Source organism: Tenebrio molitor, chromosome 8 (assembly GCF_963966145.1).
Source record: "Tenebrio molitor chromosome 8, icTenMoli1.1, whole genome shotgun sequence".
NCBI lineage: Eukaryota > Metazoa > Arthropoda > Insecta > Coleoptera > Tenebrionidae > Tenebrio > Tenebrio molitor.
Window position 1 is genome coordinate 5,511,787 of NC_091053.1, and position 121,896 is coordinate 5,633,682.

Consider the following 121,896-nt stretch of genomic DNA (forward strand, 5'->3'; position numbering starts at 1 on the left):
AGAGTGGAAGTGGTGGCAAAGGGTTACATGACTTTTTTAAACGGCGTTGTTTAAGTAGAAAAGTTGAACTTTGACTCATAGTACAAAATGTAGCACGTTCTTTAATTTTTACGTGTTGACACTCTTAAGACTAATTTTTTTTTACATTTCAATAATACAATTTAAAAATTCTGGTGTTTCTTTGTACCTTTTTTCGTTTTGTGGGCGCTTGTCCATGCGCTTCCCAAAGTGTCAATCAAAATTAATAGCGATTTATTTTCACTCTTCCGAAATTTTGAACATCAAATTGGAGAAATGGCGTTTTGTAAACCAGAAACCAGATTTTATTATTATCAAGTCAAATTATTTTTGTACTCGGCCTCAAAATCGGTATTTCCCGGTTATCCTCGGAGTGCGGAAAGTCCGATTTTCCGGACGCGGTGTTTTTTACTTTGCAACACAAACTAAACTCCGTACGGTGATAGATTGCACGTTTTTAAATTCTAGTTCCAAAACATAAAGCAGTGAAAAATACTAAACTCTCCATCTCAATTGTTTCACGTTATGTAGAAAACCGTTGTATCCCTGCAGATTAATTCCCGCCAAACCAGTTTCTGTGTCTGTCTTCTGTCAAAAAACGTGCAATCTATCCGTGGAGGGAGAAAAGACTTTTCTTTTCTCCCTCCACGAATCTATCAGAGTACGGAGTTTATAGGTGAAATTGCATTGTAAGGTTGGTATTTAATGACGTAGATAGACGAAAACGGGAATTCACTTTAAACAAAGTGGACGTTTCGTGACATTTGCAATCGTAACATTTATTCTCATCAATACATCTAAATATTATAAGTAATTTCATTATAAAAAAAATAAGAATACAATTCATTATGGTAAGAATAAATAACAGGGCCCTGAAAATAACTGTTATTTTTCAAGTGAAGAGAAAGAATTTGTTCAATATGTTATGTGATCGCAAAAGACGCCAGCGACGCTATCTACTATCTAGTAATCAGCGCGGAAGGTGCTACCAACCCAGTAGAAAAAAGTTACTAATGTTAAATTACCTATTTACTTTTTTAATTTTATTTTTAATTACAATTTCATGTTCGTTTCCTGAGATCCATAATCGGGAAAGTGGTAATAACCAAAGTTGGTAGAACCGTAGCCGTCGTAAGAGATAGCCGTGCTGAGAAAAAGGCAACGCCGCAACGCTCGCCTCTAGTGGACCGGCACTCGGCACTTCGCAGACGTACTTACATAAATGTCGAAAACGTGTGAGGCTGTAATTATTGCATATCACTAAAATTAACAATTTATTTAACTCAAAAAATTCAAATAATACAATAAGAGAATTTGGGAAAAACCCTACTTTGTCAATAAACTATATTTTTAATACAAAAACCGCAAGTACATTTACTTGCTATACGAAACGATTTAGCAAGGAAATATATCTAGGTAGATATATCTTGTACGAAAAAAATAATTTATTGTCCAGCAAGAACCACGTGGAGGTGTAGGGCCATCTCCTGCCAGGAGAAAGGAGAAAGGAGAACGGAAAATGGATTCTTCATAACATAAATATATAAATAAAAGGTAATATAAAAGTAAAATAAAATCTTTCAAAAAATAAAAAAATAAACAAAAAATAAAATAAATTCTTCAAAATAAAAATATATACATAACAGGTAATATAAAAATAAAATAAAATAAAATTCTTTAAAAAATCAAAAAATAAAATGAATTCTTTGAAACAAATATATATGTACATAACGGAGAATATAAAAATAAAATAAAATTCTTTAATAAATTAAAAAATAAATAAAAACAAAATGAATTCTTCAAAACAAAAATATATACATAACAGGTAATATAAAAATGTATGATTAAAATTTTATTATTAATTTATTGGAATGTGTTTAGTTTTCTTGTTTTTGAACTTTTCATTGTCCCACTGCCGTCATTCTTTTTTTTCTGTGCGGCCAATTGATTGTTTTTGTTTTTTACATAATTATTTAAGCATATATTAGCAAATATGGAACACAGAGAATTTAAAATATTTTTATAGTTATTTCCACAATTACAAGTTTCTAGAAAATCTTGAAAATAGTAATCTGACTGAATGCTGAGTACAGTTAACTTACATAAGAGAATTTTTTGTTCAGAGCAATTTAAAAATTTTGATAAGCAAGTTTCATCATTTAAAATATACTCCAAAATCGAACACATATGTACGAAAATAAACATTACAGAATCAGTTGCAACCGATAAACCATTCCTTTGTAGATTATCAAAATAAACATCACCTAACTGTTTTCCTTTTTCTGCTCTAATTACAGAAATACATTCACAACAACTTAATTTTTTTGATATAGAATGTGCGGCATACCCAGAAATATATATTTTTGCAGAGAAATCTATATCACAATCCTGCAGATAAATTGTCTCTAATATGAAAATAAAATCTTTAATATGTGGGAAATTATCATTATCATAATAATTAATTTTTTCATCGTCAATTATTGCTCCAAAATTTTCCTTCAGTTCTGTAAATGAGAAAGATCCATCAATTTTTTTAAATACCTTTTTAACTCTAATTTTCTTCTCAGCTCCCAGTATGTCATCATATGAAACGTTATAGTTACATCCAGACAGAGATCGATATAATCCGAAGCGTTTTTCTAAATTATCGGTACTAAATTTTCCAGCTAGTATGTACTTTAAAGTATCGTAAGTTTGAAAGCTCTATTCAATTAAAGATATTAAAACTAATGTGCTTTGTCGTAAAGCGTGATAAGTATCATTTGATAATTTGCCATTAAAATCTTTTAAGCTATTCCACTGGTCTATCCACAAAACAAATTTTTTTAAAAACTGCAATTTGACATCGTCATCTATATGTTCCTTTTCAAAAGGGGTACACCATTCATTTCTCTTAATTTTGCCTTTAATATTGGAAGTATTATTTACAATATTTTTACATTTTCTAATAATTTCACAAAATTGTGCTGTGTCATTAATTGACTTTGATTTCAAGCAAGATACTGTGGAACTGTGAAAAATATTATCTGCCAAAATAACCTTCTGTCTATCCAAAACAGATGGATACAGTGACTTATAACAAAGTTTAAAGGCTTGTTTAGCAAGTGAATTTTGTTCTGCATGATAAATGTCTCGATGATTTTGAAATTTTGCATACCGAATTGTCTCCAGATCTTCCCAATCACAGAATACAAAGGTGTGATCTAGATTTTTTAAATTTAGCCAATTTTTCCAAATATTTTTAAAGATGTGAACAAAGTCATAAGTAAGAAAAATTGTTTTTTCTGGGCTTTTCGGATTTTCAATTTTAAATGATTTTGAAAGTGTTTTAAACATAGCTCGATTTATGGAATGGTTATCGGTTATAACACAAAGCACTTCAAAACCACAGTCCTGAACAAAATTTATTATTTGTTTTGTTATTTCAGTAACCTCTGTTCCTTTTATTTTTTTCACGGGAACGAATTTAACAACTTCTTTTAAATTTCCAAATGCAGAGCTAATCATGTAAGTTAAAACTGTTTTGGCCACTTCATTAGATGGTGAATTTACAGCAGAACCAATTATACTTTTTGATCTATAGTCTAATCGAGCCGTTATATAAATTTCGTCTACTAACAGTACTACAACCCGCTCTAATGAAGTTAAAGGTTTAGAGACATTTACAAGATAATTTTTATTTGTTAACTCAGAATTAGGTGAAACTTGAAGAGAAGACGATATTGACTGCAAATATCGTTTATGGGGCAAAATTAAAAAACTGCGAATTAATTCGTAGCATGAAGCTGATTGGGAATATAAAATAAAAGCCATTATAACAGTACAAGATGAATATTTCGGTTTATCATTTACAATTTGTCGCAACTGATCTATAATTATTTCTAATTGTCTGATTTTATCAAAATTTTGTTCTCTTCCCTTTTCTTGGGCATTTATTAATAAATCTAAGCCCCGATTTAAAATATTTACCTACTGTTGGTTCTGAATAATTATTATCAGTTGAATTTTTGTATCGTGCTAATAAATTTACTAACTGTGACAACCTAGAAAGTTTAAGATCGAAAGGCAAAATCCACTTTAATTCATTTGGAGTTAGTTCTTCTTTTTTGATGCATATTTTTACTTGCAAAATTTGACTTACATATATCGATGTGTCAATTGTTAAATTATTATTACTAAAATTTAATGTAAAAAAATAAACACCATTATCACTTATTTTAAATTCCCACCCAGACATATTAACCTCAGTTGAAATTTTGTTTTTTAAATCATTAAAATCGATAATAATGTCTGAATTTAAAAAATTGGTCACATTATCAATTTGTCTTTGACAACCGGCATTTCGTCTAGACTGAGGGTCATTTCTTTCTTTCGGTTTTGATTTGGTTAAATACGCGGGTAAATTGGGAAAGATACTGGGGATGGCATTATCTTTTAAGCGTGGTCTGTTTAAAAGAAGTTCTTTAGTGCTTCCATCAGGTTGCAAGTGTTTATCATACCTAACAATATCAGTAGAATGAAAGTGTAATTGACAGACCACACTTGAAGATGAGGGTGTAAAATCATCCCGCGGAATAGCTTTCAACCATGCTTGTTTACGTTCTTCATTTTTAGGAAATTTAAATATACTCATACCACGATTATTCTGTGTTGTCTTCAATGCTGAATCATAGTTGCTGTTACAACCAGGCACACAACAACGGCTAGGCATGTTTTTGAGGTTATACAGGAGACTCCCCACAAAAAACACAAATTACACCGATAAATGAAAACAAAAATGTGTTAAACTTTACATAACACGGTTGAACAACTCTTCCCACACACATCAAACCCTTTTATACATGAATATTTACCAAAAAACGGCAGTTATGAACAAGAAAATGAAAACTAACACACACTCCACTATATCGCGCCATGTATATTGCTGACTTCGACGGTCCTCAAGCGATGTTGCCAATTCTACGTCAGCACGGCTATCTCTTACGACGGCTACGGTAGAACTGACTAATTTCTATAGTAGGTTGCCTCGTTGAAAATTGGGGGGCGGGGGAAAAAGTAATTCGTGACGTAAAATCGACCCAGAAATTTTGAGTGTTCGAATAAAAACCAAGGTTTATAAGCTCCGTGGGGTTTATTGGGTGGTTTTTTGGGTTTTATTTTAGTGATAGACAAACTCTGTAGTAAAAGTTTAGTAGATTATGACGTCACGAGTAACTTTTGCGGAGGTAAAAAATTCAAGCTATTGTTTTAAATGGCAACGAGGCAACCTACTATTCAAATTAGTCAGTTCTACCAACCTTGGTAATATGTAACTAAATTATACTGGGTGTATTATGAAAAACCTTTGGTGCTATATAACTTCCTTATTTTTTATCCGATTTTAACAAATGATACGTCAAACAAAATAATTTGTCGACAAAATAATTTTATCGAAAATTCAGAAAGGATTTTAACGTATCTAGTAGCGAAAAAAATTGTATATAAACTACGGTAGGGAAGTCCCTTATAGCCTTCGCGCCTTACATCCCTCGGCGCGCCTCGGGATGTACGTACCTACCTAATCTTGGCGCTCTGGCTATAATCATGAACTTCTCCACCTTGGTGTATAATATACTATTATGTGACCCATATTGAGGTTTTTCTCTTAATGAAAACAATATTTCGTGTTCTTTATGAATCACTTTAATATCTTTTTTAAGGAAACCGATTACATTTATTGTGATTTTCTGACAAGCTCAAAAAACAAACTTATTTATTGTAGAGACGCAGCTCTCAGCTATCTTTATATTTTCTAACGTAACGTATTTCATGACCAACTTCATTAAACTATATTATTTTAACACTTTCCCTAGTTAATGATAGTTGAAAAAAAAAACATGAAATTCACTGTCGAGTGTCGATAGTCCTTTCTTTTTCACATAAGTCCCATTTTCACACATAAAATCTTCAGGCGTGTCTTTGGTAGCGACTTTGTCATAATATCTGCTACTTGATGTTCCGTAGAGATTTGTTGAACGCCAAGTTTTCCCTCTGTCACTTTTTCTCTGATAAAAAAATGTTTGATGGAAATGTGCTTAGTTCTGCGGTGAAACTCGGGATTCTGAGCCAGTCTCACTGCTGCAGAGTTGTCAACTTGGATAATGGGAACATCTCTGAGTTGAAGGATCCCTCTGAAAAGTCTGCTCAGCCAAATTGCCTCTTTGGCTCCTTCGTTTGCTGCGATGATTTCTGCTTCAGTTGTTGAAGTTGCCACAACTGGTTGTCGTTGACTCATCCAGGAAATTGCTCCTCCGGCATACCTCACAATGACTCCAGAGGTTGAGCGACCTGTTGATGTGCATCCTCCAAAATCTGCATCGCTGTAGACGTCCAAAAAACCTTCATCCACGTTGCTCCGATAAACTATTCCCAGGTCCAAGGTCCCTGCTATGTACCTGAAGACTCTTTTGACTCTTATGACGTCCTCTCGAGTTGGATTTTCGAGTGTTCTCGAAATAAATCCCACGCTGTACGCCAGGTCTGGTCCTCTGCCAAGCATGAGATACATCAGAGCTCCAACTGCCTGCCTATAGGGAAATTTCTGTGCTTGATTATCTTTCTCTGATGTGGAAATTTCTGTGCCCTTGAGCATTGGAGTTGAAACCGGCTTGCATTCTGAAAAATTAAAACGTTCTAAGATTTTCTTTGCATATGTCTTCTGATGAATTTTAATGAACTTTTCTTCGTGTTCAATCTCAAGACCCAAAAAATAATCGGCCTTTTTCGAAACGATTTTGAATTCAGATTTCAACTCTTCAATGACAATTTCCATTTCTCGTTGATCTGTTGCAGCTAGGAGACCATCGTCCACGTAGATCACAAGAATGAGTTTTCGACCACCTCTCTCTCGGATGTATAGACATGGGTCAGCGTCACTGGCCTTGAATCCATGTCGTTGCAGAAAATCTCCAAAACGTTTGTTCCAGCACCTAGGCGCTTGCTTAAGACCGTAGAGACTCCTCTTAAGTTGGCAAACCTTGCTGGTTCCGTCCTCATATCCTTGTGGCTGCCTCATAAATACTGTTTCTTCAAGCTCTCCATACAGAAAAGCCGTTGATACATCAAATTGTATCAGATGCATCTTCTCACTTGCTGCGATGCTGAGAATTGAACGAATTGTGCCCATCTTTGCCACTGGACTGAAAGTTTCGCTGTAATCAATGCCGTGACGCTGACTGAATCCCTTGACGACCAGTCTTCCTTTGTATTTATCGATACTGCCGTCAGGATTTTTCTTGAGTCAGAAAACCCACTTGCACGGAATCGCCTTTGCACCTGGTGGAAGATCTGTCAAAATCCAAGTTTGATTTTCTTTCAAAGAGGTTATTTCTCGATCCATGGCCCTTTTCCACTCAGCTGAGTTCTCGCTTCTCAAGGCATCTTCAAAGGTAGCAGGATCCTCAGTCACTTGATTTACAAACTCCTCTACTATCATGGTGTAATCTTCAAGATGTTTGGGCTTTTTCAGGGTCGATCGATCTCTTAAAACTCTTCCGGATGTCTGTTGAGAAGTTTCTTCTTCTTCATCGATGTCTCCCAGCTCGCTCCTCGTCTCGTATTCTTCATCACCTCTTGATGCTTTCCTCAACTTCTGACTGTCTTCAGAGTTGATCTCCGACTTCCCCTCAGTGTCTATCTTCTGCTCGTCGGGTCTGTCTTCTTCTTGAACTTGGTCTTCGTTCTCGATGTCTTTCATAGGTAGCTTGACCTTACTTAGACAATCATTAATTCTTTCTTGGAATTGAATGTCTCTTGACAGGATAACTTTGTGGTCGTTGGGAACATAAATTCGGTAACGCTCATCTCCATCATATCCAACGAGGAAACCTTTTACTGCTTTCTTGTCCATTTTCTTTCTTCTTTCGACTGGTATGTGGACGTAGCAGGAAGATCCAATGATGCGCAGATGTTTGATTCTTGGTTTCTTTCCCATCCACAATTCATAAGGACTAACTCCATCTTTTGACGACTTTCCTGTCCTATTTAAGATGTAAATTGCTGAGGTCACTAGCTCTGCCCATATCGCATCTGGAAATTCAACTTCACTGTTCGAGTATTTGAAGGTCCTTGCCATCTCAATTATAGTGCGATTTTCGCGTTCACTGCCGCCATTCTGCTCGGGCGTGTATGGTGCTGTCAGTCTCTGCGAAATTCCGTTCTCTGATAAAATACGTTTGACCTCTTCACAGTCAAATTCTCCTCCGTTGTCACTAAGTAGCTCTTGAATGTTATGTCCGAGTGTTTTCGCGTGTGCTAAAAACTGTTTTAACACTACTTTAACATCTGATTTTTGTTTCATCACAAAGCCATAGCGAAACTTCGTGTAACTATCTTTGAATACAACTAGAAATCGCTTTTTGCTGAATGATTCACAAAGTGGTCCTACAACATCAGTTGAAAACAGTTCTCCTGGTTTCGTTGTCTTTACTCTGGTGCCAAAAGGTAATCGATGTGCTTTGCCAAAAACACAGGGCTCACAAATATCTCTTACTAGCTTCACGTCGATACCCAACTCACTCTTAAGCATCTGTCTTACGTGTTGCTTGTCTTGATACAACTGTAGTGTCGAATTGCTTGCTTTTGCAATACTGACCCTCTCTTCTTTCCCTGGTATGACTGGTTCGATGGCTGCCTTGTACAGTGTTCCACCTTTGACACGACTTCCGCACAGCACCGTTTTTCCATTAACTTCTAAATAGCGTTCAGTCACTATTGAAAGGAATCTGCTGTTGTCATTTCTGTCTTGAGCTGCTAGAACAGAAAATAAATTTTTCGAAATCTGTGGAACAAGCCAGACATCGTTCAAAGTCATCTTCAGAGAATTAGATCCAGTAAAGGACCAGATCTGAATAGTACCTTTCCCGATGGCCTTGAAAGCTTCTTGACCAGCTGCCTTAATGACGCAGGGGCTCTGAAACTCTTGGAACTCAATGAACAGGTCCGGACAATTTGTTACGTGCTTCGTGGCTCCATTATCAATCCACCATCCTGATGAATTCGTTTCCACTTGAAGGATATCTTCGCTGATGACATATAAAGCTATGTTTGTATCCAGGGAGTTGCTCTGTGGGGCGTTCTTCTGCGGTCGTCCGTCAGCAATCCACTTGTAACACGTTTTCACCCAATGTCCCTTCTTCTTGCAATAATTGCAGATATCATTCTCTTTCGACTTTTTCGATTTCTTCTTTTCGCTTTTCACTAGAAAGGCAGCTCCGGTAGCGCTCTCTGTGGTCTTTCTAAAGTTTCTTTCATACATGCACAATTGGGTGATTAACTCTTCAAAAGTCTTTTCTTCGTTTTTCGACAATAGCATCCAACTGGATCTAAAATTTTCGAAGTCACCCGGTAGAATTTGCAAAACTTTGCAAACTAAAATTAAATCTGGAAGTGCATTCTCATTTTTGGCTTTCAATCCGTCATTTAGCTCAAACCACAAATTTTTCAATTTTGCAACGTGGGTCGAAACATCCTCTCCGTTAATCCAACTGAACGCAAAAAACTCGGTACATATTTTGAACAGCTGATCTTTGGATGACGCCTCGAAATTCAACTTTAACGCTTCCCACGCTTCATGCGCTGTATCTTTATTCATTATCTTTTGATAAACTGCGTCAGTCACGGAACTAGAGATCATAGATTTTGCATAACTGTTTGCCTTATGAAAAAAATCGCTCTTCATCTTATGCTCCTTGACAACATTGTCTTCAGCACCAACTTGTAATGGCTCAGGTTTCACTAAACTCCCATCAATGGCATCTAGAGCTCCTTCGTGATAATCCAACAAGTCAAGTATTTTCCTTTTCCAAATCGGCCAATCTGTTTCACCAGTCAGGGGTTTTATGTGTTTCGCCAGCTCCATCTTCGAAATGCTGAGACTGCGAGACTCCCAAAAACACTCTCAACGTGATTTACGAGAAAACTACAACGTGTTCTTTTCCACGCACTTTACTTTAGTCTCTGCTTTAGTGACTCGCGTACACTGGTCCCATAACCTATTGAGGTTTTTCTCTTAATGAAAACAATATTTCGTGTTCTTTATGAATCACTTTAATATCTTTTTTAAGGAAACCGATTACATTTATTGTGATTTTCTGACAAGCTCAAAAAACAAACTTATTGTTACGAATAGTGATAGTGTGGGCTGAGAAGTAATCAAGTGAGTGGAATGAGGAAATGGGAGTAGAGAAAAATCAATTGTTTAATAAATAGATTTTTGATGTTTGACGGTGATAAATAAAGTTTCTTTAAATATTAGAAAATATAGCGAACCCGAATATAGAAATCGTTACATTGGTGTCAGAAGTGGGATTTAAAGAAACGTGTAACATAAAAGTCTGTTGAATTAGCGGATGTCCGAATCTTCTGGGAGAATCACGAGAAACCAAAGGAAGATCATGGAAGAACAAATGAAAATTCTTCTGGAACAACTGGCAGAACAAGAAAAGAAACGTCTCGAAGAACAAAAGAAGCTTGTAGAAGAAAAAGAGGAACGAAGGGAAGTAAAAGCAAAGTTTCTACAAGAACAAGAAAAGAAACGTCTCGAAGAACAAAAGAAGCTTGTAGAAGAAAAAGAAGAACGAAGGGAAGCAAAAGCAAAGTTTCTAGAAGAACAAGAAAAGAAACGTTTGCATGAAAAAGAAGAACGAAGAAAAGAAAAAGCGAAGCTTTTAGAACAACAAAGAAACGAACAAGTGAAGTTTCTGGAAGAAATTGAAAAGAGGGGTTTGGAAGAAAAAGCAGAACAGAAACGAATTCTCGAGCACCTAGAATTCACCTTTAAGGAAAAGGTGGAGGAAAAAGTTACGGAAATCAAGAAGGACGTGGAGGAAAAAGTCACGGTCATCCAAAGAGGTGTAGACGAAAAGGTGGGAGAAATCAAGAAAGATGTAGAAGGAATAAAAGAAAACTTCGAAGGGAAGGTAAAAGAAATGGAAGCAAAATTTAAAGGACTTAAGACAGGACTATCCGGGAAACTAGAGACGGGTTTGGTGAAACTAAAACCTCCGCCATTCGACGGTACGACTTCATGGTCCATGTATAAGAAACAGTTTGAAGCAGCCGCCGGAGCGAATAATTGGGATGACGAAGGTAAAGCCGTTGCGTTGACATTGGCTCTACGCGGACAGGCACTGCAGATATTACAGACCCTGCCCGTGGAAGATCAAAAGAATTATGCGGCATTCGTCAAAGCGCTAGAGCTGCGGTATGGAGACCACCATCTCAGTCAAGTGTACCAGTCACAGTTGCGAGCAAGAGTACAGAAAAGTGGCGAGAATCTTCAAGAGTTCGCTGCAGACGTCGAGAGGCTTGTTCACCTGGCCTACCCCAACGGTCCCGCGCAGTTTCATCACGAAATTGGAACCAGCGTCTTCGTCGATGGTGTTCGTGATGGTGAGCTACAACTAGCTTTGAGACTCGCCAGACACAATAAATGTGCTAACGCCCTTGTTCATGCCCTGGAATTCGAAGCAGCGAAAAATGCTTCTCGCCCGACGGCGCAACGCCTTCGAGCTGTAACCGTCGAGGAACCGACCGAAAGACAAGGAGATTTGCTGCAGAAAATTACGAAAATGTTTGAACAAATTCAGCGTTCCATCTCCTTCGCAAGACCTAAATGTTTCAACTGCGGCAAGGTAGGCCATCTGAAGAGGGACTGCCGCTCAAACAGATCTCCGGTGCCGTCACGAAGAAGCTGGGAACCAGCTCCTTTGACTTCGAGGCAGTCGGAAAACTAAATCAGGCTAGCACTCCGGGGTGCGTGCTAGCTGGATCCCCAACAGCCCCCAGGATCGTCTCAGTCTCGCAACTGAAGAAAAGGAACGACAGTTTGTTGGTAGACGGTCGCATAAATGGAACCACATGCACTATGACCGTCGATACGGGAGCAACCCTATCTATAGTGAGGCCAGACGTTGTCGAATCTCTGAAAAATCTCCAAATCACGGGAAGCGACTTGATTCTGAAAACAGCTACCGGAGAAGCAGCTCGAGTTCTCGGAGAAGCCGATGTAAGACTCGAGTTGGGAAGTGTTGAGGTCATCCACCGGGTTGTAGTGGCAGACATAGTTGACGATTTCATCTTGGGGCTGGATGTCATGAACAAGTTTGGGTTCGTGCTGGACATCAAGAATCGAATGTTGCAGACCGGAAATGAAGAAATCTTGTTACATCTAGCAACTGCCTCGATCGATGAAGTAAGGGTTATTGTCTCCGAAACGGTGCGTCTCCAGAAGAACTCAGAACAGATCGTTTTGGCAGAGTTGGAAGGAGATCCTGGGGGATACCGTACTGGGATCATCGACCCGGACATGACAAAGGAAACACCGATTATGGTAGCACGAACACTCGTCGAGGCTGGTAGACCAATCCCGATTCGTGCGGTCAATTTGAGTGACAACAGGGTCACGCTTCAGAAAGGTCTACAAATTGGGCGATACTATCCTGTACTGCGGGTTGTCCGATGTGAAGAAGAACCGCCCAAACCGAGCAAAGGAAAAGTCAAGGAAACGAGCGTAGAAGAACTTTTCCTTGAAGGTTGGAAACACCTCACGGAGGAGCAGATCAAGAAAGGCAGGGCCTTTATTCGAACAGAAAGCGATGCCTTTGCTACCGCAAACGAGCCTACAGGAAGAACCAACATCGTACAACATCGCATCAACACCGGCAACGTCAAACCAATCCGACAGCCACCGAGAAGACTACCTCTCGCAAAACACGAAGAAGTGACCCAGATGGTTGACAAAATGAAAAACGATGGAATTATAGAAGACTCGTCGAGTCCATGGTCATCGCCGGTTGTTTTGGTGACCAAAAAGGATGGATCTACGCGCTTCTGTGTTGACTACAGGCGACTGAACGACGTAACGAAGAAGGATAGCTACCCGTTACCACGCATCGACGATACCCTAAGCACGTTGGCGGGATCACGGTGGTTTTCCACACTAGATCTGAAGAGTGGCTACTGGCAGGTGGGTGTCCACCCGGAAGACAAGGAGAAGACTGCGTTTTCTACTGGTAGCGGTCTTTACCAGTTCAACGTCATGCCATTTGGTCTCTGTAATGCTCCTGCCACTTTCGAGAGATTGATGGAATTCGTTCTGCGAGGATTGACGTGGAAAACTTGTTTAGTGTATCTCGATGACGTTATGGTGGTAGGAAGTACCTTCGACGAACATCTTAAGAACTTAGAGGAAATTTTCGGTCGCCTCAGAAGCGCACACCTTCAATTGAATGTCAAGAAATGCAATCTATTCCAGCAAGAGGTCAAATTTTTGGGACACGTAGTTTCACCTGCAGGAATCCAAACGGACCCTGATAAGTTAGAAGCTGTTCGTGAATGGCCCCGACCGAAGGATAAACACCAATTAAGAAGTTTCTTGGGCCTCTGTACGTACTACCGTCGGTTTGTCAAGGGGTTTGCCGATATCGCTAAACCTCTTCACAAGCTGACTGAAGACAAGACGCCGTTCATTTGGGATAAAGAGAGTGAATCTGCCTTTAGAAGCCTCAAGATCTCGCTGTGTACAAGTCCTATACTCTCTTATCCGAAAATAAAGGGGCAGTACATCTTGGATACTGACGCGAGCAATAACGGTATAGGAGCAGTGCTATCACAAGTTCAAGAAGGAGAAGAAAGGGTCATCGAATACTATAGCAAGGTGCTATCAAAACCGGAAAGAAATTATTGCGTTACAAGAAAGGAGTTGCTGGTGATCGTAAACGCGGTGGGACATTTCCATAAATACTTGTACGGTCAACATTTCAAAATTCGAACTGATCATGCGGCGCTGAAGTGGTTGGTAAATCTCAAGTATCCAGAGGGACAGGCAGCGAGATGGTTAGAAAGACTTCAGCAGTATGACTTTAAAATCGAACATCGAGCAGGAAAATCACATCAGAATGCAGATGCGCTCTCCAGGAGACCATGTCGGAGCGACTGCAAACACTGCAGTCGAAAGGAAAAATCCGAGGATGTCGGAACCGTAAACAGACTGGTTCTTCAACCCCAAGACGGTTGGACCACTGCCGAGGTGAGGTCAGAACAACTAAAAGACAGCGATATCGTCCAAATTCTGGAAGCAAAAGAGAATGGGGACCAAAGGCCCAGTTGGCAAGAGGTTTCGGATAAGAGCCCAGCTCTTAAGGCGTTGTGGGCCCAGTGGGATTCCCTCAGAGTAGAAAACGGCCTCTTGAAACGTGCGTGGGAAAGTGTCGATGGGAAAGCGGTGACAATGCAGCTGGTTCTCCCCAAGTGCCGAGTGAAGGAGGTCCTGCAAGAAATCCATAGTGGTACGTCTGGCGCGCACTTTGGTGTGAACAAGACTTTGGGAAAAATACGCGAACGTTTCTACTGGGTAAATGCCCGGAACGACACCCTTACATCCCCAGTCAGACGGAATGGTCGAACGCTTCAATAGAACAATGGAGCAGCATTTGTCGAAGGTAGTTGACCAACATCAAAGGGACTGGGACAGACATCTACCACTGTTCCTGTTGGCGTATCGAGCAGCGATTCACGAAACGACGCACCAAACGCCTGCAAAGATTTTGTTCGGTCACGAGTTACGTCTACCTTGCGACTTAAGTTTTGGATCACCTGCAAGAGTGCCTAAAGACGTAAGTAGCTACGTGGATGAATTGCAAGAGGCCATGCACAGTATTCACGATTTGACTCGAAGCCATATCCTCGTAGCTAGTGACCGAATGAAAACACGATACGACCTGAAGGCGAACGTGGCAGGATTTCGCGAAGGAGACCTCGTGTGGCTGTTTAACCGTCAACGGAAGAAGGGTCGCTGCCCAAAGCTGCAGCCGAGTTGGGAAGGACCGTTCGTGATCTTGACAAGGATAAATGACGTTGTATACCGGATCCAGCGCCATCCCAGGGCTAAAATGAAGGTGGTACACTTGGACCGTCTGGCGCCTTACGCAGGAGACAACGGCCAGAATTAGTTGTTCGGGGCGAACAATCTTTTAGAAGGGGGGCAGTGTTACGAATAGTGATAGTGTGGGCTGAGAAGTAATCAAGTGAGTGGAATGAGGAAATGGGAGTAGAGAAAAATCAATTGTTTAATAAATAGATTTTTGATGTTTGACGGTGATAAATAAAGTTTCTTTAAATATTAGAAAATATAGCGAACCCGAATATAGAAATCGTTACATTATTTATTGTAGAGACGCAGCTCTCAGCTATCTTTATATTTTCTAACGTAACGTATTTCATGACCAACTTCATTAAACTATATTATTTTAACAACCCACGCTACTGTACTTTTAGTTTGTAAACAAATAATTTGTTATTCTTTATGGGAGTCAAAAATCTTTTCAAAATATCATTTATTTTTAAGTTATTAGGAAGTAGTAAATCCCTACGACGATAACAAATGATAAGTTTATCTGTTACCAATTTCCTATTAAATTCAAAACAGATTTTAGTTCATTTGTTTTTTTTTTTACTGTGAAGTCATGTCCCGTTCTTTTTATCAAGTAAGTAGATATTTTTAGTGATTTTCTTGCGTCAAAGACATCAAAATGTTCATTTGATGCCGACAGTGCTTATTGTCTTATCATTCCTAATTTATGACATCATTGCGTAAAACCCCAGTCAAGATAAAGTATGAGAGAATTTCATTTTTAATTATACTTCAAGGCAAATTAATTTTTATCAATATCGTATTGCCAATTCATACGAAAATATAAATATATAAATATATAAATATATAAATTCCAAAATCATTACATTTTAATTACATAGTTAATTTAATTAATTAATTAATTTAATAGGTATTTAATCTCCTCCTTGCTGCGATAACACATTTTCGCCATCACAGCCTCATTTTTCAAAACAATTTTTTGAAAAAAGGCTTTGTTGGGATATTAGGGGACTACCCGCGCGCCGAAGCTACCATCTTGGAAACATGGCCTACTAATAATTTATCAAAATAAAATAATCAATGAGGACCTCTCAGGTGTGTGTCAAATAAAATCGTTTCGGGGAAAAATTAAATAAGTATTAGTCAGTCTATAAATGATTCATGTTTATTCGTTCAACGTTGCATTGATAATGCTGACCTCCAAATTTCTTCACTTTCGCATGCGTGTGTATTCTGCAAAAATAGATTTTTCAAGGATGATGTTGGGGAAGACCAAGTTCCAACGAAATGTAATGCACACAGAAACAGAACAGTCCGAGCCGGGTTAACGGTCGGTTCGAGTGAAGGTTTGGCAGTATGTTATAAATTAATTTAGAAAACTTGTGACCGTGAATAAAATGTCTCACACTCCGTATCAAGTAAGTAGCAACACACTGCAGTTTGTCTTTCCATTCATTTTACTTATGCTCCTCCAATTCTTATTTGCACCACATTGACCTTTATTAAACATTAATCAAGCTTTGCGGTGTCGATGCCCGGAAATGAACATCGTGTGTGGCAGACCCAGCAGACCCATGTGGTTGCTTTACATCAACTCCATACTCTACTCCCTGACTTTGATAAATTTAGATTGAAAACATCCGTTTGTTTTACGCTTCGATTTTTCGGCTGATAACTGATTGAGCCTGACGATTTAATAATAAATAAACAGAAAAAGTTAATGATAATCAGCAAGCATTGTGCAGAATCTTTGACCGCAAATGACTACTTGGAAATGCTGTCCAATTGCAGAATCCTCCAAACAACTTCGATTTTGTCGTATAAACTACGTTATACGGATATTGTCACTGCGACCACGTGTAATGTGTGTTGCATACTTGGCATAAGCAGAGTTACAACAAAGTTAATAATGTAACAAAGTACGTAAAACATCAATTTTAGGAAACATTTCAAAATAAGAGAAATTGTTTGTTCAATTTATCACAAATTGGTAAAATTTAAATTTAAATCAAACTTCGAAGCCTCCACCATTTTTGCAATTTGTGAATAAACGATTATTCAGACTGTGATGGATAGAAATAAATGTTTTTCGTTGTCGAGTGCAGCATCACATACATAATTTGATGATTTCTTTTTTTTGGATGTATCGTAAATAAATCCGTTACTATTTAAAGTAATAATTTTTATTGCAGCCAATCCCCGTAAATTCTGAAGCAAGAATAGATGTAGAAAAAGCTCCTACTATATCAGATTTATGTTGGGCACATGGACTTGCAACATTTAGCCCCGAAAATATTGAGCAGAAGTTGCAGCAAGGAGCTAAGATCGATTCTATTAATCCTAAATGGTACGGTTGGGAAGCCTTGCACTACGCTGCCCGTACCACTGACCCAGACAAATTGAAAGTAATATGTGACAATCTACCCAGAGATAAAATTAACACTCTGACGATGCTATCAGAGAACGCTTTACATGTCTTGTTGGACCATGGGGTCCTAGGTCAGTCTTTCAACATAACTTGTCAAAATGGTACTGATCAGAGGACGTCGAAAATCATCAACCAAGAAGAAAACAGCATCGTGGAGTGTGCCCGAATTTTAATAAACGCCGGCATCGACGTGAACCACAACAACTTCTGGAACGAAACTCCTCTTTTGATCGCCATCAAGCGCAAGTATTTTACAGTAGTGGAGATGCTGCTGGAGCAAGACGGTATAGATGTTGATTCTTGTCGAGGTGCAGTGTCGGGAAAGACTGCTCGAGAGCTCCTGAAAAGGACAAAGCTAGAAGTGTTGCCTAAACAATCTAGCACACATACAAAGATTTTGTTCCGACTGTTGAAATCAGGAGACGAAAAAGCCTTCTCGAGATATAACGGTGGAAAAATAAGCGACATGTTAAAAACCGACGAAGATATCGATGGTGACAACGAGGCCAACTCTAGTTGTACTTTATTGCAGTACTGCTTCCGCAGAGGTTTGATCGCTTGGCACCAAGAGAAGGCGAGATGTGAATCCGACTCTCCACTTCATTACCAAGACATCACAGCCAACCGCCTCGTCCAGACCTTCTGCCAAAACGGAATGGCGAAATGCATCCAACATTTACTAAACAACGGCGCTAATATCGACTCCATTTTGAGGAAATTCGAAGACGGGAAGTCTCTTCTGCAAGCGGCGATCGTCAAAGGGTACTACCCTTTAATAGCCGTGATTTTGGGCCACACCGAGACCACATTCGACCCAAACAAACTCTGTCCTGCCATTGTCGAGTTATTGAGTTCCACCACCAACGACATCGACTTGAACTGCACCCTCTCCATCGTACTTAACCGACTCCTTAATTTAGAAACACCTCTCGACGAAAAAGGATTAGTGATTCTGAACCAAATATGGAAGCTGGATCGCAGCTTGACGCGACTTAATCAAGAGAACGTTCTCTTATTGTTAAAGTTTCCCGGGTCGTTGAATAGGACAAGTGGTGTCGCACTGTCGAGATTCTTGTGCTGTTGGAACTACGACATTACTAACACAGTACTGGAAAAGATCGGTCCGGAAGTGATACAAAAGCATTTGGACGAATGTGTGGAACAAGAAGACGACAAGATTTGTATAAATTATGACAGTTTCATCAACAAAGGTTCAGTCGAACAAGTTTTAAGAACATTTGTGTCTTCGTCGGAACTCAAAGTTTGTCTCAATCATGTGGTCTTTAAAATTTTGATAATGGAAAAGTGGGAGAAGCTGCGGTTTACGAAATTCAAATATTTTTATCTAAATTTATTCTCTTACATTTTTTTTTACTTGTTCTTGAACATCTACGTTCTGTGTAAATTCAGCAAAGTGTCCAATCCCGGTGTCGATCTTGTGTATGGTTTAGGCTGGATTTTTCTACTGCTGTTCGTGGCTAAAGAGCTCTTTCAACTTTTGGCATCCGCTAGCTCCTATTTTTCCGAATTTAATAATTATGCGGAACTTTTTTTCATAGTCACGACATTTTTGGTATATTCTGTGGACACGAATTGGGTTGACATTGCAGAAGTATTGTCAATTTTAAGCTCAAATCTTGTACTTCTCTTGTTGTTGGAACAAGTGCCATTATTTGCCAAATATATCATCATCCTCCGTACTGTCGTCTTCTATCTGTTGTACATACTGTTCTACTTCATCCAGTTCGTAGCTTTCGCAATCTGCTTCTACATTCTCTTTGCCAACTCGGACCAAGCGTTCTGGACAGATTTGGGCAACAAAATTTTCGAAACAATTATCTTGTTCACCGGAAACTTAGACTACATGGAAACTCCATGGAAGAAAGAGTCTTCTTCGAATAGTACTGGTCAAAATTCGTTCCACAATTTTTCAAACAAGGAACTATTTTCGAAATTGATTATGTTACTGTTCGTACTGTTCATGGCCATCATTTTGCATAATTTGCTGCTGGGTTTGCTCGTCACCGACATGGAAAATTTGAACAAACGCGTCAAACTTTTTGAACAGTTGAAAAGAGCAAGTTTTGTTGTTAGAATTGAGAAATTCCTGGATAGTGCTTGTCTGAGGTGTTTACCCAACTGTATCGTAGATCATTTTCATAGCGGGAGAGATCTTTTCAAAAAGAATAAATATGTGGTTGTAAATATCAACGACAAAAAAATGATTGACGATGATGGAAAACAACAGTTAGACTTTATCTTAACCAAGAGGGAAAAACGACAAGATTCCTTGAACAAGCTCTACAGATACATAAAGTTGAAAGTTAAAGAACAAAGTTACGAAGGAATTCGACACCACGTTAATTCAGAAGTGTTGGAGAAACTCGAATTGGTTGAAGAAAGACTCAAGAATCTTCACGAAATTGCGCAAGTTATGAAAGTTGGACTCCACAAAAACAGATGATGGCAGGAATTGGACGGTCATGTCAATATTTTGGAAAATTGTATGCAAGCGCTTAGTTTCTTGTTTTCCCATTTTTATGGAGAAGTTTGTGTTCGACTGTTTGATGACTGTTAATTAAAGCATTTAAAAAAATATTACACAATCATGTTGCAAAGTATGGTGGAGTTCTACCTGATTCAAATATTTTTAAATTAAGTAAATTTGGTGCCATATTTTAAATATACAAATGTTATCTATTTGACTGTTAAATTTTATTGGTTATTAATGTTTATTGAAAATTGTTCCAAAAGGTGTTATTTATTTAACAGTTTTGTAAAACACTGCCAAATAAGTTGTGCCTTCTATCTTCCACATTTTAATAGAGCAAATTTTATTGTTATATGTATTTATTAATTTTTTCAATGAAATATAAATAAATTCTTAATTTATTGGTGTTTCAATAAAACAAATTTAATTTATTTCGAAGGTGACAGAGACTGATGACCACTATCAAAGCCATCAGTTGATAGAAATAGGCGATCAGACCTCTTCCACATCCGACCAAGAACAAAACTCTGTAAGTCAGAAGTTGAAAATTAGTTTTTAATGAAAGAGTCTTTTAGTTAGTCGGTTTATTTTCAGGATGACGCTGCCGAGGGTATTACAGATATTAGCTGTAAAATATGTGGTGTGCATTTTGTCCATGGACAATCAAGACGACACCACACTCGAACAAAAGAACATCAAGCAGCCTTGAAGGAATTCAAGAAGAAAAAGGCGGAAGAAGCTGAACACGATAAGGTACTATTTTACTCTTTAGATGAGAGTTGTGTTTCTATTACCACAAATAATTTAATTTGACATGTGCAAAATAAGTATTATTGAAAAACAAAAATTCCACTTTTAATGTGCAACGAATTGTTTAGAGGACTGAAGCGACGTCAGTAGTACCAGAAGTACCGAAGACTGCTGCAAGACCAAAAGAAAAGGTACCACAATACAAAATGTCTACTTGTAAAACACAACAATCGTTTCAGGTGGAGATTGAACCAGTTGAACCTGCTAGTGATGTAACGGCGAAAGCTGTTGAGCACGTTGTTGCGAAACAGGTGTGACGATTTTAAGCTAAATTGACAAAATTTTCAATTACCAATTTACAGAAATACAGAGTCCGATCTGGGAAAAAACTTCCGGAACAAAATCAGTTGTACATAAACACGCTGACTGCATTCTTTACTTTGCGGTACGCTCTTGGTAACGTCAGCAAAGATCTCCAAGTGTCGATAAACGACGTCAACTGGAAGGATTTTGGAGACATTGTAATCGAAGTGACAAATCGAGACGTTACTGAAGTCCACGCCGTTCAGTGCAGACAGATTCAGACCAGGAACAACATTACAATTTCAGCCCTGAGTGCTGAAAAGGGAAAATTCAGCATCAAGAAATTGTGCAAGACGTTGAAGGAACTGCGGAACAAGAGGAATTATGAGAAGACATATTTCAAGTTGTTCACGGTTTCGAATTTGTTGGTAGAGAAGGATAATAATCCTAAATTTACTTATGATGAGAGAATTGTTGAGAAGGGGAAAAATGACAACGAGAAAATGTCGCGGAGTGATAGAACAGTGATAATTCCACAATACAAGAAAAACAATTTGTTGAACAGTACCGACGATCCTGATGATATTTGTATATTCAAAATATTGAATCATGAAGATGAAGATCTGAATGACGATTTAAATAAGTTTAGCTTGTTTACAAATCAGAAGAAATTATTCGGTTTAAGAGAACTGATAAAGATGATGATTGAAGACAAATTTGACAACAGTAAAGATATTTCTAACGATGTTATCAAATATATTGGGGAATACTTCAGGACAAGTCAGACTGTTAAGGAGGATGAGAGTTACTATAAGTTGACTAAGACGGATATTTTGGTAAAAGTTGCGGAACTACTCTTGGAATCTAATCTGGTACTACCAGAAGGCGTCATCAGAGAGAGTATTGAAGAAATATATTTGAAACTGTGGAAGGACACTGCCGAAGTCTTTGACATCATTATCATCAAAAATGATTCCGACATCGTCAATAAACTTTACGCCATTCTGAATAAAATCCTAGAACCAGAAATTGGATGCACTCTGAATTTCTCCACCAAATTAACAGTTAACAAAAAAGACATCAAAAGTGAGGCACTAACGGTAGAAATTTTCGACGGCCTCAAGACAGAGTCCGTTATCAGGTCTTGTGAATTTATGTATTTCGCTCTGTGGAAAACTGGTTTGGTGCCCTTAATTCTGACAGCGGAGACCGAAAAACATCTTTCGTCAATAATCAAAGTGATAAGTTTTCTCAAAAGTGAAGATATATCTCTGAAATTTATCCTAATGACCGATTTACAAATCGATCAGAGTTATTTTCCGGAAAACTTGAACGTCTTCTTCAACCTGGAAGATCTGAAAGCTAAAGCACCGTCAATTTGGCCTGAGATCTTGAATTCTATTTCCATTGAAGTTTTGGATTTTTCGGTGAAGTTGAAGGAAATTGTCGATTTAAATGACGATTATTTGGGAAGGTTAAGACCCGATGCCTTGCTCAACATGTTCCTCAAGGATTATTCCTTCAGGGACGTCGATGTGCCAATAACTGGCGACATTGTTGACAACATTTTGGTGTTCAAAGATGACGCTGTCAACAGTATCAGACAATACTTTCAGAGAAGAGATGGTGAGCAAAATGCGGACGAGTTGTCCTACTTAGTTAACATCAAGGGGTGTCCAACGCTGATACAAGTGCCACCGGAGCTTTAAGTTTTTTGCCATTTCACTAATAATATCAGTGACAAATTTTCACTTATAATATCCCGATGCATAGATTCTATGCGAAAAATAACAGTAATATTTTATCAAAATGTATATTTTCCAATTTTAAAGAAAATATGTACGAGTACCTACTTTTACCCTTTTTTTAGTTGTTGTATCCGAAAGAGACGAAATTAAAAACGTTTAAAGGTGTTAAATTTCTTTACTTCAACATTATTCCAAAAAAGCTCTTTTTGTACTAATTGCCTCAAAATCGATATTTCCGGGTTATCCTCGGAGTTTGGGAAATCCTATTTCCCCAACCCGGTGTTTTTTACTTTGCAACAGAAACTATGGGAAATTGAATAGTATTTAATGACGTAGATACACGGAAACGACAATTCACTTTAAACAAAATGGACGTTTCGTCACATTTGCAATTGTATTAATTGTATTAATTCTCATCAAGACAATAAATAAGTAATTAAATAGTTATTTACATTACGTATGCGGTAGGCTACATTTTACAGCGCGAGGTTTTTAGTTTGAGACATGACCGCGAAGTAGGAGTGTTTTAACAAAAACCGAGCGGTGTAAAATCCTACCGCATTAGTAATGTATTGATCTTTTTGGTCACCAACCCATTACTCGTTTTCTCAAATTTGGAATTTGTTGTAAGCAATAATTTTGAAAAACACAAAGTTATTCTATTATACTGATAGACGGATATGTTTACGATTTACACGACAAGATGGCGCCATCAGACTTCAGACGAAAACAACAAAATTATGTTCATTTTTGAAAACTGAACAGATCAATGGTAGCGGTATGTTGCCTTAGTATAAATGGACCCTATTTATGATAAGCTAACAGTTTGGAGTTTGAAGCTCTCTGAAAGCTTAAAATGTTCGTGTTAGTTTACTGAAAGATAGTGTGTAAAAATCAAGGTAAGTACCGTAGCTGCAAACTGTGTAAACATGTCAATTAGAGCTGAGGAGCCCAAAAATAATTATTTCGGCAATTTTTTCTCACATTTTGTTGGCAAACAAAAACTTTTTTCTCCAAACAAAAACTTTTTTCTCCAAACAAAAACTTTTTTCTTCAACTGTCTTAAAAGAGGTTACTTTTATTACCGTTTTCTGTCAGTAAAGTTGATGTTTTCGTAAGTGTACAACAAAGTTACGTGTTAGGTACTAAGGTAACACTTTTACCTCCTAGTATTAAAAATAGGTACTTTTGATCATGGGCTTAAAATTTTGTACTTACAATTAATAATTTCACACTTCGTTGATTTGAAGAAAAATATAACGTTCCCGTTAAAATTGTAAATGTACTACGTATGAGTTTCGTGGTTTTCATAATATGGGTCCTTTAACTTGGTTGGAGAAAAAATAGTATGTGTCATTCGCATTAAAACTAAATTTTAATCACAATCTATTATTTCATGATGGTCTATTTATTTATATTTGTCGAGAACACGACGTGGACAGAGAAATAAATTATTAAAAACAAAATTATCTTTTTCAAGGACCTTTAAATTTTCTTTAATCCGAATAAAATCGTTTCAGATAAGAGTTAAACACTACGTGTATCGTCAAAATAAAGAATTCATTATTTATTCAACCAACGTAAGTTTATATCATTAATAAAACTTATCTTTCATCCAGGGCGATTATGTGAATTCTGAAAATAGACATTCCGATGTCGATTGGGAAAAACCGAATACCGTAAAGTGACAACTATAAATTTATTTTTTAATTTATTCGTGTCTGTGAATAAAATGTCTTTTGCTCCATCCAGAGTAAACCACAAGACCTTTTTTTTTGTTAATTTAATGATTAATGGTACTCTCGTGTCAAAAATGGATTACTCCCTAGAATTCGAACTTTTAGGGAAATAACGTTTTTCATGTTGTGTGTAACTAGAATTTTCAAAAGTTATTTTGAATGCCTAAGGTTGGCTACTTTGAATTGAGAGATTAAATCCAAATAAATATGCCGCCAGTAACCAAAATTGATTGTGAAACGAAAAATCATCTATCACTTAGCGAGAAATTAGTCATTTGCAACTGTTACAATTAATTTGCTGTCTTACATTTTTGGGATATCTTTTGTTTGTCACCAGAAACCACATAGCCTCCAATCTAACCAAATTTATGGCAACCTAGTAACGAATATCCCTAAATCCTAGGGAGTAATCCATTTTTGACACGAGAGTAATATCTTATGATTTAAACGAGAGTAAATAAGAAAACAATACTGAAAACACGCAAACAATTGAGCTGAATTTTTGAATGTAGCTTGAATCTTGTCCAATTATAGAACAGGTATAGGGCTATACTATTTATAACAAGTTTTAAATACAAAGTGATCAAAAAGAAAATAAATCAATCTATTCAATGGTATTTTACCCCTTATTTTGAGATAATAATTGTTGCTAACAATTACAGTAAACGTCTGTAAACTTTGCCGAAATCGAAATAGTAGGTAAAGTCCTCGTCTAGAAATAGTCAATTTTGACTTAAATTGTAAATCATTTTACAATAGGAGAGAAAATCGTCTTATAACTACCATAAATAATTCCATAAATAAATAGGGGCTGTTATTTTACCTGATGTTTGCTCTTCCTTGAGTCGGCACTGCACAACAAAGGGGCAATAAAGTTAGAGGGTATTATGGTAGTTATAAGACGGTTGGCTATCCTATTGTAAAATGATTTACAATTTAAGTCAAAATTGACTATTTCTAGACGAGGACTTTACCTGTATTATGATACAAGTTTATAAGGCAGCTTTAAAGCACGACGCGTAGCGGAGTGCTTTTAACGTCACGAGTGCTTTAAAGGCCCTTATACACGTGTATCATATGCTATCTTTTTAATTATATTTGCACTACAATCAGTAAATTATAACAAAAAAAGTAAATTGAAATATATTTTCCGAAGTAATCTGTGTCATTAATCGTTGATATAGAAATGGTCAATTATTGTTGTTTCGTTGCTATGTATAAGGATTTGTTATAAATTGTGTACAAATGTGTATCTATCATTGTTCAAACTGTAAGTGAATTTGTTGTTACCTAAGCAACTTTATAGCTATTTATTATACAAGTGTCTTATACGGCAAATAAGTCACGAAAGAAACATTAGCCAACTTGAGCAAGCTCTCGTGGCTAAACATTTCTTTCGTGACTTATTTGCTGTTAAGGCACGAGTGTAAAACATAGTTTTATCCAACACCTCCTTCTGTAACAGTTTTTATTCTTTTTGATGTTCAATAAACTGTTCAATTCTCTCTAAACTCATTAATTATAAACACAGTTTGATTATGGGTTCATAAGTCCACTAGTGTTTTATAGATCTCATAATATAATCAAAATCTGCATTATTATGACTTCATAGGTGTTGGATAAAAGCTTTAAGACATTTTAAATTTCTTGTTCGTGCGTTTAAAAATCGTTTTTATCAATTATTCTTGAAGATGGCAAAGACCAGTGCGGTGGTCAGCTCGATAAACTTCATTTGATAGAAGTACATGATCTTCTTCTGCACTTACTTAACTTTTAATTTAACAAAATACAATTTCAACTTCTACAAGCCACAAACTTTTTTCTTTCAAAATGCCAATCACGAGATTGCTGCAAATGTATTCTGTGGAGTATGCGGTCTAAATTTTTTTTATGGATAGTTCAGGGAATGCCATACAAGAACAAAAGAGCTCCAAACATCCTTGAAGGAACAAAGAAGAAGAAAAGTGGAAGATACCGTATTACAAAAAATTTAATTAATTTAGAATTTATATACCGGGTGTAGAATTGGTTTACGAGACATAGGATTTTACATGTAAAAATAAAGAGTTTCAATTATTGGCTCCCCTAATGATTTTACGGCAAAATAGTTAAAATGAAAGTTGGAGAGAATTAAAATTACTGTCTAATTTCAGTCCTACTTTTTTTCTGACATCTTGTGGTACTGAAAGACAGGCAAGAAAGAACTTGACACAAAAACAGTAAAAAGTACTACTAAGCATGAAATTGTATTTCTTTCTTTAAATGTTATTATGGAGGATCTTTTTTAAGCAACTTCCAAGCAACATTTGCTTCAGGTTTCCCAGACCGATCAATTCCTGCAACAGAAACAATTGGAAGAATTGTAGAGAAGTTTGAGCATTTAATGGAAGATACCTTTTCATTCATCCTGTAGTCCTGTACGACTTCATTTGAAAGGCAAATTAAAAGACAATTAAATAATAGAGAAACCATCCGACAAATACATAGTATTTTAAAAGTCAAATTTCATGGCTAGTGCTACTTTTTAGTATTTTTGTGTTAACTCCTTTCTTGCTTTTCTTTCAATACCACAAGATGTTAGAAAAAAAACAAAGAGTGGAATTAGACAGTATTTTTAAGTCTCTCTAACTTTCATTTTAACTATTTTGGCATAAAATTATTAGGGGAGCCAATAATTGAAACTCTTTATTTTTACATGTAAAACCCTATGTCTCGTAAACCAATTCTACACCCGGTATGTAGCTTGTACATTTGTATTCAGGCATAATAATTTTTTTTATTGACAAATAGTGAAAATGTCGATAAGGTATGATAAGTTTGTTTACTTAACTTATTTAACTAAGGTTCCAACTTTCATGCAATCACCACCAGAGCTTTTGACTTTTCTTTCACGTATCTATCGTTCGGTAGCAAATGTTTAGTGGGGAGTTCTTCAAAAGACCTTCTGAAAACAATTTCGACTGATAACAGTTGTTGTGCGCCAATCAGTTTTTTTTTTTGTTATTAATAATAATAGCAGCAATTTGTTATAAAATTGTTTATATTTCATTTTAACAGAAAATAGATAAACACAAAAATGATTAGGATTAGATATGTATATCTTTTTTCAAATAAATCCCCCCACCTCCTCACCACAAAAACAAAAAAAAAACTAGTTTTCTTCTGGAATTATATTATTTTCTGCATGTACATTAGGTATGTTAGATGTACTATGCCGGCCAAAAAATTTTGGCCGTCATTGTCTGTCAATTCAAAAAAAAAAAAATTGTAATCCGTACTTTATTGTCATCATGATTACCGTCTTGATTATGAACGTTATTTTTTTGGGTGGTAAATTTCAAAACTCAAAATTATTTTGTCATTTCTACTACACAGAACATTTACCTCAGGTTATCTATGTACGATTGCTTTAATTTTGTTTTTTCCCTACCGGTTAGAAATGTAGGCTGTGGATACCTCATTTGAGGTGAGAAAATTCAACTTTCTCGTTAATTATTATTATTATTATTATTATTATTAATGACTGACTCAACAGGCAAGAGCCCATTAAAAGAGTCAGATGAAATGTAAAGTAAAAAGAATAGGTAAGGTAAGGTAAGAAAGTTAATCATGAAATGTTTATGGTAAAACTGTACCAAAATACAAATGTCAAAAGTGAAATAAGTTATTGATAAATGAAAGCCAATTCAATAAAGCAAGTTGGTAGATCAATCATATAGGGAAAAAAATTGTATTCAAACCTTGTTAAGAAAGTGCCCTTGCAGACCTTAGGCACTTACAAACCTCGCCTACGGCTCGGTTTATAATCTTTGCCTGCGGTCTGCAAGAAAGCACTTTCTTACCTTAGTTTGAAATATACTATTATTTAAAGAGTGTGTAATGATTGCTATTAGTCACGATGATGAAATTTGTAACACGAGCTCTAAGTGAGTGCAGGAATCATCCGAGTGGGTAATATCCATTACAAGCGAGTAAAATACGGATTTTTTTGACGACGTACAAGTTACCTTTTTATTAAAAAAGCTCACCAAAGTCCATTAATTGTGACATTTCAAAATGATAATTATGATACACAATTATTGTGTATCATAAAAATTTTGTAGTCTAGGCGATAATTTGCAAATGTAATTTTGCAATTCATCACGATCCGTGAAGTAATGAGTCGTTGCTCACGGTCGTGGGTAACGAACATTATTACGTAACGTATTGTGCATGTACGAGTATAATGGTTAAAATGAACGTATTATTTAATACTAGTAGAAAAATAAATAGGTAATACTCGTATTTTATGTAGAATTCTGAAAAAGCACGCCTAAAATAAATAGTTTTCAGAACTACATAACCGAATTAAATTATGTCAGAAAAACGGATTCCACTGCAGGGTTTGTAATATAATATGTATCACTCTCAAACGAAACGACATTCATAATAATTCAGAAAGACAAAAAAGTAGTGGAGAAAGAACAAGAAGAAATTGCAATTGTCTGGGAACTGTAGTTGTGTGGAGCATCTCCATCTGTGTGTCCTATTGCATTTTTACAAACTCTCAAAATATCGTTGGTAAAATTATAAAAAAAATTCTGTGATCCACTCTACTTTACTTTTTGTTTGTAAACAGTAAATTTGTTATTCTTTATGGAAGTAAATTAAATTAAGTTATAATTTACATCTTTAAAACTTTAGATTTATTTCCAAATAGATGGTAAATACTACGATAACAAATGATAAGTTTATCTGTTACCGGTGTTTTATTGAATTCGAATTTTAGTTAAGTAGTGATTTAACGAATGAAGTCATGTCCCGTTCTTCTTATAAAGTAAGTAGATACTTTTTGTGATTTTTTTGCATCAAAGACTAATCATCAAACTGTTGATTTGATGCTTCAATCGTCCTTATTGTGTTATGATTCCTGATTTATAATAACATTGCGTAATATCCCCGCCAAAATAAAGAGCAAGAGAATTTCAATTCTCATTATACTTCAAGGCAAATTAATATCGTATTGCCAATTCATACGAAAATATTGTAAATTCCAAAGTCATTACATGCCAGTTAGGTAATCTAATCTTTACCTCTGTGCGATCACATTTTCACCATCACAACCTCATTTGTCAAAACATTTTTTTGAAAAAAGGCATTGTTACAGTATAATTTAGGTAGTTGGACAATCTATAAAAAACAGCAAAAAAATTGGGGTTGTCATTGAAAAAAACCAATGACGAAATGATTGTGCAAAAATACATGACGTCATAAGTAACATTTTTATGTCATAAGGTGGCTAATTAATAAATAAAATTGACCTGTCCGAGGATTTTGCTAAATTTTGTTCCTTCTTTTATCATCACACTGTATATATCTTTCATTGTTGAGTGCAATATCACATTTGTGATTTTTTTTTTTTATTTATCATAATTAAATCCGTTACCTGCTATTTAAAGTAATAATTTTTTGCAGTCAATCTCCGTAAATTCTGAAACAAGAATAGAGCTACAAAGGGTTTCTACTATATCAGATCTACGGTGGGCAGATGGAATTGAAACACTTAGCCCTGAAACCATTGAGCAGAAGTTACAGCAAGGAGCTGAGATCGATTATATTAATCCTAAATGGTACGGTTGGGAAGCCTTGCACTACGCTGCTCGCACCTCTGACCCAGACAAATTAAAAGTAATATGTGACTATCTACCTATAGATAAAATAAATACTCTGACGATGCTATCAGAGAACGCTTTACATGTCTTGTTGGACCATGGGGTCCTAGCCCGGTCTTTCTACATAACTTCTCAGAATGGTACTAATCTGAAGATGTCAAAAATCATCAACCAAGAAAAAGATAGGTTCGTGAAGTGTGCCCAAATTTTAATAAAGGCAGGCATCGACGTGAACCACAGCAACTTCTGGAATGAAACTCCTCTTTTGATCGCCATCAAGCGCAAGTATTTTACAGTAGTGGAGATGCTGCTGGAGCAAGACGGTATAGATATTGATTCTTGTCGAGGCGGAGTCTCGGGTAAGACTGCTCGAGAGCTGTTGAAAGAAAAAGATTTAAATGTGTTGCCCAAACAACCTACCACACATACTAAGATTTTGTTCCGACTATTGAAATCAGGAGACGAAGAAGCCTTCTTGAGATATAACGGCGGGAAGATAAAGGATATGTTAAAAACCGACGAACACATCGATGGTGACAACGAGGCCAACTCTAGTTGTACTTTATTGCAGTACTGCTTCCGCAGAGGTTTGATCGCTTGGCACCAAGAGAACGCGAGATGTGAATCCGACTCCTCACTTCATTACCAAGACACCACAGCCAACCGTCTTGTCCAGATATTCTGCCAAAACGGAATGGCAAAATGCATCCAACATTTATTAGACAACGGCGCTGACATTGACTTCACTTTGAGGAAATTCGAAGACGGGAAGACTCTTCTGGAAGCGGCGATAGTCAAAGGGTACTACCCTTTAGTAGCCATGATTTTAGGCCGCACCGAAAGCACATTCGACCCAAACAAACTCTGTCCTGCCGTTATCGAGTTAGTGAGTTCCACCACCAACGACATCGACTTGAACTGCACCCTCTCCATGGTATTCAACCGACTCCTGATTTCAAGAACACCTCTCAACAAAGAAGGAGTAGTAACACTGAACAAAATAGCGAGCCTAGATTTCTATTTAAGGCGACTTAACAAAGAAAACGTTCTCTTGTTTCTGAAGTTTTCCGGATCGTTGAAGCGAACCTGTAATATCGAGCTGTCGAAATTCTTGTGCTGGTGGACCAAGGACATTACTAACCCAGCACTAGAGAAGATCGGCCCGGAAGTGATAAAAGAGCATTTGGACGAATGTGTGGAGCAAAAAGAGGACATTATTTGCATAAATTATGACAGTTTCGTTGATAATGGTTCGGTCGAAGAAGTTTTAAGAACGTTTATGTCTTCACCGGTACTCAACGAATGTCTGAACCATTTCGTGTTCAAAATTTTTATAATGCAAATGTGGGAGAAGCTGCAGTTTCTGAAAATCAAATATTTTTCTCTAAATTTGATCTCTTTCGTAATTTTTACTTGTTACTTCACGTCTACATTCTTTGTAAATTCAACAAAATATCCAATTTCTTTGTCGATTTTGTGTATGTCTTAGGCTGTGTTTGTCTATTGGTGTTCACGGCTAAAGAACTTTTTCAATTTTTGGTATTCGCTGGCGCCTATTTTTGCGAATTTAATAAGTTTCCGGAAATTTTTTTCATGGTCAGCACATTTTTGGTATATTTTGCAAACAAGAATTTGGTCGGAATTGCAGAAGTATTGTCAATTTTAAGCTCAAATCTTTTACTTCTCTTGTCGTTGGTACAAATGCCAAAATGTTCCAGCAAAATCCTCCATTTTGTCCTCTTATTACTGATGTATACAGTGTTCTACTTGATCAAGTTCGTAGCTTTCGCATTTTTCTTGCACTTTATCTTTGGAAACTCGCAGCACACATTTTGGACAGATTTGGGCAACAAAATGTTCGATGAAGTTATGATGTTCACCAATTTAGACAACATGGAATCTCCATGGAAGAACCAGTCTTCTTCGAATGGTACGAATCAAGATTCATCAAACAATTTTTCAGACAACAAAGTGTTTTTGAAATTAATTGCTTTAGTCATACTGTGCATGGGTATTATTTTGAATAATTTGCTGCTGGGTTTCCTCGCCGATGACATCGAAAATTTGCACAAACGCACCAAACTCTTCGAACATATGAAAAGAGCAAGTTTTGTTCTGACCTCTCAGAGGTTCCTGGGTACTGCTTCTATGAGGTGTTTATTTCCCAACTGTATCTTACATCATTTTCGTAGCGGGACAGATTATTTCAAAAACAATAAATGTGTAGATATCAACGACAAGAAAATGCTTGACGATGATGGAAAAAAAGATTTAGACTTTATCTTAACCAAGAGAAAAAAAAGACAAGATTCCTTGAAGAAGTGATTCAGGTACATAAAGGCTAAAGTCGACGAACACATTTACGAAGGTATTCGACAGCACGTTAATTCAGAAGGGTTGGAGAAATTCGAATAAGTCCAAGAAAGACACAATAAATCTTCACGAAAATGGGGAAGTTATGAAAGTTGGCCTACACAAAAATAGACGATGGAAAATGTTATGCCATTTCATGCAAGAATTCAGTTTCTTGTTTTCCCATTTTTATTGAAACATTTTTGTTTGATGAAAATTAATTAATATCATTTAAAGAACGAAATTTGGTGACATATTTTAAACATAAATTTTTTATCCATTTGACTACTTAATTTTATTGTTTGCTAAAGTTCATTGAAAATTCTTCCAAAACAGTTTTTTAAAATACTGCCAAATAAGTTGTCCCTTCTATCTTCCACATTTTAATGAAGCAAATTTCATTGTTGTGTATTTGATAATTTTTTTAATCAAAAATAAATAAATTCTTAATTTATTGGTGTTTCAATGAAACAAAGAATACCCTCTGTAAGTCAGAAGTTGAAAGTTAGTTTTTAAGGAAAGGATCTATTTGTTAGTTGTTTTTTTTTTTCAGGATGACGCTGCCGGTAGTACTGAAACTGTTATCTGTAAAATGTGCGATGCGAATTCAAGAAGAAAGGGAAGGAAGAAAGAAGCTGGACACAATGAAGTAACATATTTCTAATTACTCTTTATATGAAAGTTGTGTTTCTATTACAACAAATAATTTAATTTGACCTGTACAAAATTCGTACAAAAATTCCACTTTTAATGTGCAACGAATTCTTGTAGGGGACGGCAGCGACGTTAATAGTACCAGAAGTGCCGGGGACTGCTGCAAGACTAAATCAAAAGGTACCACAATACAAAATGTCTAGTTGTAATACGCAACTTATTGTTTTAGCTGAAGATAGAACCTGTATTATTAATTATTATTTGTACTTTGTTCCTGATTCTTCCAAGTACTATTATCCATAATACTATAATTTATATAATGTATTATTACGTCAGTGGGATAAATGAGTTTCCATTAGCGCACTCAGTGGGATCAGAATTTACTTATCCCACTGAGTGAGGTAATGAAATGCGTGATGCGGTAATAAAGTTGTTATCCCACTCATTTTGAGTGGGATAAGTGTCATAAAAGTTTTCAGTTCTGTTGTGAGGTCTTAAGCACACACTCTTAGGTATCTTTTTTTATCAAATTTAATAGTTTTACATCTCTTTTTTTTATAACTTTTATTTTTAAATACTAATCAAGAGACTGCTGCAATTTCTTCTGTGAGATATGAAATATGCGGTTTCAATTTTTTTAGGAGGATTCAGAGAATACCATAGAAGACCAAGAGAGAAGAGCTCCAAGTATCCTTGAAGGAATTAAAGGAGGAAAAAAATGACGTAAAGTGGAAAATACCGTATTTCAAAAAATTAAATTATGTTAAAATTTGTATTCAGGTTAAAAAATAATTTTTGTTTATTAGCAAATAGTGAAAATGTCGATAAGATACGATAAGTTTATTTACTTTTTTACTTAACTTATTTAACTTAACATTATGACTATGAGGATCCAACCCTCGTACAAATACATACTACATTACTACCAAAGTCTTAGATTTTTCTACCACGTACCTATCTATCGTTCGGTAAATCTAGCAAATGTTTAGTGGAGGGTTCTTCAAAAGACGTTCTGAAATCATTGTTGATCAATGTTGATAGCAAATGATAAGTTTATCTGTTACTGGTTTTTTATTGAACTCAAAACGAATTTTAGTTATTTTGGTTTAACTGTGAAGTCATGTCCAGTTCTTCTTATCAAGTAAGTATCGGGTGTTCATTTAAATTTCCGGTCAAAGTTGGCGTTGAAGAGTCGATTGTGAACGCACCATGGATTACGGATCACGGATCAGTTTTTACACGAGTGTTGAGTTCACAATCGAATTTGACCGGAAATTTAAATGAACACCCGATAGATATTTTTAGTGAATTTTTGCATCAGACAAACAGACAAATCATCAAAATGTTGATTTGATGCTTCAACAGTGTAATTGTATTATCATCATTCCTAATCCTAATTTATGATATCATTGCGTAAAATTCCCGTCAAGATAAAGTCCAAGAGAATGTCAGTTCTAATATTATACCGGGATATCAAAAATCATCTTGGTCTAAGGTGGTCATAGATTGGAAAAAGTCCGTCTCAACATATTTCGTGTGACGATTTCTTCGGTACGAACGATTGGCCTACCAGCACCTTTTTTATGACAAAGCCAGTTTCGCAAAACGCACCTACACAATTTGTAAGGCATACATAAAAATCCTTCGGCATTACTGCAAAGTGTGGGAAAAAATAAAAAATAAAACTGTTTGACAGCTGTAAAATGATTGACACAAATGCACGATCTAGCTTCGTCAATTATTTGAAAACCCATGACCACTTTTGACCAAGATAATTTTTGATATCCCGGTACTTCAGGACAAATCCATCATTATATCATATCGTATTACCCATTCATACGAAAATATTATAAATTCCAGCTATTACAGCTTAATTCGATAATTTAATCTCCACTTAGCTGTCTAGAGTTGACACAAAGTGTAATTTATTTAACAGTTTTGTAAAATACTGCCAAATCACTTGTGCCCTGTATCTTCCATATTTTAATGGGGCAAATTTGATTGTTATATGTATTTGATAAATTTTTCAATTAAAAATAAATAAATTCTGAATTCGTAGGTGTTTCAATAAAACAAATTGAATTTATTTCGAAGATGGCAGAGGCTGGTGATCATTATCGTAGTTTTCAGTCGGTAGAAATTGAAGATCAGACCTCTTCCACATCCGTCCAAGAACAAAACCGAATACTCCCTGTAAGTCAGAAATTGAAACTTAATTTTTAAGGAAAGGGTCTATTTGTTAGTTATTTTTTTAAGAGTAACACTGCCGGCAGTACTAAAAATGTTAGCTGTAAAATATGCGGTGCGAGTTTTCTCCATGGACAATTAAGACGACACCACACTCGAACAAAAGAACATCAAGCTGCCTTGAAGGAATTCAAGAAGAAAAAGAAAGAAAAAGCTGGAGGCGATGAGGTACTATTTGTAATTACTCTTTAGATGAGAGTTGTGTTTCTATCACAACAAATAATTTAATTTGATATGTGCAAAATACGTATTATTGAAAAATTTACTTTTAAAGTGCAACGAATTGTTTTAGGGGACGGCAGCGACGTTAATAGTAGCAGAAGTGCTGGAAACTGCTGCAAGACCAAAAGAAAAGGTACCATAATAAATGTATAGGTGTAATAAACAACGTATCGTTTCAGCTGGATATAGAACCTGTTGAACCTGCTAGTGATGTGAAGGCGAAAGCTGTTGAACACTTTGTTGCGAAACAGGTGTGACGATTTTAAGCTAAATTGGCATAGATTTTCAATTATCCAATTTCCAGAAATACAGAGTCCGATGTGGGAAAAAACTTCCGGAACAAAATCAGTTGTACATAAACACGCTGACTGCATTCTTTACCTTGCGGTACGCTCTTGGTAACGTCAGCAAAGATCTCCAAGTGTCGATAAACGACGTCAATTGGAAGGATTTTGGTGACATTGTGATCGAAGTGACAAATCGAGACGTTACTGAAGTCCACGCCGTTCAGTGCAGACAGATTCAGACCAGGAACAACGTTACAGTTTCAGCCCTGAGTGCTGAAAAGGGAAAATTCAGTATCAAGAAATTGTGCAAGACGTTGAAGGAACTGCGGAACAAGAGGAATTATGAGAAGACATATTTCAAGTTGTTCACGGTTTCGAATTTGTTGGTGGAGAAGGATAGTAATCCTAAATTTACTTATGATGAGAAAATTGTTCAGGACTGGACAAATGACAACGAGAAAATGTCGTGGGGTGGTAGAACAGTGATAATTCCACAATACAAGAAGAACAATTTGTTGAACAGTACCGACGATCCTGATGATATTTGTATATTCAAGATATTGAATCATGAAGATGGTGATCTTAATGACGATTTAAATAAGTTTAGCTTGTTTCAAAACCAGAAAAAATTATCCGGTTTAAGAGAACTGATAAAGATGATGATTGAAGACAAATTTGACAACAGTAAAGATATTTCTAACGATATTATCAAGTACATGGGAGAATACTTCAGGACAAGTCAGATTGTCAAGGAGGATGAGAGTTACTATAAGTTGACCAAGACGGATATTTTGGTAAAAGTTGCGGAACTACTCTTGGAATCTAATCTGGTACTACCAGAAGGCGTCATCGGAGAGAGTATTGAAGACATATATTTGAAACTGTGGAAGAACACTGTCGAAACCTTTGACATCATTATCATCAGAAATGATCCCGACATTGTCAATAAACTTTACGCCATTCTGAATAAAATCCTGGAACTAGAAATTGGATGCACTCTGAATTTCTCCACCAAATTAAAAATTAACAAAAAAGACATCAAGAGTGAGGCACTAACGGTAGAAATTTTCGACGGCCTCAAGAAAGAATCCGTTTTTAAGTCTTATAAATGTATATATTCCGCTCTGTGGAAAACTAGTTTCGTGCCGTTAATTCTAACAGCGGAAAACGAAAAACATCTTTCGTCAATAATCAAAGTGATAAGTTTTCTCAAAAGTGAAAATATATCCCTGAAATTTATCATAATGACCAATTTAAAAATCGATCAGAGTAATTTTCCGGAAAATTTGAACGTCTTCTTCAACCTGGAAGATCTGAAAGCTAAGTCAATTTGGCCTGAGATCTTGAATTCTATTTCCATTGAAGTTTTGGATTTTTCGGTGAAGTTGAAGGAAATTGTCGAGTTAAATGACGATTATTTGGGAAAGTTAAGAGCCGATGCCTTGCTCAACATGTTCCTCAAGGATTTTTCCTTCAGGGACGTCGATGTGCCAATAACTGGCGACATTGTTGACAACATTTTGGTGTTCAAAGACGACGCTGTTAACAGTATCAGACAATACATTCAGAGAAGAGATGGTGAGCAAAATGCGGAGGAGTTGTCCTACTTGGTTAACATCAAGGGATGTCCAACGCGGATACAAGTACCACCAGAGCTTTAATTTCAATGAGGGATACACCAAAAAATATTCTATAAACAATTTTGGCCGACAGTAGTTGTTGTGGGTCAAGGTGTGTTATTCAATACTATCCCTCCGCCACCCGGCGGCACGGCAATTTTGCCGGAGTACATACACTATTACGGATATTACTATCAAGTAATAGTGCAGTGTTTATCAACATAATTACCGGCGTCTCGCCTCCGCATTTTGACTTTGTTTTGTATTATGTTCTGCGTCAATGTTAAGGAATTTCCTCACGATATGACATGAGTATAATAATACACCTTTTTGAATTTCAACTACCAATGTGTTACCTAAATCCAGAATTTTTAAATTTTTAAAAAGAGATTGCGGTACTATTCCCGTTGCTGAAATTATAAGTGGTAAAATAGAATTTTTTCCTAAACTCCAAAGATTTCTCATAGCAACGGGGAGCTCTAAATATTTATTAATTTTTGTGTTATATGTCTGTGTTATATTATGGGAATTTGGAACAGCTATATCTAAAAGATATGCTTGCTTTTGTTGTTTATTTAAAATAATAATGTCTGGTCTGTTATGCTGAATGTGAATGTCAGTTAAAACTGTGCGATCAAAATATAATTTGTAATTGTCATTTTCCAAACAACTTTCTGGTTTATAAATGTAATGTGGTTGTGTATCCTTTAATAAATTGAATTTAACAGCTAAATTCATGTGTATAATTTTAGCGAATATATCATGACGTTTCTTATATTCGCTTTGAGCCAAAACGGTGCAAGAAGAAATGATGTGTTCAATGGTTTCCCCTTCAGTTCCGCAAATCCTACATTTATCTATGATCGATTGTAAACCGCATATGTGTTTTTTATAATTTCTTGTATTGATAACACGATCTTGTATTGCAAGTATAAAACCCTCAGTCTCAGGGTGAATATTTGATTTCTTAAGCCATGCATATATACATATTACATACATATAATAATATGCATGTAATAACAATAACAATATGCATTATCAAAATATGTAGATATTTTAGAGAAAATAAATAAAAACATAGAAATTTTAAAACGGTCTAAGGGCCGGTTGCATCAACGCCAGTTAAAGTTATCTGTAGGTTAAAATGCTTCGTTACTTTAGTTACCTATTATTATAACAATGTTTTCGTATAGGTACATATTTTAATCTGTAGTTAAATTTAACTCACGTCGGTACAACCGGCCCTAAATGTGTTAATTTTCTTTATGTAAGTATTGCTCTGAACGAAAGAGTTCTTTTCGGCTTTTTCCTCTCATGTTTTCGCAAAACGAAATTTTTTCATAATGGTTTTTTTTTCATTTATCGAGAAAACGACGTGGAAATAGATGTAAATTATTAAATACAATTTTATCCTTCAAGAACTTTTAGATTTGCTTTAATGCGAATATAGTAGTCTATTCAACGAGTTCGTGTGTAATTTGGGCTTTTTTTGGCATGAGTGGGCCAGCGACTCTTCAACGCCTATTACGAGGTGAAATATAAAAAAAACACTCGATATTTAAATATGAAACCACATCAATTGTGAGCGATTAGTACTTGGACTACTTGGTTGGCGTATTTTCATGCAATGTACGTATTAGGAACTGATTCACCGCTTCAAGTATTATGATTTTCTTCTGCATTTTATTTCTAACTTAACAAAATACAATTTCAACTTCTACAAGTCAAACACATATTTCTAACTTTTTTTCTTTCAAAATTGTAATCACGAGACTCTGGCAAATGTATTCTGTGGATTGTGGAATATGCGGTCTCAATTTTCTTACGGATAGTTCAAAGAATACCATACAAGAACAAGAGAGCTCCAAACATCTTTGGAGGAACGAAAGAAGGAAAAAATGACTAACAAATGTAAAGTGAAAGATACCGTATTTCAAAAAATTAAATTAATTTTAATAGTACATTATATTACATATCGAGGAGGAAAGTGTTCCATTCCTGTCGAGAGAACAATAGTTTACCGAGAGGCTTGCCCTCGAGGCACAGGAATGGACTTTCGCCGAGGTTTGTATACTATTTTATTCACAATCAATCATTTAATAAAACAAGCAACATTATAATAATTAAAAAATAAATAAAAACCAACCTCCGTTTGTTTATTTCGGCAAAATATTAAAACTTAGTAGGCGCGCACGATTGAGATTGTATTAAATTTTAGTTTACAAAAGTCAAACCAAATTGACTTTTGCTCACATTTTTTAACAAACAAAATGTGCGATAGTAAAATAGAGTGTACCCTCCCCAGAATTGCGGGAATCCGCACACAAATTAACACTCTTACCTGAGAAAAACAAATTACGATACCAGAAAAACGTACAGAGATTTTCGAGATTGGTGCGACAGTAACGCCACCACAGGTCAGTTATGGGTTTCATTACTAACCGCTTACGACTCATTACTGACTCCTCTTTTCACCATTACTGACCGGTTGATGTGTAAACGAGTAATCGCTCACTTTCTAATCTATAAGAGGTTAGAAAAGCTGTACGTTACTAACCGATTGTGAATAAAAATTATTTTTGTCTATTGACAAATAGTGAAAATGTCAATAAGTTACGATAAGTTTATTTTTAACTTAACATTATAACCCTCATACAAGTATGTACATACTACAGTGCTTTTCAACGAGAGGTACACGTCTATAAACTTGCGCAGAAATCTGTTTCGGTCTACGGTGGCGTAGCTTACCGAGGCAGTAGCGGGGTTAGTTTGTACTTTTTACGGAATTTCATTTCGACAGCCGATTTGTCGCAAATTACAGCCAGGTTATTGTTCTTTACCGTCTTCTTTTTTATGTCATACAACTCGACTTCTAATCTCGGTTGTGAAAATCTGATATTTTCTGTGTTGTGAAAGTAAGAACAAAAATAAAACAGGACTATGCCAATGCACTCGATTTTGGGTTGCCCTTCCCTTACATCTGGCGCATCTCGGTAGCCACGCCTGTGTACCTCTCGTTGAAATGCACTCTACCAGAGTTTTAGATTTTTAGTGGGGAGTTCTTCAAAAGACATTCTGAAAACACAATAGATCGATAACAGTTGTTGTGGACCAACCAGTATTTTTTGTTAATGATGATAATAACAACAATTTGTTATCAAATAGTTTATTTTTCACTTTAACAGAAAATAAATCAACACAAATTGATTAGATACCTCTTTTTTTATTTAAAGAGTGATATTATCCACGATCATGAAATTTGTAACACAAGCCCTAAGCGAGTGATGTAATCATCCGACAGGGTAATAGCCATTACACAGGAGTAGAATACGGTATTTTTTCGACGACGTACAAGTTGCATCATTTTCTCTGTCCGAATTCATTTATTATTACCTTTTTATAAAAAAAAAAAAAATCTCAATAATTGTGTGTCATTGCAACTTTGGAGCCTACGCGATAATTTGGAAATGCAATTTTGCGATTCATCACGATCCGTGGAGTAAGTGCACACGGTCGTGGATAATTGCTTATTACATAACATATTGTGCATATCTAATAAACGTATTATTTAATAGTAGGTATGTAGTCGAAAAATAAATAGGTAATGTAGAATTAGGAAAAAACACGCTTACTAGTTATTTATTGAATACAACGTTTTTTTGTTCGACGACCTCCTTAAAGGCTCCAAATCGCTTAAAATCTTTAAAACTAACTTGATGTTTCGTTTTGACAAGTTGTCACATTTATCAAAATCCGTTCACACAGGAGAAAATTCTTAAATTCTGACAGACAAATAAATTACATATTCATATTAAAATAATAATTATTATAAAACAAATAAGAATACAATTCAAAAAGGTAAGAATAATAACAGGGAGCTGAAAATACTTATTCTTGTTTTTCAAGTGAAAAGAAAGAATTTGTTCAATATATTGTGTGATCGTACAAGACGAGGCTTTAAATTTTAATAATCTGGTAATCAACACGGAAGTTGCTACCAATCCAATAGTAAAGAATTTACTAATGTTAAAGTATTTACTTTAATAAAAAAAAAATTTGTTTACTTCGGTGTCATAGTGAGCATTTTGTGACACCGAAAACAGTTTCATAATGATGAATTTTATAGCATCGTTTCTAGTGATTATTGAATATGGGGTTAGTAAATTTCAGTGTTAAATGTGATGTCATTTGAAACTGAATCCATGTTTTCGATCAAAATAAACTATTAATGATGTAGATATTTATTTCCCTCCACCACCCGGCGGCACGGCAATTTTGCCGGAGTACATACACTATCACGGCTATTACTATCAAGTAATAGTGCAGTGCTAATCAATCGGCGTCTCGCCTCCACATTTTGACTTTGTTGTATTTTATTATGTTCTGTGTCAATGTTAAGGAATTTCCTTACGATGTGACATGAGTATAATAATATACCTTTTTGAATTTCAACTACCAATGTGTTACCTAAATCCAGAATTTTTAAATTTTTAAAAAGAGATTGCGGTACTATTCCCGTTGCTGAAATTATAAGTGGTAAAATCGAATTTTTTTCTAAACTCCAAAGATTTCTCATAGCAACGGAGAGTTCTAAATATTTAATAATTTTTGTATTATATGTCTGTGTTATATTGTGTGAATTTGGAACAGCTATATCTAAAAGATATGCTTGCTTTTGTTGTTTATTTAAAATAATAATGTCTGGTCTGTTATGCTTAATATGAATGTCAGTTAAAACTGTTCGATCAAAATATAATTTGTAATTGTCATTTTCCAAACAACTTTCTGGTGTATAACTATAATGTGGTTGTGTATTCTTAAATAAATTGAATTTAACAGCTAAATTCATGTGTATACTTTTAGCGAATATATCATAACGTTTCTTATATTCGCTTTGAGCCAAAACGGTGCAAGAAGAAATTATGTGTTCAATTGTTTTCCCTTCAGTTCCGCAAATCCTACATTTATCGATGATCGATTGCAACCCGCATATGTGTTTTTTATAATTGCTTGTATTTATAACACGATCTTGTATTGCAGATATAAAACCCTCCGTCTCAGGGTGAATATTTGATTTCTTAAGCCATGCATGAGAAGACTGAATATTAATTTCTGGTTGTTCCAGTTCTTTAAAGTATCTCCCATGTAAAGACTTCTGTTTTATATTTCCTATAGTGTCAGGTATATTTGGTTTACTTCACTTAAATTTAAAGGTATGTAACATTTATCGGCTGAAACCAAGCATTAAAAAAGATATTATCACGAGCTCTATTGAGGAAATATTATTTATTTACCTATCATTTATCTCAGGCTACATCAGTTTTTGTACCTATGTAAATAACCTGGTGAATTAACACACATACAGTGTACAGCGTTTTCAATAAATGGCATTAATTTAATTCAATTTGTCAGGTTTGTCACAAATGATTCAGGTATGTTGTTTAGATACTGTCATCCTTACAAACACCAACAATTAATTCCTGACAAGGTACGTATTTTTGTGGTCAGCAGCGTCGAATGAGTGTGAATAGGGGTTAATTTATCCCCATCATTTTGGACCTGATAAAAAGCGGTTTTCCGGCTTTGTTACTTGTTAGATCCTTCTTGACCCAGAATTTTTTTGGCATGTTATATCGGGACCACCTGTATATTCTAAATTTTCGTAATGACCGGGACATGTTGATTGCGTTTTACTAGATTATTATTGTAACAACATTTAGGAGACAATTTGAAATTTAATTTTCAATGAAATGACATTGCTTCGTCAATACCAACCCAATTCCATTAAAATAAAAGTCACTACATAATTATTTTATATTCAAAAAAATAAATGAATGAAGCCAAAGTAGAAAAAATATATACCATTCACGATGTTTTGGCATAAGGGGAGGCCATGGAAAAAGTGCATTTAAGTTGGCAGTAAAGCTGTCTGTTGAATCAGGTTATGTTTTTCTAAGTTTGAGGTTATAAACTGCGTCATTGTCTAGTGCATTGTTGTCAGTTTTACTAGTTTACAATAGAACAATACTCACATATTTTTAATCCATTTTAACAAAACAGGAAACTGACTTGAACAGACTACAGAATAGTAGGGACCGGAACCGAAAGAAAAAGTGGTTCCTGTTAATTTATGCACTACTTAGATAACCTATCTATACAGTGTCTTAACCAACCAATTAGTAACTTCTCAATGAATTTTTCATTTTAACCAAAACGTTCCTAGAACTAGATTGTATAAAATTTTGTACCTACTTATTAAGCCTTACGTTATTCGATTCTTTCTGCAAAATATTTACACACCCATCGTCCATGACAAAAAAGAACAAAACTATTCAACTTCCATAATTTCATTAGAAAATTCTGAATCATCATTACCTGCATCAAAATCCCAATCAAATTCCGAGTCAGATTCTCCTAATGAAATTATTAAAGGAAGAACGTTTTCAAATGAAAGATTTCCAATTAATTTTGCCCAATCTTCCGAAATAAGTTCTTCACAATATCTACAAAAATGTTGGCAAATTTCAGGAGTACATTTCAAAATAGACTCAAGCCATAAATTCACAACTCTATCGCGAAGTTATAATAGGTCTTACAAATCTCCTATGCCATTTCAATTGGGTCGTTGTTTCTTCCTTCACTATCCGTGCTACATATTTATCTTGTACTCACCTACGATTCAATTTATACATAAAAAGAACTTGACTTCACTGTAACTTACTGAAAATATGTTCTGCAGTCTAATACAAACACCATCAATACGTATTAATGTCGCTTAATTATGATTACGGTAAATTCGGCAACATGTTACGTTCATCTTGATAGGTCCGCATGTCAGGCATTTTAGTGACAGCAGAAATGACAGAAATCAAACATGTATCCAACGTTAAAAAATGAAATCATAGCCTCCCCTTATGCCAAAACATCGTGAATGGCATATAGCATGTTACACTCGTTTCACAAGCATGACGAGCATAGCGAGGAGTGCTCTAAACCCTCTCGTTCGACAATAGACTGTCTTGTGCAACTCGTATAACAATATACTGTAGTTTCAATTTGGTTGTAGGTCGTAAAATTTTATTGGATATTATGAGCGATTAACGGGCACAATGGTTGGGTTTAAAAAGGTTGGGAAGCGGCGCGTGCCGTTTGCTGTACAATGCAAATATACCAAATGTACAATACAACCCTGCTTAAAATATTACCTGCTAGTGGTAAACTAGGATTTATAAGCCCCGCAAGATCTTTAACTTAAAGTACCATAAAATTTTACGACCTACAACCAAATTGAAACTACAATACTACTGAGCTATTCGTTACACAAAATTTGGTACCTAACTTTTGCGGAAAGTAATTTGTCGCGTTTGCACTAACTAAACAAAGTGATTGCGCAGGAAATTTATCTTCCAGGATACGTTAGGTAAATAACTAAATATTTTGTTTATTGACAAGTAGTGAAAATGTCAATAAGATACGATAACTTGATTTACTTAACTTTTTTCGTCGACGTACAAGTTGTCTTTAACAATAAATTTGTAATTCTTTATGGGAGTAAATAATCTTTAAAATCTCCCAGATTTATTTGCAAATAGTAAATATTACGATACCCAATGATAAGTTTATCTGTTACTGATTTTTTATTTAATTCAAAACAAATTTTAGTTAATTTGATTTAACTGTGAAGAGTGTGAAGTCATGTCACGTTCTTTTTATCAAGTAAGTAGATATTTTTAGTGATTTTCTTGCATCAAAAACTAATCATCACAATGTTGATTTGATGCTTCAACCTTCAACAGTGTTTATTGTGTTATTCATCATTCCTTATTTATGACATCATTGCGTAAAATCCCCGCCAAGATAAAGTGCAAGAAAATTTCAGTTCTAATTATACTTCGAGACAAATTAATTTTTATCGTAGATACACTTGCAGACAGTTAAGTTTTGAAAACTTCTGAAGTTTCAGATTTCGTCAAATTACATATTTAAAGGTTTAGCCTTTGAAACCTTAGGCCCTTGGTGCAAAGCAGCCATCGATTTCATTAATGTCATCGGAAACCGACTTATCGCGGAATCAGGCGATTCAAAATCAAAGAAATTACTTTTCGAGAGGATTTCCCTTGCTATTCAACGTGGAAACGCTGCAAGTATTCGGGGCACTTTTCCAGATTCGGCATTATTATCGGAAATTTTTGTATTGTAAACCAAAAATGTTATGTACTTAAGTTGATTAATTATTATATTAGAATAAACTGAAAAAAAGCGGGTAAAATAATTGAACAAATTAATAAATTTTTATAATATATTGCCAATTCATACAAAAATTTTATAAATTACAAAGTCATTACATGTTAATTAGATTAGATTAGATGAAGATTAGGTGAAGATTAAATTCTTCACCTCGCTGCGATAACAGATTTTCACAATCACAGCTTCATTTTTCAAAACATTTTTTCGAAAAAAAGGCTTTGTTAGGACTCTCATAGTACATTAGGGGACTTCCCGACCGCCATCTTGGAAATACGGCCGATTAATATACTTGATACAATTTTTCTAAATAAAATTACTATTGAAAACGTTTCAAATATGTCAGAGTAAATAACTGATTGTTCCAACGAAAAGTACACAGAATATCCCGAGTCAGGTTCTTGAGCGGTTCGAGTGAAAGGTTATTGGCTCGAATTAGGGGGTTTCTTTTCCCATAACTCGATCATGACGAGGGGCTCTAACCACGGGCGTCGTCTTCAGCGTGCTACACTGTCTGATTTGTGTAAAAAATTACCTCCGAATCAAAGATTTTTTCGAATATACCTAATTTATGAGCCAAATGTTTGGGTTGAAGGGTTAGTTTTTCTGTTGCGTTTTTAAATTCACTTACACAGGAAAGATAAATGTAAATCAGCAAGTGTTGAGCAGAATCTTTGACTGCAGTGGTCAGTTGGAAATCCAATTGCAGGTTCGAAACAACTCCGATTTTGTCATAGAGTAAGGCCCGCCTGAGATATGACATTTGGTGGGGGAAATCTGCGCAAACAAAATATTCCAGTGGCGTGGCAAAACCGGTCACAGCAGAGAATAGCAGTCACAGTAAGAATCAGCTGATTTTTAATCTGTTGAACACTCCTATTTTACGAAAGATGGACTCGTCCCACTGTTTTTCGTCTAGCGCATCCCCACCGAATGTCATATCTCAGGCCGGCCTTACTCTTCTACTTTGTACGGATGTTGTCTCCGGAACCGCGTGTACAGTGTGTTGCATATTTGGCATAAGTAGAGTTACAGCAAAGATAACAATGTAACAAAGTACGTAAAACACTAATTTTTGGGAAACATTTAAAAATACGAGAAATTATTTTTATAAATATTTCACAAATTGGTAAAACAACAGACATTTGTCAACATTTAAATCAAACTTCGAAGCCTCCACCATTTTTGCAATTTGTGATTAAACGATAATTCAGATTGTGATAGATAGAAATACGTGTACAAGTTTTTCGTTGTTGAGTGCAATATCACATTATTTGATGACTTCTTTTTTTGGATGTACCGACAATAGACCGGTTACTATTTAAAGTAATAATTTTTATTGCAGCCACTCCCCGTAAATCCTGAAACCAGAATAAACGTAGATCCTAAAACCAGAATAGACGTAGATCCTACTAAATCAGATCTGTGGTGGGCAGATGGAATTGCAACACTTAGCTCTGAAACCATTGCGCAGAAGTTACAGCAAGGAGCTGAGATCGATTCTATTAATCCTGATTGGTACGGTTGGGAAGCCTTGCACTACGCTGCTCGTACCACTGACCCAGACAAATTGAAAGTAATATGTGACAAACTACCCAGAGATAAAATTAACACTCTGACCATGTTATCAGAGAACGCTTTACATATCTTGTTGGACCATGGGGTCCTAGGCCAGTCTTTCAACATAACTTGTCAAAATGGTACTGATCTGAAGACGTCGAAAATCATCAACCAAGAAGAAGAGAGGATTGTGAAGTGTGCCGAAATTTTAATAGACGCAGGCATCGACGTGAACCACAACAACTTCTGGAACGACACACCTCTTTTGATCGCCATCAAGCGCAAATATTTTACAATAGTGAAGATGCTGCTGGAAAAAGACGATATAGATCTTGATTCTTGTCGAGGCACAGTCTCAGGGAAGAGTGCTCGAGAGCTCTTGAGAGGTAGAAAGAAAATTAGAAAATTAAAAACTAAAGCGTTGCCTAAACAACCTAGCACACATACGAAGATTTTGTTCCGACTACTGAAATCAGGAGACGAAGAAGCCTTCTTGAAATATAACGGCGGGAAAATAAGGGATATATTAAAGACCAATGAAAATATCGATGGTGATAGCGTAGCCAATTCAAGTTGCACTTTATTGCAGTACTGCTTCCGCAGAGGTTTGATCGCTTGGCATCAAGAGCAGGCGAGATGTGAATCCGATTCTCCACTTCATTACCAAGACACCACAGCCAACCGTCTCGTCCAGATCTTCTGCCAAAACGGAATGGTGAAATGCATCCAACATTTACTAGACAACGGCGCTGACATCGACTTCACTTTGAGGAAATTCGAAGACGGGAAGACTCTTCTGCAAGCGGCGATCGTCAAAGGGTACTACCCTTTAATAGCCGTGATTTTAGGCCGCACCCAAATCACATTCGACCCTAACACACTCTGTCCTGCCATTGTCGAGTTATTGGAGTCCACCACAGACGACATCGACTTGAACTGCACCCTCTCCATCGTACTCAACCGACTCCTCACTTCAGAAACACCTCTCGACGAAAAGGGAATAGTAATACTGAACCAAATATGGAAGCTAGAGAGCGGTTTGACGCGATTTAACAAAGAGAACGTCCTCTTATTGTTGAAGTTTTCCGGATCTTTGAATAGATCGAGTGATATCGCACAGTCGAAATTCTTGTGCTGGTGGAACAGCGACATTACTAACAAAGCACTGGAAAAGATCGGTCCAGAGGTGATACAAAAACATTTGGACGAATGTGTGGAGCAACAAGAGGACAAGATTTGCATAAATTATGACAGTTTCATCAACAACGGTTCGGTCGAACAAGTTTTAAGAACGTTTGTGTCTTCACCGGTACTCAACGTCTGTTTGAATCATCTCGTCTTTAAAATCTTGATCATGCAGAAGTGGGAGAAGCTGCGCTTTATGAAGATAAAATATTTTTATCTAAATTTGCTCTGTTACGTTATTTTTTATTTGCTCCTGAACGTCTACATTCTTTGTAAATTCAACAAAGTGTCCAATCCCGCTGTAAGTTTTGTGTATGGCTTAGGGTGGATTTTTCTATTGCTGTTCGTGGCTAAAGAATTCTTTCAACTTGTGGCATCCGCTGGCTCCTATTTTTCGGAATTTAATAATTATGCAGAATTTTTATTCACAGTAACGACATCTTTGGTATATTCTGTAGACGCGAATTGGGTTGACTTTGCAGAAGTATTGTCAATTTTAAGCAGCAATCTTGTACTTCTCTTGTTGTTGGAACAAGTGCCACAATTTGCCAAATATATCATCATCCTCCGTACAGTTGTCTTCTATCTGATGTACATAGTGTTCTACTTCATCCAATTCGTAGCTTTCGCAATCTGCTTCTACATTCTCTTTGCCAATTCGGACCAAGCATTTTGGACCGAATTGGGCAACAAAATTTTCGAAACAATTATCTTATTCACCGGAAATTTAGACTACATGGGAACACCATGGAGGAGGGAGTCTTCTTCGAATGGTACTAGTCAAGATTCGTTCCATAATTTTTCAAACAAAGAACTATTTTCGAAATTGATTCTGTTATTGTTCGTACTGTTCATGACCATTATTTTGCATAATTTGCTACTGGGTTTGCTCGTCACCGACATGGCAAATTTGAATAAACGCGTCAAACTCTTCGAACAATTGAAAAGAGCCAGTTTTGTTGTGAGATTTGAGAAGTTCCTGGATAGTGCTTATCTTAGATATTTACCCAACTGTATTTTAAATCGTTTACATAGCGGGAGAGATCATTTCATAGACAATAAATATGTGGTCGTAAATATCAACAACAAAAAAATGATTGACGATGACGGAAAAGAACATTTAAACTTTATCTTAACCAAGAGGGAAAAACGACAAGATTCCTTGAAGAAGTTGTACAGATACATAACAGCGAAAGTTAACGAACAAAGTTACGAAGGTAATCGACACCACGTTAATTCAGCTGTGTTGGAGAAACTTGAATTGGTCGAAGAAAGACTCAAAAACCTTCACGAAATTACGGAAGTTATGAAAGTTGGACTCCACAAAAATAGATGATGACAGGAATTAGACGGTCATCTCAAAGTTTTGAATAATTTTATGTAAGAACTCGATTTCTTGCTTTACCGTTTTTATGAACAAGTTTGTGTTTGATTACTATTAATTAAAAGCATTAAAAAAAACTAATACACATGTTGCAAAATATGGTGGAGCTCTATCTGGTTGAAATATTTTTAAATAAAGTAAATTTGGTCACATATTTTAAATATAGAATGTTATCTATTGGACTGTTTAATTTTAATTTTTATCGAAAATTCTTCCAAAAAGTGTTATTTATTTAATAATTTGGTAAAATACTGTCAAATAAATTGTGCCTTCTATCTTCTATCTATGTGAATTTGATAATTTTTTCAATCAAAAATAAATAAATTCTTAATTTATTGGTGTTTCAATAAAACAAATTTAATTTTTTCCGAAGATGGCAGAGACTGGTGACCACTATCAAAACAATCAGTTGATAGAAATAAACGATCAGACCTCTTCCACATTCGATCAAGAACAAAGCATAGTACCCTCTGTAAGTCAGAAAATTAGTTTTTAATGAAAGGGCCTTTTAGTTAGGCGTTTTTTTTTTCAGGATGACGCTGCCGATGGTATTATAGATATTAGCTGTAAAATATGTGGTGCGAATTTTGTCCATGGACAATCAAGACGACACCACAATCGAATAAAAGAACATCAAGCAGCCTTGAAGAAATTAAAGGAAGAAACGAAGAAAGGAACTAGTACTTATGTAAGTACTCTTTAGATAAGAGTTGTGTTTAACTGATATGGTACCATGAGACAAAAAGTTTATTTTTATTACCCAAAAATTTTCAATTATCAATTTCCAGAAACCCAGAGAAAAATATGAGAAAAACCTTCTCAAACAAGATCAGTTGTACATAATAACGCTAACTGCATTTTTTACTTTGCGGTACTCTCTTGCTAACTACAGCAAAGATTTCAATGTGTCGATAAACGACGTCAACTGGAAGGATTTTGGAGACATTGTAATGGAGGTGACAAATCAAGACGTTACTGAAGTACACGTCATTGAGTGCAGACAAATTCAGACGAGGAACAACGTTACAATTTCAACTCTGAGTGCTGAAGAGGGAGATTTCAGCATCAAGGAATTGTGCGAGACGTTGAAGGAACTGCAGAGCAAAAATAATTATGAGAAGACATTTTTCAAGTTGTTCACGGTTTCGAATTTGATGGTGGAGAAGGATAATAATCCTAAATTTACTTATGATGCAAGTATTGTCAAGGGGTGGAAGAATGACAACGACAAAAAATCGTGGAGTGATAGAAAAGTGTTAATTCCGCCATACAAGGAGAACGATTTGTTGAACACTACCGACGATCCTGATGATATTTGTATATTCAAGATATTGAATCATGAAGATGAGGATCTGAATGACGATTTAAATAAGTTCAGATTGTTTCAAAATCAGACGAAATTATCCGGTTTAAGAGAACTGATAAAAATGATGATTGAAGACAAATTTGACAGCAGTAAAGATATTTCTAACGATATTATCAAGTATATTGGGAAATACTTCAGGACGAATCAGACTAGTAAAACTAACAAGTTGACCAAGACGGATATTTTGGTAAAAGTTGGGGAACTACTCTTAGAATCGTATCTGATACCACCAGAAAGCCTCATCGAAGAGAGGATTGAAGAAAACTATTTACAATTGTGGAAAGACACTGTCGAAATCTTTGACATAATTATCATCAGAAATGATTCTGACATCGTCAATAAACTTTACGCCATTCCGAATCAAATCCTAACACCAGAAATTGGATCCAATCCGAACATTTCCGCGGAATTAAGAGTTAACAAAAAAGACATCATAAGTAAAGCATTGGCTCGGTGGAAAACTGGTCGCATCCCCTTAATTCTGACAACGGAAACCGAAAAACATCTTTCGTCGATAATCAAAGTAATAAGTTTTCTCAAAAGTGAAAATATATCTCTGAAATTTATCATAACAACCAATTTACAAATCGATCAGAGTTATTTTCCAGAACACTTGAACGTCTTCTTCAACCTTCAAAATGTTAAAGCTAAGTCACAGTTAATTTGCCGCAACATCTTGAATTCTATTTCTATCGAAGTGTTGGATTTTCCGGTGAAATTGAATGAAATTGTCGATTGCAATGACGATTATCTGAAAAAATTAAAACCCGATGCCTTGCTAAACATGTTCTTCAAGGATTATTCCTTCAGGGACCTTGATATGCCAATAACTGGCGACATTGTTGACAACATTTTGGTGTTCAAAAAGGACGCTGTTAACAATATCAACGAATATTTTAAGAAGAAAGATATTGAGCGGAATGCAGAGAAGTTGTCCTACTTGGTTAACATTAAGGGGTGTCCAACGCTGGTACAAGTACCACCGAAGCTTTAATTTTTTTTTTTCCATTTCACTGGTGATATGAGTGGCAAATTTTCAATGAGGAACTTACAGAAAAATATTCTATAAACAATTTTGACGGACAGTAGTTGTTGTAATAGGGTGAAGGTGTGTTATTCAAAATAATAATAGTAATAATAATATTATATTGTATTTTTAAATTTTAGAGAATATAAATAAATGCAAATTAAAAAGCGGTCTAAATGTGTTACATTTCTTTGCGTCAGTATTCCCCCAAAACAGATCTTTTACGCTTTTTTCTCCGTCGTTTTCGCAAGCGAAACTTTATCACGATGCTTTAATATTTCCATTATATTAGTCATTATTGTCGAAGCGCAGTCTCGGAGAAGACTGCTCGAGAGCAATTGAAAAAAGCGAAGAAACGACAACAAATATGTGGTCCTAAATATCAACGACATGAAAATGCTTGGCGATGATGGAAAACAACATCTTCACTTTGTCTTGCTAAAAAGGAAAAACGAGGAAATTTCTTGAAAAAGCTTTACACTTAAGGGTGAAAGCAAACAAGCAAACTTACGACGGAACACAGAACTCGACACCAAATTCAAATCCAAAGATATTACAATTTAAAAATTCTCTTATTTCTTTTTTATGATTATAAAAAGTGTCGATAATTTGATAATTGAAAAATGATAAATGTACTCAAGACACATATTGAAAAATTCCATCAAGAGCAAATAAATGACGTTAGTAATAATGGATTCGCACCAACAAACTCTATTAGTGAAAAATTAATGGCGTATAAACAAAAAATTCATACTATAAGAAGAATTCCGAAGGGAGCAAGATATTCGTCAGCTGATAAACTGTCTTCTGTCATCAATTATTGCGTCAAAACGAACTCAGCTGTTGCATGGGAAAATTTGCTTCTTTTTTCTTACAAAGCATTTAATATCAACGAATCTAATACCAAAAACTTAACCTCTAAAATCAAGCTTAACATTTCAAATTTTAATAACCCACCTTCAACAAATTCAAAATCAAGAAAAAATATTTCTAAATCATTATCAACAAGGATCGAAGCAAAAGTCAACGATTTTGACATCAAAGGAGCAATCAAACTATTAAGCTCTGAAGAATCATTGGCCTCATTTGATGATACTGTATTTCAAGAATTGAAAAAGAAACACCCAAAACCTTCCCGTCATCTTTCATATCCTGATCCTCCTGAAAATAATAATCATAATCTGTCTTTAAACGAGTCAGAAGTTTTAAAAGGCATCAATTCGTTTTCAAACGGCTCAGCACCTGGAATCGACGGAATGCGACCACAGTTCTTAAGGGTAGGGTTTACCTGATGAAAATTTCAGAATTCATGTAGTTTGGGTTGCATTATTTGAAATGTTTGAAATAAAAAAAATGGCTTTTCAGTTGGCTTACTTTTACCTGAAATACATAAGTACCTGCCAAAAGGTGTAGTTAATCAGCAAATCTCATTACTAAGCTTTCAGATATTTTCGTCTTCCAAATAAACGTTCAAATGTGAATTTAGTGGTAAAATCGTACGTACGTATGTTTGTGTATAAAAAGATCTGTGATTTTTTTGGAAGCACGGTGATGGCACCAAACGCTTTAAAATTCAATTTCCGAGGGCCCCATACTTTTTTTTTTGTTAATTTCGAATTAGGTTTTAGTGTTACAGCTTCCTGCATAGTCCTCAAATTGCAATTTATTTTATTGTTATTTTTAACGAAATCGAAAAAAGAAAAGTATGGGGCCCTATAGGAAAGATGTATCTTTCAAATAAAAAAAGGACCTTGCCTTCATCTGTTGTGGTTTTAAAGATATGGATGTTTAAAAACCACCGTTTTTCTACCATTTCAAATCAGGTAAACCCTTAAAGGACATGATTTCCTTCTCCGCTGGAGAAGCTGGTAAAAGAGCTTTGACTTCATTAACTAGCCTTTGCAATTTTATCCTCGCTGCTAAGATTCCTGAAGAAATTCAGCCAATTTTTTATGGTGCATCTCTTTGTGCATTATCAAAGAAAGATGGAGGTATCAGACCTATAGCTATTGGTTGTGCATTGAGAAGACTAGTTGCTCGCATAGTTTGTGTTAACCAGAGCAATCAAATTCAATCATACTTAGCTCCTCACCAACTTGGTGTTGCTACAAAAAGAGGCTGCGAGGCAGCAATACATTCAGTTCGTACATTTATCAACATTCCTGAAAATAGAGATAACATTTTACTTAAAATCGATTTTGAAAATGCATTTAATTCTATCGAGAGAGATAGTATGCTTATCCCAATTAAAAATAATTTTCCTCTTATATATCCGTTTCTATACCAAAGTTATCGGTTCCCTTCTTTGCTTTTTTTTGGTAATAAAACAATATCATCAGAGGTTGGTGTTCAGCAAGGTGATCCTTGTGGTCCAATGTCTTTTAGTATTACAGTTCAACCTTTGGTCAATAATTTACTTTCGAAACTAAACATTTGGTATCTAGATGATGCCACTCTTTCAGATTCGCCCGAAACTGTATTAAACGATTTTCATACTATCATTAAAATGGCTGCTGAAATTGTTCTTAAGGTGAATACAAGCAAATGTGAAATTTTCTTTTGTTCTCAACGTATCGACTCAAGTATTGTTAGTAAATTCGAAAAAATATGTCCAGGTATTCGTATAACTTCAAAAGATGACCTTCAATTATTAGGAGCTCCAATTTTTGAAGAAGCTCATGTCCATCATTTCAAAATCAAACAACATAAATTGAATCTTCTTATTTCTCGACTCGAACAAATTAATCCACATGTGGCTTATTTTCCTTTAAAAAATTGTCTTTTCATTCCAAAAATGTCATATTTTCTGCGTACTTGTGCTCTTTGGAAATTCTCTTCTTTACTAGAAGATATGACTCTTTACTCAAAGAAAGTCTTGAATATATTTTAAACATTTGTCTAAATACCAAACAATGGTTACAAGCAAGTTCTTCTCATGGTGTTCAAGATCTTATGTCTTCTTTACTCCCCTTTATGGATATTAAGATTCAAGTACACTATTATGAGGAAGCTTTGAATAAGTGGCTGTCAGTAAATAACGAAACTCCATCAAGTTTAAAAATTCAGAAATCCTGGGATATGATAAATATAAAAAGAATCATTGAGAGTGAACTTCAATTTGACTCAGATTTTGACAAAGCACGTTTTAAAGCGATCCAACAACGTGAATCAGGTGCTTGGTTACATGCATTTCCATCTAAGAACATCGGTACTTGTTTAGACAAGCAAGATTTTCAAACTTCTGTTGGCCTTAGACTGGGTTGCCGTCTTTTTGAAAACCATATTTGTAGTCGAAACTGGTTTTCACGGTCTTAGCTGCGTTAAAAGCTTGGGAAGAATTCCAAGACATAATGAACTTAATTCTATTATTCAACGAGCCTTATATCCGCTCATTTTCATTGCACCCTTGAACCCAATGGTTTATCCCGTGATGATGGCAAGAGACCAGACGGAGCAACCCTTATTCCGTGGTCAAAGGGTCAACGTCTTATATGGGACGTTACTTGTGTTGATACCCTAGCGTCATCATACTTAAACCATACCATCAATGTGTTCTGGAGCCGCAGCAGAAATTGAATGTGTTAAAAAACACAATAAATATAGATCTTTGAAATCTGCTAACTTCATCTTCAAAGCTCTTGCTTTCGAAACTTTAGGTCCTTGGTGCAAAGAAGCAAGTTCCTTTATTGATAACGTCGGTTCAAAATTAATAGCTGAAAGCGGTGATTTGAAGGCGAAATATTTCCTTCGCCAACGTATTTCTTTGGCTATCCAACGAGGAAACGCAGCCAGCATTCGTGGTGCCCTACCGGAGACTACCCCACTGGAAGAGATTTATTTTTTATAGTTATATTTATGTATGTATATATTTATTAAAATCAAATCCTATATTAATAAAACCTATATTTTAGTTAATTAAAATGTATGTTTCTTGTTTCAACTGATTTGAAGAGAGCAGTGAAAGCTTTGAATGTTGCAACTTAAAGAATTGGTGCTACTGTGAGCGATTTAGTGTGCTCAGGTTTGTGTAGACAGGGTGAGTCCTTGAAAAGTATAGCCTGTTCTCTGTTCACTTATGGAAGATCCCCCATTTGTTGATTTATATTGGTTAAATAATAAACAATCTGTTTATAATCTTATACGCCCAGTGACTGTGACTAAAAACAATTTTGCCAAATCGACGCATGTCCTTGAGAAAAATTTAATATAATGCTCTGTAAAGAAAGAAATATGATTAACAAAAAATTTAAAATCGCCTAAATATCCTAACTTTTTATTTCCACTACATGAAAATTCAACAGCATTGTGACGTGTTGGTGAATGTCTCAATTTAAAATAATAAACATTTTATTTTAGTTAATAACTCAAGCACTGATTGCTATAAAACTGACTCGTGTGTGGAACACGCTTAAAATATGTAATGCTTCTCCAAAACTACGTAGCCGAATAATAGTATATTATTTAATGAGTGTATAATGTAGGTCATATTACACGAGAATTGTTTAGAACACGAGCGAACGCAGTGAGCGAGTATTATAATTATTCAAGTGTAATGTGGCCCATTATACACGAATTGAATACGATACTTTATCTACGACTGTTATTATAAGTTTAGTTGTGCTTATAAAATTTCAACAAAAACAATTTGTCGAAGTGAACTGTTGTGGTTGTCAAGGAAACAAATTGTTTTTGATTGTTAATATGAGTTCATATTCCCCTAGTCCTAGTGGAATATGAACTAGATTATGTATCTATGGATACGTATAAAATGAACGTATAATTTAACAGTCGTATTTGTTATTCTTTATAGGAGCAAATTTATAATCTTGAAAATTTCCCATATTTATTTTTAAGTTATTTGCAAATAGTAAATACTACGATAACAAATGATAAGTTTATTTGTTACCGGTTTTTGATTGAATTCAAAATGAATTTTAGTTATTTTGGTATAACTGTGAAGTCATGTCCAGTTCTTCTTATCAAGTAAGTAGATATTTTTCTTGCATCAAACACTAAGTTACTAACACGTGTTCAATTGAAAAGTTCATCAGTTGGCTTTGACATTATTTTGTAAAAGACAACAATATCGTAAATTAAGTTGATTAGACAATTCAATTGAAGACTTGTTATAATAAATAAATAAATAAATATTTTAATTGTAACCATTGAAAGAGTAAACAGATTTACATTAGCGAAAAAACGTTGTCTTACTTTTTTCTGTCCGCGACTGTATTTTCGACATTGCCAATAAGCAAATTTTATCATTATAAGTATTTGATAATTCTTTTCAATCAAAAATAAAAAAATTCTTAATTTATTGTTGTTTCAGTAAAACAAGTTTCATTCATTTTTAAGATGGCTGAGACTGATGACCACTATAAAAGCCTTCCGTTGATAGAAACAGACGGTCTGACCGCTTCCAGATCCGACCAAAAACAAAACAGCGTATCCTCTGTATGTGAGAAGTTAAAAGTTAGTTTTTAAGGGAAAGGTCTTTTAATTAGTTGTTCTTTTTTTCAGGGTGACACTGTCGGTACCGACAATACTACTCGTAAAACTGTATGTCACATATGCGGTGAGAATTTTGTCCGTGGACAAAAAAAAAAACAACACTTTCGAACAAAAACACATCAAGCAGCCTGGAAGGAAATCATGAAGAAAAAGAAGGAAGAAACCAAACGCAATGTGGTAATATTTGTAATTACTCTTTAGATAACAGTTGTTTTTCTTTTCAAAAATTTCTCCTTTAATAATGTGCAACGAATTTTTCTAGGGGAAGGAAGAGACGTCAATACCAGAAGTGCCGAGGAATGGTGCAAGATCAAATGAAATGGTACAATAATATGAAATGTCTACATTTAATACTACGAAAAATTTTCAATTATCAATTTTCAGAAATACATCCACTCTGGGAAAAAACTTCCGGAACAAATTCAGTTGTATATAAACACGCTGACTGCATTTTTTACTTTGCGATACTCCCTTGCTAACTACAGCAAAGATTTCCGAGTGTCGATAAACGACGTCAACTGGAAAGATTTTGGAGACATTGTAATCGAGGTGATAAATGAAGACGTTACTGAAGTCCACGCCGTTCAGTGCAGACAAATTCAGACCAGGATCAACGTTAAAATGTCAGCCCTGAGTGTTGAAGAGGGAGATTTCAGCATCAAGAAATTGTACGAGACTTTAAAGGAACTACAGAACAAGACGAATTATGAAATAACATATTTCAAGTTGTTCACGGTTTCCAATTTGTTGGTGGAGAAGAATAATAATTCTAAACTTATCTATGAGAAAATAGTTAAGGAGTGGAAGAATGACAACGAGAAAAAGTCATGGGGTGATAGAAAAGTGTTAATTCCTCCGTACAAGGAGAACAATTTGTTGAACAGTACCGACGATCCTGATGATATTTGTATATTCAAGTTATTGAACCATGAAGATGAAGATCTAAATGATTTAAATAAGTTTAGCTTGTTTAAAAATCAGAAGAAATTATTCGGTTTAAGAGAACTGATAAAAATGATGATTGAAAGCAAATTTAACAATAGTAAAGATATTTCTAACGATATTGCCAAGTATGTGGGGGAATTCTTCAAGACAAGTCAGACTGTTAAGGAGAATGAGAGTTACGATAAGTTGACCAAGACGGATATTTTGGTGAAAGTTGCGGAACTACTCTTGGAATCTAATCTGGTACTACCAGAAGACGTCATCGGAAAGAATATTGAAAAAAACAATTTGAAAATGTGGAAAAAAATTGTTGGAAGCTTTGACATCATTATCATCAGAAGTGATTCAGACATCGTCAAGAAACTTTACGTGATTCTGAATCAAATTCTAGAATCAAAAAATGGATGCACTCCGAATATCTCCACCAAATTAAAAGTCATCAAAAGTGAGGCACTAGGTCTTTGGAAAATTGGTCTGGTGCCCTTAATTCTAGCAGCGGAAAACGAAAAACATCTTTCTTCAATAATCAAAGTGATAAGTTTTCTCAAAAGTGAAATTATATCTCTAAAATTAAAATTTATCATTATGACCGATTTACAAATCCCTCAGAATTTTTTTCCGGAACAATTGGACGTCTTCTTCAACCTTAAAAATTTGAAAGCTAAAGCACCGTTAATTTTCGGCAAGATCTCGAATTCTATTTCTATCGATGTTTTGAATTTTCCGGTCAAGTTGGAGAAAATTGTCGAATGCAATGACGATTATTTAGAAAAATTAAGACCCGATGCCTTATTAAACATGTTCTTCAAGGACTATTCCATCAAGGACTTTGATGTACCAATAACTGAGGACATTATTGACAACATTTTGGTGTTAGAGGAGGACGATGTTAACAGAATCCGTGAATGCATTGAGAGAAAAAATGTTGAGCGAAGTCCAAAGAAGTTATCCTACTTAGTTAAGATTAAAGGGTGTCCAACGTTGGTACAAGTACCACCAGACCTTTAATTTTTTTCCATTTCACTATTTATGAGAGTGGCAAATTTTCGATGAGGGACCAAAAAATAATCTGTAAACAATTTTGACCGACAGTAGTTGTTGTGGGTCGAGGTGTGTTATTCAAAATTATAATAATAATAGAATATAGCCTAAGGGAGTCCGTTTCGGCTCAGGGACGCGAGGGTCGCGGGTTCGATTCCGACCCAGCTATATTCTATCTCGTGATTCCGAAGTCAGGTTAAGCCATTGGTCCCGGTCTATTGAGTTGGTCATCATGCCCATCATAGATTTGTAAACCAGTCCTAGACTGTGAAACAAATTTTTACAATAGTAATATATACAGACTGGTTCACATATCTTTCCGATCCTAACGAAATTAAAATGCAGCCAGTAGTACGTTATTCAGTGATAACTTGATAAACTTCGTCCAGTCAGAGATTGGGAGATTTTAAATTGTATTAAATTAACCCAACACTACAAAATGGACTAAAATACATTAATTAGAGCATAATTCCAGGGCAAAAATGTTACTGCTTGAAGGATATATTTCAAATTTTACGTGCGCTAGCTACTCCTTTCTCTACGTAGAATTTAGTGACTTTTATGTCAACCAATCTCTCCCTGGACAAACTATACCTATATTTACTTTACTATATTTACATTATTGACAATTACTTCACAATTCTTTTTTGTATAATTCTGAAATAATTTTTGTTAATTAAAATGTGCTGCATAATGAAAGGGTCGATATAGTATTGATATATGAGTCAGTTTCTTAAATAAAAAAAAAAAAATTATCAATTAGAGATATTTTCATATTTGATGGCGGAAACAAAAGACTGAGAAATGTCACAAATTTGTATTGTCAGTGTCAAATTTCTCAAAGACGTTCGTGATTTCGACAGAAATGCAGCAAATTGGCAATAAGAAAGTTATTAATCGTCGAACTAGAGACATAATTTGTAATACGTTTGATTATATGAGAATAACTTTTCCTTTTGAAGCACTGACAAAAATTGGTTTCCTTAGAATTTATTTTTTCAATCTATTTAGCGAAAATTAAAATTTACCTAGACATTCCTTTTTACGGCGTTTATGAGAAATTTGACACTGACAATACAATTTTGTGACATTTCTTAGTCTTTTGTTTCCGCCACCAAATATGAAAATACCTCTACTTCCATTTTAAAATTTTTATAATTAAGACTTTAGTAAGGGATGTCCAAACCATACAAAACTTTAAAATAATTGATGTTTTTGGATCAAGTTATGAATGAAGAACATATTGCTGGCTGCATTTAAATTTCGTTAGGATCGGAAAGTTATGTGAATCAGCCTGTCTGTATATTATCAAAACATATAAGTATATTACTATATTTTTCAATTTTAGAGAATAGTATATTGTACTGTGGCCGGAGAAAAAAGTTAGCCATCATTTAAAGGTCACTGTCATTAAAGCATTAACTATACATTTGGATTTTGATGTAACAGAAAAGTGATGGCTAGTTTTTATTGCCGGCCATTGTAGAACTAGTTATGAAGTCATGGTTTTTTTCATTAATTTGCAGTTTGATTATGATTAACGAGCAAATGAGTGAAAAAAGAGACTTTCATATAACGTGTTGTATACGATATTTTTTTTGCATGTTGTTGTAAGTTAAGAAATTTGACCTAAAAGGGTTTATGCAAAATAAAAAAAAACAGAAATGCATAGTGGGTATTCTTTCATCTTTCTTCTTCTAATAAAGAATATGTATATTGAGATACCCGCTTTTGAATTCAAACCAACCGCCGACAAAAAAAAAGCAATGTTGGTACCGTAAGCGACCGCTAGGGGCGGGGATGAAAGTCGACAGGGGATGAACGGCCATGGTTTTTTTTTGGAGACACTTTTGTCTTGACTGCAGAGTAGTGCAGAAGTACGATGTATTTTTCTGTGTTCAAATTGTGCAATTTTTAGTTGTTTTTTTTTATTGAACTGTGCTAGATGTTGCTGTCCAGCTTCTGTTTTTGAACTAGGTATGTGTTTGGGGTACTAAAATTAATTCTGCTTCGCGCGAAATGTAGTTTAACAATAATAAGACACAAATGGGTCGCACGTGGGTTTCCACCATGCTTTACAGAATCCACAGTTATCTCGACCATCCCCATGTATTACGCTTTTAACATTTATAAGCTTGCGAAGGAGCGTAAGGCAGCTTGGTTCTAGCTTTGCAAATTTTATAAAATCGTACGGCTCACGTTTTTTTGTAAACTCAGATGTAACAATTCACTAACGTTCCTAAAAGAAAAAAAGGCACCAAGTTTTAGCCTGGGTCTGTGGCTTTCACTTTTTAAGCGCACTCCCTCATTTTTGAGCCCCTTTTAACTATTCCGAGTGACGCTTTTGGTGTGATAAGTACCTAGTTATTGTTCAACACTTTAATCAATATTTCAAAGTTTCCACTTTCCATCCCGGTAGCAACCAAATGTTTTATATTTCAGGTGTCTCCGTGGGTTTTCCTTAGCTAGGGATCTACTACATTTAGTCCCGGGGCGCCCTCCATATTATTCAGGGCGCCCCCCTTGGCGACAAACCGGCTCTAATATGCTAGGGTCGACCGGACTATGTTTTTATTTTTATGTATGTGTTAATGGTTGTTACCACTTTTCCATCCCAATTTGAAAGTGTTCTTAGATAGCTCTGTCAACAAATATTTGTCGCGTTTCTTTTTTTGTTTGCTTTTTCCAGTTTGCTGTAAATGTAAATTCTTGACCTTACCGCGAGGGTCTCTCTCTGTTTGAGGGGTTTTGTTTCCTCTAACCTCCAAGCGTTGAACACGGCCTCGCGGTCCTCATAAAATTTGCACCCCAAGGGAGACCCAAAAACCTAACGCTTGGCAGGACTTGTTGAATGCTGGGTTATACCCGAGCTCCATGGCACACTTCCGGAAATGTGATCAGGTCTATTTTCCCTGAGTCTGTGTAGCCTGACAAGCGCGTTTTGTTTTTCTTTTGCTTTGGAAAAGTCATGTTCACTTCAACCGATGAACTTAGAGTACCTCAATTTGTTGACGTAACGTAAAGCAGTTAGGACTTTTCCCTTAGCACTAAATCACGGGTAGGCGGGAAATGTTAAAGTCGTAAGGATAGGTGCCACAGACCATCGGACCACACAAAGCCACTCGCTCCTTCTATAGCGTATCTGCCGCACATTGTAAATTAACTTGAAAAGAAAAAGGAAAACATGCTAAAGTTCTCGCCTAGTGCTCGCTCTCGCTCGAACGGTCCGAAGTAACTGCATTGTTTGTAATGTACATGACCCCTCTGTTTTTCCTGAATTTTAGATTGTGTTGTTTATGAAATCAGGTTTGCTCAATTTTCAATAACTGTCCCGTCCACGTTGTCACTTCGGATTTGTTCGTATTTTCAGGAGAGGTTTTAGCGGAGCCTCATTCGGGGGTCTGGGAGAATGGCCAGAGCTCATCATTTTCCTAGAGTCCTAAATGAGTAGTCTTCTCACATTTGGGGAGACTTGGGTGCCCTCTCCCGAGACGTTTATTATTCATTAATCCCGGCGTTAACAAAAATCATAACTTTGAATAAATAGCTGGTTAAAATTATCGTGTTGTTTTATTTGCACTTTTCTGTGTGGTTCACAAACCCTGTTGGAACGAATCTGGTAATGTTTAATTTGTATTAAAAAAAAAACACAACGTAGGGAAATCAACGAGGTACGATCACGCGCTCTTGGCCATTTTTTTTGAATTTCGCGGGTTTTATTTTTATTGCGTATGTTGGTAGAAACTAAAATGAGATGGCCGCTTGGTGGGATTTTTGAATTACCCACTTGGTTCATCACAATATGTATAATGAATTGAATAAAATGATTTTAAAAAATACTACTTTCATTACAATTCAGGGTTAGTCAAAAGTATGGAATGGGCGGTTAATTTCTGTAAATTTGAACTTAATAACAAAATGTCTTTACAAAAGATTTTTTTACTACTTCTTATTCTCCATTTTTTAGCCTACTCATGTCAGTGCATTTCCATGGAAACTTAATATTTTTTTTAATGGCCACCAAGTGATTTTTGTGCTGATTTTTATACCTCCTTTTTTTCTTCAAATAACTTGTAATTTTTTTCCTATGCTTTAATAACAAAATTTCTGTGCAAAATCTGATCAAAACAAATCGTGAATTTTCCGACAATATTTGTCATTTTTAAGAAATGAGTAGCTTTTGCAACGAAAATTACACGAGCCGACGAAAGAGGTGAGTGTAATTTTCCAAAAACAAACGCTCCGAATTTCGTAAATGACAAATTTTGGGCCTTTTTTCTCACAAGTGGGCCATTTTTAAACGCGAATGAAACGAGCGTTTTAAAGGCCCAAGAGTGCCAAAGGCCCAATTTACACACGAACGAGTTGAATACAACGTTTTTTTGTTCGACGAGCCCCTTAAAGGCTCCAAATTGCTCGACGTACTATTATTCCGGCGCGCTAGAAAATATTTTTTTCACAACTTTTTCGACAGTTTAGGATATTGAAGTGTAATCTAACCGATAGTTTAAAAAATCTTCCAACTTTGTTCCAAAAATGGTTTGAATATTTTCATCAGAATAAAAGTTAACAGGTGGTATAAGTTTTACTATGCAATTCCTTATGGCAACAGTTAAAAAAAATGCTCTGTACATATTTGTTATTCTTTATAGGAATAAATAATCTTTAAGACTTCCCAGATTTATTACCAAATAGTAAATATGTACTACGATAACATATCTATTACCGGTTTTTCATTGAATTCACAACGAATTTTAGTTATTTTGGTTTAACTGTAAAGTCATGTCCCATTCTTCTTATCAAGTAAGTAGATACTTTTAGTGATTTTCTTGCATCAAAGATTAATCATCAAAATGTTGATTTGATGCTTCAACAGTGTTGTTATCATTCCTAACTTATGACCTTATTGCATAAAATCCCAGGCAATATAAAGTGCAAAAAAAATTTCATTTGTAATTATAATTTCCACGCGAGTATATCGTATTGCCAATTTATATAAAAAATTATAAATTCCAAAGTCATTACATTTTAATTAGATAATTTCATCTCCACCTCGCTGTGACAACACATTTTCGCATTTAGCGCCTCATTTTTCGAAACATTTTTTTTTTTTTTTGAAAAGAGGCCTAATTTAAATTTATACTTAAAACAGGCTATGACTTTTAAATTAGATTGGCAACACTGAATGACAACTTGATTTGAATTGTCAAAGTGACGCAAGATTCAATAGAAAATATGAAACGGCGAGTTAACAGTTGTACCCATCAAGCGTGGAAAGAACACTTTGAACATTTTCTATGATTGTCAACAAAACTGTATTATTTTCTAGTGCTTGATTTCTTTTAAATTAAAAGGATTGAACATGAGAACCCTAAACGTCAACAGTGTTGCCAATCTAATTTAAAAGTCATAGCTTACTTTAATTATAATTATACAGTGAGCGGCAAAAGTATGGAATAAATTAATTAAAAATTATTTTTTTTTTTAATGTTTAAACGGATCAATTTTAGTTTATAAAAATACATGTTTTAATACCAAATAAAATTCCAAACAGTCATTTGTTTTCGAATGATGACGTCATCGATTTTTTTTTTTAATAGAAACCCCCTATTTTTCTTTCTTGATTCTGATAGCCCTTTTAATTGTCTAAACGACGGTATACAAATTTTGTTATCTTACATAAGGAAATTTTTGAGAAAAAAAAATAAAGTTGGAAAAAATAAATTTTATAACTAACAAAAACCAGTCAAAAACTGTGTTACTAAGTATAGGCTTTGCCATTTCTATTGAAACACCACCTGTTGATTGACAGTTTGGCAACGCTGCAAATATGTTTAGTAATTTTTTGACTATTATTGCTTGATCTTGATTTTTGTTCAATGTCATGTCGCAAAAATAGAGCAAAATAGAAAAAAACGAGTCCTTCTGGGTGCTGACATGAAGAGAACTTTTATTAAATAATAATAATATTACCTTTTATTACGGGAACCCTCTTTATAGCAAATAGTTATTAGTAATTTATTTGACGAATTTGTGTGTAAATTGGGCCTTTTTTGGCACGAGTGGGCCATTTTAAAACGCGAGTAAAACGAGGCCCACGAAAGCTCAGCTACCATAAACTTGAGGTCTTTAAACACGAAAAAGCCTTCACAAACTCATGAATTCATGATACAATAAATTAATTTTAAATTTATTTCTCATGATCGTGAATAAAATCCCTCTGAGTTCGTATCAAGTAAATAGCAACAGTCTGTGGTCTTTGTCTCCATCCATTTTATTGATGCTTCCTCCAATCCTTATTTGCACCACATTTAGCTTTATTGTATTGTTGCAGTACTTTATCAATTCCAGATATCTAAAATGTTACATATTGGCTGATTTAAAATGATTGTCGATAAGTATGGCAACTATGTACAAAAATTTATGTGGCAACTGTGTGGGAGGGGTAGAGTTGACATTTGTATGACATTTCAAAAGCGTGCTTTTGATTTTTTTTATACCACATTGCACATTGATTCGACAATTTTCAAAATTGCGCGACTATGAACTGTCAAAGAAATGTCAACTCTATCCTACCTACAGATTTGCCACATAAATTTTCGTACATAGTTGCCATACTTATCCACAACTGTACTGTACTGTAAAACAACAGACATTTATCAACATTTAAACCAAACATCGGAGCCTCCACCATTTTTGCAATTTCTGAATAAAAGGTCATTCAGACTGTGATAGAAAGAAATATGTATATGTTTTTCGCCGTTGACTGCAATTTCGCATATTTGATGATTTTCTTTTTTGGTTTTATCATAAGTAAATCTGTTACTATTTAAAGTAATCGTTTTTATTGCAGTCACTCAGCTTAAATTCTGAAACAACAATAGAGGTAGAGGAAGAATTAAGCTCTACTACATCAGATCCATGGTGGGCAGATGGAATTAAAACACTTAGCCTTGAAACCATTAAGCAGAACTTACAGCAAGAAGCTGAGATAGATTCTATAAATCTTAAATGGTACGGTTGGGAAGCCTTGCACTACGCTGCCCGTACCACTGACAAAGACAAATTGCAACTAATATGTGACAAGCTACCCAAAGATAAAACAAAAATTAACACTCTGACGATACTATCAGAGAACGCTTTACATGTCTTGTTGGACCATGGGGACCTAGGCCAGTCTTTCAACTTAACTTGTCAAAATGGTACTGATCTGAAGAGATCGAAAATCATCAACCAAGAAAAAGACAGGATCGTAAAGTGTGCCGAAATTTTAATAAAAGCAGGCATCGACGTGAACCACAACAACTTCTGGAACGAAACTCCTCTTTTGATCGCCATCAAGCGCAAGTATTTTACAGTAGTGGATATGCTGCTGACCCAAGACAGTATAGATCTTGATTCTTGTCGAGGTGCAGTCTCAGGAAAGACTGCTCGAGAGCTCCTGAGAGGTAAAAAGAAAATAAAAAAAATTAAAACAAAAGCATTGCCCAATAAAACTAGCACAGATACGAAGATTTTGTTCCGACTACTGAAATCAGGAGACGAAGAAGCTTTCTTGAGTTATAAGGGCGGGAAAATAAGCGAGATGTTGTTAGAAACCAACGAAAGTATCGATGGTGACAACACGGCGAACTCTAGTTGTACTTTATTGCAGTACTGCTTCCGCAGAGGTTTAATCGCTTGGCACCAAGAGAAGGCGAGATGTGAATCCTACTCTCCACTTCATTACCAAGACATCACAGCCAACCGTCTCGTCCAGATTTTCTGCCAAAACGGAATGGTGAAATGCATCCAACATTTACTAGACAACGGCGCTGACATCGACTTCACTTTGAGGAAATTCGAAAACGAGAAGACTCTTCTGCAAGCGGCCATAGTCAAAGGGTACTACCCTTTAGTAGCCGTGATTTTAGGCCGCACCGAGACCAAATTCGACCCAAACAAACTCTGTCCTGCTATTATCGCGTTAGTGGGTTCCACCACCAACGACATTGACTTGAACTGCACCCTGTCCATCGTACTCAGCCGACTCCTCACTTCAAAAACACCTCTCGATGATGAAGGAATTGAAAAACTGAACGAAATATGGACGCTAGATTACAGCTTAACGCGACTTAAGCAAGAGAACGTTCTCTTATTGTTGAAGTTTCCCGGATCGTTGAACAGCACAATTACTAACACAGTCCTGGAAAAGATCGGTCCGGAAGTGATACAAAAGCACTTGGACGAATGTGTGGAGCAACAAGAGGACAAGATTTGCATACATTATGATAGTTTCATCAAGAACGGTTCGGTCGATCAAGGTTTAAAAACGTTTGTGACTTCACCGGTACTCTACGTCTGTCTTACTCATTTCGTCTTTAAAATCTTGATAATGCAAAAGTGGGAGGAGCTACGGTTTATGAAGGTGAAATATTTTTATCTAAATTTGTATTTTTACATTATTTTTTACTTGCTCCTGAACATCTACATTCTTTGTAAATTTAACAAAGTGTCCAATCCCAGTGTGGGGTTTGTATTTGTCCTAGGGGTGATTTGTTTAGTGCTGTTCATGGCTAAAGAAGTCTTTCAACTTTCTGCATGCGTTGGCTCCTATTTTCGCGAATTTAGTAATTATGCCGAACTTTTTTTTATAGTCACGACAATTCTAGTATATTCTGTGGACGAGAATTGGGTTGACTTTGTAGAAGTATTGTGCATTTTAAGCTCCAATTTTGTACTTTTGTTGTTGCTTGGACAAGTTCCAAAATGTGCTAAGTATATCATCATCTTCCATACAATCCTCTTCTATTTGATGTACATTGTGTTTTACTTCATCCAATTCGTAGCTTTTGCAATTTGTTTCTACATTCTCTTTGCCGAGTCAGACCAAGCGTTTTGGACAGATTTTGGTAATAAAATTTTTGAAACAATTGTCTTGTTCACCGGAAATTTAGACTACATGGAAACTCCATGGAGGAAAGAGTCTTCTTCAAATAGTACTAGTCAAGATTCGTTCCACAATTTTTCATACAAACAACTATTTGCAAAATTGATTCTGTTATTGTTCGTATTGTTCATGGCCATTATTTTGCATAATTTGCTGCTGGGTCTGCTCGTCACCGACATGGAAAATTTAAACAAACGTGTTAAACTCTTCGAACATTCGAAAAGAGCAAGTTTTGTTGTGAAAGTTGAAAAGTACCTGGATAGTGCTTGTCTGAGGTGTTTACCCAACTGTATCTTACGTCATTTCCATAGCGGGAGATATCTTTTCGTAAACAATAAATATGTGGTTGTAAATATCAACGACAAAAAAATGATTGACGATGATGGAAAACAACATTTAGACTTTATCTTAACCAAGAGGGAAAAACGACAAAATTCCTTGGAGAAGTTGTTCAGATACATAAAGTCGAAAGTTAACGAACAACGTTACGAAGGTATTCGACACCACGTTAATTCAGAAGTGTTGGAGAAACTCGAATTGCTCGAAGATAGACTCAAGAACCTTCAAGAAATTTCGCAAGTTATAAAAGTTGGACTTCACAAAAATAGATGATGACAGAAATTGGACGGTCATGTCAAAATTTTGGAAAATTTTATGCAAAAGCTCGTTTTTGTTTTCTCACTTTTATGGAGAAATTATTGTTTGATGAAAATTCAATAAAAGCATTTTAAAAAACTATTAAATACAGAATGTTATCTATTGGACTGTTTAGTTTTATTGTATGCTAATGTTTATTGAAAATTCTTCCAAAAATTTTCATTTATTTAACAGTGGAAAATACTGCCAAATAAGTTGTGCCTTCAATCTTCCACATTTTAATGGAGCTATTTTTATTATTATATGTATCTGATAATTTTTTCAATCATAAATAAATAAATACTTAATTTAGTGGTGTTTCAATAAAACAAATTTAATTTATTTCGAAGATGGCAGAGGCTGGTCGTTCTGTTGGAGGTCTCCTCACTGCGTTCGTCGTGCCCCAACCAACTCGTGTCATAATCAAGCGTCTTACAAAACTCGTATAATACGAGTAATATACTATTTTGAGGCACTTAAACTACAAAATTTGAGCTCTAACTATACGTTTTCTCTATTATTTTATGCCCATCCTCGTAGGTTTTAAATAACAAGTGTTTAACAATACAAACTCGAACAGTTGATAAGATAATAAAACTCGTAACTACGAACTTATCAAAAACTAAGTAATTTTGTTTGCATAATGTTTATAGTACTGTGTAAACTGTCACATTTTATCTTCATTTGTTCAACTTGTCGTAACTAATCAGTATCGGTTCAACCAAGACTAAAACATGTGCGAAATCGAAGACAAATTTAAATTACCGGCACCATTTTCCTCCAAGGAAAAACCAGTTTGGTATCTAGTCACCCCTTGTACTTTGACACATTTATTTTGCATTGGCCATTTTAGGGAAGAATATGCTCAATTGGCTGAAGACCACAACGCTTTAGATTTGGGACAAGGTTTCCCCGACTACTCACCCCCAACTGGCATTGCAGAAATTCTTGCAGAAGTAGCGCTAAGCAACAACTCGCTTATTCATCAATACACCAGAGACTACGTAAGCCAATCATCAAACGCAACCTTTTTGTAAAATCCAATTTTAGGGCCACCCCCGTTTAGTATCAACCCTTTCGAAACTCTACACCCCATTAATCGGCCGCGAAATCAATCCTCAAACTGAAATTTTGATCACCATTGGCTCCCAAGAAGCTCTATTTTCCAGCATAATGGGTCACGTGGATGTGGGCGAGGAGGTCGTCGTTTTTGAACCTTTCTCTCCTTGGTACAAATCAATGGTCAAAGCTGCTGGAGGTGTGCTCCGGACTGTCCCCCTAAAACTGGTATTTACCCTCGTCCCTCGAGCCGAGCTTTCTCTCAACTAATTTATTTTTTGAGAAGAAGAAAACTGCGGGACAAGTAATGACTTCAGAAGATTGGATTTTTGATAAAAGCGAACTAGAAGGCGTGTTCAACATCAAAACGAAGATGCTAATCTTGAACAATCCTCACAGTCCTCTCGGGAAAGTGTTCAAACTGGAAGAACTGGAGCAAATTGCAGAGTTGTGCAAGAAGTGGAATGTCTTGTGTGTTGCTGAAGAAGTCTACGAGTGGGTCGTCTACAAACCCAACAAACACATCAGAATTGGTAGTAAGATATTTCCGACGAGTTTTAGCTAATTTCTGAAGTTTTAGCTTCTCTGCAAAACATGTGGGAAAGGACCATCACAATAGGGTCTACTGGTGGGACTCTCAGCCTAACTGGATGGCAAGTAGGTTGGGTTTATGGTCCCACCAAGCTCATCCATAATTTGATGATAGTCCACCAACAGTCAGTATATACAGGGACTACCCCACTACAGGTTTGCACTTATCAATTTGTCAAAAATATTCACAACAACGCTGCTTAGGAAGTTGTGGCAACAGTTTTGGAGAAAGAGTTGGCACAACTGGGTCAAAACGACTGCTACTTCAACTCCTTGCCGACGGAATTGGATGCTAAAAGACTCTTCCTGGCTAAGGTTTTAACAGATGTGGGCATGAAACCGATTATTCCCCAAGGGGGTTATTCTATGGTAGTCGACTGGTCCCCTTTGGGTAAATTTCCTTACAAAAAATATACGACAGTATAATATCCATAAAATGTAGAATCTCGAATCGATCTCAGCACGGAAACTGACAAGTGGAAGGACTGTCGCTTTATCAAATGGATGACGAAAAATTTAGGGTTGCAAGGTATTCCACTGACGCCATTTTACCCAGAAAGTGGTAAAAGTTTGGGTGAAAACTTTGTCCAGTATTGTTTCTTTAAGGTAAAACCTGTCAAATCTTGAGTTTTGTCTCAATTTGTATTTTTGCAGAAAGACGCCACTTTAGAAAAGGCCGCCCAGATTTTGACAGATTGGAAAATTAAATTGTGATAATAAAAACATAAGTATTAATATGATTTTTTATTTGCCGCATCTTCGTACAGGTAGATCATCCCAAAACAACTTCTGTTAATATAATTTTATTGCAAAAAGAGCAAAAAGTTTCAACTACAGAAAAATTTAATCAACACTATTGTTCATTTACAGAAGTATCCATAGCAGAATGTTCAAATAGCGAAAGCGCCTTTTTCAATCAATTCCCTTCCCAAATATTTTTTGAGTTTATTTCTTTTTGTAACCGCTGCATCGAAAAATTTTGAAAAAACCTCAACATTATTAACTGTTTGGTGACAATATCTAATGAAGGTACTTTACAATGACATGCAAATTTGCACCGTCACGCTATAAATAATTCATGTTTGCACTCATTGAATTGCAATAATTTGTTCGTCTATTTTTCACTGAAATACAAAGTATCTAGAAAAGAACGTAGGTATATCAAGAGTCCTGTGGAATTGCGAAGCATTATAATTTTATTGTGTCGAACTATGTCGAGCCCTTGCAGCCGTTAAATCAGATGTCAAATGTCAAATTATTAAATCTTAGCGTCAATTGTGAGTTGTCGTTTTGCTTGTAATTTTCTTCAGTTTTTCTATATTCTAATTACTTTTCATCTTACAACAGTCTATTAAAAACCTGTCATGATTGGACTTACATAACCTCTGTTTTTCTATTTCGTACCACAATATGCTACAGAGCGGCAAAAATCAAATATATATTTGAAATCCACAGACTCTTGATATACCTTCGTTCTTTTATAGACACTTTGTATATTCTTTTTTCGGATTTTCTGCAAAAACACAGATTTGGTAGTAAAACGTGCGTATTTTCATAACTTTTAATTTATTTTGTTCAGAATGTGTTTTAAGTAGAAGAACATCACGTGATTAATAAGTGTTCCAAATTGTACTCAAAAATTATTTGGAAGATATTACATTTTACATTTACTTTAAGAGGTGTAAATTGTTCACATCTCACTATGAATATGTCGTGTCAAAAACCGCTCATCTAATATGTGATAAAAAGTATATATTCCATTTATAAGAGATAAATAACCTACTTAGATATTTGCCCAAGCATAATAGTCTACATGTGTGGTAATTGATAAGACAGTTGATTTGTTTTTGAGTGATTTCAAGAAATATTTTGCAGAACAAGATTTTCGATAGCTATGTCGAGAAATCCTTTGACAAATTATTTTATCGGCAACAATGAAAATGTCAGCTGAAAATAATAAATGTAAACCGCAAGGCAGTCAAAAAGAGAGGTAATACAATTAATCATAAAACATTTCAATATTGGTTGGGTATTATTTTAGGGTGGACTTTACTCAGCTAGCTTTAAAACACAAGGCTCTGAATTTGGGACAAGGATTTCCGGATTATCCTCCCCCGAAATTCGTCACCGACGCTCTAGTCGAAGTCGCCAATAGTCCCAACTACTTTCTCCATCAGTACACAAGAGAATTTGTAAGTAACTTTTTAGTTTAATAATCAAATTCATTTGATCGCTGCTAGGGTCATCCACGTCTTGTATCTGCCATTGCTAAACTATACTCGCAACTAATCGATCGCGAGATCAACCCCCAGACCGAAGTGTTGATCACTTTGGGAGCATTTGGAGCAATCTTCTGCAGCATCAACGGCCATGTAGATGTGGGAGATGAAGTGATCATCATTGAACCGTCCTACACTTGTTATGAACCCATAGTGAGGACAGCTGGAGGTGTCCCAAGGTTCATACCCTTGAGACTGGTAAAATATGTATTACTTGTCGTGCAGTTGTTAATTTCGTTGAATTAGAGGAAGAGAAATGACGGACAGTTGGCGACTTCAGCTGACTGGGTGTTGGACAAGGAGGAGCTAGAAGGCATGTTCAATTCAAAAACGAAAATTATTGTTTTGAACACTCCGCACAACCCTCTGGGGAAAGTGTTTAAAAGAGAGGAATTGGAAAGCATTGCAGACTTGTGCAAGAAGTGGAACGTCTTGTGCATTTCAGATGAAGTCTTCGAGTGGGTTGTCTACAAGCCAAACAAACACATCAGAATTGGTAAGCTCATGTTTTATTCCATTTACTACACTCATTTGGTAATCTTGTTGATGGATAATAAAATGAATCAAGCAACTTTGCCCGGAATGTGGGAACGAACAATCACCATCGGTTCCGCCGGAAAAACCTTCGGTGTGACCGGTTGGAAGGTGGGTTGGGCTTATAGCCCAGCCAACCTAATGGTCAACCTCCAAATTGTCCACCAGAGCTGCGTCTACATGATGAACACCCCCATTCAGGTCCGTGGCATTTTCTCTTGTTAAAATCTTAAGGTTTTTCTTGCAGGAAGCCGTAGCCATCAGCTTCGAGAAAGAAATAGCGAGGTTGGACCAAGACGAGTGTTATTTTAACTGTATTCCCAATGATCTCGAGGCCAAGAGAGACTACATGGTGGAGTTTTTGAAGGATGTGGGCATGGAGCCGACTGTGCCCGAAGGTGGATATGTCGTATTGGCCGATTGGAGTCCCTTAGGTAACCCCAGAAGCATTTCAAAAAGATTTTTATTTTTAATTCTTCTTAATTTAGAATCTCTGGTGGATCTCAGTTCGGAAAAGGATAAGTACAGGGACTTCCGTTTTACTGGATGGATGACGAAAAATGTAGGTTTGCAAGCAATTCCTTCGAGTGTATTTTACAGCGAGCCCAACAAAACTTTGGCTGAGCATTTCGTGAGGTTTTGCTTTTGGAAGAAGGACCAAACCCTACAGAAGGCTGCTCAACTTCTAAATAAATGGAATAATAATACTAAAAATAAATAAAATTATATTTCAATTGAATTTTTTGTCTCTTCTTTTTACGCTTTACAGCTTTAGAACATGTTGGGAATAAACAATATATTTTGCTACCATTATATGACTTTTACCAAAAAAAAAGAGTGTGTGCTTAACACCGCACGGCAGAAGTGAAAATTTCTATGACGCTCGTAATTGATTTTAAGTAGGTATTTATATTAGGTAATATAATAGTTATTTACACAATTAGTGGGATAAAAGCAATATTACAGGATTCGAGTGTGAAGATTGCAGATGACGAGGGCGTTAGCCCGAGTTCATCTGTAATCACACGAGTTTCCTGTAATATGCTTTAGCACACGTGTTATGTACAAAATTTTATCTAAAACTGCCCCGAATTTAAAAAAAAAAAGGTAAATCTTATTTATTTCCGCCAGTTTCATTACACCACTCAGTGGAATAATAACTTACTTATCCCACTGAGTGGGGTAATGAAGCTCACTTATCCCACTGAGTGGAGTAATGAAATGCGTCTAGTAATGAAGTTCCTTATTCCACTCAAATGAGTGGGATAAGTGTCATTTATCCCACGGGATTAGATAAATTATATTATTATGGATGATAGAATCTACTTGCAGGAATCAGGAACAAGGCATAAATGTGTATCAATAAACACCAAAAGTCTGTATTTTTCAATAGAAACCACAAATACATACAACCGCTCTTAGAGGTATCTCTAAACACATTGGAAAAATTTGTGAGGTTAGGTTTTGATGTTCAAGTTTTATTTTAGCTTCATTTTCTTGAAGATGGTTTATTATATTGAACGGAACACATGTTTTCATAGCAAGCGGGACCTGACAATCATTCACAGATATAGTTTGTCCAGCGAGAGATTGGTTGACATAAACATCACTAAATTCTACGTAGAGAAAGTAGTACCTAGCGCACGTAAAATCTGAAATATGTCCTTCAAGCAGTAACATTTTTGCCCTGAAATTATGCTCTAATTAATGTATTCTGGTGCATTTTGTAGTGTTGGGTTAATTTAATACAATTTCAAATCTCCCAATCTCTCGCTGGACGAAGTATACCTTATATTATGATAATTTGTCCACTTTCCGCTTCACATTTTACTACACAAATTTTTCCAATAGATGAATTCTTGAAGCCATATAATTGAGAATTACCTACTAAATCTTACATCCATCTGTGAACTTACAATATTTGTCGTGTCTTTATCGTTTTTGTATACCTATGGCTTCTCCTGCAGCTCTAAGGTCACTTAAATTTAGCAACACGGTGAAAACACAATGAACCATAAAAATTTGGATGCGACAAGTGACGCCCAGTTGACTGTTTCTCGCTCGCTCCGCTAAACTCGACTTCCGAGATTTTAGCTTGCTGCGAACGATTTTAGCATGATGCGAATGCGAATGATTTTAGCGTGACGCGAACGCGAACGATTTTAGCGTGACGCATAAAACTAATTCACTGCCCGGGAATAAAATGTATCCTAAAAAAGTTTTCACTTCAAAAAAATTTTGAAAAGGCAAAAATTCACAGATTTTTGAAATCTCTTCTGTTTTCCCTATTAAAAAGCATACCAGCAGCAACCGATGCATTTATGTGTAAATATTTCATTTACATGAAGAAATCTTAGTGAATAAATATGATCTGTGTAAATATAGTGTATTGTACAAGATTATAACACAAATATACCATATTTTTAAATAGGTAACCTACTTACTATTTGCCCAAGTGAAGTTGTTTTCTTTTTATACTTATTTATTGCTCTGCAGTAAGTATTTAAGACAACAAAATGACAAATGTGTGATAAGAAAAAGGTCGAATTGAATTCGTAATTGATTGGTGATTGATTAGAAGAAATGTTTTGTAGAGCAAGATCTGCAATTTGAGAAAACATTTGAGCAATCAATTTGTGCGTAACGGTAAAGATGTCGGCCATAAGTAGCAAGTTAAAACTGTCAGAGGGACCCACAGAAAGCGTAACCAAGAGGTAAAAGATTCATCTAAAGAGTTTTCAATACTAGTAGAGTAAGTATGTTAGTGAGGAATACAATCAGCTGGCTCTGGAACACAAAGCTTTGAATTTGGGCCAGGCATTTCCGGATTATCCTCCACCGAAATTCGTCACCGACGCTTTAGCCAAAGTCGCCAAGAGTGACAACTGCCTTGTCCACCAATATACAAGAGGATTTGTAAATGATTTGACTAGTTTACTTGTCAAACCTACTTGACTGCTTCTAGGGCCATCCACGTCTTGTATCTTCCATTGCTAAGCTATACTCACAACTAATTGGTCGCGAGATTAACTCCCAAACCGAGGTGTTGGTCACTTTGGGAGCATTTGGAGCTCTCTTCTCCAGCGTCAACGGTAATGTAGATGTGGGGGATGAAGTGATCATTATTGAACCGTTCTTTGCTTGCTATGAATCACTGGTGAGAACAGCTGGAGGAGTTGTTAGGTTCATACCTCTGAGACTGGTAAAATATTTATTACTTATTGTGGTGTTGTTAATTTTGTTGAATTAGAGGAAGAGAAATGACGGACAGTTGGTGACTACAGCTGACTGGGTGTTGGACAAAGAGGAGCTAGAAGACATGTTCAATTCAAAAACGAAAATTATTATTTTGAACACTCCCCACAACCCTCTGGGGAAGGTGTTCAAGAAGGAGGAATTGGAAAGCATTGCAGACTTGTGCAAGAAGTGGAACGTCTTGTGCATTTCAGATGAAGTGTACGAGTGGATTGTTTACAAGCCCAACAAACACTTCAGAATTGGTAAGCTTGTCTGATCCAGTTTCATATTTTATTCCATTTACAACACTCATTTGGTAATCTTGTTGATGGACAATAAAATGATTCAAGCAACTCTGCCCGGAATGTGGGAAAGAACAATCACCATCGGTTCCGCCGGTAAGACCTTCGGTGTGACCGGTTGGAAGGTGGGTTGGGCTTATGGCCCAGCCAACCTGATGGTCAACCTTCAGATGGTCCACCAAAGCTGCGTCTACATGATGAACACCCCCATCCAGGTCCGTCTCATCTTCTCCTCTTCAAACGTTGAGATTATTCTTGCAGGAAGCCGTAGCAATTAGTTTCGAGAAACAGATAGCAAAGTTGGACCAAGACGAGTGTTATTTTAACTGTATTCCCAATGACCTCAAGGCCAAGAGAGACTACATGGCGAAGATATTGCACGATGTGGGCATGAAGCCGACTGTGTCCGAAGGTGGATACGTTATATGGGTCGATTGGAGTTTCTTAGGTAGATTTCTCCACAGCAAGATTTTTATTTTTGATTCTGTCAAATTCAGAACCTCAAGTGGATCTCAATTCGGAAAAAAATGAATACAAGGATGTACGTTTCGTTAAATGGATGACGAAACAAGTAGGCCTGCAAGGAATACCTTCGAGTGTGTTTTGCAGCAAGTCTAACAAAATTTTGGGTGAGAGGTTCGTGAGGTATTGCTTCTGCAAGAAGAACGAAACACTGCTGAAGGCTGGTCAACTTCTGAATCAATGGAGAAATAGAGAAAATTAATATACCTAAACTCTTAAAAGACTTATTTGATTTTGTGCTTACGATTTAACACTTGTTGTGAATAAACAATGAAATAACAGTTATCCAATTTTCTATATTTATATAACTACATACCCTCTACTAACATTTATACAAATGTTGATATTTTTCGAGAAAAAGGGGCCACAATTCTTTCAAAAAAAGTTTGGGAACCACTGAATTTTATGAAAAAATGGCTTTAAAAAATCATTGTAGTGTTTCCTTGTCGTTTAATTCAAAATTAAATCAATTTAAATCACGAATGTCTTTTACCAAACTGGAGAAAACCGATATGGTTTTTGATATATGGCGAAGCCCGTGGACATTCAGAGCTAGTTTAGCCAATCTACGACCTCAAAAGATACTTCCCAATGCACGAACCTTTGTAAACGTTGTGCAGCATCTTCACGATTTCGGGCGTTTCGAAATGAATAAGCGTCGCCAACGCGATCGCATTTTAGTTGCAGAAGAAGACAGTCATTTCAATTACCTTTATGGAAGAATTAAAGCATCCAGTATAATAAATTACGTCCAAATGTTGTCTTTAACTTTGTAAATGTTTGTAAAGTTAGCAAGATAAACGTCAAATATGTCACCTGCGTTTGTGCGAAAAGGGATGACCAAAATTCTGCAAAATAGCGCGTTTGTTTCATACGCGTCTACGTTTTTACATCTGCAGCTACGTTTAACACAGTTTTTTGCTTTTTTCTTGCAAACCAGACGTCTTTCGAGGACGAGTTTCTCCCTACAGCATTTTTTATTGACGTCAATCCTTTGGAAAATAACCGAGTTATTTGGGCTCGAAAGTCTTAGCTGAGATACTCTGCATATTTATTATTTACATAACCCATTTGTTATTTGACTAAGCTTAATTATTATCATTTATATTGCAGTCAAGTGAGAATTTCAGACAACAAATTTAAGCATTTGTGATAAGAGAGCCGATTTGCATTCTTATCATTTGTCGAAATTTATTTAAGAAACATTTTGCGGAACAAGGTCTTCCACACATCGAGAAATTATTTGACCAATCAATTTATCAACAACTGTGAATATGTCTGACATCGTTGATAAATTCGCACTACCCGCAAGATTCGCAGCAAGCCAACTGGATGACTTGTTATAAGATCAATCCGAAAATTTTTCAAGACTAAAAGTGATATTTTAGGGCGGATTGCATTCAACTAGCCCTACAATATAAACCTTTGAACTTGGGAGTAGCATATCCGGATTATCCTCCAAAGAAATACATCACCGACTCCTTCGCTGAAGTTTCCAAGAGTGACAACACTGCTATCCACCAATACACAAGAGGGTTTGTAAGTAGCACGTTTAGTTTAATACCCAGACTCACTTGATTGCTTCTAGGGTCATCCACGTCTTGTATCTGCCATTGCTAAACTATACTCAAAACTTATCGGTCGCGAGATCAACTCCCAGACCGAAGTGTTGATCACTTTGGGTGCATTTGGAGCTCTCTTCTCCAGCATCAACGGTCATGTAAACGCAGGAGATGAAGTGATCATGATTGAACCGTTCTTTGGTTGCTATGAACCCATGGTGAGGTCAGCTGGAGCTGTTCCAAGGTTCATACCCCTGAGACTGGTAAAATACGTATTACTTGTGGTGCAGTTGTTAATTTCGTTGATTTAGAGGAAGAGAAATGACGGGCAGGTGGCGACGTCAGCTGACTGGGTTTTGGACAAGGAGGAGCTAGAAAGCGTGTTCAATTCAAAAACGAAAATTTTCATTTTGAACACTCCGCACAACCCTCTGGGGAAGGTGTTCAAGAGAGAGGAATTGGAAAGCATCGCAGACTTGTGCAAGAAGTGGAACGTCTTGTGCATTTCAGATGAAGTCTTCGAGTGGGCTGTCTACAAGCCGAACAAACACATCAGAATTGGTAAGCTTGCTTGATCCAGTTTCATGTTTTATCCCATTTACAACACTCATTTGGTGATCTTGTTGATGGACAATAAAATGATTCAAGCAACTTTGCCTGGAATGTGGGAACGAACAGTCACCATCGGCTCCGCCGGAAAGACCTTCGGAGTGACAGGTTGGAGACTGGGTTGGGTTTACGGCCCAGCCAATCTGATGGTCAATCTCCGAATGCTCCACCAAGGCTGCTTCTACATCTTGAACACCCCAATCCAGGTTCGTTTCATCTTCTCGTCTTCAAATTTGAAGATTCTTCTTGCAGGAAACCGTAGCCATCATCTTCGAGAAAGAAATAGCGAGGTTGGACCAAGACGAGTGTTATTTTAACTGTATTCCCAATGATCTCGAGGCCAAGAGAGACTACATGGTAGAGTTTTTGCACGATGTGGGGATGAAGCCAACAGTACCCGAAGGTGGGTACGTTATACTGGTCGATTGGAGTCCTTTAGGTAATTCCTTAGATTTCTTCCTACCAAAACTTGATTTTTGATTGTTTTACCTTAAGAATCTCTAACGGATCTCAATTCGGAGAAAGACAAGTACAAGGACTTCCGTTTCACTAAGTGGATGACCAAAAATGTAGGATTGCAAGGAATTCCCTCGACTATATTTTACAGCGAGCCAAACAAACCTTTGGGTGAAAGTTTCGTAAGGTATTGTTTCTGCAAGAAGAACCAAACTCTAGAAAAGGCTGCCCAACTTTTGAATAAGTGGAAAAATGGGAAAAAATGATACAACATTGTTATAGGATTTATTTCCGTTTGTTTTGACAGTTTAAAACTTGCAAGAAATAAACAATATAGATATACCTCTTACAAAAAAAATTGCAGAAAAAGATTTTACAGGTTTCTGGAACTTTCTTTTCTGTTGCTACCAGAGGTTGCTACCGGCAACAATCGATTGATTAGTGAAATAATTCTCATTTCATGTTTTTCACGTGCGCTCTTTTGATTTTTTTGATATTTGACACACGGCCACAGCGTTTTAATTTCAATTAAGCAGGTTTCCCTCCAAACGATTCTTAGACCACACCATTTTGGAAAATTTACGTGAACATTCACGTAGAATTTGTATTCTTTGTTTGTCTATTGATAAAATCCATGATTGATATACATATTTTATTTACTACTGCAGAAAATCTACATCAAACCCTTGGGCTCATCTACCTATGAGCTACGAGTAGGACTGAGAGAAAAGGTTTAAAGATAATATGATTATTTCGTTTAGATTTCTGCAAAAGATTGTGTTTACTAGTTTACACTTACTATTCTTTTTCTTTTGACAGTTATATATGGTGATCATTTAAATTTATCCTCAAAGTAGGCGTTGAAGAGTCAATTGTGAACGCACCACGGATTACAGATCACACTGTTTATCTAACCTCACTTTTTGTGTTTGTGTTTTTACTCTGCAGACTAATGAGTTGTGGGTTCACAACATGGAGGTAGTATTCACAATCAACCCTTCAACGCCAACTTTGAGAAGAAATTTAAATGAACACCCGATATAGAGTCTGAGAAAAGTTCGTCAGTTAACCGTTGTGTGACAATATCTAATGAACGTACTTCTATACTGATAATATGATAATCAGATCAGAACGTAGGTAAATAATCCATAACCCTACCAAATTGAATTTCTCAAGAACAACGGTCAAAATTCTGCATTCGACAAAATTTGTTCGTTTATTTTTCACCGAAAAATATTTTCCTTTCGCACTTTTCACACTTCCTACAAATGTTTTTAATAAATTTCAATCCTTTCAAGTAAACGCACGAGTCGCCACTGAGTTCTGTCAGTTTTGACAATTTTGATTAATTTGTCACTTGCACGGAGGTCATTTGATAAGAAAGTGAGGTTAAGTAATGTGTCAGGTCAATGTCACTACAGATCCGTAAATACTCCATTTATAAGTGCTAAACTTAGTAAGTAACCAACTTATGACTTGCTCAAACGTCGTTGTTATCATTTTTATTGCTCTGAAGTAAGTAAACACTTAAGACAGCGAAATTAGACATGTGTGATAAGAAAGTCGACTTGAATTAACATTATTTGTGAAGGAATTGTAATTTTTAGATGGTTCTGAGAAATATTTTGCGAACCAAGATCTTCACCCTATCGAGAAATCTTCTGACCAATCAATTTGTTCGCAACAGCAGTCAGTTGTCAGTTAAGATGTCAGATATCGATGACAAATTTAAACTACCAGCGCGATACGCAGGAAGCCAGAAGAGCGTCTGGTAATCAGATTTATCCAAAATTTTCTAAATACCAAGGGTGTGATTTTAGGGTGGAATACATTCAACTAGCCCTCGAACACAAACCCTTGAATTTGGGCCAGGGATTTCCAGATTATCCCCCGCCGAAATACGTCACTGATGCCTTAGCCCAAGTCGCCAATAGCGACAATTGCCTTATCCACCAGTACACAAGAGGGTTTGTAAGTAACAGGATTAGTTTAATACTCAGACTCACTTGATGGCTTGTAGGGTCATCCACGTCTTGTATCTGCCATTGCTAAGCTATACTCGCAACTAATTGGTCGCGAGATCAACCCCCAGACTGAGGTGTTGACTACTTTAGGCGCCTATGAAGCGCTCTTCTCGAGCATCATCGGTCACACAGATGTAGGAGATGAAGTGATCATTATTGAACCATTCTTTGATTGCTATGAACCCATGGTGAGGTCAGCTGGAGGAGTCCCCAGGTTCATACCTCTGCGATTGGTAAATTAGTATATTAAAACATGAGTTTTACAATTTAGGGAATTTTGTGACAGTTGGTGACACTTTTATTCCAAAGTTGACAGTTAAAGTAAAATTTTAAATTTAAATCTAGACCAAATATAATGGTCATTTTTCGCAAGTGAAATTGCAATTAAAGACGAATTATCCAGAAATACGGCAAATAGCAGAGAATAGAAACCACAGTAAATTTCCTGCCGGTAATGTGTGTTACCAAATAAAGAAAGTTCCTAGATTTCGGATAGGTTAATGGTTTATTAACGCATTCAAAATGAATGGGTTAACAGCTTTGTTAAAACAGCAAATTAGAAAATAGTATATTAAAAAACAAGTTTCATAAGACCAGTCTTGAAGCATGAATTCAAGTTTAAAAAACGAGTGGCGTAGCCACGAGTTATTTTAACGAATGAGTACTCAAGGTCTTATGAAACGAGTTTTTTTACACTATTTTTTGTAATTTGCCCTTTTTATGCCGTTTAAATTTTTTTTTTTACTTTAGTCGATTTAGGGATTTTTGTGGCGGTTGGTAATGTTTTAATTTTAAAAATAATAATTTGAGCTAGTCGCTTTTTGTTTTATCCAAATTCAGTCACAAAACACGAATATGGAAGATATTCAAGATAATCTTCCATGTACGCGCCCTGATATACGTGAAATTGCTAAAAATACGGTCAAATTATTCCACTGGACACTTTCTGTTCTTGACACATTTTCTAATTTAAACTGACATGCATGACACGATAATTCCGCATCAAGCTTCGCCAACCTAAAAATTTTCGTAAAATGTTCCGTGAATTAATGGCTATAATGACATCCCAGCATCGCAGATGATGACGTCGCGTTCGTTAATATGTCTATTAGAGAATCAAAATGGCGGCAAAAATACTTATTACTTATCGTGCAGTTGTTAATTTTGTTGAATTAGAGGAAGAGAAACGACGGTCAGTTGGCGACTTCAGCTGATTGGGTGTTGGACAAGGAGGAACTAGAAGGCATGTTCAATTCAAAAACGAAAATTATTATTTTGAACACTCCGCACAACCCTCTGGGAAAGGTGTTCAAGAGGGAGGAATTGCAACACATCGCAGACTTGTGCAAGAAGTGGAACGTCTTGTGCATTTCAGATGAAGTATACGAGTGGATTGTCTACAAGCCGAACAAACACATCAGAATTGGTAAGCTTGCTTGATGTCATTTCATGTTTTATTTCATTTACTACAGTCAGTTGGTAATCTTGTTGATGGACAATAAAATGATTCAAGCAACTTTCCCCGGAATGTGGGAACGAACAATCACCATCGGTTCCGCCGGAAAGACCTTCAGCGTGACAGGTTGGAAGCTGGGTTGGGCGTACGGCCCAGCCAACCTGATGGTCAACCTCCAGATGGTCCACCAGAACTGCGTTTACACCGGAAACACCCCCATCCAGGTCCGTCTAATCTTGTCGTCTTCGAATCTTGAGATTGTTCTTGCAGGAAGCCACCGCCATCGGTTTTGAAAAGGAGATGGCGAGGTTGGACAGGGATGAATGCTATTTTAACTCGATTTCCACCGAACTCGTGGCCAAGAGGGACTACATGGCTAAGTTTCTGCAGGATGTGGGTATGGAACCGACCGTGCCCGAAGGTGGATACTTCATGGTGGCCGATTGGAGTCCTTTAGGTAATCTCCCGAGCTTCTCCGTTGCAAGATTTTTATTTTTGATTCATCGTTTTGAGTTTAGAATCTCGAGTGGATCTTAGTTCCGAGAAGGATAAATACAAGGACTATCGTTTCACCAAGTGGATGACGAAAAAGGTCGGCTTGCAAGGGATTCCTCCGAGTGCGTTTTACAGCGAGCCTGACAAGCATTTGGCCGAGAGTTTCGTTAGATACTGTTTCTTTAAGAAAGACGAAAATTTACAACAGGCAGCTCAAATTCTCGATAAGTGGAAAAGTGGGAAGAAATAATGTGATATTTTTAGAAAACTTGTGTTTGAAATGGTCCGAACAAATTTGAATAAAGATTATTTTAAAATGATTTACTCCTTTGTGGTAAAATATATTTTATGGCTGTTTTGTAGCGCAAGAAACACCATATCTGTTTTTTTGCTCATTGAAATCGGATCAGAAATAAAAAAGTTACGGGTTGAGGCGTTTTTTTATCAAACAGCCTGTATAGCAGGCGTTTTTTTTTTAATTTTTACGCAATGTAAATGGACTTTTTGTGTCAATTTGACGTTTATTAACAGTGGCGTATCAGCGTGTAAGTAATTAAAACTGCTTTGTAAATTAAACAATTGTTTTATTATTCACAATAAATAAAAATCGAAAATTTAACAAATAGGTACAATGATAACTTTTTGCAAATTAATATTTAGTGTAGGCCACTTGTTTATTAATAACGTATTGCAACCTTCGGTTCATTGATAACACTACGCCAATGATTTTTTACAAAATTACAACAGAAAAATAATGATGTAAACTGTTCCGTGGCCGCAACTGTAGGTACCTAAATTGTGAACCATTAGAGATTTCGTTTATTTAATGCTGTACTCTCAGGGCTTACGTGAATAAACCCCCTTAGTCTTAGTTAAACAACTCAAAAGTATTATTCTCCCGGTTTCCCGGCAGTTTGACACCGCCCACTCTCTTTAGGGATCACACCCTCGAGCAGGTGTCAGTGGATCTAGACCCGAAAGTCTGTAGAAATCGTCATTTTGGTGAGGCATTCGAATATTTCGAATTCTCAAAACGAAAAAGAAAAAAAAATAACGTAACATACCTATTCAATAATATTAGGTATTTGTAAGTAGAGGTAATTCACTAATTCTCAGGTGTTTTTTATGTTTCAAATTGCTTATATTTCCTAAATAGACGGTCAGGATTTTTTTAATAGCTATTTATGCAACAAGATAGGAAAAGCGATTTTTTTCCATTCTCGACGTCAGATTTTTTATCGAGGCGAAGCCGAATAGTTATTTGTACGGTGGCGGGCAAAAAAAGTTAGGCATCATTTACATGTCAGTGTCATTAAAGCATTAATTACACATTTAGATTTTGACGTAACAGAAGAGTGATGGCTAATTTTTATTGCCGGCCATTGTACTAGTTTCACGAATTTGCAGATTGATTAACGAGGGCGTAGCCCGAGTTAATCAAGCAAATAAGTGAAAAAAGAGACTTTCATAACGTGTTGTACACACTATTTTTTTGCATATCGAAAAAAGTTGAGAAATTTGGACTAAAAGGATTTATGAAAAATTACAAAAAAAAGGTATGCTTTGACAATCATCTCCAAGGAGATGGAATAAAATGATGCAAAAAAGTACTACTTTCATTACGACTTTGCGTGTAAAAAAGTGCCACTTTCATTACGATATGCAAAAAAATTATGAATGCATTTGATCCATCTTTTTTTTTATTTCTTCATCTTTTGGAAAAGAAAAGACGGTCACATACATAGGTATTAGTATCGCTCGTCGATAAGATGGTGAAAGTACGACGTAGTACCAGTTTTATATGAACAGAGGGATTCTTACTTTACGGTACCGATACAATGAAAATTTGCCGCTTTCGTAATTTATGGTGTTTTGAGTTTACAACTTTACCCAACGTTTAAAAAAATGAATGCCCTATACTATCGTAATTGCTTGAACAATTAAGCACACAGCATTTATCAGGCATATTTAATGAAAGGAAAAAGACTCACCTGGTATATATGTAGTCAAATTTTTAGCGCTTTTTATATAATATAATGTTTTTGTCAAGTTTATTTTATACCCAACTAATAACACGGGGTTATTCACGTATTTAAGATGACGAGCCTGACCAGGTAAAAATACAACCCAAAATACACTTTACAAAGTATTCATTTTGTTTTGCTATTTAAAAATTAAATCAGGAATCCAAAGGTATTCTATTAATTTGAAAGGTATATCTGTCATTGTATTTTTCGTTCATATTTAGTATTTGAAAAGGTTTTCTAAGGATGATAGAACCGATATGATCCTACTTACCCATTACTTTTGTGATTTTAATTGCTTATTATTTTTGTTAAATCATATTTTATTCACAGAGGTATTTTTCTGTCAGAACTTGACATTCATTAGGCTGACGTCACAAGCTGTCAATGTTTATGCGTATTGTGATAATGACGGATAATGTAATAGGGATCGAGATTGCTGTGTGAATTACCTTTTGGGTTGCATTTTTACCTGGTCAGGCTCGTCATCTTACGTGAATAACCCTGTATATAGGTTTCACTTTTTTCATTTGTTCAAAAACACAAATTTTAGGATGCACTTTGCACTTCAAACACAGCCAACGGCCATCCATATTAGCTGACGCTAACAGCATCAATCAATCACTTAACAATCAATTAGCGTTTTTCACTCATTTAAGAATCGTCTTTAACCTAAATTTGGTAAATATAAAAAGACTACCACCTTTAATTTATCACTTTAACTTTTCTCAACTATTTTTTACATTTTTTAAAAAGAAAACGGAACTGCTTACACGTCGCGATAAACGAACAAAAATAGACTGTTCCGAGTTCCCGGTCGACGCATGGCGTGCACGGACACCCAGAACTTATGACGTCAAATCACGTGACACAAGCTTTAGTCGCGGCCTGTATATTCACGGAGGCCTCGGTTGGAATTAATCTCTTAATTCATAGTAATCAACTTTGGGCATTCAAAATTACTTTTGAAAATTCTAGTTACACACAACATGAAAAACGTTATTTCCCTAAAAGTTGGAATTCTAGGTAGTAATTTATTTCTGACACGATTATACACTACTTTGCGAAACCGTGCGGACCAATGACTGAGAAGTGGGTGGTGTTTAATTATGGCGCCAATTTCGGAATGCTAAAGAAGAAACCGTGGGCAGTTGGCACAATCCACTTGTCGTTTGACATTTTATTTGGCGCCTTGACTTGCAGTGTTTTACTGGTTTTTAAGCGATGGCTTATTTCATGTTTGCTTGTTACTTCAAGTAATTAGTAATAAGTAATATGTCATTGGGATTCTTCTGATGATGGTGGTGTTGGTTCTAGTACAGGCTCTCTGAGACAAAATTAAACAATTTAGCACACAACAAACTACACACGATCTAACCGATGAAACTTGTCTTTTGAATTATTTTTTTCTTTACTTGTGTAAATACCAACTACATATTCAGTGCACCTGAAAAGTCTCTGATCCCTCTATAAAATCACAGATACAAATCTTTGAAAAAATCTAAAAACGTCAATTCATTTAACCAAGCCATGTTTTTGGTGATATTTTTGGTACTTTTGTAAGACTTTTTCATTTTCTTATGCTTATGCATGAGAATTTATACTTGAGTCATACGAAAGTCAGAAAAAAAATTTTTAGATGCACACTGTACAGAGTTATTCACAAGAGGGGTATTTCTGAGTTTTTTTTGCCGCAACCCATTATACACATTGCAACAATACCTTCAAGCAGTAATAATTTTCATTTTTGCCCTGAAATTATGCTCTAATAAATTAGTGTACTATTGCGAGCAAAAAAAGTGGGACATCAAATTTCAGTCAGTTTTGAAAAATTCGATGTAGTTCAAGCTTTATTGTCATTTTTTGACACTATTCCAGCTGACAGTTTAAAAATTTATTTTATACTCCTATTTTCCTTTTCCAAATGCCCTCTTCTTTTGACAAAGGTAAATTTTGATTGGGACTTTGCATGAAATAAATATTCACTACGTGCTTACTTACCATCATTCGCTACAACCTACAATACTTAATGACAACGTCAATCAATTCAAAGTAGGGTTAGAATCAGATAAGGGTTATTTCACATTAAAAGTCAAGACAATGACGTTGATGTCCCACTTTTTTTGCCCGCAATAGTACATATTCTAGTCCATTTTGTAGTGTTGGGTTACAAGTCTACAATTTAAAATCTCCCAATCTCTCGCTGAACGAAGTGTACAGTTGGATTCAAAAAAAAACCGGGAAATGAAATTTGACCTAATGTGAATTGAAAACTTAATTTGTCAATTTGTGTCTGTTTGACAGTAGTATTTCTGACACATAACTGCAGTTTTTTAACCTAAATTCTAAAAGGCCGTTTCAAACTATTATACAGGGCAAGTCACATAAGGCTTATTTCTGAATTTAATTTGTACGCAACCAAAAATACTAATGGCGCTGACCACTTGATACCGTTTATAATGTGATTTAATTTAGTAATCAACGTATGTATGTAATTTGGCTAAAAATGTCAAAATTACGTTATCCTGTTCTGATTAATGAAATCAAAAATTAAATTCATCAACTGTCATTTTGACATTTTTAGGCAAATTTCATAAATTCATACCTACGTTGATTACTAAATTAAATCACATTATAAACGGTGTCAAGTGGTCAGCGTCATTAGTATTTTTGGTTGCGTACAAAATAAATTCAGAAATAAGCCTTATGTGACTTGCCCTGTAAACTCTGTCCACTCATAGATTGCTTGACATAAATGTTACTAAAAATGTTCACTCTACGCTACAACAAGTAGATCCGGCGCGAGATTTTAAAAAATGGAAAGAGCAGGTTTACACGTGATGTTTTATTATTATTCTGTATGTTTGCACTTAGGAAAGACGAAAGACGAAAGAAAACTTCAGTACAGTAGGAGTAATATATTAGGTTTTATTAATACAAGGTATTTCACGGGTAATAATGTGCCCGACGGAATAAAAAATGCAACCCACAATACATTTTCGAATTTCTGAAAAAGCTGGCTACTGAAATTAAAATATCCAGCTTTTTTCGGAAATGGCTAAACACAAGCAAGAGATTATTTAATATGTACTCCTATTTAATGCATGAACAAAAATTACCTCTGTATCATTTTCGATGTTTGTAATTAGATTCTTGAGGCACGCACTCACTTCACGAATTTAAAAAATCAACAAAAAATCGCAACGGAACAAATCAAAACAGCAACACGATCAAAACTAATAACTTTTAAAACCAGAGAATCGCAAAACAAAGCTCTAAAGACGAAAAATCGCAAATCTAAATGCTTAAACCACTTTGACAGAACTGACAATTTCACATTTGAAATGTCATATAATTTATTTTTCGCCTGGGTTTTATAACAACCAATGAGAATCAGTAGCGCGAATGCTTCAAGATATTACCAACACAATCTATGATACTTTCTTAATATTTTAATGTTATGGTTTGGTGATTTTGTTATCTAAGGATATTTTAAAAAAATGCATTCTATCAGTGGACGTAGTCTATAAAAATTTAATAAAATCTGACAGAACTTTTTCTGACAGTTCCCGTTTTTTTTGAAGCCAACCGTACATCTTTTCAAAATCATTTTTAACATTTTAGTTGATGTCAGTTGTCAAAATCTTGCAAGTTCCATTTGCAGAATCTTCCACCATTTAATTTAAAAAAAATAATTTTGTAATCAAAACATCTCTTCTCTTCTCTAGTACCTACCTAAATATTAATTTGAAATTTAATTTTGCTGCGAGAACGTCAAGGTTAAAACCCCTCCATGACAACGTAGAATTTAATCATTATGCGATAAGGAGTAACACTCAATTCCACTTAATCCAATTTTATTTATTTTAACTTAGGCGAGACTGTTGTTTGCAGTTTCTCGCTAAACGCATCATGTGCGAGTTCAAAAAGAAATTTTCTCTACCTTCCCGTTACGAATTTGAGGGGAAAAGTGTTTGGTAACAAACAATCCAAAAGATGATTTTGTTTTTGTACCAGGTATGTCATATTTAGGGTGGAATATCACGAGCTTGCCACCAAGTACAACCCCATCAATCTGGGACACGGTTTTCCAAATTTTCCACCACCCCAATACGTCAAAGATGCCTTGATGGAAGTTGCAAGTAGTCCTGACAATAGCCTCAATCAATACACTAGAGGACCAGTAAGTATTGAATCTACCCCCATGATTTTTTACTTTGGGGTTGTTGTAGGGTCACCCTAGACTAGTACAAGCGCTGTCCAAACTCTACTCGTCTTTTATTGGACGAGAAATCAACCCTTACACCGAAATTGTAGTCTCGATGGGCGGCTACCAAGCACTATTCTTGTCCATAATGGGGATCATAGACAAAGGGGATGAAGTGATCATAATGGAACCATATTTCGACTGTTATGCCGATAACGTGAAGAGTGCTGGTGGTACTCCTAGATTCATTTCCTTCAAATTAGTAATCAAGACAAGTTTAGAAGAAAAAAATTTCAATTCTGATCCTTCTAGAAAGAAAATATCAACGGAGTCACTTCTGATGACTGGGTTTTGGATCGTGGCGAACTTGAGGAGTTGTTCAACCCCAAAACCAAAGCAATCATAATCAACAGTCCTCAAAACCCTTTAGGAAAAGTCTTCACCCTCGACGAGCTCACCCACATTGCTGACTTGTGCAAGAAGTGGAACGTAGTCTGTATCTCAGATGAAGTCTACGAGTGGTTGGTTTACGACTCGCGAAAACACACCAGAATGGGTAAACACTCCACCCCCAAGCTACCCCTTCACAAAATCTTTATTGTAGCAACTCTACCTGACATGTGGCAGCGAACCCTCACCATTGGATCAGCGGGGAAAAGTTTCGGGGTGACTGGATGGAAGCTGGGGTGGGTTTACGGTCCAGACTACCTGATAAAGAACTTGCAGAGGGTGGTTGTCACGTGTATTAGAGCCGGCAACACTTTTTTGCAAGTTAGTCAAAGAATCACGTGTGACTTGTAGGTACAAATTTTCTTGCAGGAAACTGCAGCAATTTGTATTGAGAAAGAACTATCACGCTTGGGGCAGAAGGAGAGCTACTTTGTTTCTTTGGGGAAAGAGTTGGAAGCGAAGAGGAACGTCATGTTCAAGTTTTTGACCGAAGCGGGGTTCAAACCGATCTTGTCTGGTGGAGGGTACTTCATGCTAGCCGATTGGTCTTCTTTGGGTAAGGTGGTGAACCAAAAAGTTCTATTTATTGATTGGTTTCAGAAAATTTGATTGATCTGAGCGAGGAAAAAGACAAATACAAGGATCATCGATTTACCAAATGGATGACCAAGAACGTTGGTGTCCAAGCAATACCTATAAATCCGTTTTATAGCAAAGACCATAAACACTTGGGGGAGAATTTTGTCAGGTTTTGTTTTGTGAAAGTAAGAAACACATTGGTGGAATATTTCGGAATTTAATGTTTCTTTCCAGACTGATAGTTATTTGGAACAAACTGCACAAGTCTTCAAAACATGGAAACTGCAACTGCAATAGTTGCTCAAACTCACCAAAGAGACGCTTCTTTGGTACTTGCTATTTTGAAATAAACAAAACTGGAATTTTAACTGTAATCTCCTCTTAACCACCTCTTGGCGTCCCTTGAATCGTTCCCGTAAGTTTTTCCAAACCTAAAATGCCACTTTTGTACCAGATCAGTACCAAGAGCACCCACCTAAAGATAGCTCCAGGAATGTGTCCACCGTAGTTAGGAAGCTGCCCTATGTGCTTGTGGTAAATCTCGGAAGGTTGTATCAGCAAAGGAGGATCCGCTCTGCTGATCGTAACTGGCGCCCATTCGGTACTCAGCCTCTTCCTGTAGTTTGAAGTGAAGTCGCACAGGGCGCTGTTGGTCATCGCTTCATTGGTCTTGCCGAACGAGGCGTACCCGAAGGGTACGTGCCCCCCAAAACCTGCACCAATAAAGTCATCACAAAAAGCAACACAACCTAGTAGTACCGTATCGCTGGTTCTGGATAAAAGAGTTGTACAATTTTTCATACATTCCGAAATTTTGACTGTCACTTTGACACTAACACAAAAACAAACGAACCCTTTTTGAAGTACTTCTCCGCATCAGTGTTGTCCATGAAGTAGGGGCTGGGCGAGTGCCTTGGCGGAGTCAACGGGGGTTCTACTTGGGGCAAGTTTCTTAGAATTCCAGCGCATTCGGGGCGGACGTCAGTCAGGGGTAGTTTGAACTGGGTACTAGTGAGCTGTTGGACAATTACTAAGACATGTCTGGACTAGTTCAGGAGTGGGTACTTCTCTGTCGGAGAGCGTATTAGGGTACCACTTGGCGTCTTGCACTGCTCCGATGCGCAGCAACTCGTGGAGGGCAGTTTTGTCGGCGCTTTGGAGCTTCTCGAATTCGGCTAAAGCTTCGGTTGCTTGGACGGTGAATCTCTGCCCCATGAGGTTGTGTTCTCTTGGTACAAAACCTGGAACAAAGTACTGTTACTCGATGGTGGTACCAAAGGAGGTTTTACCTTCATATCCGGGTATGATTGGGTGTTTGTATATTGTATCGTTGGTGACACATCTTGCGTTGACCAAGTCGATGTCTTTGTGAGGGGGTCGTACCGTCTAGAGATAGAAATAAGTAAAACAAATAGTTTTGGTCCAATTCAGACCTGATAGTCGTCGGCCAGTCGGTCTGAAAGCACCAATTTTTCCGCATGGTGCACTGTGGGGTCCAGTAAGACTTTATGAGTTGTGGTACCATAAGTATCTCCTATTCGGTACTTGTATTGGGGACAAAAACCTGTATATCTGCCAGAAAATTATGATATTGTGTGACAAATATTATGTTTTCTTTACCCTGGAATAAAGTGGGGATTTGGTGCAGACACTAGCTCCATTACGACCAATTTTGCTGGACTGGAAATTTTACAAACCCCCTAAAAATTCCACACCGACAACCCCTGTCACGTCATCAATTTATTCAGTCTGATTGTCTCAATATTTCCACGTAACTAGGCAAATCGTACCGCGGTATGCACATTCTTGAAAAAAGGGTCGTCCTGTCATGCTTCAAGAGTTAATCTCGTTCCGCTTCAAGTACTTCGTCTGTTGGTGCTCAAACAAAAGTACCAAAAGTTCGGGTTAAAATTCTTCATTTTTACTGCGGTTGCTCTTTTATTGTGCAACACAAAATGATCAAACTAGAAGTGATGGTAAATTTAAAAGTAGTTTGGTGTCAAAGGGACAAAAATTTTAGTCCGGGCCTGTGCCGAGTCCCCTATGGTAAACACGGAAGACATTATAACGATAAGTAACGCGATATGAAGCAGTCAACAGCTGCTGTGACGTCTTTCCGTGAATATTTTATTCAGTGTAACGTATTTCCATATTTATTTTTATCAAGTACTTTTTGACATTTGAAAAACTTAATACATCTTTGATTTTATCTTCTTCTTCTTTAACATAAATAGCGAATTAATGACACAGTTCTACGGAAAAATAATATTCCTGAAGTTACATTTTTAAATTGGGAACATATTTAATACATATGTATTTTAAATATTTCTTGTCATTCTTTTCTTCTTGTTTCTTCGATTGAAAAAAATCGGTGGAAACAAGCAACGGACTAACATTTCATACAAAATAATATTTTTGTACCAACACAAGTAATTAACACCAGAACATTTTTTAGAAATTAGCTTTATTTTGGTTTTGCTAATAAAAATATTTTTATTTTCAACTAAATTTAACATGTTTTTGTTATGCCATTCTGCTCTTATCAGATAAACAGAGTATTGCTGATAAAATGAATTAATTAAAATGATTCGCCAAAAACAAGATCAGTAATTTTAGTAAAATAATAGTAATAATAAGGACTAAAGTGAGTGTTTTTATCCCGCACTTGAGTAATGTCGAGTTCTGGCAGAAAAATACCTCTCTCAACAAAGTATGATTTAATAACAATAATAAGCAATTAAAATCACAAAAGTAATGGATCATATCGGTTCTGTCATCGTTCCAAAACCTTTTCAAATACTAACTATGAACGAAAAATGCAGTGACAGATATACCTTTCAAATTAATAGAATACCCACTTGGATTCCTGATATAATTTTTAATTACCAAAACACAATGAATGCTTTGTAAAGTGTATTTTGGGTTGCATTTTTACCTGGTCAGGCTCGTCATCTTACATGAATAACCCTGTATAAATTTAAACAATAATCATTTTGATATGAACATGGTGTCATTTGGATTACGCGGTGGGTAGCGTCATGGCAACGGTGTCAACAAAATTTTTCAATCTAGTGTCATTTTAAGTGTTGAAACGAATCGTAATTTCACAGAGTTCTATCGATAAGAAAATGAATGAATCTACAAGTTTTGATGCAGATAAGGTCGCTGACATGATTACGGAAGAATTAATACTTAAAAAATCCAGAAAAATTTACGAACAACACTATGAAGGTTTTGTTAGTGGTGTGGGGAGAAATGAGTGGAAAACTACCGCGTGAGCAACAATTATTACTGTTAGCGTTGGCAATAAAAGTATGGTGACTTTTTTGCGTCCCTAAATTTGTCACATAAGCGGAAGTAACGTGATTTGAGAGATCGCCGAAAATTAGGTTATTGCAAAATGAGGAGTTTTTAAAAACAAACAAGTTACAGCGAGGAGCGAGGAAAAGGCATTTTTAAATGTGCTGCTCCAAATCACCCCATTCGTCAATAAAATATTACAAAAGCCAAGACGTTTAAATTTGACATTTATGTCACCTGTCAATAATGACAATGAAACAAACTGAAATAGGTGCAATTCACAATCTTGTCAATTTCAAAGAAAATTTTTTATTGCCAACTCAAACAGCAATAATTGTTGCTCACGCGGTACAATGAAAACGCTTTGTGATTATTACATAGTTTATTTGAACAAAAAATCAAAAAAGATAATTTTTTACTTTAGGTCCCAAGGATTTGAAATGTCACTTTATGTCTGTAGGGACTAAAAGAGAGAGACTTGAGTCCTTGTTTTAAGGAACTAAAGTTAGTACTTGAGTCCCGGAAGTGCAAAATAGTTATTTATTATACTAGTTTTATAAGACACCATTTTGTCGCACGCGTTTTTTAAAGCACGAGGAGCACAGCGACGAGTGCTATAAAGCAAACAAGTGCGACAAAATGGTTTATAAAACGAGTATAATACAATATTTTTTCTATTTTGCCCCTTAAATTTAAAAAAAGTTCAAAACATAATGCTAGGAAAATTATATTTGGCAAACATAAGGGTTGGTAACGCTGGTAAATAGACGAATAATTGTAAGTTTTGAATTTAAAGTGTCATGAAACGCAGTGATCACGTAGCAACAACTCACTATGAGTCACTGCCAACATTAAAAATTTAAGTAAATGTTCCTGAAACGCGTATCGAAAAGAGCTCCTTTTCGAAACCCGTTTGAGTGTTATACTGACTGTGTTATAGGTGCAAAATAGAAAAATAACATTTTTTGATTTCCAGCTATGTTTTTCTTTAACACTTTTTGGATTTCTCTCTAATCTTTGGTGAACAGTGAATCAGTTAAGAACATTTTCTAGCAAAATGCATTAATAATTTTATCTTAATACTTTTTGCGATAAGCATTATGACTATGAAATTCCTTTGAACATTTTTATTTAAACAATTAGTCGTAAACCAGAAAACAGTAATATTCCCTAATCATTCAATTCTGAGAATGTACGACATATTTATTTATCGGTTTTTAAAAACATTTTTACAAATTCTTCGCGCAAAAACTTTCCAAAAATCAATTTTTTTAATCCTGATTAAATGTAGTATGTTAAAGATAGTTTTGGGAAAGTAACAAGAAAATTACAAGAGAAATTTTTAATTTTCCACGATTTTGTAAAGTGCGTTCGATCCATTTAACACAATAATTTGTAATAACTTTCTAGAAAAATGTTTCTTCTTTAATTCATCGATTTCCATAAAGCTTCACTGAAGTCTTAAATGTTAGTAAAGAAAAATTCCCGAAGCACTCTTTTACTCATCCGAGCTGTATATTGTACTGTACACAAAATTTCAATTGGAGGTAAGTCTGGCCAGCTAGGTGGTCCAAGACGTATCTCATTTTTATCTTCGTATCTTAACATTCTTAACCACAACTATTTGGTATTAATTCTTTTCTCTATTTGTTTTGATTATAATAATTGTTATTATCAATCCAAAACGAAAACGAAAATGTTTGTATTTTTTAACGGCGTCTATAATGTCAGAGGAAGTTCTCAGTGAACCATCTGAACCAGCCATGCGTTCACCAAGATATGATGTAAATTACACGTAATTTAAAAACATTATCTATTAAAATAGCCGCAATTAGTCAAAGAAAAAGACGTCTCGCCTCGTTCCCCTGATTACAGTAATCAAGCATTGTAGTTTGCATTAGAGAGGTTTTGTTTTGTTAAGCAAATATGCAAAGAGGAACATGATGACTGACGATGTATCCATTCAGTCGGAAAAACAGCAAAAAAGCTAATAATCTATGTTAATTTAATAACAACTCCCAGTACTCCACTTCTTGTGCAAACGAACCTAAACACCATAATTTTCCCCAAGATAAACAGCAGGAAGTGCAAAAATTCCAAATCGAAAGAGAAATCGTCTCTTCTCGACGGGTCGAAGCTAATTCTGATTTGGTTTCGTGACATTGCGGCTGTCGTCGCTGGTACAAGTGGCCGACAGAGCGTGCGAAAAATTGTACAAAATATGGCCGAGTTGGCTTCCTCCGCACAAGACATAACTTAACGTAAACACGCAGTAGACCTTGAAATTTGCACAAAACTCGTGTTCTGTTCCAGTATCTAACGGAAAACGCTGCGAATATCGACGGTTATGGATTTTTTGCAGAGCACAAGCTTGTCGTAAATATAAATATCATAAGAACATTGCAGAACGTTGCGTTATGTAACGCTAGTAATATATGGAAGTGTCATGACGAAGGTATGCAGGGGGTTGTTAACACTGGCGGCATCCAGGCAGGTCGACGGCTCGGAATCAGAAGTGAAGGGGCGACAACATTGTGTCAAAAAAAATGTGTCTGATATACAGGTTTTTGTCCCCAATACTGGTACCAGTGGTACCACAATTCATAAAGTCGTACTGGACCCCACAGTGCACCATGCGGTAAAATTGGTACCTTCAGATCGACTGGTCGACACGATTATCAGGTTTTAATTGAACCAAAACTATTTTTTTATTTATACCTACTCCTAGACGGTACGACCCCCTCACAAAGACATCGACTTGGTCAACGCAAAATGTGTCACCAACGATACAATATACAAACACCCAATCATATCCGGATGTGAAGGTAAAACCTCCTTTGGTACCGCCATCGAGTACCACTACTTTGTACCAAGAGAACAACCTCATGGGGCAAGCAAGTGAAGCTTTGGCCGAATTCGAGAAGCTCCAAAGCGCCGACAAAAGTGCCCTCCACGAGTTGCTGCGCATTGGAGCAGTACAAGATGCCAAGTGCTACCCTAATACGCTAGGATGGAGAAGTACCCACAGCGGAACTAGTCCAGACATGTCTTGGTAATTGTCCAGCAGCTCACTAGTACCCAGTTCAAACTACCCCAGACTGACGTCCGCCCCGAATGCGCTGGAATTCTGAGATAAATTTTTGAGGAGTCGTTAGATACATTTTTGAGCAGTCGTTACCTCACCAAGAAGTCGCTGAAGAAGTACTGAAAGTGCGATATCTGCCCAGATTCGATCCTATAGGAATATAATTAGGAAAAAATGACCACAACTCGATTACAATTCGTGAAGCATAACTTTTGCAGTTGCAAGAAATCCCAAACCTCAATCGTCACTCAAAACGCAGCGTGTTTGGCATCTCAATCACCTCATGTCGGTACTGTTTTCAATGCCACTTAGCAAAATGACACAAGGTCGACGTGTACTGACATTACCGAACCGTCCAAGTACTCCGAGTGATGTTAGCAAAGCAAAAATGCAGATTTCCTCCGGATAGAAATCTAGACCGTGTTGCACCACCACATTACATCACTCCTCTCGTTAGTGCAATCATGAAACGCTAATTACCGACGAGCCAGCGATCTTCGCGCACAGAGCCCCATTGTGGCCATACTCCATTAACAGCGTCTTAATCTCGCCAACGCCATAAATTCAGAAATGCAATAACACGTTAAGTTTCTATGGTTATTTCTCAATTACCGAGTCTGAATTATCGACGCGATTTTATCATTGGTGCGCGCCTCAATTTTCGCACGAAATTTATGTGGAAGTGCAGCGACGCCCATCGACTCCAATCACCCATAAATGGCCAACAACTAAATCTTTACAACCGAACAAATTCTTCCCAACAATGGAAAAAACTACTCTCGAGTCTTGCATCTTGTTTACGACCAAATTTATTTTGCGCCGGGACACTATTTGGATGGCCGCTGACGGCGCAGGTATCGTGCTTTCAAAGAAAAAGCGACCAAAATTTCAAAAAGTTTTGCCATCGGGTGAAACCGGCTTCGGTGGAGGAGGAGAGGCTTCTAATTTATGACACAATAGCAATCCTAGATGCTAGATGTAATTACTGTCCTTAGAAACTGTCTCAACCTGGGAAAAATAATAATAGTAATAATAATGGGCAAACTTTAAAAAGTGGGCGTATAGTAAAATAAATCATGACATAAAAAATAGTGGGTTTATCATAGAAATATTCGTGATGATAAGAAAATCCGGCCTCGATGCCGTGCCCGCATTTTTATAATATTCCTATATCCAGGGTCTGGGACGATGCAGAAGACTATAATTATAAATCCGAGCGAAAAAATAACAATAAAAACAATACTGAAATGGAAGCGATAAGATCTATAGGTAGGAATGACGATTAGATTTTGTTTACAATTGTTTCTGTCTAAAATTAGCTGCAACGCTCTTAAATCACTTCTAATAAATAATTATGTAGTAACAACAACACCCACGCATTTAAATTCTCTAATGACACCATCACAACAAGCATCATCAGTATTATCGTTATATGTTACGTCATTACGGCTGCGTCATGTCTCTTCTATACTTGAACCAGCAGGTGGCACTAAATAAAATACAGAGTGCTTCCTCCTGGTGACTAGATAACGCTTTTAAAATTCATAAAATTATCACTTCTTTGTGCCGCGTCCCAACAATAACGTTTATTGTCGTTGTTAAATGTCACAATTTGTGTGGCTAACGTTACATAAACGCACCGATAGGTTATGTTGTTCACTTTTCTTTTTAACAGAGATGCTTTCAGCTGATTCGATAAAAATGAAGATCTTTTGCACAATGGTGAAAGTTACAGTAAATTTATGTAATTTGTACATGGTTATCATATCGGAACAAATATTTTGGTGGTAATGGGGTTTTTGGGTGATACACATCTGACGTCATAGCTTCTGTATACAAACAACGGACTTTGAGTGAAATCAGCACACGATTGGTTGTCTGCTTCTGTTACTACAAACAAAATTTAAAAAAGGGGGCACGGCATCCAGGCCGGATTTATTTATTACATGTCATCTTTAATATTTTTATTATTGGCGTTATTATTATCAAGTCACCTAAGCTCTTTCATTTCCAGAATTCAACATAATTTTGAACCAGTTTTGGAAAATTTTTAGTGGTACCATTTATACAGGGCGTGATGCTAGAGCAAAAATGTGGTCGTTGTGCTATGTGCTGTGTTACTACAACTTATTATTATCATCATCATTTTAAGTAAAATTGAGGCCGGATCTTAAAATAAAAAAAAATGAATATGGAGTACCACTTGGTGTCTCTTTTGGAAAGGATATACAATTTGCATTATGTGCACCAGAGCTAGAGTGACAATTTGGTCGTTGCACAATGTTGTTACATATTATGAATAATAATTTATGCTCATCAATCTCTTAGTTTGTTGTTCTCTAAAGTACTGCGGTACTTCCTAATTAGTAATTAATTGTGGGGTGCGGGGTTCAAACGTCGGTTCGCCCCCTTGTGGCGTCCGCCCGTTCCGCCTTGCCCGTGGTACCTTCAGAATGTTTTGCGCGCCAGCTTGCGGTCAGGTACGATGGAGGGGAGAGGGACGTACTAACCGTTCACAATCAACTCGGCTTGGAATTCCATCCAACGTTTATTTCACAATTCGTAGCGGAATAGAGCACGATGACGAGTACGCAGTCGGGCCAGTGTTAGAGTAAAAACCGGAGAATCGCGTGCGCTCAATTGGTGGTACCCGGTGGCGGCATGTAGTGAGCCTCTGGTGCAGAGTGTGGTGGTTGTAAAAACGCTGTGGGGCCTGACAATCGGGCGAACTTGGTGTCGGAGCGGCGGCGACGATGAAGTACAACGCCGGCGGTACCGCCGAGGAGAAGAAGCCCTCGCTGACCATCTACGCAGACATGGATATATCGCACAACAAGGTAAATTCCTGGGATATTTGTTCGACAGTCGTGTTCGCGGGTTGTTAAACTCGTTTGGGAGCCCGTGTCATTGGCAATTCGCGGGGTGGTGACCCCATTCCTGGTACTTATGCAAATGGCAGTGTGGGCAAGGAGGATTTATGGCCGCCGGTCATAATTGTGTCAATAGTCCAGCGGAATCTGAGAGAATCGCGCCATCCCGAACAGATCTCAAGGCTTGACCAGTTTTGGGTTGTTGGGGACAGCTGTCAATTCCGGTGCAGTACCGGGAGGAAAACACCGGGAAAATACGACAAACGAGTTTTACGAGACCACCGGGTATTCTAAATTATGATACAGTTGGAGCGTGTGAAAAATCGACGAGTTGCTCAACAGATTTATGTTTATTACGATTTTGACATGTTTTGAGTGGTTCCGAAACTGTTGCTTTTCTTTATGAATGGATGCACCGTGAGACTTGGCAGAAATCTTCCTGGGAATTTACTCAAAACGTTGCAAATATTCTATTGTCATATAATTCACTAATTAACAAGTGGAAGCTGTTAAAGGGCAGTTGCACAAAATAAACAACTAAGACTTTATACAAAAAAAAAAAAAAAAAAATTCACATTTGTTTTGGCAAAGTACCATTTTCAAGCACTCGATTAGAATTTTGTTTTTGGAAAACTCAAAAAAATTCACTTTCAAAAGATCAAAAGAAAACAACTTTTCAAGTGGTGGTACTGATAGTACCAAATTAATGAATGGACTCGATTAAGTGAGTACTGACTGGATTCGCTTTAGTAGAATTTTGTTTTTAGAAAACTCAAAAAAAATCACTTTCAAAAGATTAAAAGAAAACAACTTTTCAAGTGGTGGTACTGAGAGTACCAGATTAATGAATGGACTCGATTAAGTGAGTACTGACTGGATTCGCTTTGTGTAGACTGAAACTCCCTTGTGACATTTTCATCTGTTTTGAACTTCACACAAATGTAAAAAAAAAAATCAAAAATCAGCCAGAATTTTTGAAAAGTGACAAAAGTTGCGATTATCATTATTGATGGTTTTGAAAAAAATCGAGTGCAAATTCGCACATTTTTATTTTACACAATTGGAAGACATTTCCCAAAAAAATTTTCAAATTCAAAAATTTGGACCCTTTGAGTCTTGTTTACCATTTTTTTCTTAATTTTTTTGGAGTTCATGGTGACTCATTTTAAGCTTCTGGAATCGATGAACTGTCCATCTAGGTATGTACCAACCAAATCCCATGCATGGTCGAGTGGCCACAAATCGGGCGAGCGTGCAGGCCGCTTCTTTCAGGTATTACGTGAGTCGGCACATTTTTGACGCGAAAGGAGATTATTTCACCCTTTAGATGCCGACCACACTTCCACGACATTTCGGCATTTTAGAAATTGGTGTTTTTTGACATTTTGTCGTTTTTATTGCCCGTCCAAACACGTCAAATTGGACTCATTATACTTGCAAATTACAGCACACCCGCATGTTCAAAACAAAAACATAAAAAGTCACTACAAACAACAATATTAATTCCACGCGTCGGTAGTACTTATCAGTTAGACGTAACAAGTTTGTCACTCCATAAAACATTTATTTGAGGTTGCTCGTTTTACTGGGCATAAAAATTTCACTCTTCCATTAAAGCTTATCTGTTTTGTATATTGCCCAATGCGACAACAAGAGCGTGTAGTACCTCCAATGAATAAATTTGACATCCGGTAAAAGTTGTCTGATAGCAATAATTTTTTACGGCGCTCTCATACAAAAAAAAACTTGGAAAGTGCAAATCTCTCTGGTCTAGGAAGGCGTCGGAATCTTGCCCAAAAATTTGTCAGTCGACGAAATACGACCCATCAAGCTGTCCGCAAATTGTAATGATATGATTTACGATTGGTTGCGCCGCCGGCTGTCACAGCACGTCGACGCCAGCGCCGCGGCCAAGTCTTGACACCGCGACTGAACAGATGTTAATGAGGATAAGGGGGCCACGGAGGTTGAAGGCCCGGACCCTGGGGCGCTTCTCTTGCGACCGTTCCAAACAGAATCGGTCTTGTTAGTGAGAGAAACGCTCCCGAAAGAAAACAAATCGACATAACATAACAGCGCTGTCAAAGATTTTGACAAGTTACCAGTGTTACCACAACTAGGAAGATTTTTTTTAGTAATTACCAACATTGTTCAACTCCAATCAATTGGCATTTATCGGTTTGTTGTTGGTCTCTCTGGCGTTCCTCAAGCACCTGCTTTAGGGCCATCGATTTTAAGAATAAAAGTAGATTGCGAAGATCACGTGGAAAATTACATTGGTTCTTTGTCCACTTTGAAAACATTTGAATTTTAGATGGTCCTCTATTACCATTTGGCTCGGCCCGTTGTCCCCGCCATCAAATAAATTACCATTATGGTCCATTATTTGCATATTGGTCGCGCCGGGGGCGTCCGTTTGTCGTCGAAACTCGTTCCCCACGAAGATAACGTTTCAGCTTGACCAACTTTCTTCGGAATCCCAAAATTCTTTGTATCAGAAGTGGAATACGGTGCTCGACTTTCTATTTAATTGCTACGGATTGGTTAGGCGTCGGTGCTAATGTTCGTGTCCGATTATGGCCTTGCTGCAACACATTAATATTTGATAACAATGCGGCTTTGTCTTGACTTAACCCACATTCCGTTTCGCAACGGTTGAACTTTTGCCATGTAAATTCGTTACGAAATGTGTCATAGGAGAATACGTTTGCGTTGGGTAAACAATCGACGAAGGCGCAAAGCGCGCCCTGACCAAGCCAATTCAACGGGACGCAAATCTGGAGTTGTCGAAGAACACCACAGCACTCCCGGGAATATTAATGTCGCACCAACCCATATCGACCTTTCCCTCCACTTGTTGCGATTTTTCTGTTATTCTAGACAAGAAGCGGAGACAATGGCACTTCCGCATTCCTCCGCCGTAACATTTAGCACCGTTGTACTAAAACGAAATTTTTGCAAAGAGTCAAACCGTGGGTGCGGTGTGAATTGTCATTAACACCGGCAGTTGCATTGTCTGAAGAACAACGACTGTTGTGTCTACACGTCCAACGAGTATGACTTGCTGTTCTTCGCTTTACTGTTAATGTCGAATTCTTGCGATGTTTTCGCGAGCTATCATCGCGACAAAAAATTGTTGTGCGAGAAGTCGCACGCGATGTGATGAGAGGAGGTGCGAGGGGCGGCTGTCATGATGAAGTGAGGATGTTGATAGAACTGGAGCGTGGTGGAAACGATCTGGAGATTTGTCGCCGCGATTTGTGTCGAGATATGTTACACCTGAGAGATAAGGTAGTCAAAAAGATTTTAAAACTGAACGTGGTGGGATTTGAAAGAAGCTGCAGCAATAAAAAACGAGAGAACCGAAAGAAGGAAAGAAAAAAAAGAAAAAAGGAAATATCTGGTACAAAATTTTGAAAAACAAATATGTAATCGAAATAGTAGTTCAGGGAAAGTGTAAATGATGCAACAGGGCCAAAGAGCAAGCGTTAGAACGTGTTACAAGTAAGGTACTATATCTTTAGAAGGTAGCGCCATTCCGCTCCACAATTTTTCGCCTCGAAATTAAAAGAGATGGCATTATCGATAAATCCTGTGATTGTGACAAAGATAGAATCTGTTTGACTCGATACAAACATCCCTTAAAATTGTGTATACTTCTAACTTTGTCACACTCACGGGATTTATCGATAATGTCATCTCTTTTAATTTCGAGGCGAAAAATTGTGGAGCGGAATGGCGCTACCTTCTAAAGGTATAGTACCTTAGTTACAATGATATAAAAAAAATAAATCAAGGCAAAACATTCGATTTTGATTTTTTGAAAATTTCAAAAAAATTGTGATTTTTGTGAAATTGAAAATATATCTTCGGAGGACCAGATCTAGTCATTTTACTTAGTCCGCTCTATTTTTGAACAAATTAATTCGCTTCTAGTCGCTCACTCAAAATTTTCAAAAAATTCGTCAAAATTCTTTGATTTGGTTACCTTCAAGACATACCTAGATTCACTCAGATTCAGAGAAAGTGAAAAACACTTCTTGCAACAAATCTGGTGTTTTTATAAATCTCTTGTATCAAAATTGTCAAAAAAAAATTGTCTTCAATTTTCAAAAAAATCCTCGAGGTCTTCCTTTATTTTTTGTAGAAGTTAATAATAGAGCTCTGAAGGTTCAAAACTTGTCAAAGCTCAAGCATTTCTGTTCTTTCTGCAGATCTAGATAATATAGAGAGCAAATGGTGTCACTTTTTGCAACAATGAAATAGGAGATACAAAGAAATGAAACTAAACTAAGTACAAGAAAAAGAAAAGAGTCAAGAGAATGACATTTTGCATTTGATTGCTTTATATTTGGGGGAACCACCGACATCTCAGATCTGTCAAAACTGAAGAGTGAGCTTGATAATCTTCTTCTTCAGCACCACCAAGCACGTTTGTGTCTTCTGTGGTCGAAAATCTGCAGAACAAGTTTTGCACCATTCACCATCGCCATAAATAAGTCCAATTAGCCAGCACCAGACCCAAAACCTATCCGATAACGTGAAAAATTTTTTTCGAATAAATTAGTACGTCGTGATTGTGCCCCCTAGCTCGAAGCCTCCATTTACTAATTGATATAAAGACAAATAATTGATGTTAATTGACTGGTCGGTCGTTGTGGTGGAACGAGCAGATGCGAACAAGCTATTTGTGACAAATAAATTCATTAAGGAACTGGCTCGGCTCGAAACGTTTGTCGACATCACTGGGAGCTTAATTGTGTAACATTTTCTTGTTATTACGTACGTTACAGTCACGTTTTTATCTAATTGGAATGAATTTGTTCATGCACGTCTCTAGGTTAACGCGTTAGAATTTTACGAGCGCTGAATCATGTAGTACGGTGAGTGTGATCGGTTCGTTAAAATTTTTGAAAAATGCGTCAAAATTTTTACGATTCAGTCATCCTGAAAGCACATTTTGCCATTTAATCAATGCTAGAACAAGCTTTGTTTCAGAGATTTCGTTTATCACAGGTTGGCATCCATGAAACATTTTCAAAAATTCGTCAAAATTTCTTCTTTTTTCTTACAACTGAGAGGAAATGATGATGATTCGTTCAACAATACGATTTGCTCTACTGTTTGTTTGATTTTGAGGAAATTCATTCGACACAATTCCACTGTGATTGTTTAAAAAAAAATGAAAAGCAGCAAATCTCTTGTAATTAAATTAAAAATTTTCAAAAATTCGTCGACTTTGTTATCTTAAAAGTACAAGTTTCGTTTACTTCGGTGCCTGCTCAGGCCTCAACTTACGTTGGAGAGATTTTTATTTGTCAAAAGTTGGCTTCCAAGAAATATTTTCAAAAATTCGTCAAAATCTTTCCATTTTTTTTATACCACAAAGTAAACATGAAAATGTATTCAACAATCAGAATTGCTTTGTTGTTCTGTTCTTTTTGAACAAATTCTTTCGACACAGTTTGACTATAATTTTGAAAAATTCGTCAAAATATTGTTGCATTCAGAAATTTTGAGTTTCTGTTGCCCTTTAGATGATGCAATTGATTCATTCAAGGTTCAGGAGTAACAAACACATCTGACAAAGCATTCACCCCGACCAAATCTGTTCTAATTAATTCAACATTTTTCAAAAATTCGTCAAAATTTCTTCAACCCTTTCGTTATTTCCAAAATAATCCACCCAGCTGTCGTTAAACGTCCAGATATGTTCGAAATTATCTGAAGGTCCTGTGATTTTTCAAAATTCGTCAAAATTCCCTTTACATAGTGAGTCAACCCTGATAATCCGACCGGAAACAACACACACTTAATGCGTTTGCGATATTAGCCACGATTAACACAGTTCATTGTACTTTTTGTTCTTGACTCTTAATACACAATGTAAATTCAGCGCTTGTCCTTCTTATCACATCCTTGACTCGGCAAGGAACGCTTCACCGCAGTCGCAGGATATGTGGCGTGTTTTATCACTTTATTGGTTCCTTATCAGCTCTATAATATTTTTAGCACATTACGGACAGTGCCGGGTCAATAGTGTCGTCGACTTAGCATAGGGCGCGGACCAGAGCCTTGAGGGATTCGGCTCCGCAACCAGTCAGGAATATGCAAATCGCTGAATAGTAATTCTTAATGAATAATTACTAGCACAGTAGTAAATCCAGTATTTATTAATTTATGCCAACAGTTTTCTCCCGTGGGCGGATTTATTGTTTAGCATAATTACCCATGATGTGTTTGTTACGACGTGAATAGCGATTAGGCGCTAGGTTTTTTTTTGTATGTTTACAAGGACAAGGAGAGAATGGGATTGCGGAAAAAATTCGAAAATCGAATTTCTAAAAATGAAATTATTACAAATTTCACTCTTTTAATTAGGTCTTGCAAAAAATTATTGTTTCACTTTCAAAACGTATCACGCATTTGGCACGTATCAATTTATTAATTTATTGATAACTAGTTCAAGACTAAATACATACATTAAGGCCAATCCTACTTTAATGGGCTTGCAATACATTTCAAAATTATCTTAACTGTTTAGATTTGTCGTTTTGAAAGTTTTCAACGATTGCGATTATTTAACTGACACACTCGATTTTTTCGAAATCAAGAATCAAAAATAGACACTAAATACAGCGTGCTGTTGCCAATTGCATTTTTTTATTAAAAAAAATATTTATTTTATTGTGGTTTAAAGTAAATAATTAACAAATATACTGATTTATTATTATTTATTTAACAAGTGTGGCTTATCACAGGCTGAGTCACAGGATTTTATTAGTTTTTGCGTTGTGATAATGTGGCAACGTCTGATACCGTCAGTTGTGCAGTTCTACACTTTTGTAGAATAGATTTTTTTTGCGTACAAGTAAAACTAGTAAAAGGTCATTTCGAAGAAATACAAATAGCACTGTAATAGTATCTCTTTTGAGATGTATCAACTTGCAGGAAATTTTCTTAGGGTAAGTGGATATAAAAAGTTTTTTGTTTAGTGATCATGCCTGTAATAAGTAAATTGCAATAAGTGAAAAAAATTTTAGGCTTAGATGATTAGTCCGGAAGGTAAGAAAGGTCGACATAATTAAGAAAAGAAAAGGAGAAACTAGAATGGTTTATTAAAAATTGTTTTTAATTTTTGATCTGTTTTTTTGCTGTTTTTTTTTTTTTTTTGAAAGTGTGAATAAATCACTTCAAATCGTGTTTAGAAAACTTTTAGGAGAAGGTACCAGTGCACGAATAGTCAATAATTTTTTCTCCAACTTGTTGAAACTAGTTGGTAATTTCTGGTCAAAACTAGTCTCAACCGGTCACGAATTCCAGCTATAGCATGCGCCTGTACAAACTTGTACCTACTGGTATCGTAGTTTTAGAATTAAAAACCTTTAAAAATGTGTAATTCCGACGCTTTGGAAATTAAAAAAAATCTATTTAATGAGTGGGACACTTCATTCAGATATCAATTAAATAAACAGTTATTTTATCAATTTATGTACTTCAAAACCATCTGCTGTTGTGGAATCTGGAGTGTTACTTGTTGGCGTTTTAGATCAAAAAATATTTGGAACGGAAAGGTGGAGTCATTTCTACAAAACACAAAAAATTCTTATAAATAGTGTGTAAATGATTTTAGAATCACCCTGTATACAAATTTGAAATTTGGAGCCTGTCTGAGTTTAGCTGCACAAATGTTAACAAAAACGTTTACATTTTTTACTGATTTGTAAAAATGTGCATTTGCAGCAACCCAACCGTGTCGGATCCAACGTCTGCAACATTTTTGTGTCAGGTTGGAAGCGCCCGCCCTTAGATGGTCACCTGTCTAGACCCCAGCAGAGGCAATTTCGGTATCCATTACCAGCCCGCCCCCTTTCTACCCAAATTCATTCTTGTAGAGGTCGTTATTCAAAAGTCGACTCGTGCAGCGGCGACGGAAGTAGGTCGGTCAAACCTGGAGGGTTTTCGTGGCTCCTATAAGCCATTATCTTGTCACACTTTGCCACACTTGTGTAGTACAATCGATTCGGTCGTACCGATAATAAATTGCCATCAGTGCACTTTTACAGTTAGGCCAGCACAGGCGAAAGTGGGAATGGGGCAGGGCTAAAATATGTTTGGAATTTTTTTAATTGTGTAGGAGAGAAACTGGAAATGGGCTCAGGGGCTAGGGTTTTCTTGGCTTTTTCAAAAGACGTGTGAGAAAGGAAATTGACAATCAAAGATTGGATCCTTGTGTCGATCAGATTCACAAAGCATAATTTAAAAACAAGTCGAAACGTGGAAAAATGATTTGGAAAATCAAATTTTGTCTTATTTTGGACTAGGCCAGAGAGAGATGGTCAAAGTTTCTACAGGAGAGTCAAAGTGGGAATGGTGCCGCTCACGTTTACTATATTTTCGAAGTGTTTTCATTTTAGAAAGAACGGTTTGCAGAAAAATTTAGAGTGAAACCATTTTAAATTTTTGAAAAAACTTTGTCAAAAAAATGTCACATTTTTGAAATAAAAAAGACATGGATTGAAAACAAAAGAGCTGGCAAAAAAAAATCACTGTTTGGAAGAATTTGTTGGTCCTGACTAGAAACGGCGAAAATTTTCCAAGAAATGTCCACCATCTTACAAAATACAATTTGCTAATGATGTTGTGGCGCCGTCATAAATCTGCAGACTAATCGTAACTGACTCCTACCTTTACCCTTAATTATTATGGTGGGCTTATCTCCCACTACAGATGATAAGGCGAGTGTCGGCGGCACAAATCATGCAATTTGGACCCATCAATCGACCGTCAAATAATTGATTTATACACCTAGCCCGCGAATTTTTTAATAATCTTTTAATTGTGCCAGATAAGATAATGAACACGCTACTATCGGCTCTAAGGAGTCCAAATTGTATTGTTAGTAGGTAGATATTTTTCTGTGGAAGCGCTAGATTTGTGATTCCAAGAACTACAATGTTTCTGTTTTCCAGCTGTATGAAAAGGGTCGTCTTCGAGGTTAGTTTCTTATCTGTTTAACCTAAGGTAACTCTGTTTAAATAATGAAAGCAAAAGGGTAAAATCAGTATTTTACGCATCTGCTCGTCTGTTGCGAATCTATGATGTAAGATTTGTTTGAAATTTATTTTGTGTCAAAATGAATCTATTCCATTTTGGGGTCTAACCGACGATGTCTAAATCATGAAGTTTTTTAGGGAACAGATTGAGATGTTGCAATATTTGAACACTCAAAAATGTGATTGTTAAAAAGTTCTGACAAGTGTACAATTTCCAAATCACTACAAACTTGTACAAACAAGATAAATTTTGTGGTGATTTTTTTTAAATTTGTCTACAATCGTTTGCAGGTCTGTCACAATCAAATCTTATCTCAGATCACTGTTCCGGTATTTGCGACAAATATTTTCATTTGGTGTCGTGTTTATTTGCCTCCAATTTCGAAAATTATTTCAAAATTTTTCGCCAGGTTTCTACTTTTGAGATATGAGGCAAAATAACATAAATTGTGAAACGTAATACTTAGAATTCCATTTCAGCTTAGATTACATACTTTTTTTTATAAATTTTAGATTTCGACATTAAAGAAACCAAAATATTTAGTAGATCTACTCAAAAAAAAAATTGTAGTAGGTTGTACTATATTTGTACATATTTTTCGATTTGAATATCTGGGCGAAAACGTCATTTTTTCGTCAAAGCATTATTTTTTGTCCTAGGCCGAAAAGTATTTTTCCTCCGCTATGAATAACGTTCAACAATTGACAACAGTTAAGTTGTCAATAACACCATGGCAACACTCAGGGTTGTTAAGAAGTTTTTAAAAACCTGAATTTTTTGAAAATTATTATGGATCAAACGTCACTTTTTCAACAGAGTGAAAATTTTCGCGAGTATTTCTTTTGCAATCGACTAAAAAATAATGTATGATACGAAAACAAAATTTTGGACTCATTGCTGTTATGGACTCGGCTTTTCCTCGTCCAGCAATTTACAGCAAATCGTCAGAAATGTTTTCTTTTTCGTCCTTATAACATAAATAATAATTTTTTGTGATAGACTGAGATAAAAATGTCATTATTTGTCTTCTTTGTCTCTGTACTTCCATTCATACATTTTTATTTATTCAACTGTAAATGTGATTCACCAGTTTAACCAACTTTACGAAAGCGATAATGAAATGTGCTAACATGTTTGGCATTTCCCAACCACAAAACGCAAATTTCTTTCAAATTCACATATGAAATGATTCATTTTTATTAATTGTCTTTGTAGATGTTGCTTATCCAAAACTGATTCACTTAGTGCTACATAATTATTATTTTTATTGCACAAGCTAGTTTTTATGAATGGTGCAAGAGTTATGTGGTGAGTATTCTGCAGAACAAGTGGTCAGTATTCAGCAGAACACACTTACCACAAGAGAATAAAATAAATTGATAACAAGATTAGATAGTTAATTATTATGAATTGCTATTAGAAGAAAAGGTTTCTACACGTGAGCTTTCTGCAATTGCACACAGTATTAATTAAAATATGTAAAGTAACACGAGCTGGGCGAAAGAAGTACATAACATGTTGCAATGTGATAACAACCAATTAAATTTACTTAATTAATAAACTAATCAGCAAGAGTTTAGTCTCATTTCATAATTCAAAAATTTGCTTTAATTAACTTAAATGGGACTTGTCACCATTATATCGGGTGTTTATTTAAATTTCTACTCAAAGTTGACGTTGAAGAGTTAATTGTGAACGGACCACTCGTCAGTCTGCAGAATCCGCAATCCGTGGTGGGTTCACAATCGACTCTTTAACGCAACTTTGAGGAGAAATTTAAAGAAACCCGATATGTCTTTGTTTTTATTATTCACTTAAAAAAATAGTCTTCGAATAATTTTTTTAATCTGAACATTTAGATAATTTTAGAAAATACTTTCAACTTGTACAAAATTTAAAATTTTTGTTAAAATTTTTCTTTTCGTTTTTTTTTTGGCCAGTTATCAAAAATTTTTCGAACAAACATTTGATCCTAGAAAAAGTTGGAACGTAACGAGCGTTCAGAAAGTTTATGGTCAAGCAGGCCATGGATTTTTTTTACAAACGCATCTCGTCTTTTTAATGGGTACTCTTTGACATTTCTGCTGATTTTTAATCGCATTATTGATTTAAAGTAGCACAAAAAAAAAAACAAAAAAGAGCCGTTTTTTGCAAAAGAAATAATTCGCGCCACTGCTTATTCGCTGACATGCGACAGTCAGTCACTGTTTCGACAGCGAATAAAGCTAAGTCATACGTTACAAAAACAAAAATAAAGGCCCAAAGCCTTGCTCACACACTCCTTACTTGGATAAATGAAACATTTTAAAATGAACTCGCATTTTTTTTTTTTTGTTATTTCCAAAAAACATTTTGGTGTCTAAAGTTCAAAATATTATCGGGCTTTCAAATAAATATATATTTAGAGTAGGCGTAGGAGACATTCTAAGTCTTTTAACAGTGTAAAGTAATTTTTGTAGGTAACCGATTATTCTTCGGAGTTGCATAGTATGCATAGTAAGCTTTTTCCCAATTTCATATTGTCATATTCCCTGAAGGGAGAATAGGGAGAATGCACTACAAAAATTAAAAATATTTTCTAACCTAATTTTATTTCGTTAAAATATCAGGCGTTTCTTGTGTCATTTTCTACGCTGGAAAAATGTTGCAAACAATTGAATTTCCATAGGTTGCTCTATTTATAAATTTATTTGAAGGCCCGTTACTTTTAGTGTTAGTGTAAATTCAAAAAGCAGTTCAATTAATTTTTGTCAGATATCTTTTTTCGTAAAAAACACCCTGATCAAAAATTCTTTCAAAATTTGTATTTTAAAAATTAATTGTTTACTTGAGCAACCTGAACCTAACAAATAAAATTTATGCTAATTCTTTTTGATGTTTTTGAAAATTTTTATTTTTGACACTTGACAAAGTAAAAAAACGTAGATTTTGTTTGTAGATGCAAAAAAAACTTTATTTTTAAATCAATTTCTTAGTAATTATCCGTAATGTATGTAATACTTGGAAGATATTTGTAATTTTTAGGTAATATTAAAAACTTAAATTTAGCACTTATAGTACCGGGCTGTTTAAGTTGGCAATACAATTAAGAACATTTTTTTATTCGGCTATTTACAACACTGCAACCGGATATGTTTTGTGGGTTTATTTGACAGATATCTGACGTAGCATTAATAACGACAAAATGGTAGGTTATGAGAGTAAAAATTAACGGCAAAAAGAAATCAAAGTTGGGATTCGGAATAATAATCTAAAAATTAACTAAAGGAATTCTCGAAGTGCTCTCCATTTTGCTCTAAACATAAATTAACTCTTCTCTCGAACGATTCACCAGCATGTTTAATTTAATTTGAAATGTCAAATTTGACTTGTCACCGATGCGGCTGTCAGTGTGATGCCGTCAACAACAGGAAGTTACTCCATTGTACCATTTAAAAATGAAATTCTGCATTACCAACTTAAACAGTCCTTCTTGATCACCCCGTAGTTTTCAATGACATCTCTACTGTCAATTTGACAGTATGTTGGCATCACTTGCTGTTTCAGTTTAGTAATTTTGAATTTCCTAACTTGGCAGTTAACCTTGACGCGGCAAATTGACAAATTCAAATTATTATCTATGATTTTTGACAAATCAAAGAAAATATGTAGTCTGATTCGGATTCTGAGGACGACTTAATTTAACCATGTTTCTTATTTGTTGTTGATGTTTCTGGAAATATACATTTTGTTTTCTTTTATCATAACCTCAATTTCTTGTTTGACATTTTTTTATTCTGAATTCTGGTTATGAATTTGTGTGTGCAATCTGCTACAACATATTAAAAGTGACTGGTGGTGTCTTTCCCTGTAATTTTATTACTTATTGTAATAAATCACTCTTGAAAGACTAGTGTTGAAGTGAAAGTACATACTAAAAACAATATAACAATAAAACTGTATCTTATAAAGGAAATGTTGTTACGTCATAAACATTTTTTACAATTTTTCATTATCACAATCTAATCAGGTAATCCCTTGCTTATGTCTATCTAATGCTAATCAATGTCCGGCATTTTGTTTAGCAAGATTTTCAAATTCTTTTTTTAAATCTGCAGCTCTAAATAAATTGGTGAGCTTCAGGTCCTGACGAGCCCTTATGCACCCTTCGATTCTTGTCCCCTCACAAATTCTTGCATTGTGCCTTGACCTGCAGCATCCAATTTTTACTTTCAACAAAATCCTAATTATCTCCTGACAGCGTGGTCGTTGCTTCGGAGGAATCTCACCCGTCCGTGTGTAAACCCGACCTTGAGAGTCGGATTAGTTTAATAACAATCGTGAAAACTTGTTTTGATAGGTCCATAAAAAGTGAACTTTTAATAGGACCACGAAGAATGCGGACCCAGAAGGGGTGTACCAACTCCAACTCGCCGAAGAAGCGCACCAATCCTTATCAAAAAATGCTCTCGTGTGCTCGCCAAATATTTGCCCCGCCATTTCCCCTCCGATAAGCTCGGAAAATATGAATCTGCAGGAAAAATGCGCTAATGAGAGGCGCAATAACACTTGCGGCCGCACAAAAATGCCAATTAGCTGAGACTCACCTGTTGGGGCAGGATGAAATTTTTCAGACGAGAAATTTTGCTCCACCGAGATGGGAATGTTTACAATCCGCTGCGTCAGCTTTCTTTGAACATTCGAATTGATGACATGCATATGCCGGATTCATTTCGAGAGGTAATGACCCCGGAGGTCTACCTTTTCCGGATTTTTCAGCCGTGGTTGAACATTCGGTGTATTAACATTCCTGGGGCCCACTGTGACGTCATGGCGGACAGGTGGCCCCCCTGATGCCATCTTCGCTCGAGCTTTCGAAAACACTCCAAGGACAAATCAAAAATGCTATTTTGGACCCTGATAAAGTGGTATTTAAACGTGTACATGTCACGGCCGGCAAGATGACCCGATCTAACACCGAGTGACTGTCAAGGTTTTGCTGATAACGGACGAATAAAATATCTTTAAAACCACACCGGCTGCGGTTAAAAGAAACATTCCCGTTTTTCCTTCGGAATGTTTTCAAGTATTCCAATGTAGGTACTCCCAGGAACCATAATTGGTATTTTCCACTTTACATTTGGAAAAATCCACTTTCAATACTTTGGTACTTCCTCCGACTGGACATTTTCACTTCTTTTTCTTTCGGTACTACAAGTGGGTAACAGATCCATAACCTCATTCGACAAATCTAGTTCCGAGTTCGGGTACCACGTCGATCACGTGACCTGTCCAATCAGGTACGCCAGTGAAAGGGTGCACGCCGGTCGAAAAAGATGATCTTTGCCATCGCATAAAAAACCTAATGGCTGATTAAGCAGAACAGCATTCCTAGCATTTCTGGGCGAGAGGACGCGTGCGCGGTCCCCTTGACCGAGACTTCTTCACTACCGTCTTCCTCTTCGGAGGACCGTGTGCTCGATATATTTAAATCGACCGCTACACTCCGTCCGCCTCGAAAATGACCGCCCGAAACACTCTGCAAGAGAGATCCGCAGATTTCTTGACAATCAAAAATTATTTTTGACGAGCAAAGGTACCACCAAAAAATTCGATTGCTACATTGTCTGGTTGATTTGTTGTTACTCGTTTATAATACGTTTGTTAGTTGTTTGCTGATGGTACCACTCTGTTGCAGATGGCGAGTACCGAAGCTGAGATCGACAAGATAAGAAACGAGCTGGAGATGGTCCAAAAAGCCCTGAAAGTGCAGACGAAGCGATGTCGCCAACTCGTGACGGAATACACAAGACGGTTACAGCAGAAAGAGCAGCAGTACCAGTGCGAGAAGACTCTGAGAGACGACCAGTTGGCCAAAGTACTGCGCGCGCTCATCATCTTCGAGGCTCGCCTCAAGCAAGAACAAAAATTCATCAGTCATCAGCTGAAAGAAAAAGACTACATCATCAAGAAGCAGAGCAACGAAATCAAGAAGCTGCTCTCGAATCAGTACTGCAAGAGCTGCAACCAGTACTACAGCCCTAGCTCCAACCTGGAGAGCCTGGACAGCAGTTCCGAGTACGTCGTGACCGACTACCAAAGCTCCAATTTTGAATCTCTCGACAGCAGCAGCGACATCTACGCCACAATCTCCGAGAAGAGTTTCAACACCGACAAGGAGTCGGAGTCCAGCAAGAACATCTACTTGAAGAACAAAGGCAAAGACTCGTTGGGTCGCCGAGCGAAGAAGTTTCAACACCGCAAGAGCGTAGGCACTTACTTCGAAGTGTTGAAGTTGAGAAATGACAACTTGAGTCCGTGCTCGAACGAAGACAACACCAGCAACGACTACGACAACTTGGAGTCGCTCCCGGCAGAGAGCGTGACCGACAAGATCAGCGTGGTTTCGGAAAGGATCGAGAACATCTTCGGGGTCAACTCGGAGCAAACGAAAGAGAACGATTCCAGCTCCATCGTGAGTGGGTCAGAGTGCAACAACACTGTCATCAACAAACTGGAGGAATCTCATCCGGTGGACGCCAAAAACGATGTTCTCATCGAGAGTGTTGAACAGAAGGAGGCGAAGTCGAAGATCACCGATTCGATTCCTGTTTTTGAAGGGGACGGTGAGACCAATGACAATTGGTATGCTAGTGCTAGCGACCAAGAGGACGACGAGCAGAGAGACATCTACAGGAACAACCCTGTACTCGAATGCATGAACCAGATCTTGCTCCAGAACATCAACGACTCGCTGAACTCCCCGCCCAAAACTCCCAATATCGAGAGGAAGTCGCTGAAGAGCAAGAAGGTGAAGTTTAGCGACGAAGAAGACGGAAAGCAACCCCCTCTGACGAAGGAGAATGTGAAAGAGAACGCAGAGAACTCGCACGGGTACTACGAGACTCCCATTCAGAAAGTCCCAAACTTCTACGAAACTCCACAGAGTATTTATAGCAACGATTATGAGCAGATTTTGAGCAAGTGTAGCGAGACCTTCACACCGACTCGACCAGAGAGTGCTGAGAAGCCGAAGAAGTTGAGTTTGTTGAAAAGTCCTGATCACTTCTATGTGGATTTGGATCAGAAGTCGGAAACCGAAGAGAAGGATGTCCCGGTGAGGAGAGTGAAGATTTTGCGAACTCCTCCAGCTCTACCTCCGAAACCTGCAAATCTAGTGATGAAGTACAAGCTGCAAAGCAGTCCCACGAAGGTGAAGGAGTGTGAAGAGTCGGAACCTGACTATTGTTCCATTTCGGAGTTGAATCTTCCAACTAGCAAGAATGTTTCGTTCAAGAAGATCAATGTTGTGGCTGAAATCAACCCCCCCAATTCGCAAGACGTGATCAGTAAGTTGGAAAAGGCGAAGAAGAAGACAGTGGATTCGGATTATGATCCAGTAGAGAGTGTTCCGAGTTTGGTTGTGAAGAAGTGCGTCGAGAAGCTCAATATCCAGTTGGCAAAGCAGACGGCGATCAAGTCGGAGTCGCCGAAGAAGCAAGAACCAGAGATACCAAAGTTACCCCAAGTGTCGGAAATCATCATTCCAGATGAAGCCGAAGAGAAGCAGCAAGAAGACCGCATCAGTCACGACAACTACGTCAAAAACAACTCGCAGATCTTGAAGTTGAAGACGACGAAATTCGAGCCGCGGCGGTCCATCGTGATGGGCACGTCAGTCTCCAGCCTCATCTCCGGCTTCAACAACCAGCTCTTGTCGGAGATCAACAAGAAGCCAGACAAGCGGGCGTTTTCCAGTTTTGAGAATTTGCAAAACTTAGATAAACCCAAATCGAATCAAGGAGAAAACTTTGACAAGTTCGACCTGAGCCAGAACTTCGAGGAGTTCAAGCTGGACGACTGCGAGATCGAGGAGTACAGCGTGAGCGACATCACCGACGAGGAGACGAAGAGCGAAGAGGCCAAGCCTAACTCGTCGACGAGGGTGGAGCTGATCAGGGCGACCAACGACACTCTCGTCCCGTTGAACAGTAACTCGGTCGAGCTGCTGAAGAAGCAGCTGGAGCTGCAGAAGAACAAAGTGGCGAGCGAGCAGGTGTTGAAGGAGAGTCAAGCGAAGAGGAATGGGGAGCCGACGTACGAGCACTTCTTGGAGTGCACGGGGTTGAGTTCTAAGTCGATATTGACGCCCTCGAGGCTTTTGAGTAACCACAAGAGTATGTTGAAGCCGAAGGATATCAAGCTGAGGTCGAAAGTCAAAGCGAACATGTTCGACAGGCACAGTACTAGTACTATCAAGTACTGGTCGGAGCCATACGTTTGAGCTAGTATCCTATGTAAATTAACACTAGGTTAAGCCCAAATACTAATTATCATTTTTACTTATCGGTTTATTGTTGTTCAGTCTTGGAGTCTCTTCAACACACACCACTCTGTACATTGTATCCTTCATTGAAACCCTCCATGTACATAAACTTTGTAAAGCTATTTCATTATTATTGTTTTTAATAAACTTATTTATTATGACAGTTTTGTGTTTCCTTTCTCGTCGAGCTCGAAGAATTGCGACGCCGACTGAATAAGACTTGACCTTAAGTTTCTAGATTCTTTTTAAACAATTCCAATTATTTCACGTCAAGTTTCACAATTTATTATTTCTTATCTATTTATTTGCTCCTGTGGTATGCTCGAAATGTGGTCATTAGTAGCGTGCATGCAGCATGCCATCAAAACACTTTCTTAAGTGCACTGTGCAACACGTAAGAGTTCTATCGTGTTAAAAATGGTGGTCGTAAATGCTGCAACTATAAATGTGACTGACAAGTAAATGTACAGGTGGTGGGAACAAACAAATATGAACAGAATTTTTTGACAGGGTATTTCATGAGTGATAATGAGGTCGATGGAATTGAAAATGCAACCCACAATACACGTGGAGAGCAAACCAGGATATGGCGCCGAAAATATCACGGTTTGCTATTCAAATGTATTGTGGGTTGAATTTTCAAATCCGTCGGGCTCATTATCACTCGTAAAATATCCTGTGTATGAATCTGTAAATCATCACGAAGTATTTGGTACATAACCTTCTGTGGACATGTGCTCAACGGGTTGCCTAAACAAGGTTTCCCAAATTATTACTTTGGGTCATGATAGAATTTAATTTAAATGAAACCTGACAGGAAATTAAAAAGTATGATAGCAAAGAAACAAGAAAATACAATTTTAAGAAGTAATTTGCACTGGCTTGTCAGTATAAAAACAATCATTGGAATACTTTCATTTTAAAAGTAGGACTGGTTGCATAATAACACTAAAAATCAAATAGATAATATTTATTCTACATATTTATGATGAGCGTCTTTCAGTAAAGTCTTTTTGCTAAGTTTTTAGTGTGTGTAGATCGAAATAAATAAAATCTTCTTTATAAGCAAGTTATTCTTTACTTATTAAAAGTATTTAGATATGTTCATTCTAAATATTAGACAACCATATTTGCAAATGTTTTTACATTGAATTTGCTTTTTTTTGTTGTTTGTTTATTTATTATTAACACTAATAGATATACAGGTGATTCACGAGGAATAATGAGCCGGACCAAGTTCTCTATGCAACCAACATTACATTTTCGCAACTTGCGAAACTTTTTAAGAAAATTACAATTTGGATTCACGATGCCAATCAGAAAACTGACACGATTTTAGTTTATGGAGAATACATCTCTTGCTGTCCGTGTTCCTTGGTCCAAGGGCTTAAAGAAGCAGATTACCCTAAAAGACTGAATTTTTGTCGATTCGTAGGGAACAAATCATTTTAGATCAAATTTTTTTAGAAAATGTGCTTTTCATTGATGAAGCATCTTTTAGCAACAATGGAAGTGTAAACAAACATACCTAATTATTGGTAACTATTATGCCCAGAATAACCCTCGCTGGATTCACGAAGGACACTTCCAGACGGTTTATTGTACAATAATGTTTGGTGCGGAACATTGAGTTCATTTCACTCGTGAAAGAGACTGCATATTTTTACATCGTCAAGAGATTTATAAACATATATAAGATGATTCACGAGAAATAATGAGCCCGGCCAAATTCTCGATGCAACCAACATTACATTGTTCCAATTTACTTTGCGAACTTTAAAAAAAATACAATTTGGATCTAGGATGCTTGTCAATTATCATTGTCATTTTTAAACATAGACAGAAGTCACTGAAATTCTCTCTCATAAGCATCGCTGGCGTTACGAATCTACAACCGACAGTTATTCGATCTTCGAGATTTTCTCTTCTGATGATGGGTGTTTGGTAGACACACTCTTTAAGTATTCCCCATAAAAAGTGATCCAGTGGAGTTATGTCAATCCTTCTCGGGGGCCAAGGATTAATCGAAACCCTATCTATCCACTTATTCGCATACAGTGTCTAAATAAATAGCGTCTCACATCTCTGTAGAAATGAGGAGGCACGCCAATGCGCCATCTTCATGGAGCCACATGTTTTATTTGTTGTCTCCTCTCTCCTCTAGCAAAATTGGCAGAATGTTTTGCAGAAAATTTAAATACACTAGATCGTTTAGTCTGTCGCGAAAAAAATTTGGTCCTACTTATAATTTTGATTGAAAATGCAACCCACAATACATTTCCAAAATTAACTTGTATTACATACAGCGTGATCAACAATGTCTGTTGGCAATGAAACAATTGAAAAGTACTGGTGTTTTTTGTGTCGTAATTGGCACTGACAGAATTTTTTAACTTGAGACGACATTAAAAACATTTTTGGTTATGTTAGTTAAGATTATGCTTTTACAAAAATGAACCTTTCATGGTAAATTTAAAATTTGCCAAATTCCATTGTTACCAACAGATTCAATCATTCTCGATCACACCGTATTTGTTCTTTGATTCAAAAAACATAAAGTTTCATAAAATTTGACATAAACGTCATTCGCTTGGTTAAATGAAATTGTGAAAAAACGAATAGTTTTTGGGAAAACGTTTATTATCTGCATTCTGGATAAAAGCGCAACGGCAGAAGCATTTTTATTACATTCCCCATAAATCAGGATCATGTTTTCTGTTTTCTCATCGTTCGAATAGGTACTGTCGCGATCGCGAGCAATAAATTTTGGTCGTCAATGTCATTTCAAAATTTGGTTAGATTGTCACAAATTTAAAAAATTTCCCTGTCTGATTATGCTCACGTCAACAAAGTGTCAAAAAATTGAGAAAAAAATGACAATTAATGCCATACAACATGATGATAGGTTATGATATGACTGTTTTACAATGGAGCATTTTCGATTGCGTCAAAGAATGACCTTGACGACCAAAATTTATCTGTACATTTTAATCGTCGTATTTTAACTTTTTCGTTAATTCAATTCTCACAAATAAAATTATTGGAATCTAAGCCATCATGGATTCATAATTTCTTTTTAAAACAATGCGATATTTAAACTAGCCTGGTTAACTTTGTAGATGTACTATTCCGGACACGGAATCTTGGCCACAACTGACATTTAACTGACAAATATGTGTGAACTGGCCTTTATTGAATATAACCCAACTTTTGACTCGATAATGCAATTTCCCTGCTTTTTTGATGTCACAAGAAAAACTTCAAAGTGATTTTTAATAATTGACATTTATTAATGACACTAATGGTTGGTTTACATCATTTTTTTTAGAAATGTCTAAAAAATGTTGGCCAAGATTCCGTGTCCGGAATAGTACGGTTGGCTTAAAAAAAAACGGGAACTGTCAGAAGAAGTTCTGTCAAATTTTATTAAATTTTTATAGTTTGAAACGGCTTTTTAGAATTTAGGTTAAAAAACTGCACTTATGTGTCAGAAATACTACTGTCAAACAGACACAAATTGACAAATTAAATTTCCAATTCACATTAGGTCAAATTTCATTTCCCGTTTTTTTTTTTGAAGCCAACTGTATTGTGGGTTGCATTTTCAATTCCGCGGTCTCATTATACGGAGCGATCAACAATTAC

General features: G+C 36.3%; 14 protein-coding genes across 34 annotated transcripts in view; 13 read left to right on the forward strand and 1 right to left on the reverse strand.

Annotated features, from left to right (window-relative positions):
* The window catches only part of LOC138136358 (ribonuclease H2 subunit A), a 1,181-nt gene extending 1,012 nt beyond the window's left edge, over positions 1-169 (forward strand). Inside the window, exon 3 of the mRNA XM_069055517.1 lies at positions 1-169. This exon is cut by the window's left edge and continues 192 nt beyond it. Coding sequence (XP_068911618.1) covers positions 1-74 — 74 coding nt within the window. The 3' untranslated portion in view covers positions 75-169.
* Positions 170-15,461: 15,292 nt separating this feature from the next.
* LOC138136220 (transient receptor potential cation channel protein painless-like) lies at positions 15,462-22,819 on the forward strand. Of its 4 annotated transcripts, none has more exons than XM_069055293.1 (6): positions 15,481-15,542; positions 20,288-20,377; positions 20,443-20,601; positions 20,727-20,789; positions 20,838-20,909; positions 20,961-22,819. In XM_069055293.1, exons 1-6 carry the CDS (start codon positions 15,522-15,524, stop codon positions 22,608-22,610), a joined length of 2,055 nt encoding a protein of 684 aa, XP_068911394.1. In that variant the 5' UTR covers positions 15,481-15,521; the 3' UTR covers positions 22,611-22,819. The 4 variants fall into 4 exon arrangements, with proteins under 4 accessions (XP_068911392.1, XP_068911394.1, XP_068911390.1 ...); XM_069055292.1 differs by lacking the exon at positions 15,481-15,542 and adding an exon at positions 15,956-16,347; XM_069055291.1 differs by lacking the exons at positions 20,288-20,377; positions 20,443-20,601; positions 20,727-20,789; positions 20,838-20,909; positions 20,961-22,819 and adding an exon at positions 17,122-20,249 and having other exon boundaries at positions 15,462-15,542.
* A 6,320-nt stretch (positions 22,820-29,139) lies between these two features.
* Positions 29,140-38,153, forward strand: LOC138136688 (uncharacterized). Of its 8 annotated transcripts, none has more exons than XM_069055961.1 (10): positions 29,140-29,204; positions 29,843-32,369; positions 32,945-33,110; positions 33,163-33,225; positions 33,275-34,186; positions 35,105-35,238; positions 35,302-35,460; positions 35,585-35,647; positions 35,694-35,765; positions 35,819-38,153. In XM_069055961.1, the coding sequence occupies exons 6-10, from the start codon at positions 35,140-35,142 to the stop codon at positions 37,460-37,462; spliced, it is 2,037 nt and encodes a 678-aa protein (XP_068912062.1). In that variant the 5' UTR covers positions 29,140-29,204; positions 29,843-32,369; positions 32,945-33,110; positions 33,163-33,225; positions 33,275-34,186; positions 35,105-35,139; the 3' UTR covers positions 37,463-38,153. The 8 variants fall into 8 exon arrangements, with proteins under 8 accessions (XP_068912062.1, XP_068912064.1, XP_068912065.1 ...); XM_069055963.1 differs by having other exon boundaries at positions 32,945-33,040; XM_069055964.1 differs by having other exon boundaries at positions 32,945-33,040; positions 33,687-34,186.
* Positions 38,154-44,928: 6,775 nt separating this feature from the next.
* LOC138136219 (transient receptor potential cation channel protein painless-like) lies at positions 44,929-52,357 on the forward strand. Of its 2 annotated transcripts, XM_069055288.1 has the most exons (4): positions 44,930-45,136; positions 50,167-50,265; positions 50,326-50,481; positions 50,582-52,357. In XM_069055288.1, exons 1-4 carry the CDS (start codon positions 45,116-45,118, stop codon positions 52,151-52,153), a joined length of 1,848 nt encoding a protein of 615 aa, XP_068911389.1. In that variant the 5' UTR covers positions 44,930-45,115; the 3' UTR covers positions 52,154-52,357. The 2 variants fall into 2 exon arrangements, with proteins under 2 accessions (XP_068911388.1, XP_068911389.1); XM_069055287.1 differs by lacking the exons at positions 50,167-50,265; positions 50,326-50,481; positions 50,582-52,357 and adding an exon at positions 47,010-50,128 and having other exon boundaries at positions 44,929-45,136.
* Positions 52,358-57,112: 4,755 nt separating this feature from the next.
* LOC138137225 (uncharacterized) lies at positions 57,113-61,380 on the forward strand. The gene is made up of 5 exons (XM_069056537.1): positions 57,113-57,169; positions 57,516-57,640; positions 57,707-57,874; positions 57,960-58,019; positions 58,082-61,380. The coding sequence occupies exons 2-5, from the start codon at positions 57,542-57,544 to the stop codon at positions 59,648-59,650; spliced, it is 1,896 nt and encodes a 631-aa protein (XP_068912638.1). The 5' UTR covers positions 57,113-57,169; positions 57,516-57,541; the 3' UTR covers positions 59,651-61,380.
* A 3,029-nt stretch (positions 61,381-64,409) lies between these two features.
* On the forward strand, positions 64,410-69,560 carry LOC138137407 (transient receptor potential cation channel protein painless-like). Its single transcript, XM_069056769.1, has 2 exons — positions 64,410-64,486; positions 66,537-69,560. The coding sequence occupies exons 1-2, from the start codon at positions 64,466-64,468 to the stop codon at positions 69,222-69,224; spliced, it is 2,709 nt and encodes a 902-aa protein (XP_068912870.1). The 5' UTR covers positions 64,410-64,465; the 3' UTR covers positions 69,225-69,560.
* A 329-nt stretch (positions 69,561-69,889) lies between these two features.
* LOC138137411 (kynurenine aminotransferase-like) lies at positions 69,890-71,633 on the forward strand. Of its 3 annotated transcripts, none has more exons than XM_069056779.1 (8): positions 69,890-70,047; positions 70,102-70,252; positions 70,299-70,535; positions 70,591-70,840; positions 70,888-71,054; positions 71,103-71,289; positions 71,341-71,504; positions 71,553-71,633. In XM_069056779.1, the coding sequence occupies exons 1-8, from the start codon at positions 69,983-69,985 to the stop codon at positions 71,610-71,612; spliced, it is 1,281 nt and encodes a 426-aa protein (XP_068912880.1). In that variant the 5' UTR covers positions 69,890-69,982; the 3' UTR covers positions 71,613-71,633. The 3 variants fall into 3 exon arrangements, with proteins under 3 accessions (XP_068912880.1, XP_068912881.1, XP_068912882.1); XM_069056780.1 differs by having other exon boundaries at positions 69,891-70,047; positions 70,594-70,840; XM_069056781.1 differs by having other exon boundaries at positions 69,891-70,047; positions 70,597-70,840.
* A 489-nt stretch (positions 71,634-72,122) lies between these two features.
* On the forward strand, positions 72,123-74,450 carry LOC138137409 (kynurenine aminotransferase-like). Of its 4 annotated transcripts, XM_069056777.1 has the most exons (9): positions 72,125-72,440; positions 72,494-72,718; positions 72,774-72,888; positions 72,940-73,090; positions 73,139-73,375; positions 73,424-73,673; positions 73,746-73,912; positions 73,959-74,145; positions 74,200-74,450. In XM_069056777.1, exons 3-9 carry the CDS (start codon positions 72,833-72,835, stop codon positions 74,430-74,432), a joined length of 1,281 nt encoding a protein of 426 aa, XP_068912878.1. In that variant the 5' UTR covers positions 72,125-72,440; positions 72,494-72,718; positions 72,774-72,832; the 3' UTR covers positions 74,433-74,450. The 4 variants fall into 4 exon arrangements, with proteins under 4 accessions (XP_068912875.1, XP_068912878.1, XP_068912876.1 ...); XM_069056774.1 differs by having other exon boundaries at positions 72,123-72,440; positions 73,424-73,912; XM_069056775.1 differs by lacking the exon at positions 72,125-72,440 and having other exon boundaries at positions 72,468-72,718; positions 73,424-73,912.
* A 1,767-nt stretch (positions 74,451-76,217) lies between these two features.
* Positions 76,218-78,100, forward strand: LOC138137413 (kynurenine aminotransferase-like). Its single transcript, XM_069056782.1, has 7 exons — positions 76,218-76,425; positions 76,477-76,627; positions 76,677-76,913; positions 76,962-77,211; positions 77,299-77,465; positions 77,512-77,698; positions 77,748-78,100. The coding sequence occupies exons 1-7, from the start codon at positions 76,364-76,366 to the stop codon at positions 77,972-77,974; spliced, it is 1,281 nt and encodes a 426-aa protein (XP_068912883.1). The 5' UTR covers positions 76,218-76,363; the 3' UTR covers positions 77,975-78,100.
* A 243-nt stretch (positions 78,101-78,343) lies between these two features.
* On the forward strand, positions 78,344-80,741 carry LOC138137410 (kynurenine aminotransferase-like). The gene is made up of 7 exons (XM_069056778.1): positions 78,344-79,111; positions 79,161-79,311; positions 79,361-79,597; positions 79,646-79,895; positions 79,983-80,149; positions 80,196-80,382; positions 80,439-80,741. Exons 1-7 carry the CDS (start codon positions 79,047-79,049, stop codon positions 80,663-80,665), a joined length of 1,284 nt encoding a protein of 427 aa, XP_068912879.1. The 5' UTR covers positions 78,344-79,046; the 3' UTR covers positions 80,666-80,741.
* A 956-nt stretch (positions 80,742-81,697) lies between these two features.
* Positions 81,698-84,694, forward strand: LOC138137408 (kynurenine aminotransferase-like). Of its 3 annotated transcripts, none has more exons than XM_069056773.1 (8): positions 81,698-81,855; positions 82,007-82,170; positions 82,220-82,370; positions 82,420-82,656; positions 83,600-83,849; positions 83,937-84,103; positions 84,150-84,336; positions 84,398-84,694. In XM_069056773.1, the coding sequence occupies exons 2-8, from the start codon at positions 82,007-82,009 to the stop codon at positions 84,622-84,624; spliced, it is 1,383 nt and encodes a 460-aa protein (XP_068912874.1). In that variant the 5' UTR covers positions 81,698-81,855; the 3' UTR covers positions 84,625-84,694. The 3 variants fall into 3 exon arrangements, with proteins under 3 accessions (XP_068912874.1, XP_068912873.1, XP_068912872.1); XM_069056772.1 differs by having other exon boundaries at positions 81,751-81,914; positions 81,991-82,170; XM_069056771.1 differs by having other exon boundaries at positions 81,752-81,914.
* Positions 84,695-90,217: 5,523 nt separating this feature from the next.
* LOC138136226 (kynurenine aminotransferase-like) lies at positions 90,218-92,002 on the forward strand. Its single transcript, XM_069055305.1, has 8 exons — positions 90,218-90,375; positions 90,431-90,581; positions 90,631-90,867; positions 90,918-91,161; positions 91,210-91,376; positions 91,425-91,611; positions 91,656-91,819; positions 91,869-92,002. The coding sequence occupies exons 1-8, from the start codon at positions 90,311-90,313 to the stop codon at positions 91,929-91,931; spliced, it is 1,278 nt and encodes a 425-aa protein (XP_068911406.1). The 5' UTR covers positions 90,218-90,310; the 3' UTR covers positions 91,932-92,002.
* Positions 91,836-93,848, reverse strand: LOC138136227 (CIMIP2 protein CG18335-like). The gene is made up of 7 exons (XM_069055306.1): positions 93,255-93,848; positions 93,068-93,206; positions 92,924-93,020; positions 92,700-92,875; positions 92,488-92,650; positions 92,110-92,347; positions 91,836-92,065 (listed from the first exon to the last, which is right to left on the reverse strand). The coding sequence occupies exons 1-7, from the start codon at positions 93,293-93,295 to the stop codon at positions 91,999-92,001; spliced, it is 921 nt and encodes a 306-aa protein (XP_068911407.1). The 5' UTR covers positions 93,296-93,848; the 3' UTR covers positions 91,836-91,998.
* Positions 93,849-100,562: 6,714 nt separating this feature from the next.
* LOC138136225 (uncharacterized) lies at positions 100,563-118,414 on the forward strand. Of its 3 annotated transcripts, none has more exons than XM_069055302.1 (2): positions 100,563-100,856; positions 115,624-118,414. In XM_069055302.1, the coding sequence occupies exons 1-2, from the start codon at positions 100,773-100,775 to the stop codon at positions 118,207-118,209; spliced, it is 2,670 nt and encodes an 889-aa protein (XP_068911403.1). In that variant the 5' UTR covers positions 100,563-100,772; the 3' UTR covers positions 118,210-118,414. The 3 variants fall into 3 exon arrangements, with proteins under 3 accessions (XP_068911403.1, XP_068911405.1, XP_068911404.1); XM_069055304.1 differs by lacking the exon at positions 100,563-100,856 and adding an exon at positions 107,696-107,854; XM_069055303.1 differs by lacking the exon at positions 100,563-100,856 and adding an exon at positions 109,767-109,886.
* Positions 118,415-121,896: the final 3,482 nt, after the last annotated feature.

Coding starts and splice junctions, on each gene's coding strand:
- LOC138136226 (XM_069055305.1), top strand. CDS start 90,311: ATGTGCGAGTTCAAAAAGAAATTTTCTCTACCTTCCCGTTACGAATTT. Junction 91,377..91,424: donor CCGGCAACACTTTTTTGCAA/GTTAGTCAAAGA, acceptor ATTTTCTTGCAG/GAAACTGCAGCAATTTGTAT. Junction 91,612..91,655: donor AGCCGATTGGTCTTCTTTGG/GTAAGGTGGTGA, acceptor GATTGGTTTCAG/AAAATTTGATTGATCTGAGC.
- LOC138136220 (XM_069055291.1), top strand. CDS start 15,522: ATGTCCCGTTCTTTTTATCAA. Junction 15,543..17,121: donor TGTCCCGTTCTTTTTATCAA/GTAAGTAGATAT, acceptor TTTTTATTGCAG/CCAATCCCCGTAAATTCTGA.
- LOC138137410 (XM_069056778.1), top strand. CDS start 79,047: ATGTCTGACATCGTTGATAAATTCGCACTACCCGCAAGATTCGCAGCA. Junction 79,598..79,645: donor GGTTCATACCCCTGAGACTG/GTAAAATACGTA, acceptor TCGTTGATTTAG/AGGAAGAGAAATGACGGGCA. Junction 80,383..80,438: donor GGTCGATTGGAGTCCTTTAG/GTAATTCCTTAG, acceptor TTTTACCTTAAG/AATCTCTAACGGATCTCAAT.
- LOC138137408 (XM_069056773.1), top strand. CDS start 82,007: ATGGTTCTGAGAAATATTTTGCGAACCAAGATCTTCACCCTATCGAGA. Junction 83,850..83,936: donor GAACAAACACATCAGAATTG/GTAAGCTTGCTT, acceptor AAATGATTCAAG/CAACTTTCCCCGGAATGTGG. Junction 84,337..84,397: donor GGCCGATTGGAGTCCTTTAG/GTAATCTCCCGA, acceptor TTTTGAGTTTAG/AATCTCGAGTGGATCTTAGT.
- LOC138137225 (XM_069056537.1), top strand. CDS start 57,542: ATGGCTGAGACTGATGACCACTATAAAAGCCTTCCGTTGATAGAAACA. Junction 57,875..57,959: donor AAGAAACCAAACGCAATGTG/GTAATATTTGTA, acceptor GAATTTTTCTAG/GGGAAGGAAGAGACGTCAAT. Junction 58,020..58,081: donor GTGCAAGATCAAATGAAATG/GTACAATAATAT, acceptor ATCAATTTTCAG/AAATACATCCACTCTGGGAA.
- LOC138136227 (XM_069055306.1), bottom strand. CDS start 93,295: ATGGAGCTAGTGTCTGCACCAAATCCCCACTTTATTCCAGG. Junction 92,876..92,923: donor AATCATACCCGGATATGAAG/GTAAAACCTCCT, acceptor ACTTTGTTCCAG/GTTTTGTACCAAGAGAACAC. Junction 92,066..92,109: donor ATTCCTGGAGCTATCTTTAG/GTGGGTGCTCTT, acceptor GTGGCATTTTAG/GTTTGGAAAAACTTACGGGA.
- LOC138137407 (XM_069056769.1), top strand. CDS start 64,466: ATGTCCCATTCTTCTTATCAA. Junction 64,487..66,536: donor TGTCCCATTCTTCTTATCAA/GTAAGTAGATAC, acceptor TTTTTATTGCAG/TCACTCAGCTTAAATTCTGA.
- LOC138137411 (XM_069056779.1), top strand. CDS start 69,983: ATGTGCGAAATCGAAGACAAATTTAAATTACCGGCACCATTTTCCTCC. Junction 70,048..70,101: donor TCCAAGGAAAAACCAGTTTG/GTATCTAGTCAC, acceptor TGGCCATTTTAG/GGAAGAATATGCTCAATTGG. Junction 71,505..71,552: donor TCCAGTATTGTTTCTTTAAG/GTAAAACCTGTC, acceptor GTATTTTTGCAG/AAAGACGCCACTTTAGAAAA.
- LOC138137409 (XM_069056774.1), top strand. CDS start 72,833: ATGAAAATGTCAGCTGAAAATAATAAATGTAAACCGCAAGGCAGTCAA. Junction 73,091..73,138: donor ATCAGTACACAAGAGAATTT/GTAAGTAACTTT, acceptor GATCGCTGCTAG/GGTCATCCACGTCTTGTATC. Junction 74,146..74,199: donor GGCCGATTGGAGTCCCTTAG/GTAACCCCAGAA, acceptor TTCTTAATTTAG/AATCTCTGGTGGATCTCAGT.
- LOC138137413 (XM_069056782.1), top strand. CDS start 76,364: ATGTCGGCCATAAGTAGCAAGTTAAAACTGTCAGAGGGACCCACAGAA. Junction 77,212..77,298: donor CAACAAACACTTCAGAATTG/GTAAGCTTGTCT, acceptor AAATGATTCAAG/CAACTCTGCCCGGAATGTGG. Junction 77,699..77,747: donor GGTCGATTGGAGTTTCTTAG/GTAGATTTCTCC, acceptor TGTCAAATTCAG/AACCTCAAGTGGATCTCAAT.
- LOC138136688 (XM_069055965.1), top strand. CDS start 35,140: ATGGCAGAGGCTGGTGATCATTATCGTAGTTTTCAGTCGGTAGAAATT. Junction 35,239..35,301: donor AACAAAACCGAATACTCCCT/GTAAGTCAGAAA, acceptor TATTTTTTTAAG/AGTAACACTGCCGGCAGTAC. Junction 35,648..35,693: donor CTGCAAGACCAAAAGAAAAG/GTACCATAATAA, acceptor GTATCGTTTCAG/CTGGATATAGAACCTGTTGA.
- LOC138136219 (XM_069055287.1), top strand. CDS start 45,116: ATGTCACGTTCTTTTTATCAA. Junction 45,137..47,009: donor TGTCACGTTCTTTTTATCAA/GTAAGTAGATAT, acceptor TTTTTATTGCAG/CCACTCCCCGTAAATCCTGA.
- LOC138136225 (XM_069055302.1), top strand. CDS start 100,773: ATGAAGTACAACGCCGGCGGTACCGCCGAGGAGAAGAAGCCCTCGCTG. Junction 100,857..115,623: donor TGGATATATCGCACAACAAG/GTAAATTCCTGG, acceptor ACTCTGTTGCAG/ATGGCGAGTACCGAAGCTGA.